The sequence below is a fragment of the Phodopus roborovskii genome, unplaced genomic scaffold, assembly GCF_943737965.1.
Source record: "Phodopus roborovskii unplaced genomic scaffold, PHOROB, whole genome shotgun sequence".
Classification (NCBI taxonomy): domain Eukaryota; kingdom Metazoa; phylum Chordata; class Mammalia; order Rodentia; family Cricetidae; genus Phodopus; species Phodopus roborovskii.
Window position 1 is genome coordinate 13992059 of NW_026126407.1, and position 112850 is coordinate 14104908.

General features: G+C 41.3%; 3 protein-coding genes across 3 annotated transcripts; all 3 read right to left on the reverse strand.

Annotated features, from left to right (window-relative positions):
• Positions 1-9921: 9921 nt before the first annotated feature.
• On the reverse strand, positions 9922-38903 carry Myh8 (myosin heavy chain 8). Its single transcript, XM_051180374.1, has 38 exons — positions 38668-38903; positions 37701-37844; positions 37458-37614; positions 34828-34855; positions 34622-34730; positions 34437-34529; positions 34243-34306; positions 33575-33673; positions 33380-33483; positions 33089-33227; positions 31567-31685; positions 31329-31478; positions 29676-29846; positions 28263-28572; positions 28088-28155; positions 26292-26379; positions 26088-26205; positions 25657-25780; positions 25421-25557; positions 23777-24032; positions 21570-21812; positions 21278-21454; positions 21054-21199; positions 20881-20971; positions 20228-20617; positions 19642-19768; positions 19208-19326; positions 18890-19086; positions 17536-17719; positions 17288-17453; positions 17043-17167; positions 15158-15466; positions 13962-14165; positions 12730-12855; positions 12473-12643; positions 12205-12309; positions 11510-11605; positions 9922-10204 (listed from the first exon to the last, which is right to left on the reverse strand). Exons 1-38 carry the CDS (start codon positions 38875-38877, stop codon positions 10055-10057), a joined length of 5814 nt encoding a protein of 1937 aa, XP_051036331.1. The 5' UTR covers positions 38878-38903; the 3' UTR covers positions 9922-10054.
• A 14250-nt stretch (positions 38904-53153) lies between these two features.
• On the reverse strand, positions 53154-77970 carry LOC127219124 (myosin-4). Its single transcript, XM_051180371.1, has 39 exons — positions 77829-77970; positions 74501-74743; positions 74267-74410; positions 73811-73967; positions 73158-73185; positions 72949-73063; positions 72509-72601; positions 72302-72365; positions 72047-72145; positions 71833-71936; positions 70086-70224; positions 69288-69406; positions 69040-69189; positions 68333-68503; positions 65875-66184; positions 64758-64831; positions 64149-64236; positions 63952-64069; positions 63661-63784; positions 63435-63571; positions 63062-63317; positions 61586-61828; positions 61128-61304; positions 60763-60908; positions 60406-60496; positions 59929-60318; positions 59335-59461; positions 58880-58998; positions 58564-58760; positions 57916-58099; positions 57663-57828; positions 57397-57521; positions 56845-57153; positions 56055-56258; positions 54737-54862; positions 54479-54649; positions 54295-54399; positions 54095-54190; positions 53154-53415 (listed from the first exon to the last, which is right to left on the reverse strand). Exons 2-39 carry the CDS (start codon positions 74702-74704, stop codon positions 53263-53265), a joined length of 5823 nt encoding a protein of 1940 aa, XP_051036328.1. The 5' UTR covers positions 74705-74743; positions 77829-77970; the 3' UTR covers positions 53154-53262.
• Positions 77971-89913: 11943 nt separating this feature from the next.
• Positions 89914-111265, reverse strand: LOC127219123 (myosin-1). The gene is made up of 38 exons (XM_051180370.1): positions 111012-111265; positions 110782-110925; positions 110513-110669; positions 109479-109506; positions 108613-108727; positions 108414-108506; positions 108239-108302; positions 107511-107609; positions 107319-107422; positions 107066-107204; positions 106727-106845; positions 106489-106638; positions 105550-105720; positions 105111-105423; positions 104939-105015; positions 103823-103910; positions 103619-103736; positions 103283-103406; positions 103059-103195; positions 102706-102961; positions 100975-101217; positions 100687-100863; positions 99762-99907; positions 99580-99670; positions 99102-99491; positions 98420-98546; positions 96669-96787; positions 96285-96481; positions 95007-95190; positions 94579-94744; positions 94359-94483; positions 93647-93955; positions 93360-93563; positions 92959-93084; positions 92701-92871; positions 92154-92258; positions 91939-92034; positions 89914-90175 (listed from the first exon to the last, which is right to left on the reverse strand). The coding sequence occupies exons 1-38, from the start codon at positions 111213-111215 to the stop codon at positions 90023-90025; spliced, it is 5829 nt and encodes a 1942-aa protein (XP_051036327.1). The 5' UTR covers positions 111216-111265; the 3' UTR covers positions 89914-90022.
• Positions 111266-112850: the final 1585 nt, after the last annotated feature.

Sequence of the window (112850 nt, forward strand, 5' to 3'; positions counted from 1 at the left end):
TTTGGCTCTAAGTTTGCCTTTTTTTTTTTTTTTTTTTTTTTTTTGCTACGATATAACTGCTTCTGGCATTGCAAGATCCTTGTATACACTTACACTAATGCTTCAGAGGTATATGCACTTTTCAGAATCACAAGCAAAACAGCTAACTTTCTCTGAGGATAATAAGAGAGATTGTGTGGCTTGAAACATTCTGATCAGAGAAGAGATCTAGCCAGCTAGGACTGTTTTGTAAACTGAAGACTTTTGGCATGCCTTCAAGCCCATGACATATACCTGTTAGTTTTGGAGTCTTCTTCCATTTTCCTTTGTTTTGTCTATCAGCTATGATTTGGTACTTTAGCTGGTTAAAGCCTTATCAGAACTAAGGTCAACATAGTGCATTGATATTAGTTATCACCAATGGGATTTTAATGTATCCTTTTCAAGAAGCTATGTCTTTGGTGAACACAGTCAAAATATGGGTTCACAGCATTAAAGTCTACATGATTAATGTAGTAAGCAAGAGTAAATCTTAAGTCCATCAAAGTCTTGCCATTTAAAGTATAGGGATTGGGTAGTAACAACCTTCCTGAGTCTTAGTTCAGTTCTCATTTAAAGAGTGGAGTACAGCAATGCCTAATTCATGAAGTTCTTGTGGCAATTAAGTGAGTTAATGAATGCATTGTTAGGGCATTCCTTGGAAGTGATGTGATCTTTTAGGAAAGGGAGAGGGATTGGGGCCATAGCATCAGAAGAACCTGATCTTTAGGAATGATCAGCTTCAGGAGAATGTGCCAACCACTGCCAGGGGCAGAGAGCTCTGGAAGCCATGTCACTATCACCTGTGTTCATGTCTTTCATGCTGCTGTCTAGAGAAGTCAACCAGATGACTCAGCCTACCCACCGTCTATCAATGCTCCAGTCCTTCTCCATTACATATAGTTAATATTCTGTTCTCACAGGCCCGGACATTTTTAATCTACTATGCAACTATATAAAACAGTAAAAAAGATTGCAAATTGATGCTGGGGGTAGGGTGATCTCCCAGGTGGGTTTGCCTGAGAGTGAGGGAGTTCTGGAAATTTTCAGTTTAAGGATTATCAGGGCTAAGAAGATGGCTAAATGGTTAAGAACACTTGCTTCTCTTCTAGATGACCTGAGTTCTGTTCCCACAGCCATGCCAAGTGGCTCACAACCACCTGTAACTCCAGCTCCAGGGGATCTGACTCCCTCCTCAGATAGCCACATGCAGCTAACACACCCACCCATACACACACACACACACACACACACACACACACACACACACACACAGAGAGAGAGAGAGAGAGAGAGAGAGCGCGAGCTATACAGACACATACACATACAGACATACAGACAAACATATTTTAAAATCAGGACAAATTCAGTACTGTACCTTAAATGTGGATAGAGTATAATGGAAATGGCCTCAAGCTTGACCTCGAATATGGGGCTATAATGGGCCAGTTTAAAATATCCCCTCCACCCCCACTAGGATGATTTTTCAAAAAAAACTGCATATGAAACTGTTGATTCTAACATTTTAATTTCAAAGCTGTTTACATTGCTCGGTGGAGAGCCAAGAACATAATGACAGCATACCCTCGTTCCATCATTTATTTATCCAACATTTATTGAGGACCTACTATGTGACAGGGAGAGTTTATGTACAGGGTTCCATCCTCATGGAAGTAACCATAGCAAATGTATGTCATGGGGCAGCCTACAAATTGACATGTAGCGTCACTTAGTGATACATACTCTTGGGAGGAAAAAGAGGAACGAGGAAACGGTGGATATGTGGTGTTTAAACAGACTGAGCAGTGAAAATCCCTTAAGAGGTAATATTTGAGCAGACAGTTGGTGACATGACTGTTAAAGGGGGACAAGATCCCGGGCAGAGGAAGGAAGAGCAAAGGGTGGAGGAGGCAATGTGCCTGCACAGGACACAACAAAGGCCAGGGGGACAGAGAGAGCCAGTGGTGGCCATGAAGAGCAGAAGGGCAGAGGACAAACACTCTAGTCTTGTGAATGAAGATGAGAACTTGGAGCAAATTAACTCATCACTTATTTATTTGTTTGTTTGTTTGTTTTGTGGTGCTAGACACCAACCTAGGCCCCAGCACGTGATGAGCACACATCCTGTTACTGACTGAGACCTCTAGTTATAGGACTTGGTTTTAGAAGTCAGTGATTATTATAAAGCTGATTTTATTCTAGTACCTTCCCTCCTTTCATTTATCTATTTTACTGAACCCTTGGAGTTGTATATATTTATGGAGTACAGCTTGGGGTTTTGGTGCATGTATGTAGGGATATTGGAGAAATCAGAGCACTCAGCGTGGCCATCACCACAAGCATTTACTATTTATTTGTGATGAGACCATTTGAAATTGTCTAGCTATTTTGAAATATGCACTGCCTTACAGTTAACTACAGCCTGTGTGGAATAAACATCAGAACTTCCTTCTTACAAGTTTGCACCTGTCATGCCCACACTTTCCCCCTCTCCTCTCCTGCCTCCCCTTTCTCTCATCCCTTCCTCTTCCCTCTCGTTACCTTCCTTCTCACCCCCTCACAGTCTGGTAGCCATTAGTCTCTCCACTTTGACAATATTGCTCATCTCTCAACTTCTATGAGTGCAGCACTTCTGGGGGTATGCATGTGCCAAGCTCCAATCAGGCTTTGTGTGTGCTAGGCAAGGACTGAGCCACAAACCCAGACTTTAAAAATCCCAGATGGGACCAGGATCTTGTGGTTATGTTTACTTTTTGTTCACCATTCCTTCATTTCGTCACACACACACACACACACACACACACACACACACACACACACACAATGTTGGATGTCTCCGTTTTATTCAACAAATGATTAAAAACCATCTTTTGGGCGTTGTGTACCAAAGGTTGTCCTTTGACACTTCTGATGTTCTAATTGGCCAGTGCCAGGTCTCAAAGCGCTTGGAAAGGTGGAGTGGGGCTTGAGGGAGAGCCACCCAATGCCTCCAGGGAGAAACACAGATGGTGGGAGTTGCTTCCTGTGCATCCCAGAACATCTGGGAAAGGGTCGGACTGAGGGAAGAAAGAGCTGGAGATGTCTGTGAATGGGGACATGCCTGGCCCACATGTGAGGTCAGTGAAAATACCTAGGTGGCCTCATCCGTCCCACTGACTGGTTTCAGACTGAGTGAGGGTGTTGTGAGGAGTGGGTGAAATATGGTGTGGACAGGTAGGTGACCTGACTAGCTGAAAGGAATATTTTGTAAATTCCGGTTGTGATGTTTGCTTTCAGATGAGTTTTCACTCAGGCCACCCTCCCACTTCGGTGTGCTAAATTCTGGGACTCCAGCCACATCATTCATCTGGGCTTAGAAACTGTTGCCAGAGCCCCATCTGAAGTTTTTTAGACATTTTTCATTGCTCACTTACACAAAGACCCATATTTAATGTCATATCAGGTTAGGCCTGGGTACCGAAATCTGTGGATTATTTTAATTGTTAGAATAGTGGGAGGCAGTGGGAACCTCTACAGCAATCCTTGCCTACAGTACTATCCCCCTTATCCACTCTTTGAGCAGAATTTCTCATAATTTGAACCCCATACTGCTCTGAGTCCCACTTTCCCCAAGAGTGCCCCAAGGCACAAGCCATAGCTTCTGGGACAACCTTGAGAACACAGTCTGCCCTGGACTTGTGAAGGTCAGCCTTGGGGGAATCTAATAAAAGCCCTGCTTTGGATATGATTCCTAAGGCAGGATGTTTTCTCCTTCATCACACAGCACAGGCATTCATTTTTTTCCTTGTGGCCTCAGGAAGCTGCATCTTGGGGACTCTGGCAGCCAGGGGGATGGAATTGAGCTGGTAAATTCCACGCTTAAGCAGGGCTTAGGGATCTGCCCACGGCTGATTCTTCAGCTTCCCGCTTAGGAAAAAGTGACTGATAAGTCTGTAGTGAGGGTGACTGGGGACACTGATACTGGTAACATGTGCCCAACCCTCTACCTCAGCCAGGAGTCAGAATGTAAGTTCTACCCCTGACAGCTGCTGGGTCTTAGCTCTGGAATCTTAATCCCCACTGAAAAGCTTGCATGAAAGGCAACAGCTTTTAGCAGCTGTGCTAATGGTCTCATCCATCAAATGGCCCTCCCTTAGTCTTTCTGTTGTCAGCTACGTCCCTCTCTTTGATGAGAAGTGGATATAAAATCTTAAGAGGCAGGTTATTTTTGTTTATTTTAATAATATGAGTCCTGAAAAAAAAATCCAAAGTAATACACACTTGGGAAAGTAGGATCAAGCATACGGAAGGACAATTTTATTGAATAAAGCGTATTGGGTTGAGGAGATGGTTCAATAAAATCCTTGCTGAGGAAACATGAGGACCTGAGTTCTGTTTTCCCCAGGATCTGTGGGGAAAAGCTGGGTCTGGGCACAGCCGCACCTGCTTTCAATTCTGGGGAGGGAGAGAAAAGAAGGAGCCCTTGGTCATCCCATCGTCTAGTCATTCAGTGAGCTCAGAGGCAGTAAGAGATCCTTTCTCCAAAATTAAGATGGATGGCCCCCACACATGCCTACACCACACAAAGATTTACTAATTCAAAAATAATTTTTTTAATTTAAAAATTGACAAAAAATGTGTGTTAAGAACAATGTATTTTGAAGTTCATGCATATATATTTATGTATTCATATTGTCCTAATTAGGGTTATTATTGCTGTGAAGACACACCACAACCAAAAGCAACTTGGAGAAGAAAGGGTTCATTTGGTTTATGTGTGCTGAGTCACAGCCCACTGAGGGAAGTCAAGGCAGGAACTCAAACCAGCAAGAACCAGGAGGCAGGAGCTGATGCAGAGGTCCATGGAGGGGTGCTGCTTCCAGTTTGCTCCTCATAGTTTGCTCAATCTGCTTATAAATAGAACCCAGGACCACCACCCAGGCATGGCACTGCCACAATGGACTGAATCCCTCCTTCATCAATCACTAAATAAGAAAATGCCCAACAGGCTTGCTTATACCCCATCTTATAGAGGCCTTTTCTCAATTGAGGCTCCCTCTTCTCTGATGACTAGCCTGTGTCAAGTTGACATAAAAACCATCCAGGACAAACACACATATGTACTTGTATAAGTATGTATATGCATATATGTATTCATAATTGTGTGAGTATATATAAATATACATTTGTGCATGTGTGAACATGTTTGTATTCATATATACATTCTTGAGTATTTAAACCAAGCTAATTAACAAATGCATTAACTTCCATAGTTATTTTGTGCTGAGAACACTTGCTATCCATTTAACATTTTTCAAGAATACTAGATATTGTCATTAGCCATACTTACCATGCCAAGTGTTCTATTTTGCTTTCTGTTGCTGTAATAAGCATCATGGCCTAAAGCAACTTGGGTAGGAAAGGGCTTGTTTGTTTTGCATGCCCCTATTATATAGTCCATCACTGTGGGAGACCAAGATAGGAATTCAAGCAGGGCAGAAACAAAAGCAGAGACTACACACACAGGCATACTGCTTACTAGTGGCTTGCTCTCCATGGTTAGCTGGGCTTGCTTTGATATACAACATTGAACCACCTGCCTAGGGGTGGATTCTTCCACAATGGGCTGGGCCCTCCCACATTAATCATTAACCAAGAAAAGGTCCCCACAGACTTGCCTGCAAGTCAGTTTCTGGAGTCATTTCTCAGTTGAGACTGCTCTTCCCATATAAGCAACTGTGTCACATTGATAAAAATCTAACCTGCACACTGTACATTGAGTTCATTTCTCCTGTTTATCTATTTTTTGTACCCTCTGACCAAGAATTGTCCAGAAATCTCCTGAAGTTTTAGAATAGTAGTCGTTACTTTGATTTCAATTTTGTTATGGTTTCTTCTCTATTTTCATGCACCCTAAACATGTATAATCCGGATTATGGATATGTAATCATGGTTTTAGATTTTGCTTTTATGTGTGATTTGAAACTTTCTCCTTGTAGCAATCACAGTCACAGATGTCCCATAGACATGTGATGGTCATACTTTCAAAAGTTTAATTTATATCAGTGTGAAAGCAATGCACATATAGATGAAAATATACTTTGAATTTTGATCATTTCCTGGACTTCTGTGTGGTACATTGCCCACTCATGACCCCAGTGAGCCCAGAAATCTCAATGGAAAGTAACCAGTACTTTGAAGCTCTCTGTTAGGTTACCGTGTCAAATGCATTTTCACTTTAACAACATTTTCAGCTAATGACAGGGTTTCCTGAGACATAGTCTAATTGCAAGCTGAGGGAAATCTGCACAGTATCATTCACAGTTGCTAAAGGGCTCGAGTGTGTGCACATGAAGGAGGTATGTATGCTAGGATATGTATGCTAAAGGCTACAGTATGCTGGTGAAGAAAAGTAGGCTCTAAATGAATGGAGATATAGGTAGTTTCTGTGAATTTGGAGATGGGACCATGTTGATAGTTTGCAATTATACCTATAAAAAGTATCCCCTTTTATATATTCAGTGTGCATTATCCTGTTATGAGTTTCCCCAAAGTCCTGTAATAGCAACATTTCCCCAGTGAAGAATTTATTTTTGTTCATTAATTTATTTTTTAAAAATCACTTTATTTTATTAACTCCCAAATAAAACGATCACACTTCAGATTAATAAAGCTACCCAGGCAAACCCTTACCCAGTCTCAAATGTATGCATCCCAGAGAACTTCTGCATAGTTCCAGTAGCCATTCTGAAGCCACAGAGTTAGGGTTTTACACCTTCACTGTCAATTATATTTTTTTGGTCTTATCTACCTCAAAAAAAAAAAAAAAAAAGAATTAAAAAAATGACAGTGTTGAAACTAGAAAACCAATTAGCATCATAGTTCCTTTCGTGACTCGTGTGTCTTATTGTATTTCATCTAGTATCCCCCTTTCTTGGGGATGGCTTATCATTTTATTTTTAATTTGGCACACATGCTTGTCAGGCATGAGTGTGGCACTCAGAGGACACCTGAAGGAACCTGTTCTTTCCTTCTATATTGTGGATCCTGGGAATTGAACTCAGGTCTTCAAGTTTAGCAGCAAGCACCTTTACTCTATGCTGCTATTTTGCTGGTCCTCAAACCTTGCACTTTTACATGTAACTTAAAACTTCTTCAACTGAAACTATCGTCTCCATCAAGATAATGAGCATGTCTATTAATCCCCAAGTTTTCCTTCTGCTCTTTTGTAACCCACATGGTCTGTCTATGGACTCCATAAGCTCTCCTTGTGTGTGGACAGATAACCATTGGTCTCTACCACTGTGGTTTACATTTTCTGGGAAACTACATATTTGTGACATGAATGTATGCATATGAATGAAACCATGCTTTGGGTGATTAACAGTCTGCACAGGTGTCTTGAGATTCTTCCTACTGGGCTTTCACTGTGTCCTTTGCTACAGGATTCAATTCACGTGTGGATATACCACAGTCTGTTTACCCATTTCCGGAGAGGGGGGTTGATGGATAGCTGGACATCTGGGTTCTCTCCTGCTTTGATCTTTTACTACTAACATTGTGAGCATTTCCATGAAAGTCTGTGTGGTTGATACTTTCATCTCTCTGGAGTAAGCTACTAGCAGTAGAATGGTGGTGCTATAGGGGTCATTTCCTAACTAAAAAAAAAAAAAAAAAAAAAAAAAAAAAAAGACTTCCCAACCCTTGGGTCATTTTTCATTGACCGACAGGTATGTATGATAGATCCAGCCCCTACCTCTGCACCACGCTCCCAGTCATTTAACAGCAGTGCCGTGAGGTATCCCTGTGTTTTGTTCTTTCCCTAGGGCCCACACTGCTGAACTGTTTCAGGCACCTGTTTGAATGTCTGCAGAAACATTGCCTTAGTGTGTGGCTTCTCCTCTCATTCTCTTTAACAGTGGCTTTCAAAGGACAGAGGCATTGCGTTTTGAAGCCCAGCTTATGTTTTTTTTCCCCTTTATGGCTCATGCTTTTGGTGTTAGAGCTGAAAAAGTCTTCGCCTAAGCCAAGCTCACGTTTCCTCTCGTTTGCTGTTGGCCATTTTTATGATTGTGATTTTTATTTCCTCTGTGACCCAAATTTGTACTTGAGAAAATGTTTGGTAATTGTCTCCCCTTCTTTTTTCTTTTAAGCCTTCACTGTTACTGGAGACATAACCTGCGACTGTGGCTTCTGCCATTGGTATTGTAAAAAATTGATTGTGATGGGGTGAGGGGTGGCGGAGAGTAGATGCTAGAAGGTGGAATAACAGCGGAAAGGCAAGTTTTGCCTACATTGCTTTTTTTTTCTCTACTGCCTCCACATGTCTGGGTGCCAAACCCTGCTGTAAAACCCGTGCATGCGGAAGGAACTCCTCCAGGCCTTTCTTCCCTTTGTCACTCCTCATTGTTCCTTCTCCTGCTCTTTTTCCACTTTCCTCCCCTCTCCCGTCCTCCTTCCCCTCCTTCCCCCCTCCCTCATCTAGCCCATCTAAAAGTCTTCCGTGATCCCTTCAGTAAATATAGAATAGACTTTTTAATTATCTCCCAATGCTCTTTGTCTGGTTTAATCCATTTCAAAATCCGTATGCTTCACAGGGGTTCCTCGCTGCCCTGGTTGCTACCTGTGTTCCCTCTGTGTTGTTTTTCAACACGCCAGACAGAGAGATTCCTTTGAAATGCATGCTAACCTCACTCCACTGCTTAAGACTCTCTCAGGCTTTCTTTCCCAGTGGCCTCTGAGTAAAGCAAGCAAGGCCATGGGTGTCTCCAGGGCCACTGAATGATGAGCCCCTGGACCTCTCATTGGTCTGTAGCCACAGCCAGACTGACTTCCTTTCTCCTGGAGCAGCTACAGTTCCCCTGCTGTAGGGTCTTGGCATCTTCTGTTCTTTCTGTCTTGAAAGGCCTGGTCCCCAAACACTCAGTATGCCTTGCTCTCTAGCTTCCTTCAGGTCTTTGCTTGAAAATGTTTGAAACCGAGAGGCCTCCCATGACTAGTCTCAGTAAAATGCAACTGTTCCCCTCGAAGTCTAGCTTTTCTGCTTGCACTGACTTGATAAGTTTCATAGTTATTTATTGATTGTCTTTCTTTCCTTGTAGAGTGTAAATGTCCTGAGGGCTGCTGGTTCTCTGTGACATCCACAGAATTTAGACAGTGCCTGGCACAGGGTAAATTCAGGATATCCAGAGAGTGAGTAAATGAATGAGTCTTTCTGGAAAGACTTCCTCAGAGAGGGGCACCCTCAGAGAGACACCCTCAGAGAGGGATTTCCTTAATCCTTTGTAGCCATCCAGAGGTATTTATTAGAACAATCATGGCCCTGCACTCCTGTGGTCCTAGCAGCAGGAAGGCTAAAGCAAAGGGATCTTAAGTTTGAATCCAGCCTGGGTAGCATAGGGAGACTCTATCTCAAACAAAAATCCCTGCATGACATACAGTGTGGTGGAGGGAGCTTTCAAGGTTGAAGTTGGGAAAAGGCTTCTGGATGATGGAGAACTCCTTGTGCCATTAGTGTTGGTCAGTCACCTTGACACAAACCAAAGTCCCCTGGGAAGAAGGACCCTCAATTGAGGAATTGCCTCCATCGAATTGGCTTGAGGGTGCACCCCTGGGTGGTTCTGGGTTGTGTTAAGAAAGTAAAGGGGGTGGGGCACGTCAGGAAGCAGGGTTCCTCCATGGTCTCAGCTTCAGTTCTTGCATATTCCTGCCTTGACCTCCTGCCCTGGCTTCTCCCACTGACGGACAGTGACCTGTAAGCCACACAAACCCTTTCTTCCCCAAGTTCTTTTTGGTCCAGTGTTCTATTATGACAACAGGAAGTGAACAAAGACAACGCCACACAGCCATCCATAGATGATGAAAACAACAACAACAACTAGGTTGAGTCCATCAAACAATTCTGCAAATAGAGAGGAAGTCTGGTTCAATTTATAAACGTGCTGTAGTTTTTATTTAGCCGACATTAGGTAAAAAGTGAACACGGTGAAGCAAGTGGCCAGAAGCAGCACATTCTGCGCATTTTCTTCAGCCACTCGGCAGCCTCGGGAAGGTGCGCTTACTCTGCACTGATTTTGGTGTGAACCTCTCTGCTCTTCACACGAAGCTTGTTGACCTGGGACTCTGCAATGTCAGCCCGCTCCTCAGCCTCCTCCAGCTCATGCTGGAGCTTGCGGAATTTGGCCAGGTTAGCGTTGGACTGTTCCTCCTGACAACAGACAAGAGTTCGGGCAGCAGTTAGATGCTGTGGGCATCGCTATATGTGTCACCAGGCCAGATCATCTACAATCATATTCCCTTCTCAGGAGCTGTTGGTTGTGTCTGACCTCCAGCTTCAACCCAATTTGTAACTCTAGTGACAATTTTGACTTGAAGGAAGGAAAGGAGAAATGGTTTTCAGCCAGAAGGGACCTAACTTTTATCAAACCGGCTCACCGCCTCCCTGATTTTAAAAGATTTACTTTATTTTTATTTTATGTGTGTAGGTGTTTGACCTGCATATATGTCTTTGCAACATATTCAGGCAGTACCCGAGGAGGCCAGGAGAGGACATTGGATCCTCTGGGAATGTAGTTACATAAGGTTATAAGCCACCATGTAGGTGCTGGGAATTGAACCTGGGTTCTCTGAAAGTGTAGCCAGTGCTCTTAAACAACTGAGTCATCTCTTCATCTCCTTGTTTACATTTTTTTTTGGATGTGTTTCTCAGGTGGAAAGAAAAAAAGAGACCCAGGTACCCTCAGAGACCTCAGTAAGCAAACCTTAACAAATGGCTTTGGAAATCTCACTAGACATGTTTCCCCCTGTGTTTTAAAACTAATACAGGAGAAGGAGAAAAGCGGAACTCAGATTTTAAAAAAAGTTGCCTCTTTTTGTGTGGCTGTTACTGTCTGTGCCCTTTCTTCCTTCCTATCACATATATCTAGAAGAATGGGGGCTGGGCACAGCGGGGGTGGGGTTTGGGGTGGGGTGCAGCTGGAGAATCCTCTATCATAGTTCTTTGTGGTTTGATAGTGCAGGACCCTGGGCCTCATGTTCTTCCAGTTGCTGGAAGATAGCTACAGGGAGGAAAGCCTTACCTGTATAGTGAGTCATCAAGTCAGTAGGGTGTGTGTGTGGGAGGGCATGCGGGGGAGTGGGCGGGGGGGGGGTGAGGGATGGAGGATCAACTTTTCACTTTGGGAACACTTGAGTTTGTGTATGTTGAGAGGAATTGTTCATTCTGGCTGCTTCGATTCTGTTGTGTGTGTGTTGCTATCAGTTAAGGCTGGGTATTTGGAGATTTCTCTTTCCCCAGCCCCCAGAAAACCATACCTCTTGAGGCCTATTCTACAATCAGCACGGGAGTGTGTGTGCATTTCTATTTGCAAGATCCCAACCCCCAGAAAACGTATGAATCGTAGATGCTTACTGTGTTCCTTTCTTCCTTGCCAATACGTGTTTTTTTGTTTGTTTGTTTTAACACAGTTTCTCCCTGAACAGAAGTTTGCTACAAAACCCCAACAACACTTACAGCCTCCTCTGCTTGTCTCTTGTAGGATTTCACCTTCGCCTGCAGTTTGTCTACTAGGTCCTGCAGCCTGAGCACATTCTTTCGGTCCTCCTCAGTCTGAAAAAAATTAAAAAGATGTGCTTTCAGTCCCAAGAACTAGTCTACCACTTATGCCAGAATAAATTGCTTACATGCTGGAAAGAGGGTCTGGGGTAAACTTGACCCAACCTATGCTATGAACAGTGGTCACACTTGCTAAATGTGCCCTGTGTCTAGCTGGCCTCTGCACTAAAGAATCCATGCACTTTCTCTAATCCTTACCCTGCTGTTCTGGGAGGGACCACACTAGGAGTGCCATCTAGCCTACTTTGCTTTAACACTATATTCTTTTCTCTCTTAAGCTACTTTCCCTCCCTTCTCCCCCCCCCCCCTTCTTTCTCTCCTCTCCTCCCTTCCATTTTCCCTCCCCTTATTGGGGATCAAGCCCAAGTGGAGTATGTACTCTGCTGCTGACCAGCATGCCCCATTCTATGTTTTGTGTAAAGGCCTCCCTCACCACCCTAGCTCCGTGTATGCCTGTGATTAGCAACTCCGTCTTTGTCCTTTACATACACAGAGTTAACATGCATGTTTCGAGTGTCACCGAAGTGGTCACCAGAGTTTCCCTTTCCCTTTGGGCAAAATACCTATATATTCTAGAAAGCTATCCCTCTTACCTGGTAGGTAAGTTCCTTTACTCTTCGCTCATGTTTTCTTAACCCTTTCACAGCCTCAGTGTTACGTTTCTGTTCACTTTCAACCTCTCCTTCAAGTTCACGGACCTGCAACCAAGAAAGAAAGATGTATCTCTGTATGTCCAGTCAGTGCTGGGGGATGTTAATTACCCTAGGGAATGCTGCAGGTGTGGGCAGAGTGTTCCTGACCCCATGACAAGAAGAGTGTGCCTCCCCTGCCCTTCCCAGGCTGAGGGAGGAAGACACTCACCCTGGCCTCCAGTTTCTGGATCTGCTTCTTGCCGCCCTTCAGTGCCAGCTGCTCAGCCTCGTCTAGACGGTGTTGCAGGTCCTTCACTGTCTGCTCCAGGTTCTTCTTCATGCGCTCCAGGTGGGCGCTGGTGTCCTGCTCCTTCTTCAGCTCCTCTGCCATCATGGCAGCCTGAAAAGAAAATCAACCAAGAAAACAATGAATCCCGTGGTGTCAGGCAGCACAGTTGCGAGGGGTAACGTGTGTGTGGTGCTCACATCGGTGATGGCTTTCTTGGCCTTCTCTTCTGCATTGCGTGACTCCTGAATCACTTCCTCCACTTCACTCTGGAGTTGTGAAACATCGTTTTCCAACTTCTTTTTGGTGTTGATGAGGCTTGTGTTCTGTAAAAACAAACAAATAAAAACAAAACAAAACAAAAAAACATTGGAAATTTATAAGATTTTTAGGTTTCTTGGTTGGGATTTTTATAGATGTTCTACTTTTGTCTAACCCTTTGCATGGTTGGATCATCCTTTCCGGTAATTAGTCCTTTCCTGCCTATGTGAGTTATATAGGGGAACTTCTGAAGTTTTAGGACTGCCTGTATTGACAGGGTATGAGGATACTTGCTTGTAATCCCAGCAGTCTGGAGGCTAAGGCACATGGATCATAAATATGGGTCCAGCCTGTGTTACGTAGGAAGACCCTATCTCAAGACAATAACACTGAATGCCCATATTAGTAGTCATCTGTTATTTGTTCCTTTTTGTTTGTTTGTTTGTTTTATAGTATTCTCTGAGTAAAAGGTTGGGAATAATAGTTTTTGATTTTTTGGGTTTTTTTTTTTTTTTTTGTGTGTGTGTGTGAGTTCATGGCACTAGAAGTTTCTCAAAAGAAGTGTGTGTGTATGTGTGTGTGTGTGTGTGTGTGTATGTGTGTGTGTGTGTGTGTGTGTGTGTGTGTGTATGTATGTACGTACGTATGTGGGGCAAGGCAGTGGGGAGGTTTCTGCATTTGTTTAATGAAAATATGTTCTTAAAATATCAACCCAGTGTTCTTGAAGAGGAGTATTTGGGAATGCTGGAGTGTGGTTATTTTAGTATCACAGAGATCTTATGAGGGGCTGCTACCACATTTAATGCCTGAACAAAGAAGGGATGCTAAGTGCTCTGTAAGGGCATAAGGACAGAAAACACAGAGCAGCTGAACTGCAATGTGCCCCAGAAAGCGCTTTGCGAAACGTGTTTCAGGTTGGAGTCAACGGCATGTTGACTCAGCGTTACTCTTCACAGTTTTAAATAACCCTCAAAGTCTAACCTTATTTCTAAATCCACAAACCCTATTTTGGTAGACAGTCTAGAAAAGACATAGGAGTGCACAACAAGGTCATCTATCACCCTGTCTCAGGCTGCAGTGGTGGTTTAGATGCAGCCCCATCCTTGGTTATATGTACATACTTACACTCTAGACTCCCACTTCACTTCACAGTGCACCAGTGTTTGCTCACCTGGGTGTGGAGGAGCTGCACGCGCTCACTGGCATCCAGCAGCTCCTGCTCTGCAATCTTCCTGCTCCTCTCTGTCTGCTCCAGTGTGGCCCGCAGCTCCTCGATCTCAGCCTGCAGCAGGTTGGCTCTGCGCTCCACGATTGCCAGCTGCTCCTTCAGGTCCTCCTGGCCCCGGAGAGCATCATCCAGGTGCAGCTGGGTGTCCTGTATGTTAAAAACATATCTTGACTTTTCTGAGGAGGAAATGACCACCTAGGAAATGAGCTACAACAGTGTATTGGTTCTAGGAACAGGAGGTGAATTTGCCTGTCATTTGTATGAGCTTAAGAATGATGGTGGCATTTGTTTAGTGTCTGAACAAATTATCAAGAGACAGATTCTTGCTCTGTCTCTGCCTTTATCTTGTTGTCTGTCACATACATGTCACTATTATTTATCATTAATAGAGCATTTTCTACATACTCCACATAGCGGTTGACATCTGCCATCTCATCTGATCCAAACTGCTGTCCTTGAGGTGGGAAACTTACTCTAATTATGGAGAAGAAGTAACAGGCCCGAGAGGTTAATTACCTTGCCTGAGTCAGAGTGTGACAAAACTAAGACTCAACCTCAGGCCTGTTTTGTGGAAAGTCTGTCTATTTTCTATCTTTTCATTTCTCCATCTTTTGGCTTCTGTTTATGCTACATATAACTTCTGGGAACTGTTATGTTTTAAACACTTTTAATTGGCTGCCTAGGTGCATTCAACTGTATAATTTGGTAAGTGGGGGGTGACTATGATAGTGTTAGCTGTCAACTTGACAGGATCTAGAATTACCTGGAAGAGAACATGGGCATTGCCACAGGGGGATTATCATGACTATGTTAATTGCTATAGGAAGACCCACATTTACAGTGGCCATTCCTTGGGCAGGGGATCTTGGACTTTATAAAATGGAGAAAGCCAGCTGAACACTAGTTTGAATTCATTTTTCTCTGTTCCTGATTGTGGCTGCTTCACGGACCCCTGCCTTGACTTCCCAACCATGACGACTGGATGGATGACCTGTGAGCGGGGATAAATACTTTCTCCTTTAAGTTGTTTTTTGCTGGGGTATCTTATCACAGCAGTTGGGAAGGGGCTAAAACATTGCTTAAGGAGTAATTGTAAGGATGGCAGACAGGTGTATTCTGTGAGGTTAATGGACGTCTACCTTCAGGATGCCTTGTGTGTTCCTGTAGTTCCGCAAGCTCTCCGCAGCCAAGCGGTTGGCATGGTTCAGCTGGATTTCCATCTCATTCAGGTCTCCCTCCATCTTCTTCTTGACTCTCAGAGCATCGTTCCTGCTTCTGATCTCCGCGTCCAGGGTGCTCTGCATTGTCTCCACGACTCTGATGTGGTTTCTCTTCAGCTGGTCGATCTCCTCATCCTTCTCAGCAATCTTCCTGTCTATCTCAGACTTGACTTGGTTCAGCTCCAGCTGGATGCGCAGGATCTTTCCCTCTTCATGCTCCAGAGATGCCTTAAGGAAACAGTGATCAGTCAGCACTGAGTGGAAGAGAACTCGAATGGTTGGCATCTACTCTGAGTTTGTGAGGCAAGCTCTTATTGCTGTCATCTTATTGAACTTCAAAGTCAATGTAGTTGTCCTAAGAACCTGAGGTGGAATCTTTTTTTGTTTATCTGGTCATGGATTATACAGGTCATCTTAGCAATAATAGTACTGTGCACTATCTAAAGATTCATGGCAGCTGGGCAGTGGTGGCACGCACTTTTAATCCCAGCACTGAGGAGGCAGAGGCAGGCAGGCAGATCTCTGTCAGTTCCAGGCCAGCCTGGTCTCAAAAGCTACACAGAGAAACCCTATCTAAAAAAAAAAAAAAAAAAAGATTCATGGCAGTGCGAAGAGAACTATCTGGTTAATTTTATATAAGTATATATAATATTCCATAAGCTACAATCTTCATATATAAAATACTAATTTGGCCTAGAAACTCTAAGTTTAATTTTTTTATTATATAGTGCATATTCATTGTACAATGTAGGGACAATATGTAAAAACAGTTTCCCATTGTCCCACAAAGAGAGGCAACTATTTAAACGTGGTACACTTTTTATACTAAATTTTAAGGCAGGCTCTCTTGCTTTGTGGTTCAGGCTGGCCTTGGGCTTGTTCATGATCCTTCAGATTCCCCTATTCTACCTATTTTTATCTAATCAAAGTTGTATGTGCAAATGTATGTCTTACTCTTTAAAAGCAAATGTTTATGTCTACATAAATCTTCCCCCACATTAGTTATACTTTTTTCCTGTTTTTCCACTGATTTATTTGATAAGTAACTAAGAGAGAGACAGAGAACACAAAGGTCAGAGATAAATCTGTAGGAGTTGCTCTTCTTCTTCCACCTTGTGTGTTCAGGAAATTAAACAGAGAGTGTAAGGTTTGGTGGAAAGTGCCTTAACCTACTTTGCCAGCCTGGGTCTTACTATATGGATCAAGCTGGATTTAAATTTGGGATAATCCTCTTGCCTCTCCCCTCAAGTGCTGGGATTTCAGGTATGTATAACCTCTCCTGGCCTATTAATGATACTAAATTTGTTATTGGAATTCTGCTGTTCTACAGGTGCTACTCTTTTATTGCACATCTTTTTTTGTCTTACCACTTTTAAAGATGAGTTTCTTGTGATAAATTCTAAGAAGCTGAATTGATTTGTATTTTTCTCAAGTGTATTTTTTTGCATACATGTTTGTGTGGATGTATGTCATGTGTGTGGATGTATGTCTATGAAGCCAGGAGACAGTGTCTGATCTGAGGTTGGAGTTACAGGTAAGTGGTTGTGAATCACAGATGTGTGTGTCCTGGAAACTGTCTGTACTCAGGTCCTCTTGAAGAGCAGTAAGAGCTCTTACCAGCTGAGACATCTCTCCAGCCCCAGTATTGGCATTACTAATCATCTAACTTCCCTGGGCACAAAGGCCCCATATTTGAATTGTCTCTGCTCTACTGTATTGTATTCAGTTCATGGTACCATTACTCAGTGTGGTATTTTTGCTAGTGTTTTCCTTTTATTCTCCACCATAACACAGTAACATGTACCTCTGCTTCCTCTAAGGCAGCCTGGATCTCACATTTCTCTTGTTCCACTTGCTTCTTTATTTTCTCCAGCTCATGGATGTGCTTCCCTCCCTCTGCGATCTGCTCGGTCAGGTCAGAAATCTCCTCTGTGGAAGAACAGACAAGAAGAAAATAGTTGGAATAGTGGCAATGTGGGAGGATCCAGAAGGTTGCAACATGAGAGGGTCTAGCCAGGGCTAAGTACAATTGGGAAGGTTGAGACTCACGCTGTAGATTCTTGTTTTCTCTCTTCAGAGTCTCGAGTTGATCCAGAGACTCCTCATAGGCGTTCTTCACCTTGAACAGCTCAGTGCTGAGAGAGCGAGACTCCTTCTGGGAGGACTCAAGCTCAGCCTGAGTCTCCTCATACTTCTGTCTCCATTCTGATAGAACCTAAAAAGTCATAGATTGTCAGCCGAGACAGGGAGGAGGAAGACCAAATAAAGTTTATATAAAGTTAAGTAGGCTAGATCACCTTGTCGAAGTTCCTCTGCTTCTTGTCTAGGGCAGCGCAGGCAGCGTTTGTCCTCTCCACATCCAGCATGAGATCCTCCACCTCATTCTGCAGCCTCTGCTTCGTCTTCTCCAGGGAAGCACATTTGGCGTTCACAGCTTCCACATGCTCCTCAGCTGCCTGCAGACGCTGAGCCAGCTTCTTCCTGAGAAGTTATCCAGACTCTCAAGACCTGGCCAAAGCCAGGAGCCAAGTGATAACTGCTGTGGATCCTACTCATTGTCCTGTCCTACACTGGTAAAACCAACTGTGTTTCAAAGCAGTGACCATCAAACTCTCCCTCTAGAATAACAAACTGGAAAGTTCCAAAATGGTAGTTCTTGGAATGTTCCTGGATTCCTGTAGGCTGCTGTCAGTGCTAGCTGCCTTAATGCATTCAGTGACTTGGGATTTATAGGAGTTCTGATTGGGGATGACTGTGAAAATGATTAGCTAGGACAACATTGTGGATTGGTTTGCATAGCTCTTCTTAAGCCAAGAAGAAGTTGAAGCTAACTAGATACCATCATTGGACAAAAGCATACCAAACATGTTTGTTTTCTCAGACTTTCTGATTCCTCTTATGACCCCTTGCCCCCAGATAATAGCTAATTTGTTTAAATCCTCTATGTTTGGGCTATCTAACTAGAGAACACAATTGATAGATAATCTGGATAATCCACACAACAAAAAGAGGGGAGTTTGACTTTCATTTGAATAATCTATATTCTTGCTTGAATCACAGTGCTGTACCAAGGCCACACATCCTTAAGATACAGAAAACCCTCGTAAACTTGACACCCAAGAATGTGCATTTGAAGCTGCCCTATGTCTACCAAGACAAAAGTTGTATCTCCTTTAGATCAATCCTAGACATTTTGTACAGTTTAGGGAACTTGACTGTGCGTTTTAAGAGGGATGTCTGTCTCTCCACTCAGCTTAAGAAGAAGACCTGTGGAATCAGAACATCTGGTTCCAATACCAGCCATTCCTCTAGATAAGTCTATACCCTCAGGTTAGGAAGATAACTTCTTGTAGCCTCAGTTCTCCCATCAAAAGGAGAAAAACAATGACAGCGACCTAGCATTGCTATTAAAGCTAAATGAGCCCATGGGTGTGAAGCACTTGAATGGAGATGACTAGGAAAGGCAAAACTTGCCTTCGCTTCAGCTCCTGGATTGAAACAGACGTAATCAAAGTAAACCACATTCAATAAATGTTAGCTACTGGTATTTTCATTTCATCACCAGCAAGATCCCTGTAACTTCTCATGGAAGTTGCTGAGTTAAGCAGCATGGAGAGCATAAATTTGTTCTCTTAAGTTCACGTCACATACTTGGCCTCCTCTAGCTCCTCCGTGCGCTGGATGGCGTCCGTCTCGTATTTTGTCCTCCACTGGGCCACCTCGCTGTTGGCCTTGGACAGCGCCCTCTGCAACTCGGCTTTGCCTTCCTGCTCCTCCTCATACTGTTCCCGCAGCAGGTCACAGTCATGGCGGGAGGACTGCAGGGCGTGGGCCAGCGCGTTCTTGGCCTGGGGAAGTGATAGTCCAGTGATTTCAATTCATATATCCTGTAATACTACACATTTCAAGTAGAATGTAACTGGGCATCCTCAGGTTTGGTTTGTCAAGAAGATATCTGGTAAAACTCACCTTGGTTTCTTCCTCAAGCTGACGCTTCAGCTCCTCGATCTGCTGGGTAGAGGCCTGCTTGCTTCTTGACAGCTGAGACACTAAAGCATCCTTCTCATCCAATTGTCGGGAATATTCACCTAAGGACAGTAGAAGTAGGAGAACTCACGGTATAGCAATAAGCCAAGTACAAGTGTCTGCATTTTTATTCATTCTTAAACAGATAGTGGAAATTAACAAAATTAACAAAAAAATAAAAGTCGAAATGCAGATATTCAGGCAGGATCACCACAGAAGCATAACAAACCAGTCTACTTATTTTTGCTTCCTTGCACCCTTTGTGAACTGCTGTGAAAAGTTCTGATAGTTTGGTGATTGCCCTCTAACAATGAGAGTTTTGCTCTATGGTAAGAACCGCTTTCATGCAGTGCGGGAGCCAGAGAAGGTGTCTCTACCTGCTTCCGTCTGTAGGCGTGCTCTCTGTGCGGTCAGCTCGTTGATTAGCCGCTGCTGCTCCTCCTCCTTGGTCTTCAATTCACTAACCTGGTCCTCCAGAGTACGGCACATCTTTTCAAGGTTTCCCTAAGGATCATATGACAAGGAAAAATCAAACACTGAGTACAGGCAAATACAAACATAAATAAATAAACAAATAAACAAATGAAAATTAAAAGGATAAACCCAATTCTTTAAGTATTTCTTTAAGTTCTGAAGATGTTTTAATATTAAAAAATAAAATATATTTTTTAAAAATGTGTGAGACATGAGTAGAGAGTTATGACATTGGTGCTTTGGCATATGCCAGAATTCAAGATATATGTTACATTCCTTGTTGGAAGCCACTCATTATATCCCAATAGTGTTGACACTCACTTAAGTGGATTGTAAAGTCATCTTAGTGGGTACTTTTAGAAAATGAAACCACAGGAATATGTTAGGATGGAAAATATTTGAATAATGCTATAGAATGCCTGCAAACCATGTTTTTCTGGAGGCTGTTTTTCTGACTTGTTGCCCTCCTCTAGGGACTGTGTCGGGTACCTTAGCTTTGGCGATAGCCTCTGCATTACTGCTGAGGTCATCTATCTCCATCTTCAGCTCACTCTTCTCCTTCTCCAGCTTCTGCTTGACCCTCTGCAGGTTGTCAATCTGCTCCCCAAGCTCCGCCATACTGTCAGCGTGCTTCTTCCGAAGTGCGGCTGATGTGGCTTCATGCTGCAGGGTTGCCTCCTCCAGATCCCTGCGAAGTTTCTGGAACTCAGCCTCTCTCTTCTTGTTTAGCTCCACCTGAGCAGATGTGGCCCCACCGGCTTCTTCCAGCCTCTCGCTGATCTCCTCCAGTTCCCGGGAGAGGTCAGAGCGCTGCTTTTCTGCTTTAGCCCTGGAGGCCCGCTCTGCCTCGATTTCCTCCTCCAGCTCCTCAATGCGGGCCTGGAAATCAAACAAGTACATCAACACATCTCAAATTCATTCCAACTTTTGTGTTTTTTGGTGTGTAGAAAAGCAGAAAGATGAGGGGCTGGGCAGTGTGGTCCATGCCTTTGATATCAGAACTCAGGATGCTGAGGCAGGAGGATTGTGAGTTTGAGGTCAATCTGTATGACATAGTGTGGCCCTGTCACAACACACACACACACACACACACACACACACACACACACACACACACACACACACACACTGAGATGACTCACCTGCAACTCTTTGATCTTCTTCTGCAGCTGGATTTCTACTGCTTGTTCATCTTCAATTTTGCTTATCAAATTGCTGATTTCAAACTCCTTCCTTTAGACAGAATAGCAGACATATTAATATGTAAATTATTTTAAAGATGGCATTGCATAGAATTCTTTTTTGGAGCGCCTACTTTTTAAGCTTCTCATCAAGTTGCTGTTTGTCATTTTCGATGTCCATTGTGGATTCTTGGGCCAGTTTGAGATCCCCCTCCAGCTTCCTCTTGGCTCTTTCTAGGTCCATCCTCAGTTTCTTTTCTTGCTCTAGCGATCCTTCAAGCTGATGGCGAAAAGAAATCCATTAAAATTGAAATGCATTTAAAGGAATATTTCAAAAGGACATTTAAAATATGCTTACATCATCCACTTGCTGCTCAAGCTTGGTTTTAGCTTTGCTCAGGGTGTTGACTTTGTCCTCCTCTGCCTGCAGGTCATCCAGGGTCTGCTGGTGGGCCTCTTGGAGGGCCTTCTTCTCCTTGGTCAGCTTGGCAATGGTTTCGTCCAAGCCTGCCATCTCCTCCGTGAGGTTTTTCACCTTAGGAAGCAAACATGTTTGCATTACATGTTATGTTTTAATAGGTTTGCTCTCATGTTTTACTTCATAATTTTTTAAAAAAGAGTCATAAACTTTCCATGTCTGCATCTCATACCTTGTTCTCTGTGGCATGCTTCTCCTTCTCAACCTTGGCCAGTGTCAGCTCAAGGTCATCGATGTCTTTCTTCAGCTCTGAGCATTCATCCTCCAGCTTCCTCTTCTTGGCTGTCAGCTCAGCGTTGATCTCCTCTTCATCCTCAGCTCTCTCGGTTAGTTCTTTGATTTTGGCCTCCAGCTGGATTTTGTTTTTGATCAATTGTTCACACCTTTCCTCAGCATCAGCCAAGCTGTCTGCTTCCTGTGGGTTCATTAAGACACTTGTTTGTTCCTTCTTTTGCAACTTACTATATATATATATATATATATATATATATATATAGCACAAAGTGTTCATTGGAATTGTATTGAATTTCTCAGCAGGAGAAATTCATATGTAAGAACACCTTTAATTGACTATTTTATCTGACTTAGAGACATGCAACTAATTAAAAAGTAAGACTGGGTGTTTAGAAGCAAAGAAGTGTGCACAAAGATTGACCTGGAGAAGGTACTATTGTAGAATTGTGTGCGGAAAAGGAGAGGGGGCTTCAGACAGGGCAGTAAGGAGCCTGGATTCTTGTCTCCAAACACCCATAGGTATTGTCTTGGCCAAGTTGCTTTTCCCCCAGTTTTTCATACATAGAAAAGGAGGTTGTAATAAATTATTTCTGAGAGATATTAAGTTATTATTGTCAAAGTTGTTGATTTAGTGACATTGGTTAGTTTTGATTTCAGTTATTATTTTTTTTTAGCATACTGGTTGACAAATAGAGTTAAAGAAATAAAACTAAAAATTAAATTAAATGCATTTTCACGAAGCAATATTTTCAATGCATTCAAACTCTTATGAAGGTCTGTAACAATACTATAATGGCTTGAAGTTTCCATTTCTGTTTAAAGAATTACCTATTATCCTCAAAATGAATTTCAGAATATATAAGAACAAGTAATTCTGAGAAATTGTACTGCTTTATAAAATTTTATAAGTAACTAATTAAAGGACTCAAGAATTCAGCCATGAATTTAGCAGACTACTCTGCCCCAGGGCTTTCTCTTTTTCCTTCAGTGTTTGCTTTGTCTCAGTGTTTGAAGTGGCTGAGGCTGAGGATGTCTCAGGGCATATTTACTTTTACTGATCCACCATGAAAAGAGACAGACATCATCTAGTCTTAAGCATTTGGAAAAGTATCTTTCTTACAATTTCTTTCTAACATTGTTGGGCTTGTTGACCAAGGAAATGGGAAGTTATATCTGTCTGAAGCACTGTTGCTAAATTCACTCCCCACAATGACTTCAGCTTCTCCTTGGACTCATCAATAGTGACCTTAAGAGACTCCTTCACACAGAAGGAAGGGTTGGGGAGGATGCCCTGCACTGCCTTTCAGGGTAGTAGTTCAGCCTGAGTAAATGCAAGGGTGTGTATTTAATAAGTTAAATCTCAAGGATTGAGGAAAAGAGAGATGATTATCTTGACCTTTCCTGTTTTGGCTTTTTGAGACAGGGACTCTCACATAGCCGTGGTTGTCCTGGAACTCACTATGCAGACCCACTGGCCTTAAACTCACAGAGTTTATTATTATCTTGACTTATAAGACAATCTTAAGCACTTGGATTTTAAAAATAGAACTATCCCTGCAGATTTTGTTGTTTTTGTTTATTTGTTTGTTTTGCTTTCTTGTGTTTGTGCTAGGGACTAAATCCAGAGTTTCGAGAAGATGGGAGATGCTGTACCCGTGGACTGTATCTCTAGCTCCTTTTAACTTTTTAAGGCAAAATCTCACTCCATTGCTGAGTCTGCCTTCAAATTTATTTTATAACTCAGGCAGGCCCTGACCTTGGGATCCTCCTGGCTTGGCCTCTGGAGTAGCTGGCATTCAAGGCCTGTGCTAGTAGGCTTAGCTCAGAATTTTATTTTTAAGGCTGGGACAATGTAGCTAAGCCAAAGAGGTAAAATATTTGAGTAAGATTTTGGGATTTAGCTTACTTCAAAGTTGTTAAATGTTGTGATGTTACTGAATCTTCTTCCCTTTCTTCTTAGTTATGTGGCAGCAATTGTAGCTTTCCTCCTCAATACAACATTGAAAGGTAAGCAAACCTCTAACAAAATAAAGCTATCCCCCAAAAGATTTTTCCCCCTTTTCCCCAAGAAAATCCTTATGCTGTAAGTACTGGAAGGCCAGACAGTAGCATGGTGAAGTGACGTGGTCACCTCTGAGCACTCACAGATTGAACCTGGAGTTGTAGGTCATTTTTCTCTTTGAGGAGAGTGACCATTTTTTCTTCCAGCTCCTTCCTCTTGGCCTCTGACTTGGCAAGCTCATCTTTGGTTTTCTGGAATTCTTCCTTCATGGTGGCCATCTCCTTCTCAGTCTCTGCGCTCTTCAGCAGGGGCTTGATCTTGAAGAAGAGCTTCATCCAGGGCCAGTGCTTGACGTTCATGAAGGCGCGGACGTTGTACTGGATACAGAACAGGGCTTCTCTGGAACGTGGGAAAAGATGGAGAAATCGTTCCACTGGCAGCAATGTGATTGACATTTATTGCAGACAACAGGCTTTTCCTGTACCAACACATGTTCATTCTCACAATCAGAGTATAGTCTGTAGTCTTCAGTATTGCCACTTTGCTAACATGAGTGCTATTCCCTACAGAGCAATTGAGTGTGCTCAACCCCTGGTGAGCTGGCAAAGACAGGCTGAGCCTGGAGGGCACAGACTGAGCTGTCTGAGCAACCCCTGCCACAGAAAGAGCACCCTCAAATGAGAGTGGTGGCTGGGAAAGCAGGGCCATTGGAATGGGATTGTGCTGTTCCCCTGTTGCCACCTAGCTGTGAGCTGCAACGGGAGGGGCCATAGGTTGAATGATTCACCTTCCCTCAGCCCAGCCACTCTACCTTTCCAACCTTCCCTCTTTTGATCTCCACTGAATCAGCCACTCTTCTGTTGTGTCTTCAGATAATAAACTGTCCTTTCTAAATTCTCTAATTGACTCCTGTCAGTTCAGTAAGTTCGTTAACATCGGAAGGAATTTTTCAGCAACGAGTAAACTCCAAAATTGTTCTATTCACATAAAAAAAATCGAAATGGTAATATATAGTTCTTCAAATGGTAGCAATGGGCTGGCGAGGTTTGGCTGGTTTACAGCAACATGCAGGCATCTTTGGGTTTGATAGCATGCAGGTTTTAATTGTGTCAGCTCAGTTGCTAGGGATTCTGACTTTGAGAAGGCAGATACCACTACACAAGCTATGATAAAGATGGGTGGGGAAAAAACTCTAGTAATGCCAACCCAAAAATAGAGGTGAACAAAATGAGCAAACTGTGTGTGTGTGGCTAGTGGCTAGAGCAAGGAGTAAGACTGTTGTATAAATACGTTTTGTGAAGTTAATTGGGGAAAGAAGAAAAGGGGGTAACCAGGTAGATATGGATGAGGGGACAGGGTCTGCATGAGAATAGGAGGTAAGAGAGTTGTTTAGCATGGCTGGGAAAGACTGTGTGGCTAGACAGGAAAGATAATATGATAGGATATCTTAGATATGACATGGTATCAGAAAAATATGATAGAATAGAAGGTCTTGACAGCCAAGCAAAGTAGGGTGGATTTGGTATGGAATTCCATGGGGAGCTGGGGTCAGAAACGTGGGGCAATGAAAACAGCCTGCTGCAGGCTGTGTGGAGTTGTAGGTCATAGGGCATAGGACAGGAGAGAAGTTCTGGAAAGTCTAGCCTGAAGGGTGACACCAAAGTAGATTGATGTGTTATAGGGGTGAAAGCTCATGCTAATGGAAGAATGAAAGCACAGTGCATGAGGAAAGCTGATGGAGAGTCCTCGGGGACCCGTGTGATCCCGCTGCTGCGCACAGCCCTTACCTCCTCTGCAGCATCTTTTGATACTCGACTCTCATTAGGTAACCCCTACAGACGGCTTGTGTTCTTGTTATAATCTGGGCTAACTTTTCATCTCTCATTTCTTCTAGGAGACCCAGGAGGCCAGCTTTGAAGAAGACCTGGAGGAACAGAAAGTCATGAGTCTCCCCAGGCTCACTCAGCAGACACAGAAATGGCTGTGGGTACATGGGTCAGGAGTACAGGAGTCCAAGCCATACCTTGGTATGTCCAAATTTGTACTGGGTGTGGTCAATATCAATAGAGCCTAGGAGCTTCTCCGAGGCCTTCTTGCTGTCGATGAACTGTCCCTCTGGTATAGCACTTGCATTTAACACTTTGTATCTGCTCAGTAAAAACACAGACAAAAGGGTCAGAAAGGTGCAATTGCTTACCCAGTTGCCAAAAAAAAAAAAAGTACCTGTTTAACTCCCAGAACAAAAAATGGAAGTAGAGGTCTATTTGTTCTCTAAGATCAGATTGTGACCTTGCCTATTACCCTACCCTCTATCACAGGACTGAATTATTTGACTTCTTGTTTGTACAATTATGCCAAGTAGAAGACACAAACTATAGCAGGCAAAGCACAATTAGGGTAATGAATACGCATAGCATTCTTAGCATTCAGTGTCATATAGCAAAGAGGCCTGACCTCTGTTTAAAGTCGCCATACAAGATCCTGCTGGGGAACCCCTTCCTGCAGATGCGGATGCCTTCCAACACCCCGTTACACCTCAGCTGGTGCAGGACCAGTTCATGCTCCATGGCACCTGGAAACAGAAAAGGAGTTAAATCCTGGGGGCTGAATTTTCAGATTGGGCTTAATTTGTTACCAATGCAATGCTCTATGTCATACCGGGAGTTTTCGTTTCATTGGGAATGATACACCGTACAAAGTGAGGGTGTGTACTTCTCAGGTTGGTCATCAGTTTATTTAAGTTCTCCTAGAAAGTGAGATAGAAGGGTTTTGAGAAAGTTGTGTTTTGACTTTCGTTTTCTTTTTTCTTTGGACGGGGGTGGCTAGTAAAAATAATACAGCACATTCTTAAGCTATTGGATGAGGCTGTGTATTTTAAAGGCTTTAGTATTCAGCCTGTTAAACAGCCAGAAGGCCAAAATACTGGAAATAAATGCAGATTACCAAGGGATCCATTATAACACCTAAATCCAGACAGCCAAGTCAGTAGCCTCCATACACAGGCAGAATTCTCAGCCAGCACCAGAAAACAAAGACTACAGGCTCTGTCTGCCACCAGAGTGCCAGCTGATGCCTTGCCTGCCATGTCTCCCTGGGCCTCATCTGAAAACACTAAAGATGATCTCTGTGGTCTCTTTTGTTTGTTAGCACTCATAATGTTCAGAGAAGCCGGTAATTCTCAGTGCAAACCTGGGTTAGCAACCATTCCAACCTTTGCTGTTACTTCCTTTTTTAAAAAACTATTGATCACAGCTTCTTCTAATTTCTTGTTTTGTTTTTTGAAGAGTGTAAAAGTGTGAGACAATATAATTTTGTGTGGGTGGATCTTGGGTGCCTGAAAACATTTTCCATCTAAAGTTCATGGGGGAGTTATTTTAAAAATGAAGTAACTGATTTCAACAGAGACTGTTTCACTCAGCCACACAGAACACACGTTAAAATATCTCTTACATATGCTGGTTTTTTTCTTCTTCACATCTCAGCCATTAAGAAATCAAAACAAATACCATGATACCTAAGTCTGAAAATACTTTCACAGACAAGTTTACAAAGCAACTATCTGATTTGTTGGATAATGCAGATTATAGCGAGATGGGGAAAAGAATAGAACAAATTTCTTGGGTAGGTCAAAGGTCATAAATCACACCTGCAGTTGAGTTTTTAAGGCAACGAAGCATAGAAATCCTCACAAGCAGTCTTCAGAGTAGCCTTGCTCTGGGAGAATTATAATTGCAATATGGAAATGTGCAAGTATATAATGGAAAAGCTACACTATTTTTGTAAATGAAGTATTATTCTTTTGTAGTTAATCATCCATTCAGATCACTAGGCTCAGTTTTAGGTGGCTTTCATCTTTTCTAAAAACATCAAACCCATCTCAGGGGGGAATGTGTTTTGGTAGGAGAATGTTCTAAAGAATGCATCTCATGTTCATTTTCAAAGGAAACTTAAATCCTGGCAAAGTGGCACATGCCCTGAATCCAGCACTCAAGAGCCTGACGTAGTAAGTTCATAAGTTCAAGGTCAGCCTGGCCTACATAGGAAGATCCCAGAGAAAACAAAGAGAAATTCAAGAGCATCCTCAAATGATACTGTTAGTGAGATAGGAATACAACCACCACAGGGATAACATTGAGGTTCAGAAATGCATTTCCTCTCTCTCTCTCTCTCTCTCTCTCTCTCTCTCTCTCTCTCTCTCTCTCTCTCTGTGTGTGTGTATGTTATGTTGAAGGAGGTTCTAAGGACATATTTGTGTTCCTGAATGCTCTGAGTAATCACAATATGGAATAAAGAATAAATCATCCTACCCAAGTATTGCTTTAGGTCTATCCTGATGAGAGTTAATAGCTAAAGTGATTCCTATCACCATCCATTCCCTCCTGATTTATTCTAAATCCTATACTTATAATCCATATAAACTGATTGCATTTTTCCAATTTAAATTCATACTCTACCCTGAACAGGGCTGACACGGTCTGGAAAGAAGAGCCCTTCTTCTTCGCCCCTTTCTTTGCACCGCCATCTGAGATCAAAAGAAAAACCATCAGTAGAGTAGGCTCCCAGAGGCCAGAACACTGCAGGAACATTTTGAGGGAATAGTTTGGTTTAGATGAAGGACACAGACAGTACCTGCTTCAGCACTGGCGTATGTGGAAAAGAGGCTGGCCAGAGTTTTCATTGCTGACTTCTGGTATAGCCCTACCACGGTGTCATTCAAAGGGTCCTTGTTCTTGTCCAGCCAGCCGGTGATGTTGTAGTCCACGGTGCCCGCATAGTGCACCAGCGAGAAGTGGGCTTCAGCCTTGCCTTTGGCAGGCTTGGGCTTCTGGAAGTTGTTGGATTTTCCCAGGTGCTGGTCATACAGCTTGTTCTTGAAGGAAGTGTCTGTTGCCTTGGGGAACATGCACTCCTCTTCCAGGATGGAGAAGATGCCCAGTGGCTGAATTCAGAAAAGAAGACCAAGATCAACTTCACTTCTCAACAGATGCAGACATGGTGGCTGTCATTTAAATTATGAGCACCGCAAGTAAATATAAAACAGAGAAAGTCAGGCTCCATGCTCTAACAGTCCCTTTGTCATTCCTAAAAGAACTTTTCCACCATCTCTTTTCTCATCCAATCTGTAGCATCAGGGTCAGTTAAAAGAGTAGCTAGACAGGAATCCCAAGGAATTTGCAGGTAATTTGTAAAATACTTTTTATTATTGTACACTCCTCTCCTTGTTAAATGAAAAAAACTTGTTGTCAAGGTTTAATTTCGCTTCAAAAAGGATGTACTGGAACAAGCTCAGTGGGTGAGAGTGCTTGCTGTGCAAGAACCCACATAAAAGCTAGGCACGATCATATGCATACCTGTAACCCCACTGCTGTGGGGCAGGCGGAGGTCACCAGCCTAGTGGAGGCCCTGACTCAAGAGAATATACAGTGATAACACTGTAAGACACCTAGCATCCTTCTCTGGTACCCACATATGCACAGGAGATATACTTGCATGTTTTTAAGTGCCTGCATATGCGTGCACACGCGTGGGCACACACACACACACACACACACACATACACACTTTGTGAATAATATTTGACTCCGTGTACAGGAAGAAAATTAATATAAATAACCCAAACATTACTTAAGATATGTTAGATGTTTTGTCTCCTTAAATATAAATTATTAAGTAGTACAAGCAATTTGAGTCCTTGATTTCTGGTACGCTGGTTGTATCATCTCTGCATCAGTCTTTATTTAGAAAAGGATTTTCTAAATCCTGAACTATAATAGAGGCAGATTAGAACTAGTGAGAACAGTTCCAGTGAAGCTGACTGTCACAGATAGAGTTTCACAGCTGCCTTTAAGCTGGATATGAACCAGTATTAGAACAAAATGGGGAAAGAAGTAAATGAAGGTAACCCCCCTAAACCCTTCTCATGTAAAAGTTGTAAAGAAGTGATTTCTAAATTGTGTGCTTCCAATTTGTTCATCTCTCAATTCTTTAAGACATCAGAGAGTCACCCTCATAGACAGACCCTTCCATGAAAGTCATATGAACCTTCTCAATGAGCTCAATGCAGGCAGCCAGGTCCATCCCGAAGTCGATGAAGGTCCACTCGATGCCCTCCTTCTTATACTCCTCTTGCTCCAGCACGAACATATGGTGGTTGAAAAACTGTTGCAGTTTCTCATTGGTGAAGTTGATGCATAGCTGCTCCAGGCTGTTGAACTACACAGAACAGTAGAGATTTCCAAGGTTAAGTGGATATTTACCGGAACAAAATCTGTTACTGGAAATATTCTTCATGGGAGATAATCTGAACAGAGTGATGAGGTTAAACTTAAGTATTTATGCTAATTGCTGTTTGTTCAACATTCCCAGGGGTAAATCTCATGAATATTGGGCATTCTTTATGTACTCAGGTATCATTACACTACAATTTCCCTTTGTTCCTTCCCTCCTTCCTTCCTTCCTTCCTTCTTTCCTTCCTTTCATTCTTCCTTCTCCCTATTCTTCCTTCTCCTCCCTTTCTTCCTGCCTCCCTTTCTTCTTCTTTCCATTTTTTGAAACAGAGTCTCACTAAGTAACTCTGGCTGTCCTTCAACTCACTATACATACCAGGCTGGGCTGGAACTCACAGAGATCTATCTGTTTCTGCCTCCCAAGCACTGGGATTACAAGTGTGCACCACCATGCCCAGAAAATCCACCGTTAACATTTTATTTTCTCATCTCTCATCTATCTATCTATCTATCTATCTATCTATCTATCTATCTATCATTTACCTATTACACTAAGGTTTAACAGAATCCACTTTCTTTTCCCCTGTGAGAATGCAAAGACAAGAATGTATGTCAATGTACAACCATGGCTGTGTGCTTTATGATTCTGTTGCATGAGAGAATGGGAACGTGTTTTATTAGAGAATCTTCATAATAGGAGTGGAACCCTCTGTTCTCTAATTCTGAAAGGGTTCACACTCTTACCTTTGGCTGCCATGTTATTAAGGAAAACTTATGTTAAAATATTTTATTGGTGTATAAAATGAAATTGATAGTTTAATTTCTCTTCTGTTGATGTCAATTAAACCCCTTGTCTGATCGACGAAAGTAGAGATCTGGCACAGTATTGCAGTTGAAGATCTGAGAGTCTTTGCAATCACTTACTGTCTCACTTTACCCAGGATAAAACCAAGGCCTTGAGGTGCAATAGTTTATATAAGGTGCAATACCATTAGGTAAACATGGAAGACAAGAGGCCAGCACCTATGGCTGGGCTTCTACCTCTGGACTTTCTCCCTTCCATGCCCAGGTATCAATGCAAGATGCCTTGCATAGGTACCAATTGCTTCAGATAGATCCTAACTTGACTTTGTGTTACATGCCCATGAAATCTTTAGTACATGTTTGATTTTCTTTGCATATCCAATTTCTGCTGTAACAATGATGGTAGCATTAACTTCTCTTTATTGAAGGCTAAATGAGGCAACAATTTGAAGTCCTTAGAATAGTATCAGAAATATACTGACTGTTCAATAAATTTTAGCTACTATTATTAATTTCTATTATTTCTTAGATATTTTGGGGCTAACTCTTGTACTATGTGTAGTGTTTGAGCACATAATATGCACAATATAAATGATTCTCACTTAGCACATCGAAGTTCAAAAACTTGTGTCCCTCACTTTTTATTATTGTATCGTTAACTCACATCAAAGATCTCAAAGCCAGCGATGTCCAAGACCCCGATGAAGTACTGCCTGGGCTGCTTGGTGTCCAGCTGCTGGTTGATGCGGGTGACCATCCACAGGAACATCTTCTCATAGACGGCTTTGGCCAGGGCACCTACTGCATTGTACACCTTTACAGAGACAGTAATATTTGTTAGTGTTATTAAGCCATGTCATGTAGGCCTTGGCGTGTGTGATTCACGGAGGACATGTACTTACTTGTTGCACAGTCTGGCCTTTGGTGACATACTCATTGCCGACCTTGACCCTAGGGTAGCACAAGGCTTTAAGCAGGTCAGCAGAGTTCAGATTCTGGAGATAGGCAGCCTTGTCAGCCACTGTGGTGACACAAATCAAGACATACTTAACATTTAACATTTATCTTCATCCCTTTGTCTTTTCTTCCTATCTAATTACTCTGTTATTTAGGTTAACAAAAACTTTTTAAATGATTTTAGAGAAAGTCAAATAAGATTCTTTGTATGCATATTAAGGCACCTGGTTGCTACTGAAAAGTTGATCTTTTAAATGTTTTTTAGTGACTTGTTGCAAGTAGGGTTTGAAAACACTTTCATCAACCAAAACACTGTTTATTGTGACATTCAAGAAGCTAGTTACCAAAACGCTAAATAATCCAATTAAAAAGTGGAGTACAGAACCAAATAGAGATTTCTCAATGGAGGAATCTAAAATGGGTAAAAGTCACTTAAGAAAGTGCTCAACATCCTTAGCCATAAGGGAAATGCAAATCGAAACAACTTTGAGATACCATCTTGCTCCTGTCAGAATGGCTAAAATCCAAAACACCAAAGACAGTTTATGCTGGAGAGGATGTGGAGAAAGGGGCACCCTCCTCCACTGCTGGTGGGAGTGCAAATTCATAAAACCCCTGGCCACTTTTAAGACTTCAGGGATTGCCAGAAGAGTGAGATAAAGGTATTGCAACACTCACTGGGAGGGTAAAAGGCTGAGTACTTGGACTCTTATGGGGCTTTTACCTCTCTTGGTTTAACCTGACTGGATCCAAGGTACTTACTTCTTTATCTGAAAAAGTGGGGATTAATTAAACTGGATATCCTCTCTAAAAGTATGTGTAATGCTCTATGTAGGCCTCAAAGGTAACATATGTAAAAGACTGAAGGAGAGGGAGAATGTCAGACTACGTTGGTTGGGGAAGTGTTTGAGGCAGGGGAATAACTGGGTGGTAGTTCCTATGTACTGAATGCTTTTTCATATGTAGAACATATGAATTTGCTTTGTCAGTTCCCTTTGTATCTGACTTGCTTTCTGGCTTTGAGAGATTTACATATAGACAACACCTACATACATACAGGTGTACCTAGGAGCATCCTTCACCTCTCACTCTGTGCAAAGATCCTCTACTACTAGCTCCTAAGCTTTCCCAGCTAACGCTAAAACAATATGTAAACCTATTGTATACCTACCTACCTTTGCCAAGACAAAGTAGGAATATTGTCCCACCCCATTCTGTCTCCAAATCTGTGCCCTTTGGCTGAGCTTCTATGTGGCAGCAGGGGTTTGTCATAGCTTATTTGAACTGACAGTAGTGGTGAAGTGATGGAGATTTGAGAAACGAGGGTAGTGAGGAAGGCATGTGTGTTGACAAATGTGCTCTAGTCTTCAGAAGTGTGGTCACAAGGAGATGAGTTTAGGGTGGAATTTGAAGTGTTTCAATTTGGAAATTCTGCTACTCAAACCTAGCTAAGAGGTCTTTTGGTACCTTCGGTGCCATCAGGCTCAGCTTGCTCCTCTCGCTGCTTTTGCTTGAACTTCATGTTCCCATAATGCATCACGGCCCCTGTGAGTTTGTAGATGGACACTTTCTCTTCAGGTGAGAAGCCAAGGATATCAATGGCACTCTACCAGGAAAGATGAAAGGGCAGAGGTTAGGGTAGAGGACACCATTTATGAGAATTTATACACCAAGGTGATCACACCCGTGTGGGTTTGCTGGTGTCATTCCCATATATAGTGGGCTTTTAAAAATGTGGGTGTATATATTATGACTTACATCTGTGGCCATCAACTCTTCTTGGTCATCAATGCTGGGCACTGTGATCTCCCCCTGACTGACAAAGGCGTAGTCATACGGGTTGGTGGTGATCAGGAGCATTTCTGGGTACATAGGATTCAGGGTATATTATTAACACAAGAAATTGTTAATACAGATTTTAACTCCCATCCACAACTTCAAGTCCTTTCTTACCAATTAGTTCTGGCTTCTTGTTGGAAGTGATCTGATAAAAAATGTGGTAGCTTCTTTCAGCTTTTAGCTGGAAAGTGACTCGGGACTTCTCCAGAAGATCTGGAAAGAAAGAGATGGAACTAGAAAAACAATCCATTCCTTTGACCTATTGTAAACTTAAGCATCTTTGGCCAAAATTGGGGGAACTGCATTTGGCTGTGCTGAGATTTTTGTCATAGTTCTCACCCTGTGGTTACATATTAGATAGCCGTCGTGCACCTTTCCATGCAGGTGCAACCACTGAAGTACACTTTCCTGGGGCAAGTTTCAAATGGGGAATCCATAACCTCTGTGTGTTCACTGACTTACAGTGTCCTTGGATCATTTCACATTATCTGTGTTGAAAGTCTACCTTGAAGTGATACACTTACCAAATCAAAGCCAACCCATAGGTAACCATGGGGATAGAAATTAGTTGATTTTGAGGTTTGGAGTCCTTTGAAATGTGAGAGGGGACCATCAGTCTTAGATTGAGATATAGGGTACAGGTAGTGAACTGAAGCTCACAGACAACTCTGGGGGCAGACTGCTGCTCTGCAGGCTCCTTGTACAGAAGGTGTAGAAGAACATCCCTGCAACCAAACTGGCCTGCTTCCTCATTTAGATTTTTCAGAAGGTCAGTTACTCACATGTTTCAATATCAGCTGATGCCAGTTTCCCTGTGGTACCAAAGTGGATTCTAATGAATTTGCCCTGGAAAAGATAACGACATGTTTAGCACTAAACACTGAAACACTTAGAAATAAGCACTGGAAATTATTCAGATATGATGACCCCCACCAAGTAAAGACCGAAAGGGCCCCTTTGTGACCAAGATACTCACAAAGCGAGAGGAATTGTCATTCCTCACGGTCTTGGCGTTGCCAAAGGCCTCCAGCAGGGGGTTGGCACTGATGATTTGATCTTCCAGTGTCCCCTGCATGGGAAAGAGTAGTCCTTGCATCTGGGGATCCAGATTCCTAGGCACCCTAGCAGAGTCTGGATCCCTGTTCTGGCTACCAGGCCCACCTGCATTTTGCCAGACTCCTCCTTCTTCTTCTCCCCAGTAACTGCAATTGTTGCAAAGTACTGGATGACACGCTTCGTGTTCACAGTCTTCCCAGCCCCGGATTCTCCACTGTCAAGCACAAGGGGAAGATGATCAGAACTGTGGCACATAGTGGCAACAGTTAAAACAGACACTGCCTACCAGAAAGAATGAGAAAGTCACATACGTGATCAGGATAGACTGATTCTCACGATCTGCGAAAGGAACAAAGACCACCCGTCAATACAAAGCAAAGCAATGTATATTCAACATAAAGCAATGAAATCACGTGAACTCGGATTCAGTCTCTTCAAAGATGGCACCTGTGATTTCAGCTCTGGGTTTCATAGAGTAAAATTTGTGAAAACGAGAGGCAAGAATCATCTTTTTTCCAACTTTATTATTATTATTATTATTTGTAAAACATAATATAACATGAAATCTACCACCTTTTAGCTTTTGCAAGTATCCCTATGGCATGTTTGAATGTGTGGACATTTGTAAGTGCATATGCACCTGTGTGTGTATACACACAGAGTCCTGAGCCTTCCTCGATCTTTCTGTATTTTATTAACTGAGGCAGGGTCTCTAAGTTAAATCTAAAGCTCTCAGGTACAGTTAGTCTAGCTAGCCAGCTTGTTTGGGGGAATCCCCACCCATGACTCCTCAGCTCTGTGATTCCTAGCAGATCTGGCCCAAGCTGCATTTGCTTGGGTGCTGAGGATCCATAGTCTGTCCTTCATGCTTATGTAACAAGCACTTTATTCATGGAGCTGTCTTCCTGGGGAGATTCACACCACTTAACTGCGTAGTTCTGTGATATTATGTTTCCTCATGTTCAGCCATCAGTACCTTCTGCTTCCAGACCTCTTTTCATCTTGTAAAACCCACCCTCCGTATCCATTACATAGTGGTTCCTTGTTTGTTCCATTCCCCAGGACCTGGAAACCACTCTTCAGCTCTCTGTCAACAAATCTGACTACTCTCAAGCCTTCATACAAACAGAATCGCGCAGTGTTTGTCTTTGTGACTTTTTCACTTAATGTGTGCTCAAGGTTTGTCTATGTGGCGGTACTGTCAGAACTGACTCTTTTAAAAAGAAGAGTAATATTCCATTGTAGGGATATACTACCGTTGGCTTAACATCTGCTGGTGGGTGTATGGATACCTTGCATTTTTTGCTGTTGTAAATGCTGCTGCTTCGACTGTGGCCCACAAAGAGCTCTTTGAATTCTTTTGGCTATCTTCCCAGAAGTAGGGACCATGGATCAGACCCTAATTATATTCCAATTGCTTGACATCCACTTTATTGTTTTCCATAGCAATTGTGCCATTTCACATTTTCATAGCTGTGTTTGGCCTCCTTATTTCTCCATATAATTTCTAATACTTCCTATTTTCTTTTTTTTAAGTCATAACCATCCAAATGTGCATGGGGTATATCTTATTATTTTTAAATTATGTTTTTAGAAAATTTAAACACGCATAAGTACAGCAACTATGATAATGAGACCCTGGGCACCCATCTTACAGGGAAATAGTCATTAGTATTTGGCCAGTTTCATGTCATCTCTATATTATTCCAACCTCACTGGATTATTCTGAAGAAACCTCAGGCAGGTGACTATTGATAAATTTAAGTTTAAAAGTATTTCCAGAGCAAATCACTATAAACTTAGATGTTCAAGGAAATGGGTATGGGATTTGATTAATAATTTTTTTTTCCTAATGAGAATAAAACCATGGCCAACCTATTGCATCTAGAGAACAGACAAGAAAACAATCTCCTGGCCTTTCAAATACTAAGCAAGCCACTGCCAGGGTTCTGAATAGTTTTGAATGAAAAGCATGCTTGGGAGCCTAGGTGACTTTAGCTTTAGGGTAGCCCCACAGTCTGGAGAGTCATTGCGGGAGGTGGCATATATAACAACACTGAATATGGAAGCCTCTGAGGGAACCCAGCCCTGGGTAACTTTGGGAGAGGCGACTGGCTTCTGTGGACAGCCAGAACACAGAATTCGTGTGAAGGTCCTGGCCAGTCTGTCAAAGGGGGTCCCTATCGTGTCACTTTCCCCTCTTACCCATTTTAAAAGACAATTTACAAACAAGCGCAGCAAAACTAATGAGGGAAAAATGTCCCCAGTTGCCACACCTCCACAGGAAATCAGGGAATGGGAGGGTTAAGACCACAGCCAAAAGTAGAACACTTGGTGTATGAAGGTAAAAGTGGTTAGTGCTGTCCTAGGACCCTTCATGACTATGCTTTAATATGCTGGGACTCACAGACTTTGGTAGGAGAATGTTTCAATGTCTGTGGGAGAAACTTCAGAGATCTCTATCCACATTCCACCTCCAATTCCCTCATGCTCAGTCCCCAAGGCTGACAACACCACAGAAGAATTCAGAATCTTCTGGATGTGGCTGAACTCTTTCCTTGGACTGGTGAGGCGGTAACTGTTTTTAAAGATCTATTTGAACTTTCATATCCAAATCATTAAACAAAACAAAACAAAACAAATCAATAAATAAAAGGAAGTAACGAATCTAAAGGAAGTAACGAATCTGTTTTCAGAGACCCGCTCTTTGTTTCATCTGAGCTTGCATTGCTAGCTCTGTTGGCTTGGGCAGGCCAGTGAATTCCAGAGTGTCACTGTTCACATCCTAAAGTGGAAATGACTGCCGGAAAGAGTAAATGTCATGGCTGTGTTGTTCTTTGGAAATTTCAAGTCCCTTGAGGCAGCGGTGTCTCATAATAAGAGCTCCGTTTGTCCATCCCAGTTGTGTGTGCATGTTCCTATAAACAGATGCCTCACTCACCCGTCAGCATGAACTGGTAGGCGTTGTCAGAGATGGAGAAGATGTGGGGCGGGGCCTCCTGGCGCTTTTTGCCTCGGTAGGCTGCCACCACCTCCGGGTTGTACACCGGCAGCCACTTGTAGGGGTTGACAGTGACGCAGAAGAGGCCCGAGTAGGTCTGGAAAAGAAACCAGAAAATTTAATACAGTGAGTGCCTCTTGCTTTGTTTTTAAGAGAAATAAATGCTCTGAAAAGGGCTCTCACGTAGATCATCCAGGCTGCATAACGCTCTTTGAGGTTGTACAGCACTCCGGGCTCATGAAGATGGGTCATCATGGCCATGTCTTCGATCTTGTCATATTTGGGCGGGTTCATTGGGAAGACTTGATCCTCCTTGACGGTGAGAGTCTGGCAAGAAAGCAGGCCAGTCTGAGATAGGGTGTGCGTCTGCTTGTTTGATTTGGTTATAAAACTACGATTGAAACACTTTCCATTATATTATTATTCAGTGCTTTTTAAAGGCATGGACATATTTATTTTTTGGGACCGATGCCAAGAAAGACAATTTCCTGTGAAAATGTAGGGGTTAGTAATTTTTTGTGAGTATATTTTAATTGTACAAATTCAGAAGCTTTAGCATGATTGTTTTTCATACACTCATGCAGCATGGGTTGATCAAATCCACCCACCCCTCCATGATCCAGCTACCATTACTTCCCTGGTTGTATAGCTAGAGGAAATGAAATCCACATACAGAAGAGAGACCCAAAGACCCATGGTTATTACAGCACTACTCATGTTTTAAACAAGATTCTTTTCCTTTCCTTTTATACTCATTTTGCTAGGCCAGCCATTTTTTAAATTTTTTTCATCTCACTCCTTACAAGAAACTTTTTTAAATATATCAATACTTTATAGAGCTAAGAAAATAACCCAGGAATTTTATTTTACTTATTTTTTGTGACAGAAGGGGTGGTTTTATTTTATTTTTGGGGATTGTAGATTATACCTGATTTAGGGAATTGAAGGGAAAGGGTGGAGGCCTTAATGGGCTGAACCCTGAGGGAACTTGGGAAGGGGAAATTCTGTAGTCTGAATTTCCTTAGCTCCTAAATCTTAGGACCGCACACTAGGAGGATACCAGGGTGGTTGTAAGCTCAGGCAGCCCTAGCAAGGGAGATCTTGACTCTGGAATGAGCCAGAGAAATGAGCTCAGAGCATTATCACTTACTGCTCCGCTTTCTGTCTTCACGGTCACTTTCCCTCCATCCTTGCTTTGTATGACACTTTTCACATAGGACTCCTTGGGCTCCGCCACAAAGACAGACGTTTTTGCATCAAAAGGCTTGTTTTGGGCCTCAATCCGCTCCTTCTCCGATTTTCGAAGGTAAGGAGCAGCTTCGCCAAAAATAGCCATCTCCGCGTCCGAACCGGAACTCATGGCTGGTATTTATTTAGCCGAGGTGTCTGCCTTGGGGAACAGGGGAGAGGGAGAAGAGAGAGCAGAAGTTAAACGTGTGGATGAGGATTTGATGTGCGGTCTACAGCACAAGATGAGACCCTCCCTTCGATCTGGCATCTTGGCCCACATGCTAACACCATGTGAAGGTCTAGTTAGGAGGGAAAATGTAATTTGAGGACCGAGTTTTAGGACTTGGCAAATGTCCTTTCCAGAATCTTGACTCCCACCCAGGAGCTACCTACATCTGCCATGCAAACCTTTTCACCCTCTTTCCCCCCTGAACTCTAGAGATCTCTGTAGTTAAAGCTGCTGAGGGATTGTTTTACAGCAACTGTCATTACTTAATCCGCTTGTCTCCTGCAGAATGTCTGCATCTGCCACAAGCTAGGACAGCCATCTAATTAGGAAGGAAACGTTGCTTTGTGTAAATGGGAGTTGGCATTTCCAAAGCTATCAGATCTGATCTTTTGGATGATTACTGTTGCTCCAAACCAAACGACTGGTTTTATTCCGTTGGATTTTGGTGTTACATCTCTTGGTGGGCTGTTAGAACATCCTAACCAATTCTTGTTCTGGGGTTTCATCCTTTGGCTCAGGGGAGCAGGAGGCTTAGCACTGCCCTGTCCCCCAGATCTCTTTTGACATGAGAGATTTCAACTTTCAGTTTAACTGATTTAACCATGGAGGGGAAATGAATACTTCTGCATGGAGGCTTTTCTTCCCAGGAAAACTCCATGGGGTTCTTTTCTTTCTGCTCAGGAAAAGAAATGCATTAAGAGTTTGCCACATGTGCAACAGTCATTGACTTATGATGAATCAGTGGGCCTCTGCCTGGAGCCATGCTAAACTGGCATACTTTTTCCTTTACTTTCAGGTAGTAACTTCTTTAGGGAACAGCAGAATGGCTCCCAAATTATGCAATGTTATTTAGCACACTGAGGCTGGAATATCCATGGCTTAAAACAAACAAACAAACAAAAAACAAGCATTTTTTCCACAAAAATTAAGCAAGTCCTTAAAAATAACTTAAATATGGTTTTAATAAGATGTGTATGTTTCCAGTTAGGCTCCCTGGAGTGTTAAGACACTATCTATAAAGTGTGTGTGTTCGATGTTTTGCAGTGGAGGCCTTGGCACACAATATGTTTATTGCCACTGAACAGTCATAGCTGCTAACTCACTGTCAAAACTCATCCTGTCCCAAATGTCCCCTTCATTTTGGGCTTTAGTGAGGCTAGGTGGTCTCTGAGAATAAAGCCTTGAGAGAAAATGTGTAACCAGTCACCCCAAAACACTCTCTGTTCTAAAACCACGGAAATGGTGGATAATTAAGAACTATTCACAGGTTCCTTAGGTTAAATCCCTTCTGTCATCAATAAAATCCAAGTCTTACCTCTAGGGTGTTGGATGAAAATGCAAAATCACAACTGTCCCCGCACTGCAAAACATGAAGTTTCCTGTTAGTGATGACCAGCAGCAATCCTGGCCATACAGTATAGAAGGAAAAGTTCCCCTGCCCCAAAACTTCAAGCTTAAATAGTCAGGGGGTCCTCAGTATCCCCAGCCACAGGGTCCTTGCTCTTTACCCCCCCTCACCCTCAGAGTCCCAAGTCTCCCATCACTTACCTCTGGGCTCTTGGCGAAGATAGGGCTCGAGGGGCAGCCCCGCTTATATAGGAACTGAAGTGCTGATGCTGCAGCTACCTCCCCTTTGTCAGGACAAGGCATTTGGCAACAGGAACCCTCGGCGTAGTTTGTAGTGACATTTGGCATGTTCAGATATAATTAGAAGTATTCATATCATTCAGAGTATGTGAACCAATCTCCTATAAATAATTTGACAAGGACCATTCTGCCCTCTGAGAATGCTTTCGAGTGTGCTGGGAAGGGGATCTTTGACAGTGCCTGGTGGGACTTCTCATAAGTTAGTTCTTAAGAGCTATATTCAATTTGGCAAACTGTCATGTACGCCTGTCCTGTGCTGCCAAATGATCAGATGCCCAGCAAGGCACTTTCCTTATTTGTTCCCCAGGAGCCCCCACACTGCATTCCCTTGGGTCATCGCCAGGGCTCATCTTTGGAGTCTGACTGGGACAGCAGAGCCAAATTGAGAAGAGCCTTTATGCTGAGTCTCCACCATTGGGCTGATGCCCACCCAGCCAGCATGCAAAGGAATTATTATTAGAAGTTAATGCGTTCATCGTAGGGAAAAACATAGGAAAGAGAAAATGCATCTAGACTCCAGGCTACAGAGATAAGATGGGGGATGTAAGTGGGGCCGTTATTTTATATATGTACTTATGTCTTACAACCTGCCTTAACATTAATGTAGCTAATTTTCATGCTATTTATGTAACTCACATGAAATAATTTAAAGAAATTATTTCATGGCTATGCTTTTAAAATTAAAATCTTTCTTTTTGAAGTCATTTATATTGAGATATGATTTATATATGGTCCAGCTTATCATTTAGAGGTGATAATCATGATTTTTTAAATTTCACAATAAAGTTCACTACCTTTGTCATGCTTATGCATGCACATATCTACCTAACCACAGAATGTGGTGCAGCTAAAGGTCCAAGAACTTTGCTAAGGGTATGCAATTCTGCAGTCTCATATATTTTAATGATGTAAAAATCAACATCTTAGGGACTAGTCTAAATTTCCCTTTCTAAATTTCCCTTTTGATAATTCCCTTCTTTCAGTTCTTGTTTGGCTTGTAATAGCCCAGACTTTTGGGGAGTATGTTCTCTTACATATTTTCTGGGAATAAATAAGTTAATAAAATTGATCTAAGAAAATAGCCTCAAAGAAAATGGACACTATACATGTTTAAAATGAACTTTAGTTAACATCATAGCATATACAATTGCCAATTTATTTTTTCTGATCTTGGTTCATTTCTCTCACTAGTGCATAAACAATACAGAAACATTTCATAATATATAAAAGTATGTTAGTCTAATGAACCCATTATATTTCTTATTGGTAGTTCATGGTCCACCTTATTTCATTTGTAGCATCATTCATTCCCTTGTTACTAGATTATTTTGATATTACTTACTATAAAATCTGGGTGGGATTCCACGTGCTTGAGATAAAGTTTGCTTTTTCAAGGTGTGAACTATTTCTTGTGGTCTAACGATGGTCTTAACTCTGCTCTATCAGCTCCAAATTCTAGAATTTTGATCTTCTAGAAGACCTAATGTTTTTAGGCAAAGTCATGAAAAATGTCCTTTATGCCTTTGCTCTCCTGTGTGTAATGTAAAAGAATTTCTAAAACCCAGGGACTCGGGGTCATAAATATATTATTTTATATTTTCAAACTATTGATATTTAGAAAATGTTAATTATATAGTGTGTGTGAGAGAGAGAGAGAGAGAGAAAGAGAGAGAAAAAGAGAAAGACAGAATGAGAGAAAGAGAGATTCCATACTTTGTCCAATATTCCCGCGCAAGAGCACAGTTTTTGATGCCTATTGGGACATTTTTTTCTTCTTATTTATTTCAATGTCATTTATTTTGGTGACTTTTAAAATCTATATATGAGCTTTAGAATCAGTTTTTCAGATGTGGAAAAAAAACCGACCCCTGTTGAATTTTGATTTGAATTAAGTTGCTTTAGTAGGTTCATTGGGCAAGTATTGATAGAGTAGTCTGTACATCTGTCCTCTGGTTTTTTCCAGGTCTTAGATATTTTTGTTGTTGTTGAACAGGTATGCTTTTCTGAGTATACTTTTTGCTTGTTGAGTACTAACATGTGTCAGACATGTTTGCATACTCAGAACTAGAGTTTCATTTGTGCCAACATTTGCTCCTTCGCACACATGTTTAATGAACTTTTGCAAGCATTGTACTTGATCCATTGTAAGAGAACACAGAATTTGGTAGACGTAGACTACTGTATCCCCTCTCTACACCAGTCTTAAAGCACTGTCCTTTAGAAATTCTTATTACTAATTTGAGATGTTCAACACTTAGTCAATTCTTTGTCTGTACAGTTCTGCCTTTTCTAGAAATTCCACATAAATGTGATCCTACAATGGAGCTGTCTGTGCCTCGCTCTTCTATCCATGCCTTTCCAGGCACTCATAGCATCTCTCTTTGTTGCTGGGTAGTGGGCCACGCTATAGAAGAGGCATGCCTTGCCCTGTGTGGATTCTTACACCACTATGAATACACTACAGGTTGCTGGGTAGATATTGGTTTCCATTTCTCTTGGGTATCTCCCTAGGAGCTGAGTCTCTGTGTGTTTAACATTTTAGGAAACTATCAGATTCCTTCCCACAGTGGCTGCACATTTGCATTTCCTTAATGGACAATGGTTTGAATGTTTTTTTTTTTAAATCATGTTCCTATTTACCATATATATTTGCACTTGTAATCTCTAAATATTTAGACTGTCATCTTCTTCTTATATCAATTGCTACCTCATTATATGTACTTTATCTATGAGTTATTTATCAGAGAGATGATTGATGGTTATCCTCCTATATGTGGAAATATTTTAATTTCTAAATTAATAATAACAGTTTTTCAATGAAGCTCAACTTGTCAATATTTTCTTTTATATACCATATTTTTGGAGTGAGATCTTTCTTCCAAATTTATGTAATGCCAAGTCAAAAGGTCTTTCTCCTACTTTCTTTTCTTCTATCTATTTTATACTTAAAGTTCTTTCATTTGTGACTGCATCCTCTTTCAAGATAAGTTCTGCTTGTGGGCTGATGCTTAGTTTATTTCACCAGTGCTGTCTAATGGGTGATGCTGCTTGTTGAAATGACCATCCTCCCTCAGCTGATGGGGCTAGGTAACTGCTGAAGTGTCTGATGTATGTTTTATTAGTTCCAGATAGAAATGATCTGCTTCTTTAATTTTTTAGATTTATTTATTTTATTTTATGGGTTTGATTTGCCTGCTTGTATGTCTGCTCACCATGTGTGTGGCTGGTACCTTTAAACTGGAGTTTCAGGTGGTTCTTAGCCACTCCATGGGTGCTGGGAACTGAACAGGGCCCTCCAATAGAGCAGTCAGTACTTTAACCACTGAGCCACCCAGTCCTTATGATCTGTCTCTTAAGTAAATACATGTGTGTGTTTTAAAATTCCAGAAGCACAGAATACAGAGTGGACACTAGCCTTGTGCTTTACCTGTACCCAGTCCTCAGAAGTGCAGGATAGGTATCAGATTTTGTGTCTTTCAAGAAGTGTTGTAGGTAGGTAACACATTCTCCCCCCCCACATGCACACACTGCATGCATATGAATAATATTTTGTGAGAGCTTTAGGTGGTGCCTTACTTTTTCATTATTATTCACTGAGGAGGAAAAAACCTAATTAAGTTAACAAAAATAATTAAAATCTAATTAGCTTTAATTAAATTTAATTTCTGTCTCCAAAAGGAAAGGAAAAACTAAGGGTTAAGATTTAATTATATTCATTTAAATTTAAATTATCTTTGTAGAGAGGAATTAAATGCTAGCTAATAAAATTTTACAGATAGTTGAGCTTCGGGATAGGTCAGAAGAGCAACTATTATAATAATTGAGATTATTTTTATTCTTGTAAGAACTCATTTTCACATCCTTTCATAGGGCCAGCATCATTCCCAGTGAAATCATGTATATTAGGTATGTGAAGAATATTTATTATTTCCCTTGTTAGTGCTATGAAGCTTTATATTTACCTTTTGAAAGAGTTAATATGTGTGTGTCTGCACAAGTGTGTGTGGGTGCCTGTGGGGTTCAGTAGAGGGCTGGGGTGCCCCTAAAACTGCAGTCACAGGTGAATAAGAGCCATCTGCCTGACATGAGTTCTGAGGAACTGAACTCTAGTCCTCTGCTAGAGCAACAAGTATGCGTAACAGATGAACCACCTCCCCACCCCCACATTTACTTTTAAAAATGTTACTTGAGTTACCAAAATTATACATGTCTTAATTTTGGGGTTATTGGTCTGTTATTTTCTAGGGGGTATAAGTTTTACATCCTCCATATATTGCTGACAGATGTGTTAGATTGGTTTGTTTATCTCAAAAATATGTTAACCTTGTAGAAATTTCAGCTTGTTATCTCTTCCTGGTAGATTGATCCTTTAAAATTCAAATATGGAACTGTACTTGCTTTGTACTGTTTTGCCCTGAATTCTATTTCCTCTGATGTCAACAGTGCTTTCTTTCTTTCTTTGCCTTTACACTTTGTACAAATTGTTTTTTTCTCCTACCCATATTTTCAACCTTCCTGAGTTACTTTATCTTGCATCTTACTTTTAAGAATCCAACTAGCTGGTATGTTTGGATCATAATAACATGCCTAACATTGTAAAATTAATATATGCTGATAAAATAAACCTGCTAGGTGTGGTGACACTTCCCTTTAATTCCAGAACTTGGGAGGCAGAGTCACATGTATATCCATGAGTTTGAGGCCATCCTGGTCTAGGTGGGGAGTTCCAAGTCACCCAGGGCTACAGAGTGAAACCCTGTATCAAAAATAAATAAATGAGATAACCAAGTAGTGGTTTGGAAAATCCATTATGAGATCCCAGTAACAGGTAAGTTTTAGAAATCGAGCTGACTTGTATGCCTTTTACGAAGTGCCCAGTGGTTGGTTTAAAAAATCAAGGTAACTCAGGTGTCATTTCCTATTATTTTATTTAGGCCACCAAACCTCTCTAAGCCTGAGTCTGTTTATCCTTTAAAGAAGAACTGTTTTACTCTTCCATCCCATTCCAATATTAATTTATTTAGAAACAACATGTAAAGTATTTTAAATAGAACTTGGCAGTGTTGAATGTGCTTACTGTAGAGTGTGTTTAGAATCATGCAGAGGAGGGGTTGTAGCCTGCGGGTGATGGATTATTGCTGCCATGTTTTAAATAAGGAGCTGACTTAAGATTTGTTTTAGTCACAGTCTTGCTAGCAGCATGGACAATGGATCAGTGGACTGAAACAGAGATGGAGGGACCCACTTAAGCAGCTATGCTATTTCAGGAAAAGGGTTGAGGATTCAAACTGAGCCATCAGACTTTTTGGGTAAGAAGAGAGAGATGCAATATTTAGGTTGTAGACTTGACTGGCCTCTCTGCTGGAGAATTCTAGATGTTCGGAAACCATTTGACTTGCTTGTGCTTGAAGATTAGTAGAAATAAATGCAATTTCCTTGGGCCAAAAGAAATACTTCCCATAGAAAGAGAACAGACTTGGAAGTGATAGACAAAAAGTTGAGTTTTTTTTGGGGGGGGATGGAAAATTGCAATAGTGAACAAAAAAGCAGGCAAGTTTTCAGGAATAAGATTTTGCCATGTCAAAATGGATTCTTTAAAAATAAGTATATGGGTTTTAAACAGTATGAAGTTACTATGAAGGCAGGTTTATCATTAGAACATTGTTTCTTGTATATACGGTAAGTTGGTATGTGACAAGAGCAGAAATTGTGTCATTCGGGGGAAGAAAGGACAATTTAGTAAGCAGGGTTGAGATTTACCCCTTAAAGGAGAATAGCTTCTTCCTTGCTTGTTACTAATTCTACAAGTCAATTATAAAGATTTGAACTCTTAGACCTGAAAACAGAGAGAAAATTGGTCAGAGCAGATAAGAAGGTGTAGCTTATTCTTTGAGAGGAAAGGCAGACACCTTGTCTTTCCTTCAGGGCTAAGGATCCAACTAGATCTTTTCACACGGTAGGAAAGCTGTCACCACTGCACTACATGCCCAGCTCAGGAAGGTCTTTAATAGGGCAAAATAACCTTCTATTTAGTAAACTGACACTTTCGTTGAATTAAAAAAAAAAAGATTCATCAAACAAATTGAGAGATAAAATGGCAGCATGTTGGGGCAACGTTTATCAAATGGAAGTTGTGTACACTTGTGTTCAGAACAAATCAAGGAGAAAGGGAAACCCATGTAAACAGGAAGCAGAGTTAGAGGATAGAAAAGATGCTTCTCTGAACAGGAGACACTAATGACTGGTAACTTAAAACACACTCAACCTCAAGAGATGTAAATACAATGAATGCTAGAGCACAAGTATATTTTACCAATCAGGTTGACAAAAAACAAAAACAAACAAACAAACAAAAAACAATCAAAAGTAGCAAATGGTGACATGTGGGGAGGTGGGGGGGGGCTGGAAGTTCTCATCTGTTGGAAATAAAGGTGGAATAAGACTTCCAGGGCAATTGGTTGCATCTTTGAAATCTAAAGTTCCATCATTTTTCTTCGCATTCTCTCCTGTGAAAGGACATTTCTGATTAAGGCTGTGCACTTAGCATTTCTTCTAAATAACAAACTTTGGGAGACAAATATCTCTTCAGTGACTTTGTGAGTTTAATTAGGTGACCACCTGTTAAGTGATGTGGTCAGTGGTTGGAACTTGACACTCATTTTAATCTCAGATTTGGACTGCCACAGCACATTTTCCACTTGTTCTCTGAGTTACAATGCTGAAAACCAAAAACCTTTGTAAACAGTCACAAACCATGAAGGAATTCTAATGAACCTCTATAGGAAAACTATATCTCGAGATATGTTTTGTTGCTGAATAATTGTGTGTTTCTAACCCTTCTCCGACACACAAATAACTTCTACGTGGGTCCTGTGTGGCAGCTCTTTTATTTTAAGTTAGAAACTCTTCCAAGGACTGGCACACATCCCTGTCCTTGCTATTCTTGCTAGTGTCTACTTACAATTAAGCCTAGGGTAAGCGTCAAGTTACTGTCTCTAATGATCCTGATGTTTTGAGAGGCACTACCAGACATCAGCTTGCAATTCCTAAGATTCCCTCTGCCCCAAGGGCTCCTCTGTTTTTCTCCATCCAGTGAGTAAAGGTGAAGGGATCACAACCGTTTCAGACATCTGTACGTGTTCTGAGGTGGAAATGGGAAATTAGCTTGTCTTCCACTGAAGGAAACAACTCTATTCTCAAATGCCTCATTGGCACAGATATGTTACTTAGATTCATCTGTGTTCTTGAATGTACCATTAGTTTGTGTTTTGATTGGTGAGTAACCGTCCATTGTGAGGGATAGCTTGTCATCTCTTCTGTCTCACCTTGTTTGTTGTCTGTTTTGTTTTAGCTGTGAGGCACTCTTAATGTGTTGCCCAGGAGAGATCTGATTTTAAAACTTGTAGACTTAAGTGATCTTAAATTTCCCAGGAATTGGCACTATATGCATGTACCACCATTATCAGCTAGGCCATATTTCCCTTTGCTGATGAATATTTTAATTACCTATCTGTGAATATATCTTTCATTTTTGTTGCTTAAAAAGCTAAAAGTGGGATTTCTAGATGAAAGAGTTAGGGGTGTATTTGTAAGAAATAAGCAAACGTTCTTTAAAAAAAAAAAAAAAAAAAAAGTTTTCCATGCTCCTAGCAAGCAGTGTCTGTAGGGTGTAGAAGCTCAGAAGGCAATTCAGCATCTGCCAGGGTTAGTCTTTGTAAATTCGTCTTCTTCATTAATTGTTTCTTTTGCTCAGTTTTATTTGATTGTCTGCAGTCAATTGTTGAATACATATATAGCATATATTTTTCTCCCGGACTGTGGCCTGCCATTTTAGTTTTCAACAGTGCCTGAATTATCTAATAAGTGAGTTTTAATTTTCTTTTAATGTGACAGGGGCTAAGTGCAGGAACTTGTACTCACTGGGAAAGTGCTCCACCACTAAATTCTATCCCAGTGATAGTGTTAATTAGTCACATTTTTATATTTTATATTTGTTTATGGTGTGTTACTTTTGGAGCTTTTGCCTGTCATCACAGAGGTGTGCATCTTTGTTTCTTCTAGGAAGTTTGTCTTTTTTGCTAAACCTGTTATCTGTCTTGAAATAGTTAATTATATTTTCCCATATACACATATAATTAATTCTGCACTACTTTTTGCCAAGATTTTTCCTTCTAGAGTGAGTTGAATTATCAATTTAGTAAAATGTCATTTGAATATATTGATATTGGATGTATTTCTAAACTCTCTATTTGTTGCATTTGAATTTTAGTGTTTGTTTCTGTCAGTGTGTGCCTAGATGTGGAATGACAAATTTATCATGTTATTATTGCAAAATATTAATCTGTATTTCTTAAGGCAGATAATTTTTAAAAGCTATTTTGTCATCTATACACAGAGCTATTTTTCATTTATCTTGGTATTGTTTATAATATGTATATTTCCACATTCTTTTGTGTTCAATTTATTTGTATTTTGGCTAATAAAAATGACCTTTATTTGGATCATGTTTTTTAAAAATCCAGCCAGACAATCTCTATCTTTTAACTGATTGTTTAACCCATTCACATTTAGTGTGTTACTTAAATGCATTTTCTTGAGTGCTTCATGACATTTATTCCTCTCTTTTCTTTTCCTTTCTCTTGAACTGTTTTCTAATGTAACTTTTGTGAGGTGTTGTGGATTAAATGAGAATCCTGTGCATGGAGGGAAGTACTCTGTCACTGAGCTACATCTATAGTTTATAATATGATATTTTAACATATTTAATGACTTTTTATTATTTGCATTATATGTTAATGGTTGATTTATGGTTTATCATATGTGCCTTAACATTAGGTATTTTTGTTTTTTACTAGTTCAGTTCTTATAAAAATACGGCATTATTCATTTCCCCTATTTTGTCATTTTATTTGTATGTGTGATATATCTCTTAATATTACAAACTCAAAAATACATTGTTGGATTATTATTTTACTATCTGCTCATCACAGCTCTGCTCCCATAAGCCTCTTTTGTATTATATTGCCAATTGCATTACACTTATTTATGTTGCATGTGTTTATGATATCCATTTATGATTACAAGCCTAATAATACATTATATGGAAATTCTACTACCGTTTTTTTTTAATTAGGTAAGAGAGAGGAAGTGAGCATCAACAGAGTCTTTCAGTGTGTATGTAGGAGGGGATGTTGGGGTGGGATATTCACACTTGTGCAGGACAGAGGAAAATGGCCAATATCCTGCTTTGTCAACCTCTGCCATTAATCTTTAGAAACAGAATATCTCACTGAATCTGGAGCTAGGTTGGGGGCCAGGAATCTCCAGTGATCTTCCTGTCTCTGACCATGGACATACAAGCTGGGGATTTGAACTCAGCTCCCCATGTTTACACAGCAAGTGGTCTTTCTCTCTGAGCCATTTCTTTTTTGGACATGGGAATTTTTCTCACTGCTGGGCAGAGGCTACAAAGTTAGTTATAATCTTCCCCTAGGTATCTTCTCACAGTAGGGTTAGAAGCCTGTTGCTCTCAGGAGGTGACAGGAAGGGCTACAGTGTTATTGCTACTAACCAGCCGTATAGTGAGATAGTCCTTCTGTGGCACTGACCACGCCCATTGGGGTGGAGCCATGGGCGGAGTGACCTGGGGAAGGAGGTTGGAGAGAGCGAGGAAAAGCTCGAGGATCGGGTTGAATTTCCTGGTGTTCATCTGTCTAGGTTGTAAGTTATTTCCCCCTGAATAAACATCTATTCGGCCTATTTGTTTATCCTGATCCTTATTTAACCGAGTTACATACAGCCGGGATACATCTCATCCTCCAGGCCAGACTCCTTTGACAGCACTACACTGGCATAGAAGCACCTTATTCCAATCTCATAAAGGTGAAATATAGGCTTTGCATCAAACTTTTGCTAGGAATGGATGGGGCTGTGCTTTTGTTTCATTTGGTTTGCAAAGAACAGTTATTGGCTAAAAAGGTTTTTTGTTTGTTTGCTTGCTTGCTTTGCTAGGCTGCCCATTTCTTCGTCCTCTACCTAGAGAAAATGGCTTCTGTTGGCCTGTATTTCCCCACCCCTTTTCTTCCTTTAACCCCCCCTTTTTTCAGTACCCATTGGTTGTCTGCTCCTTTAACACCTAGTCAAGGCATATGATAAAACCAGAAAAGCCACAGACATCACCACTGTACCAATCCTAGAGCCCAAGGACCTTCATGTTCTGTCTTGGCTCCATCTACCAGAGTCTCTTACGTTAGTGTGAAGTGGAATATCTGGGAGTGTTAGTTCTCCTTAGTGGGGAAAACAGGTAAAGAAGCAAACTATTCCATCTCCTCAGAAGAGAAAGATTGCCTTAATAAATGTATGAAAGAGAGTTAAAAGATCCTCTGTTTTTAGCTTCATTTTTTAGATGATGCATGCGTAATTTAGTACTGCACACAGTGCAGAGAAAATTCTTACTAAACTTTCTCATTCATTCTACAAACGTTTCTTAAACATTTGTTATGTACCAGACAACGCCTGACTCACCACATACTCAACAGTAAGCCAAATGCATTGTCTGTTGTGGTAGAGCTTCTATTTTAGCAGGAGGAGAAGGATCAGCAATTGATCTTGTAGCCAGACAGAAATAAAAGAAATCAAGAAGATAAACCTGGGAGTCAAGGTAAATTCTCCTGGAGTTGCAGGCCATTGTGAGCTTCCCAAAAGGAGTATGCGGGACTGAACTCAGGTCCTCTGCAAGAGCAGTGCAGGCTCTCAGCATCTCTCCAGCCCCAGGATCTTAGTTGGATATCCAGCCACTCCAGATGAAGTGTCCATTGTAATGAGAACATTTGTATACATTGAAACTTCAACAAAGCCTGCTCTTCACATGCACCCTGACTTGGTTCCAGAAGGTGTGGATTTTCAGAGCAATGAAGGAAGAGGTATCATGTGAGCAGCCTGAGATGACAGGGTGTAGCTTTATTCTAGTAGATATAGAATGGATGCTAAAACCCACCTCATCTGTGAGGAAATTGAGGAAGAATGTTAAACAGAATAACTGTGATCTCTACACTTCCTGTTTTAATGTTGAGGCAAAAAAAAAAAAAAAAAATGACCTACATATAACAGATCCCACTCTTAACTCTACTTATGCAATAATTTTCATAGTTGGAAGACAGAATAATATGGCAGTTGCCTAGGCTTTGGGGGTCAACAGGTTAACTCTACAGAGCTTAATTAAAATGTAATAAATGCCTACTCTGTGCAGGATATTTTATTAGTCTTCATCATGGCTGAGGTGAGATATTCTTCATAATTATTTTCTAGGCTTTTAAATTTCTCTTCTGCTGAAGTGAGCTCCTCATTACTAATTAGGTTTCCCAGGCTAGGGAAGACAATTTCTCAAAGTGGCCTTCTCATTAGAAAGGGATATCTGCTACTGGGGAAAAAAAGAGTAATTGACCTTTTGCTACCTTAGGTTTTCAACATCCACCCAATAAAATCAAATTTTGAAGTTTCAAGGAAGTATTAGGGGAAAAATCACTTAAATAATGGCTGTGATAAAATGTTTTCTCTTTCTCTCTCTTTGACATTATGAAATGAAGTCCCCTTTTCCTTCCTCTTTAACATGTGTAAGCTATCAAGGGAAGTCAAGTTCTATAGAAAGGTCAACATGAGACTTCATCTAACCACTTTATCCATTCGTCCTGGAAGGGGAAAGGGTTCCACAGAAAAGGGCTTCTGAAATGAAATCGAATGGAAAGCCACAAAGTAACATGATGTTTTGAACATCGTGAAACTCACCTCTTTGCTGCTTCCCCAATTCATCTACGTCAGCATGAGAACCCTGCATTTGCTCTGCTGTCTTGCTGGTTCCACCACCATTGCCTCGAATCAGGACCATGCCTTCCAAACAGCCTCCACAGGCTCCGGGCTTTTCTGGTCTACTCATTCCTCCCACTGCACCTCTACCAGAGTTAGCCAACCATCTTCCTTGTGAAATCAGATTAGTTGGATGCATGCCCTAATTCTTCAGAACTATATGAGGGACTATACCTTTCACTGTCAGGCCCTCCCTTCCTGTGTCTGGTCTCATCTGGTGCCCTTTTGCTCATGAGGTCTATGCTGAAATGACTGTGGAGCTTCATATTTGTTTTCTCTTACAGTGACACCCCTGTTTCACTATTACCTGATAACTGGCTGCTCATCTCTGAGGAAGGAGTTCATAGTCCACTTTGAGACGTTTCTGTAGACTCCTAGGTATCACCTAATATCCTTGTCATACATTTTCTTTAGTCTTCTGTCTGGGTATGTATTCCCTTCCACATCTGTCTGAAGTATTTGTTCCCAACTCTCTCAATTGAGTTCCTCAAAGACAGGGATAACTCATTTCCTTGGTGATCATTTTGTGTACCAGACATGTACACAATGCCCAGCAAAGTTGGTTGAGTGCTCTTCATGTCTCTGTACATAATAGTACTCAACAAATGTTCAAGAAATAAATTGGTCACCAAAGCATCATAGAACTTATAATTAAGAGACAACTGAACTTTTAGATTGCAAAATTATCTTCAGATTTTATTTAGTTGATATACAGGATAGTGACAATGAATATCACATTTTGTGATTTCTTCTGCCACCTTTCAAAAGAAGAATGAATTACTCTTCACTTATGACTTTGGTGTGAACTTCCCTGCTCTTCACCCGCAGCTTGTTGACCTGGGACTCGGCAATGTCAGCCCGCTCCTCAGCCTCCTCCAGCTCATGCTGGATCTTGCGGAACTTGGCAAGGTTGACATTGGATTGTTCCTCCTGTGAATGGAAACACATTGAAGAGAAGATTTGGCATTTTCTGCTTGCTAATTGCCTTTGTTGCTAAAAGAAGCTACAGCATTTGCTCCATGAATGAGAAAGTAAAAGGTCCTGTCATTTGGTGGCATTCTTATTTGGGGGCAGAACATCCTCCAAATTTCTTGGCTCTTTTCCTGACAAACTGAGGATGTTATAGTGTCTGCACAGAGGCCAAAGACCAGGGATCTGACTGAGTCATCTTTTTGCAAAACAAGCTTTAAAGAGAAGATTCAGAGAGCCCCAAAGAAGAGTGGATAATTTACAGAATGAGAAAGATTAATTTTTTTTAAGTTCAGAGCTGGATTTAATCATAATGTTAAGTAAGGCTTAGAATAATTCAGATCCTCATTTGCATAGTCCCTATGAATGGTGGGAATTTGGAATGCTCTAGATAGTAAGTATAGTGCAGTGAAGAAGCATTTCTGTGTAAACTGGTTTAAAATATTACTTGATGCAGTCTCAGGGAAATGAGCTAGAATGTCTAAAGCTCTAATAATTTGTAGATTTCGATTTTCCAAATAAATATTCATTTCCAACCTAATTTGGGGCTCTTGGCTTGTTCATTGCCCTAGAAGAAAATCCCCTGAACGTGAGGGACTTCAGTGCTCCTGGACCATTCTGTTTCTGTAGAGATACTCACAGCCTCCTCCGCTTGTCTCTTGTAGGCTTTCACTTTAGTCTGCAATTTGTCCACCAAGTCCTGCAGCCTGAGCACATTCTTTCGGTCCTCCTCAGTCTGAAAAATGCAGCAAACGGAGGGTGTCATCAGCTGACACTGCCCTACGGTCTTTATTTTCTCAAAAACTGTAAACTTGGCAGAGAAGGCAAGCCCAGAGTCACCTGGTAAGTGAGTTCCTTCACTCTTCTCTCGTGTTTGCGAAGACCCTTGACAGCTTCAATATTGCGCTTCTGTTCGTTTTCAACCTCATTTTCAAGCTCCCTCACCTGGAAAGCAAGTTCAACAGTTTGCCTGTAACTGTTCACACACACAGTTTGGGAGCTGGGAGAACACGCAGACACCCACCCTGGCCTCCAGTTTCTGGATCTGCTTCTTGCCGCCCTTCAGTGCCAGCTGCTCAGCCTCGTCTAGACGGTGCTGCAAGTCCTTCACTGTCTGCTCCATGTTCTTCTTCATCCTCTCCAGATGGGCACTGGTGTCCTGCTCCTTCTTCAGCTCCTCCGCCATCATGGCGGCCTGGTGAGTGAATAAACAGAGTTGGTTAATGGCTGACAAGGCCCAGCAGGATTCAGATTTGCCACCTCCATCTTGCCCTCTGCTCACATCAGTGATGGCTTTCTTGGCCTTCTCTTCTGCATTGCGGGCTTCCTGGACGATGTCCTCCATCTCTCCCTGGATTTGGGAAATGTCTGTCTCTAGCTTCTTCTTGGTGTTGATGAGGCTGGTGTTCTGTTGCAAATTAAAAACAAAAATAAGAAAACTACATTTAATTATAGCTAGTGTATTAAGTCCTAAATTGTTGATAATTAGAAATGTTCAGAATAAAAACAAAATCAGAAGTTATTTGAAGCTTGTGACTTTTTCTACCTATATCCCTGGTCATAAAACATAAATTATTTGATGCAAATCTAATATCTATTGCCAAAGGTTATTTACTTGTTATCTGTGAATGCTTGTAAACACATAATACAATCATCTAGCATTAAATTGCTATGTAGTCTAGTTTTAGCTGTTGATCCATATTGGTTGGCTCTATGTTAAAGTTCATAAATATCATCTTTATTGATACAAAAGATGGACCAAGAATGAATCCCCATGTTTTTGGAAAGTTAACAGTATTTGAAATAGTTAATCAATTCTAGATACTTATATAATTAGTATGGAAAGTGTTACATATTAATTAATTTTATTTAATAATTTACAATATTGATTTAAACATTTTTATAATTTCTGATTTTAGATATTACAATGTTCAAAATATTCTGCTATATAGGTTTATTATTTAAAAAGTAGATGGCATGCAAATTAGCATAAGACAAAAATAATGCATGGTGAATAACCAGAGTCTACCATTAATAATACTCTTGCTTATCCTTTTGAATGTTTCTTGTATTTTTTTTTTTTTACTGTTTTGTGACTGTCTTTCTGTGAACATTTCATGATGACAATGCAAGGACATCCCACCATTTATCTAACAAATGCACTGTAGAACACAAGTGCTAACTAGCACTAGTGGTGGCTCCATGGATTTGAACCCAAGAGCTCTTTATATAGCATATATATACATATATATGCTAATAAATATCATAATGATTTATTATTTTTACATAATTTTGGCCTACTTATTGTCTGTGTAGAGTTTTGAAAGACAAGATGGCCGCCAGTGTTGTCTGTATATCTCCTCATAGGTGGTATTTTGTGCTCCTTTATATAAGCTTTCAAGTCCACAACTACATCATCCCTTGAGTGGACTTGTGAACTGTCTATGTCTCAGTCCATACTTAGATCAGATCATTCTGTGCATTTCCCAAATTCCTGGGAAGGTATCCCTACCAACATTACTTGTATATCTTGTGGACATCCCCACAGACTCCCTTTAGCTTCAAGGACTACATTTGATATGCCTGGTCCTGTGCCTCACCTGAGTGTGCAAGAGCTGCACACGCTCACTGGCATCCAGAAGCTCTTGCTCTGCCACTCTCCTACTCCTCTCTGTCTGTTCCAGAGATGCCCGCAGCTCCTCAATCTCAGCCTGCATCAGGTTTGCTCTGCGCTCAACCATGGCCAGCTGCTCCTTAAGGTCATCCTGGCCTCTGAGAGCATCATCCAGATGCAGCTGAGTGTCCTGCACAGAAATAAGAGAGACTCTTCCTTGTGTTACAGTTAAAGTGGGTTCAGATTTAACGTCAGCCTCACACCTGGGTCTTACCAACTCAAAAGTCTGTAGGAACATCTACAAGTACTGTTAATGACATAGCCTTGGAATTCTAGTGCAATACTTCAATCCAAAAGCACATAATGTTCTATTTCAGATCCCGAGCGGTAAAAACAATCACGGGTAAATCTATGAAATTTTTTGTTAGGAAAGCATCCTTAAAAATCAGCTAACCTGATCACATATTTAAGAAGGGAAGTCCGGCAGCTGGATTCGGTGGATTATGCCTACAGTCCTCCCACTTGGAAGGCTGAACTACTTCATCACTCTGTCTCCACATATTTACCACTCATTTTGCCTCAGGTGACAAGGCAAATTCTCTCTTGGACCTTTCAGACAGAACTTAGCTCCTTTCCAAAGTACAATTATCTTTTTAAAAATCTTGCTACCACATTGCTTTGATGATTTATGGCCTGTAATTTTCCTAAAACTTTAAGACTTGAGTTCTACAGTAATGCCTAGCCTGCAGACACAGCATGGGTTCACCCCAAGGTACCTTGAGAATTCCTTGTGTGTTCCGGAGGTTCCTGATGGCCTCTGCAGCCTGGCGGTTGGCATGGTTCAGCTGGATTTCCATCTCATTCAGGTCACCCTCCATCTTCTTCTTAATCCTCAGGGCATCATTTCTGCTCCTGATCTCCGCATCCAGTGTGCTCTGCATAGACTCCACAACCCTGAGGTGGTTTCTCTTCAACTGGTCTATTTCCTCATCCTTCTCAGCAATTTTACGGTCAATCTCAGATTTCACCTGATTCAACTCTAGCTGGATGCGTAGAATTTTGCCCTCTTCATGTTCAAGAGATGCCTTAATAAAAGCGACATTTTGGTGACCTGACTATGGTATTTCTCAAGGAGGCATTTAGCCCTCCTCCCCAAGCTTTCACACATCTCAGCTTAGATCATTGATTCTGCATTTGCAAGGTGTTTGTGTCCGGTTTTTCTTTGATGGTGTGCATCATACCCCTAAATCTTACAATATGGTAGAGCTCTGCTGCCATTCCCCTTTCAGTCTGTTTATAGTAGATAGCTGAGCAAACAAAGTGCATACCTCTGCCTCCTCTAGAGAAGCCTGTAATTCACTCTTTTCCTGATCAATTTGCTTCTTTATTTTCTCCAGCTCATGGATGTGCTTCCCTCCCTCTGCGATCTGCTCAGTCAGGTCAGAAATCTCCTCTACAGAAGAACAGATGAGAGGAAATGGTTGGAATGATGAAAATATGGGAGGGTCCAGCCAGGACTAAGTAGAATTGGAAAGGTCAGCAACGTGGGAGGGTCCAGCCAGAGCTAAGTGGGATTGGGAAGGTTGAGACTCACGCTGCAGATTCTTGTTTTCTCTCTTCAGAGTCTCAAGTTGATCCAGAGACTCCTCATAGGCGTTCTTCACCTTGAACAGCTCAGTGCTGAGAGAACGGGACTCCTTCTGGGAGGCTTCCAGCTCAGCCTGAGTCTCCTCATACTTCTGTTTCCATTCTGCTAGGATCTGGAAACCACATTATTAGTTAAACTCTGGACCCAGGCATAATGTCCCTTTCCCCCAGGAGGACACTTCACGGATCTCATGGACCACCTTGTCGAAGTTCCGTTGCTTCTTATCGAGTGCAGCACAGGCAGCATTAGACCTCTCCACGTCAATCATGAGGTCCTCCACTTCATTCTGGAGCCGCTGCTTCGTCTTTTCCAGAGAAGCACATTTGGAATTCACAGCTTCTACGTGTTCCTCTGCATCCTGCAGACGCTGAGCCAGTTTCTTCCTGAGGAGGTGGTTAGTGTGAGTGACCAAGAGAAGAGTCGGTTACCACAATGATCTCTGCCTAGCTGATTATTAGGAAAATGTATCCCTGACCCCGCCAAGATCTTTAATTTCTGTGTGCCACAGCTTTTCCCAGAATTACTCTTAGAGCCAATTTTATCTCTCTCAGAATTCTTATTTCCCAGGTGAGTTCTTCTCCATCTCAAGTGTTATCAAACATATCTACAAAACCAGAGAAAATGAGGAAGGGAGAGGGGCTCTGAAGCTGAATTAGGCCTGAAAACTCAGTAGAGGATACATTTCCTCAATAATGTTACAACTGAATGGGACATTATACAGAGGGTCTTCTTAACTGTACAGATATGGAAATTGTGAAATTATTTGATAATTCTTCGTGGCATGAATATTCTTTCCTATTTTTCCTTTACTTTGGTTTCCTTCTGTCTAACTCTTTGAAATCCATACTTGGCTTCCTCCAGCTCCTCCGTGCGCTGGATGGCGTCCGTCTCATATTTTGTCCTCCACTGAGCCACCTCACTGTTGGCCTTGGACATGGCCCTCTGCAGCTCGGCCTTAGCTTCCTGTTCCTCTTCATACTGTTCCCGCAGCAGGTCACAGTCATGGCGGGCTGACTGCAGGGCGTGGGCCAGCGCGTTCTTGGCCTAAATAACCGAAGATTGCATGATGTGAGTTTGTATTCTGATCATTGGTGGTCTCTTTGTGAAGTTTAGTAGTGTGCCAAGTTGCCCAGTTCTATGCATGAAAGTATCAACTGTCTCACCTTGGTCTCCTCTTCTAGCTGCCTCTTTAGTTCCTCAATCTGTTGTGTAAATGCTTGTTTGCCTCGGGAAAGCTGAGAAACCATAGCATCTTTCTCATCCAGCTGTCGGGAAAACTCGCCTGAGAGAGAAAACACGAATAATTGGACTCTTTTGTCTTAGCAAAAGGTGAGATGGAACAGCATTGGACCTTCCCTATTTCACATAAGGACATGGAAAAGAGCAAACAACGTCTCTGGAGTGTTAGAACAATGCTTTCTTTGGTATTTTAGGACTGAGATAACAAAACTCTTCTAATCCCAAAAGATTAATTTTCCCCCTCCAGTTGTAGCTTACAGTCATTGCTTTGTAATAACCTAAAGGCGAAGGAGTAAGAAATCATAAATGTGCGTGCACTGTACAAGGCCTAACCTCCCATCCCTTGTTGCTCCCAAGGTATTACTGCTCACTGACTGACCTGACTCTGTGTGTAAGCGTGCCTTCTGGGTCGACAGCTCATTGATCAAGCGCTGCTGTTCCTCTTCCTTCGTCTTCACTTCGCTCAGCTGGTCCTCCAGGGTGCGGCACATCTTCTCAAGGTTCCCCTGTGGTGAGAAGTAGAAAACAGGACGAGATGACACATATCCACTCAGAAGGCTGAGATTTAGAGATCTGTACCTATTGTGGCAGGAACGGAATATTATTTATGTTGTTGTCAAAGCCTTGCACAGTGTTTGGTAAGCAGTAGAGGAGCATAGGTGACAGACTGAATGAATGTGTGCTCATCAAAGCTGGATTCCTCTCCTTGGGGAAAAATGAACATCTTTTATGGCCCACATCATGTAAAGAGGACTTTTCCTTGTCATGGCATTAATACTGTTGTGGCCATGGCAACAAAGTTAAGGTGATTTTGAAAAATAAGGTGTGTAAACTTGAGGGATTCCATTCAACACAATGGTGTCAATCAGAAAATCTCAGATGACATGCAGTGTGGCTAGTTAGAGAGTCATATACAGTATATAGTCACTTTCAAGTGTTTCAGATAAAGATAAATCAAGAAGTTAGGAAAGACCTTGGCTTTTGAGACAGTCTCCATGTTACTAGCAAGGTCGTCGATCTCCATCTTTAGCTCACTCTTCTCCTTCTCCAGCTTCTGCTTGACCCTCTGCAGGTTGTCAATCTGCTCCCCAAGCTCAGCCACACTGTCTGCATGCTTCTTCCGAAGAGCAGCTGCTGTAGCTTCATGCTGCAGGGTGGCCTCCTCCAGGTCCCTGCGCATCTTCTGGAACTCAGCCTCTCTCTTCTTGTTCATCTCGATCTGGGCAGATGTGGCCCCACCGGCTTCTTCCAGCCTCTCACTGATCTCCTCCAGTTCCCGGGAGAGGTCAGAGCGCTGCTTCTCTGCTTTGGCCCTGGAGGCCCGCTCTGCCTCAATTTCCTCCTCCAGCTCCTCAATGCGGGCCTGGGGGTGGCAGAAAGTACAGACTCAGCTTCTTGGGTCAGTCACATTTTTCTTGATGAGTTAGACTGATGGAAGCCATTTACTTACTTGCAACTCCTTGATTTTCTTCTGCAGCTGCATGCCAAGGGCCTGCTCATCTTCAATCTTGCTCTGCAGATTGCTCATTTCAAACTCTTTCCTAGTTTAACAGCAACACATTAGCTTATGGTCAATTCTTCCTATAGCCCTATCTATGTATAAGTGAACTTTTTCAGACTGTTGGACTTAAAAGGGAGAGAGAGAGAAGTCCATGAAGTGCCCTTTTAATTAAATGAAAAATCAAAGTTAACATTTTTTTTTATTTTTTCTCCAGGTGTCATGAAGCAATGATTGGGCAACATTCAAACATGCGTTTCATCTGTGTGGACACAGTGAGTAGCCAGAGCTGAATTTTATCACACTTACTTTTTTAGTTTCTCATCAAGTTGCTGTTTATCATTTTCTATGTCCATTGTAGATTCTTGGGCCAATTTGAGGTCCCCCTCCAGTTTCCTCTTTGCTCTTTCTAGGTCCATCCGAAGCTTCTTTTCCTGTTCCAGTGATCCTTCAAGCTAAATGATAATGGATTTTGTTTAGGCTCTCAAGCATTGAACCACATGTTGCTAGCCAGATGCTCAAGAGAAAACTTGGAACAGAACAAATAGCATGGAGACTCAATGCCTGAATCTCCAGGCTTGTGGATACCACTGATGGCTTCATCTCACCATTGTTTATTGCTTTGTCCCTGTTTATTGCTTTTTCTAAGGAAAAAGATTATTTTTCAGACTTACGTCATCTACTTGCTGCTCAAGCTTGGTTTTGGCCTTGGTCAGGGTGTTGACTTTGTCCTCCTCTGCCTGCAGGTCATCCAGGGTCTGCTGGTGGGCCTCTTGGAGGGCCTTCTTCTCCTTGGTCAGCTTGGCGATATTTTCGTCCAGGCCTGCCATCTCCTCCGTGAGGTTTTTCACCTTTAGATATGAACAGATGCTAGGAATGCTTATGACAACAGGTTGTGTTGATAAAAAAAAAATACATGATAATATAACTTCTTAGGACAACATTAGCCTGATATGGAGAAGAGCAGCCAGAAATCAGTGTAGGCCATGAGACTGAATATAATGGGAGATAAAGGTGAAAACAAAAAGATGGCATGGTTGTAGCTTTTTCTTTCATGGTCAGTAATTTTAAGATTTAAGGTTAAGTACTAAATGAATACTTGAAAATCCTTTAAAGTGAATAGTAATTGTACCTTGTTCTCTGTGGCATGCTTCTCCTTCTCAACCTTGGCCAGTGTCAACTCAAGGTCATCAATGTCTTTCTTCAGCTCTGAGCACTCATCCTCCAGCTTCCTCTTCTTGGCCGTCAGCTCAGCATTGATCTCCTCCTCATCCTCAGCTCTCTCAGTTAGCTCTTTGATTTTGGCTTCCAGCTGAATTTTAGTTTTGATCAGCTGGTCACATCTTTCTTCTGCATCAGCCAAGCCATCTGCTTCCTAAGGGGAGAAACAGTGCATTTTCATTTGTAGGGGCTCTATCTGTAAGTACGTATTCATGTGTTAAAAGTTGGGAATGGATGATGATCAGTTGGTCAATGGATAGGCCATTAAATTGCCAACTATTAAAAAATTAAATAGACAAAATAAAAATATCCTTATCTTCTGTTCAAGGACAGTAACACATTTCCTCTAAAAATCCATGTATAGAAGGTAAAATCAGGAAAGGATAGCTTTGCTGCAAAATTATATGATCTACTAACCATCAGTCCTTTTGGAAAAGTAATTTATTAATTTTTTATTCAGTTTTTCCCCATCCAATTAAGGGCTTAAATTATCCTCTTTCCATGCTCTGATAAAAGAAATATACTTTCTAGTTAGTATTCAACGATATTTATGAAAGAGAATATTCTAATATAAGAGGATTCTCCATACATAAAGGAAAATTCCTAGAGGTATTTTCATGACTTTACTTACTAGTGACTAGACTGTGTAGGATGCACGTATGAATATAAGCATCATGGATGTATGTGTAGGATACACGTATGAACATAACCATCATAGGTGTGTGTGTAGGGGGGGATGTACATATGAACTTAATCATTTTGATGTGTGTGTAGGATGCACATATGAACTTAAGCATCATGGATGTGTGTTGTGTGTAGGATATACATATGAATTTAAACATCATGGATGTGTATGTAGGATGCACATATGAACTTAAGCATTATGGGTGTGTGTGTGTGTGTGTGTGTGTGTGTGTAGTATACACAAATGAACATAAACATCATGGGTGTGTGTACTGGATGTATTATGACCTTAAACATCATGGACATGTATGTGTAGGATACATATATGAACATAAGCATCATGGATGTGTGTGTGTGTGTGTGTGTGTGTGTGTGTGTGTAGGATACACATATGAATATAAGTAACATGGATATGTGTGTAAGATGCACATATGAACTTAAGCATCGTGGATGTGTGCATGTAGGATGCACATATGCATCAAGAATGCTTGTGTGTGTAGTATATACAAATAAACATAAGTATCATAGGTGTGGCTTTGCAGCCACTGTCTCTTTGGGTCTGAATCTTAGTGTTTTTGAAAGGCAGGAAATCACAGCAGATTCCTGGATAGAAATTGTGTACTCTGAAGCCTGGAATTGCTAATATCCAGTTTCATCCTGATTCTGTAATATGAAAGGGCTGTGTGCAATGTGTGGCACTCACAGCTTGAACCTGGAGCTGCAGGTCATTTTTCTCTTGCATCAGAGCTACCATCTTTTCTTCCAGTTCTTTCCTTTTTGCCTCTGACTTAGCCAGATCCTCTTTGGCCTTCTCAAAATCTTCCTTCATGTTGGCCATCTCCTTCTCGGTCTCTGCACTCTTCAGGAGGGGCTTGATCTTGAAGTACAGCTTCATCCAGGGCCAGTGCTTGACATTCATGAAGGCGCGGACATTGTACTGGATGCAGAAGATGGACTCTCTGTGATAGGAAAAAAAAATAGATACAAATGGGCAAAAATGTCTAAAGTGACTGTCACAGTTGCACTGAGTTCAGTGATGAAAGTTGTGGAAAAGACAAACATGCTTTGTTTCTCACCTCCTCTCCATCATCTTCCTGAACTCCACCCTCATCAAATACCCTCTGCACATGGCTTGAGTGCGGGTGATGAGCTGAGCTAATTTATCATCTCGCATCTCCTCTAGAGTTCCCAAAAGGCCAGCTTTAAAGAAGACCTTGGAGAGAACAGTTAGATTTGTTATTTCCACTCAAGCAGAAACCCTAAAAGTTCTAAATTTATGTCAACAAGATAAACTGGTGGCACCTTGGTGTGACCAAATTTATACTGGGTGTGGTCGATGTCAATAGAACCCAGAAGCTTCTCAGAGGCCTTCTTGCTATCAATGAATTGACCTTCTGGGATAGCACTTGCATTTAGAACTTTGTATCTGTTGGATGAAAAGCATGTTTAAAGCATGATTTTTCTTTACCAAGAAATAAAAGGTAGAACAGTAGTAGTAGCTGCTATTGAAACGATGGATCAAACAATGGCAAACCAAATGGCATTTAAATTTAACACTGCTCTATATGAAACATTTGAAGATGTGAGACAAACCTCTGCTTGAAGTCTGCATAGAGGATTCTGCTGGGGAACCCCTTCCGGCAGATGCGAATGCCTTCTAGCACACCATTACACCTCAGCTGGTGCAGGACCAGTTCATGCTCCATGGCACCTGGAAAGGGAAACACATTTCTACAGCAATCTAGAGAGAAGCCACACTGAGCTTGCTCTGTGTATGAGATGTGTCTTACCGGGAGTCTTAGTTTCATTGGGAATGAGGCAGCGGACAAAGTGGGGGTGGGTACTCTTCAAGTTGGTCATCAGCTTATTTAAATTCTCCTATAAAGCCATATGGAGAGATTTATAATAACTTGTAGCTATATCTTTTCTCTATAGCATTCTAATGAGTCATCTCAAACAAATCATGATGACCAAGAGGAATCCTATGCCTGGAAGGTAGATTTCTAGAACATTCCTAAACATACAGTGATAGTCCATATCAGTTCATTTTTCTCAAACCCTGCCAATCAGAAAAGTTTTGTATTGAGACTTTGATCATATGAAGTAGATGTAATAGAAAACAGAGGGTGCTTTTAAAGAGGGCTTGAGTTCATCAAAAATCACTTTACTACCAGATCTCTTATATTTGAAGCTTGGGAGAAAACTTCATTTATAATAATAAGCTTTGCTATGAAATAGATGTGGCATGACTTCTTTTCTTTAAATTTTCCTGAAGTGTTTTTTCAGATTTAAAAATAAATACAATACTACTTATTTTTTAAATTTTTATCATAAGAATCCTCTGAAATCTCTCATTAAAGACAGTTTAAGTGTCTTCTAAGTATAAGATTATACTGTACCCTGAAAAGAGCTGACACCGTCTGGAAAGATGAACCCTTCTTCTTGCCACCTTTCTTTCCACCACCACCACCCTCTGAAAAACAGAAAGGAAAAAGTGGAGATTGCTTGCTGCATCCTCTGAGTCCTCTTGTGTGCATCAGCATTAGGATGGTGGTGTCTCCTCAAATGTCTCTGGCACTCATTCCCTTTCTTCCTTCCGTAGCTCATCTACCTCAATTCTAGATGAAGATACAGTAATACTGGCATGGTTATAAAGACCCAGGAAAGAACAAAGAATTTTGTAGAAGTTGGAGAATATGGGTGGGTGATGGGACTCCCTGACACCATCCAGATCAGTCGTGTCTGCTTCCTGCATGATCTACCCAGAAGATAAAGGAGTAAGGTCCTACCAGTGCACATATTCCCTAGAACAGGTAGAGTTACATGCTTGCTCATCAGCTGGGACTCATAATTTCTATTTTCTTATTTCCCCAGGTTGTTGCATATACATCTGGACTTCGAATACTTAAGGAAGGAAACACAACCTCATTCAGATCCCCTAGTGCTGTGGCCCTGATGAATGGTTTCTTATCTCTGACTTTGCTAGACGCTTGATGATGGGAACAGTATTATTGATGTGGAAATGTGGCTGGTACAATCATCAGCAAACCAGTGAAATCTGCTTTCTAAATCTAAATCTGCTTTCTCATTTACAATTAGGCTGTGGGCTGTATGGTTCCTTATGCCTATGCACCACTGTTGTCAATACACTTTCTTTCATTTCATTTCATTTACATTGACTTGAACTTTCATAGTAGATTTTGCAACACTTATATCAATGGTTCTCAGCCTTCCTAATGCTGCAGCTCTTCATTTAATACAGTTCCTATGGTTGGTGACTCCCAACCATAGAATTATTTTCATTGCTACTTCATGACTGAATTTTTGCTACTGTTATGAATTATAATATAAATATCAGTGTTCTGTGGTAGCCTTAGGTGACCCATGTGAAATTTTCATTTGAACCCCCTTAAAGGGTCCCAATCCACAGGGTGAGAACCCTGACCTATATTGTCTCTGACAGACATGTATTTTTGTGATGTGATTCTTAGAACAAATTGATACTGTAAAATTTACCTGCTTCAGCAGCTTGTCCCCCAGAAAATAGGAAAGCCAGAGTCTTCAAGCCAGATTTCTGGTACAGCCCCACCACAGTCTCATTCAAGGGGTCCTTGTTCTTATCCAGCCAGCCAATAATGTTGTAGTCTACAGTGCCTGCATAGTGCACCAGTGAGAAGTGGGCTTCAGCCTTGCCTTTGGCTGGCTTGGGCTTCTGGAAGTTGTTAGACTTTCCAAGATGTTGTTCATACAGCTTGTTTTTGAAGGAGGTGTCTGTTGCCTTGGGGAACATGCATTCCTCTTCCAGGATGGAGAAGATGCCCATTGGCTAAGTATTAAAAAGGGAGAAGATAGTGATGAGTCCTTAAGAAAACTATGCCCCAGTAGCGTGTGTGATTGGTACAAACCTGAAAAGAAGGCATTCCAAAAGAAGAACTTGAAATTTTGTATTAAACAGATGAGATCCTATCCTATTACTCCCCTCTTCTAACAAAATATGACAGTCATCATCTGGAGAATATATATATATATATATATATATATATATATATATATATATATTGCTGAAAGACTTAGTTTAAAAGTTCATCTGTACCATCTGGCAAATGTGCTCAGTGAGTAAAATTAAATTCTAAAAGTACCATCGCAAAGCTCAATTTTTATCCTATGAATATATATCTGGAATACTTCTTTATCACAGTGTGACATCCTTCACAACAGCTCTAGATATGGCAAAGATGTGGAAAGAAGAGACTATGTTCTGATGACCTAATATGAAATGAAATTTCACTAAGAGGAAGGTGCATCTTCTGTTGTCTCATGATAACTCTTTGTACTCTCCCCACTATGGAGTTAAGCATTGGTAATCTATCGGTTTTACTCACAAAGCAGTTTGACATTTCTGAGACAAATTTGATATGAAAGACTGAAAGCAAATTCAACATTGATGATTATATGAATTCAAAATTCATTCTCAAAAATTACCTTGATAATACAGAAGTTGAGATACTAGTGAAGAAAATAAATAATTTTCTAGGGACTGCATAGTTTTGATAAGCAGTAAAACTATTACATCACCAAATTAACATATTTCTTAATTGTGCATTCTAGGTTTTTTCTATTTTTTGAGTTTTGTTCTGAGTATTTTCAGTTTTCCTAGCTGTCAATTGCATTTTATTTGTACTTTATCTTTGCTTGAGGAGATTTCACATAGGTACCACAACAAGATCCCAGTGTGTGTGTGTGTGTGTGTGTGTGTGTGAGAGAGAGAGAGAGAGAGAGAGAGAGAGAGAGAGAGAGAGAGAGAGAGAGAGAATGCACATGCTTGTATATGCTTGGAGGCCTGTGGAGACCAGATCCCTTGGTGCTGGAGTTACAGGTGTTTGTGAGTCACTTAATGTGGGTGCTGGAATCAAACTCCAGACTTCATGATAGGGCAAGCACTATTAAGCATTGAACAATCTCTCCAGTCCCAAGATCCCAACAGTTTTGAATGTTGATGTTGCTTAATGATTTCTGCCTAGATATGATACCTCAGTTGTACTAACCTAATTGGATTGATTGCCTTAATTACTAATTCCCTTGATTACTAATAGGGAATTCAGAACTCATTCCCAGCGTAAGGTCAAATAGAAGGTCTGTGTATGTACTTGGTAGTAATCATGAGTAAGGCGTGTTTTGATGAATTTAACAATTAACTGTCCAGCCTTAAGCATCGTATTATGCACTGCCTTGTTTTACAGTACACAAGAGAGGATACATATGCAATGTACCATCATAGCCACCCCAGGATTAGTTGACTATTCAAAGGACTACCTGCACTTTAATCTCTTTCTTCCATACCAATGAAATCATATAGAAATAAAAATGAGGAAGCTAAAAGCCCATGGTGTGTTACTTTAATCCTAGCATTCAGAAGATAGAAGGAGGAGGAGAATCTCTGTGAGTTCAAGGCTGGCCTAACTTTATATAGTAAGTTCCAAGTTTAGCAAGGGTTACATGATGATACCCTGTGTCCAAAACATAACAAAAGAAAACAAAGCAAAACAAAAACCAGGGAAGCATGAAATTATAAGAGGCAGTAGTGGTACACACCTTTAATCCCAGCATTTGGAGGCAGAGGCAGGCAGATCCCTGTGAATTTGAAGCCAGCCTGGTCTACAGACCAAGTTCTAGGACAGCCATAGCTGTTACAAAGAGAAACTTTATGTTGAAAAACCAGAGATATGGGAAAGGAAAAGGGAGAAAATGTGAATATGTATGTTTTGTATGTGTATGCATTATAGTTATTTTCTAGAAACTACTTTATTTTACCCATTTGTAAAAGATCACTTATGACATACCTGAGAACTGATCAGAGCACACAGGCATATCTTGAAATATCACTGATTACTCTTTGAGAATTGGGATTGTAAGTAAACATAGGAAGAGGGACAATTTGTTGTTCTTGTTTTAAAGTCTGAAAAGTCACACAAACCTTCTCAATGAGCTCAATGCAGGCAGCCAGGTCCATCCCGAAGTCGATGAACTCCCAATCAATGCCCTCCTTCTTGTACTCCTCCTGCTCCAGCACAAACATGTGGTGGTTGAAAAACTGTTGCAGCTTCTCGTTTGTGAAGTTGATGCACAGCTGCTCCAAGGTGTTGAACTATGGAAAGAGATAAATGTAGGAAATTGGTCATAAATTCCCTACTTGTACTATAAGACAGCTAATACATTGTCTTCAAATTTTGAGAAACTTTGTGTTATTATATTAAAGGATTAGATCTTCAGATCACCTCTTAAAGGGTGCTATAATTTTAAATCAAGTGTTAAATCCTCAAATGTTTCCCACGGAACAATATGAAATCTTGCTTATTGGGCAAAATGCTGTTAATAAGAGATTTTTGAAATATTCATTGAGGGTGAGCCAATCGAGCATTTCCACACTCATGTGCCTGAATCCAAGATCAGTTTTGATCAAGCTTTTATGGCCAGAGATGCTAGTCCTGAAAATATAGCATTTTCTCTTTTTCTTATTCACACTCATTTACTTGTGACCAGATCCTGCCACTGAGCCACATTAGCAGGAATTTGTACTTTTTGTAGGTCATATTTTCTATTTTGTGAAGAATATTTTCAGTGCTCCATAAAGAACAGTCAAGTGATTGCCAATATGCATTTGCTAATCAGTTCATTACTCACATCGAAGATCTCAAAGCCAGCGATGTCCAAGACCCCGATGAAGTACTGCCTGGGCTGCTTGGTGTCCAGCTGCTGGTTGATGCGGGTGACCATCCACAGGAACATCTTCTCATAGATGGCCTTGGCCAGGGCACCCACTGAGTTGTACACCTTCAGGGAAAGTGTCGGTTTAGTTGTTTGGGTTGGATACAGTAATGACCTTTCAAGCCAGTGGTTTAAGTGAGTCAGGGGGCTTAAATCACACTTACCTGCTGCACTGTCTGGCCTTTGGTGACATACTCATTGCCAACCTTGACCCTGGGGTAGCAGAGGGCTTTGAGCAGGTCAGCAGAGTTCAGGCTCGTCAGATAGGCAGCCTTGTCAGCCACTGCAGGAAGAGAAACAAGAATGGTTCAACTGAGTGTGACTCACACAACTTTGTTGCAAATGGTGATGTTGCTGACAATGGTTTTACCCCAACAGTAAGGTGCAAAGTTTGGGAATTCTGTCCAGTTGTTTATGCTTGAAAAGCACTGCCACACTTCACACTAACTTTACTTGTTCTTACAATAAATAGGAGCTTGGGGAGTCCATGTTCCGTGTGATATTTAAAACACAGCGAAAGTACACCACTGATAATAACTTGAGAAATCTTAACCCAGGGCTAGGAAGGAAATTTTGAATTATTCACTGTAATAGAATGAGTTTTCATCAAGAAGCAAGTACTTTTCTATAAAAAGTGAATGAATAATGACAAGGGGTGAAGATGTAGTCAGGACAAGGCTGTGGGATCAGTCCCAACACCATCACACACACACACACACACACACACACACACACACACACACACACACACCCCACAGGAAAAACAGAACAGTGGAATGGGCAGAAATAATAAAACTCCTGTAAATTTGCTCAGTTATGTAAAATACCAAGGTACCAATGTGTCATCTCCTCTCCCTAAAACTTCTGCCTTTCATTAGAAAGACAATACAAACAGGTCCCTACCTCTGAAAAGGCTCCTGTCAACAGTTTTATCAGATGGAAGATGACAACAGGAGTGTTACCTTCCGTGCCATCTGGCTCAGCTTGCTCTTCCCTTTGCTTTTGCTTGAATTTCATGTTCCCATAGTGCATCACAGCACCTGTGAGCTTGTAAATAGCCACCTTTTCATCTGCACTGAATCCCAGGATGTCCACAGCAGTCTGTTGAAAGAATTGAATTAGCAACAATTATCATAGTGGACAGCTTGTTCAGGAAACCAGGGGTGTGGCTCCCTGCTTCCCAACCACACTCTGCCTTGTATCTGACTAATACTTGAATGGCTTAGATAGCGGGTTCTTCCTCTCTGGTTCACATAGAAATATCATTTGAGTGGTGTGGGTGCTAAGGGCAGCATGTGAGTTGTCCACACACTGCATGTCTCTAGTCTCCCAGATGATTTCTTCTTTTCCTACGTTGTCTTAATTTAATGTGCAGCCCCAGCCTACCTGCCACCACAATTGATATGGACAGTTCAGTGGAAAGAGTTACGAGAACACAATGGCTCCCACTGTTTCTCCACATTTTCTTCTGATATCAGGCCACAGTGTGGCTGACCTTGGGGTACCTGGGCATGAACTTTACTGACCATTCACTAGTCCATTCACTAGTCATTCAGGGAAGAGATATCTATGAAGATACATTTCTTATTTTATTAAAATGCTTACTGTTTCCCCCTCCATTGGATTTTGGTTACGTTATTAATTAGCCATGCTAAACATTGGTATGGCTATTAGAAGGGAGGAAGCATCAGTGTAGGTACATTAAAGAGTGTCTCTCCTAAGATGTCCTCCTTTCTTCTGGTTCTAGCTCACTGGGGCTACCCAGTCCTGGAACTATATATAATTAACAAGGCCCTTGAGTGAGGTTGCTAAACTTCATAAAACCTTCCAGACTAGACAATAGGATATCTCCCAATTCCATGTCGTTTTTGGAAACATGAGCATAACAATATGTTACAGTGAATAAAATCTATATCTATAAGATAAAGGCATACACATAGGTTATTAAGTTATTTCAAAGAAAACGTGTTTTTTAAGCACCCTTCAACCCTATCTCAGTTGGATTGGGTTATCAGTGTTGAAAATATTAGGGTTAAGAGTAATTAAGGATTATGCAGAAATTCAAAAGAAAGTATAACATGTATCAAGTCTATGTATAAAGAAAATAAACTCAAAACATGATACTCTTTAAAGAAAAGAATAGAGAAGGAAAGAGTCCATAGTTTCAGAAATACACATAAAAGTTCAAGGAATTATCCAAAAGAGTGGTCTTTGAAAAAGACAACTCATTTTTCCTAAAGATTAGTAAGGAGAGGGCCATTGTGTTAGTCTGTAGGCATTGACTCAAAACAAAGTTTGCCCTTACATCTAACTATAAAGAACTTGAGAACTTCATTATCTGTTATTAAAATATCATAGTTTTTCCAAGACTCCTGGGGACAGGGGCTGACACAAAGTAAAAAAGAAATCACTATATTATAGGGGTACAAATACTGAGTGCAAAGTGACCAACTCCATAAAGAGTAAAAAAAGACCCAGCTCAGCGAGGGATGCCAGTTACCTAACATTTTTTGCAGATGATTGATATGTAAGCACACGTGTAAGATGCCATTTAAATATTCTGTGATTCCTCCTCCCCTCCCCTCAAGTGTAAGAAAGTCTGAAAGATAACACTGTCTGGTCCACCCTCTGTGCTAGTCCGTTTCACTCTGATGGGAGGAGAGGGCTGTGTGCTGAAAGGGGCCTTGCTCTCTCTCTTCTGTCACTTACATCTGTGGCCATCAGCTCTTCCTGATCATCGATGCTGGGCACTGTGATTTCACCTTGGCTGACATAAGTGAAGTCGTACGGGTTAGTGGTGATCAGGAGCATCTCTGGATGGACACATGGGAAAGAGCATGCAGAGTTACTTTGGTCATTGCAGAGAGACATCATAGGCAGGATGTTGGCTTTCTCGGCAGAAATGAATCAAGGTTATGCTTACCAATAAGCTCTGGTTTCTTATTGGACATGATTTGATAGAATATATGGTAGCTTCTTTCAGCCTTGAGCTGGAAGGTGACTCGGGACTTCTCTAGCAGATCTGGAAAGACACAGTAAGCATGCATTTAAATGGAGGGGGGAGCTGAAAATTGAAAATTAAGCCTTGAAATTCACACAGCTGAAACAAGAGCAAGGTTTTCCCCATCTGGGTGCCCCTGAAGAAAATATTCTCAGTCACCAGTGTTTAATAACTCACAGGTTTCAATATCTGCAGAAGCCAGTTTGCCAGTGGCACCAAAATGGATCCTGATGAATTTACCCTTAAAAAGGTAAAAAGAGGGTTGGTTAACAGCTGGGAGCTGTTTCATTAACTGTGGACCTAATAAGTGGAAAATGCATTAACGTGGTATATAGAGAAGTCTGGAAGTGATTCTCGCATGAATAGGGTGACCAAGAGACTTACAAAACGAGAGGAGTTGTCATTCCTCACAGTCTTAGCATTGCCAAAGGCCTCCAGCAGGGGGTTGGCACTGATGATTTGATCTTCAAGGGTCCCCTTAAGACAAAGGGAAAAGGAAGATAAAGCTTGGATTATCTGAATTGTATATACTAAAATATTAATTTCCCATCTGTCTTCTGCCTTCCCTTTTGATCACATCCTGTCTAGGTCAGGTTCTAAAGAGAGCATGGGAACCCACATTAGCTAGTGGTTGTGGGAACTCAGGCCTATAACTTGCTAACATGTTGCCTTGTTCATCTCCTCCTCACAAAACCCTTCCAAGCTTTATTTTCTAAACTCCAGCATCTTGGGCATCTTGTTGCTATGGTTTTCACACAACACAGTCACACTTTGAAAAGCCTGCTTTCCTCCATCCTCATCCTCCCTCAGATGGTCATGCCCACCTGCATTTTGCCAGAAGGCGCCTCCTCCTTCTTCTTGTCCCCAGTGACTGCAATTGTTGCGAAATACTGAATGACACGCTTTGTGTTTACAGTCTTCCCAGCCCCGGATTCTCCACTGTGAGGACAAAATGAGAAGTCAGAATATAAGGCCAGAGGCACTGCCCTAGCAATCAAAATTCAGCAAAGAGAAAGGCATGGTTTCTACATACGTAATGAGGATGGACTGGTTCTCACGATCTGTGGGGGAAAACCGCAGACAACGTCAAATGATCAAAAGCACGGACACTATTAATTTGTGTGATTCTTTCCACAAGTCTTAAGAGCTGAGTGTAAAAGGTGTGCTAATTATCACACTGGTGTTACCATTAATTAATGCAAAGGACCATGGATTATGGAATGCATCAATTCACTCTTTTACCAATGAAAATCAGCCACATAGCAGCTGGCTTCACGGTTTCATGTCCCCTTCAATCTCCTGGTCCATAGTTCAAGATTCTGTCATATTTTGGATGTTCCGGCTACCTTTCCTATATTGCTTATGAAATTTCAAAGCTTACTTTTAAAATGAGATAATGTAGTAGGTATAATTAAGATGAGGAGTTGATATTTAGCTTTCATTAACTTTGAGCTGGAATTAGCATCAACAAACTTAGATTTCTAGCATAGATGTATAAGCAAATTTCTGTATGCATTTGTAATTGATGTATCATATTCTAAATCAAAATTTCCACTTTGATCATTGCCACCATCACATGTATACAAGACATTTCATTCTCAAGATGCTGGTGGTATGCTGCCTCTGCTATGACTCTACAAGTGTTTTCTAGTGCTTTGTAGAAGCTGTGATTATGGATACACTCACCCGTCAGCATGAACTGATAGGCGTTATCAGAGATGGAGAAGATGTGGGGAGGGGCCTCCTGTCGCTTTTTGCCTCGGTAGGCTGCCACCACCTCTGGGTTGTATACTGGCAGCCACTTGTAGGGGTTGACAGTGACACAGAAGAGGCCGGAGTAAGTCTGTGGACAAAGTTGCTCAATTACCAATCACCTCATTACTCTGACTTGGAAAGAATGCTGTGTTAGCAAGGGAAGAGGAACTAAGAAGATGCCGGTCCTGATGAGGTTGCACTCATTGGCTGCTTCCCTCTGTTGTCTAATGCTGTACCAATGCTCCAGAGAGCCAACTAATGCAGTGAGCCAGAGAGCTCTCTCCACGTGTGTTTTCAAAGACACCATAATTTACCACACTGACATAATGAAGCACCTCAAAAACAGACAGTACATGGATTTGATGAAATATGACAGGGGACACTCACGTAGATCATCCAGGCTGCATAACGCTCTTTGAGGTTGTACAGCACAGCGGGCTCGTGCAGGTGAGTCATCATGGCCATGTCCTCGATCTTGTCATACTTGGGAGGGTTCATGGAGAAGACTTGATCTTCCTTGACTGTGACAGTCTGTTAAGAGTGGAAGGATTCAATTAACACTAAGTAGGAGAAAAAGATCCTTCATGCTTCCCTACCTTTTACCCTCTTCATTTTACTCACAGCTCCACCTTCAGTCTTGGCTGTCACTTTCCCCCCTTCCCTGCTCTGCACTGTTGCTTTCACATAGGACTCCTTAGGGTCCACCACAAACACGGATGACTTGGCATCAAAAGGCTTGTTCTGAGCCTCAATTCGCTCCTTTTCAGACTTCCGGAGGTAAGGAGCAGCCTCCCCGAAAACGGCCATCTCGGCATCCGAACTCATGGCTGCGGGCTATTGGTGGCAGCTCAGGGCCAGGTGCACCTGGGGAAAGAAATGGACACGAAAGACAACTCTGGTTTGTGGGTTTCACTTTAACAGGTTTTGTTTACTTACTCTCTTCTTCCTCCTGTGCACTGTGCTAGGGAACAAAGAGGAGACAGTAGTACATAATAGCCCTGTGTTGGCAGTTTAATTTTCATGATATTTTGGGCCTTTGTTCTCCCTTCTCTATTGTAAACCACAATTGAGAGGTGTGGAGGGATGGAAACCCATCCAACCACAGTTGTCAGGTTACAAATGTGTTCAGAATCTTTGTTTCTGTGCCTTTTGTTTGTTTGTTTTTACCCCATTTCCTTTCCCTACCCCTTTGTCCCATCTGTTTGTTTGTTTGTTTTACATTGTCGTGATACAAAGAAATGGAAAATAATTTTTATAACTTTATCATCTTAATGAATCTATTTTTACAAACCCAAATATTGCTGAATGTGGTAGCACACACACATTTAACCTCAGAACTTAGGAGGCTGAGGCAGGAAGATCTCTTTGATGCCAGCCTGGTGTACATAGTTCTAGGACAGCCAGAGCTACATAATAGATAGATTCCTACTCAAAAAAAATTATCCATTTTCCTCTAAACCATTAAAACTGAGTGTAAGGATTATTGTTTGTGTGTAAGAAGAAACATCTAAATTCTGGTTGAATATTTACAACATACAAACTCCTAGTTAACTGACAACTATTAGCTAAGTAGAGGGAAAAACAGGATGGATATTAATAAACTGTTAGTACAAGGAAAGCTGTAAGTAACAACAAACAATCTTGTTCCAGGTCAAAATTAAGTCCCTTCTGTCATTTTTTAAGTTGTCACCATTATCCAAGCAAAAGTAACTCCAAAGGATTACTTGAGAAAAGCAGGCACCCGGACTTTAGTAAGACTTCCCGGGGTGGGGGGGTAGGGGGGTGGGGGGGTAGGGGGGTGGGGGGGTAGGGGGTGGGGGGTAGGGGGGTGGGGGGTAGGGGGGTGGGGGAGTAGGGGGGTGGGGGAGTAGGGGGGTGGGGGAGTAGGGGGGTGGAGGGGTAGGGGGTGGGGGGGTAGGGGGTGGGGGGGTAGGGGGTGTCACGGCTGAGACTGCACTTCCCTGAGCTTTCACTAATTTCAGCACGCCACTTGTGTCTGCTGGGTCCTTACTCTGTTACATTTGATGGCATCTCTCTCTTTCTCTCACATTCTCTCTCTCTTCTTGAAAACATCACATTTCTAATTTCTCTCCTGAGACTGATAGCTAGTATGAAGTTTCAAGGCAAAACCAACTCTTTTTTTGTTGTTGTTTTGTCAATTGACAATTCTTGGTCAAACACAACAACTCCCTCTCTGGCCAGAGTAAAGGCCTCTGTGGAGTGGAGGGGATGGTACAGAGAGCTGCACGTTGGTTGCTAGGGTCAGTGATGACAACCTTAACCTTTTGTAGACTTTCCAGAAAGAGTCTTGGCCTTTTGTTTTACACAGTGAACTTACTCTCAATTTGGGTTTAGATATGAAATTTCCCACATCCTGTAGCTTAGAACCAGTAAAAGTCATATGGTGAGATGTGGAGGCTGAGATAAGTTTTTAATGGACAAATATTGAAACACTAGATGTTAGTTTGCATTTGTGTCTTCAAATGCTATTCTATGACATTGTTTTTGCAATTCTACATGAAGCACTTTTGAATCAGTTACACACTGAGCCCTGATGATTGCTGTTATGCAGTAGATCCTGAAACACAGAGAAAGACAACATCCCTCTACCCATGTTTGTGGTGATATATTGTTCATGATCTAATAAAGACACTGAAGATCAGAGACTCAAAGCAGCCAGCCACTAGAGAGTTCTCATCTCTACCAATTCTCAGACCCAGGGGGCTATCCACTGAACCTCGGTTTGCATCTCCAGACTGCACAGCTCTCCACCAAGCCTCAGAATCCTACACTGTTCTCTGAGATGGCACTGAGCTCCTTATCCTCTCTAGTGATGGAATTACAGGTGTGAGCTGTTTCTCTTTTAAACTGATTCACTCTCATGTAGCCCTGGGTGGCCTTGAACTCATAGAAATCCATCTGCCTCTGTCTCCTGAGTCCTAGGATTAATGGCATGTGCCACCACTGCCCAGCTTCTATGGCTGTGACTAGCTTTGCATTCTAATCTTCAGTGTCTTTATTAGATCATAAATAATATATCACCATACATATCTCAGCAGTCCTTTGTTGCTTTTGCATCACAAGCCTTCAAGGTGAGTTGGTGTGTGGTGTTGGGATCTGTCCACACAGTACCAATTGCCTTTAATGTCATCAAGTAACACTGATTTCCTTGGAAGCAATGCATTTTCTTAATTGTTATTACTAATTGTGTTAAATATAAAACTACTTAAAGCAATTATCTAATACATAGCATGTTTTCTTTATTCTATATGTTCTTCACATGAGTCTAATTATACATCTACACTTGCATATGAGGGGAGACCCACTGGGTGTATTGATTTGGTGGAACCATTGGCTTAGATTCTAGACTCCAATAGCCAGAGGGACCTTAGCAGCCAACTTGAATCTGTCCTTCTGATTTCACTGATGAGGAAACTAAGGTTCAGTGAGGTAAAGGGTCATCCAGGATCACCAAGGTGGTAAGTGGCAGCAGAGAGCTTTGAGCTTGGCTGGCCATCTAAATCCAGATCTAGTGTTAATTCCCTTGCAACACATGTGTGAAGACCCATAAAAGATAGCAGGTTTGACCCAGGGAGCTGGAATGAATGAAAAGCCTAGATTGGCACCCAGAAGTTTTGACTTCTGGAACACTTTTTTTCTTTTTCATTTCACTATGTAGCCTCTTTACTTGGTTAAATTGTATAGCAGTTCACATTAAATATTCATGGGGTTGTATTAAGAAGGCAATGTAAAAGAAAAATGGCATCAAATTCTGGTTGATTAAAGGCTTGAGAAGCCTAAGTTTTATGAGAAGCTGTTTTTAAAGACAAGTTGCTCCTGTACCCAATAATAAACTAGAAAGTAAAATAGTCACTCATTAAAATGCAACACTAGAGAGAGAGAGAGAAAGCCCTTTGTACTTTGGAGGGTAATAATAAATTTCTCTTACCTTTTGTGTTACCAGATGAAGAAGGAGGCAAGCCTGAGGCAGACAAGTACTGTTGAAAGAAAAAAACAGAGATGCTGGGCATTTTCTTTCTTTTTCTCCATTTAATCACAAAACACTAGAACTACATTGCATGCCATGCCTTTCACAGGGGTGTTAACAGTAAAGCTTGGGAAAGAATAGTGATCTGCCTTAAATGTAAACTCACTCACATCAGGAGTGCACATGTGTTCTGCCACACATACATACCTTTAAGAATTTGAGGAAGGACGGGACAGAGGCACCCCAGCTCCACTTTTATAGAGACCGTTCTGCAAACACAGCAGCCACCTCAGCTGTCCTAGCTGGGGACCTACTTGGCAAAACCATTTTTGGCAATCTCTTTGCACAATATTCACTGACTGTGGCTGTGAATGGATATAATTAGAAATATTTCTTGTCACCTATAAATAATTTGACAGGATGATCTAGGGTTCTTTATAGGCATTTGATAGCGGATGGGGATCCAAGGCTTCGGAGGATGTTTCTCTGGCTTGGGTGTTGTATCATTCATCACAAAATTCAAAGCCAGGTTCCTACTTATTCTCATGCCTATAAAGCTGTTTTGACAGGGTGAGCCTGACACGAGGAGAGTGGGACTAATTGATCTGTTGGTGCTTCGAGCCATGAAGGAGTCTGGGTGGAGCTTTAGATCTGACACTGAAACTGGAAGCACTGAGTGATGGATATTAAGAGAAAATTCCTAGGCAAGGCTCGGGTTTTAGGAAGATGGGTGACAGACTCTTTTGAAGTCTGAAAGTCTAAGCATGAAGGAGAAAGTGAAGTCGTAGGTTAGGCAGTGATGATGGAGCAGAGATACGGCAAGGCAGGATTGCAGGACTGCATACAGACTCTGCTCCCCTTCTGGAGGATTTGCCACGGATGTCTTCCACTATGCTTCCACGGCAGGGCCAATAGGCTGCTGTATGATAGCCCACATATGTTTCTACTGAATCATGGAAGTACAAACAGGAGTTCCTAGGGCACCGGGAAATGCTCAAGGCTAGCTGTAGCTCCAATGAGGTGGGTACTACATCCTTTTACTTAAGGTGGTAGGAAAGGCATGCTGTCCACAAAAGTCTCCCCTTGGACAGAGAAGGTGGGCGGGTGGCCCCGACATGTGCCCTTGAAAGGCAGAAATTGGATTTGGCTAACTTGACACGCACACAGCTGTTGCCGAATATGACAAGAAATCTACCAACTCTGACTGTCCCTCTGTTCTGACCTGGTATTTTCCACTTGTCTCCTGACTTAAATTGTTAATTCAGGAGGTGGCCATTTTATAATCCTGTTAGATTATAAATGTGTAAAACTTGTCTTTCACATGCCAGCAGGTTAAAGCTTTTATACTTTTAAATTGCCTTTGGACATAAAGCTATGAAATAGGTGATCAGGTATTTTTTTTTCTTTTTTCTTTTTCTTTCCTTTTTAACCTTCATGGCAGTGACCCACACAAGTGAGTGGCTTACCCAAATTATTAGGCTCTATGCCACCGAAAAAATTGTTCTGATCCTCTAAGATTTTCAAAACTCATTTTTCCCCACCTCTTTTGGAAGTTTTCATCACTGTTACAGACATAGTAACTATTTATTAAATCTATTTGGAGCTAGAAGCTGAAAGAAGAATATTTGAACTAGACCGAGGCAAAGAGTACATTAGTAGCAAAACGAGACTGGCTACGTGCCTAAGCGTCAGACCTTTAATCAGTTACTAAACACAACAATGATGCAGTAGTGGCCGCCAGCAGGGACCACAATAGTAGTTATCTGAGAACGCCACGGAGCATGCACAGGGAGAGAAGAGAAGAAATGCTGAAGGAGAATGGAGATGACTCCTTCCGGCTTGCTTGTCTAAGGGGTGTCTAAACAAAGAACACAAGAAACGAAGCTGAGCTCCTTTTGTACTCATTTGGGTCTTTATGACCACATACGTGTGAGAAGGACTGCCTTATTGCAAAGTAGAGTCTATTTTGGGTGCACTGTTCAACTGCTCGATAAACACTTCTTGCTGGTAATATTTCCCCTATTATCCTCACAAATTAGAAAATAGAGGTTTTTGAGGATTTGTACTTTTATATCTATTGCAAACAGACCTGGGAAAAAGTTAACACTGTTTTAACTTTATGGTCATAAAAGTTAAATAGGTATTGTACATTATTATGTTAAGTCATATAATTAGGTGTGAACTGATACACAGCCTCATTCCTGCACTTACCTCGGTATCAAATGCTCAGGCCGGTAGGGGGCGCTGATGCACACCTCCCTCTATTAGGGATTTAGGGCAGGGTTTCAAGGCAACTAACTCCTGAATCTCCAAAGGAGTTTAAGTGGCTGTAACGAACTTTAGTTGCTTAGGGAATGACCAGTAAACAAGTTATTTTCTGGTTTAGAAATAAATTCTGTGACAGTTGAATCTTGGACTGGAGATACGCAAACCTAGCTTCTGTGGTGCCTAGCCATACCAGGACACTAATAAAACTTCTTAAAACCAAACAAATTCAACTGGTATTTATTTTCTTTTAAATTACTCTGAGCCACCCCCCCCCCATCCCTACTGGGAAAAGTTACAGATATTCCCTTATGTCAGTCATTCATTGCAATCTATGTACTTCTTCCAATATGTGCTGTCTTGCCTTCACCTTGAGATTGCTTCCCCCTTCCCTGTTCTGCCATGTTATGTATGTTCTACTATCATATTATTATTATTTTTTAATCTGAATTGCAAGGCCATAGGCTCTTATAATTCTTCTTCATACACACTTCATTTTGATGAACCTTTCCCCACCCCTCTTTACCCCCTTCTCTGTCACTCAATTTGATATATTTCTACAATATCCTATTGCACATACCAGAAGTTTACATTTCCAAAACCAGGAAGCAATAAACAAATAAACTAAAACCATGACACTCAGATCTATGGAAAAATGCTTGGAGTCTGAAAGACAGAAATATGTCAAGACTTGAGTCCTCGTGTTGCTGGATACAAATGGGAAAATTCTGTCTTGGTGGCAAAACATCGCTTGGCCCCAGCGTTTGTGGGAGTTTTAATCATGCACAGCTTTCCTTCTTGGCTCCATACATCTTTCTGCTTCACCCGCTATGTGAAGCAGGGGCAACACCCACTAGTTGTTCATAACTAGAACAGAGCTTAGGGAAACAAGTCTCAGAAGGGGGAAAATGGAATGCTTCAACTTTCCCTAGCAACTCTGGTTTGTTTCACTCTTTAGGGCCCCATTGATTCCTGGGGGTGTGGAATTTTAAAGATTTATCTTATGTTCTTCATCACTGCCTGGATGTTTCAGACTTGAAGGGTCATATGCTGTCCCCACTGCTCAGGTAACATTAATAATTAGTGTTTGAGAATCTAATTTTCCTTGTATTGATGGACTATAATGAAAATAAATCAGCAGGCAATTTTAATTATTCCTGATGTCCCCTTAAATCCTCACCTGCTTAATTCCAGTTAGTCAGCAAGGTTCTCCTTGTTGTTTTGCTCCAGGAGGAGGCCTTGGAGATTAAAAGCCACAGAAACTTTTAGAGTTTATTTTTCTCTTTGAGTTTTGGGTACAACACTAGGATACCATTAATGCCTCCCCCCACACACACACAAAAAGGACCAGGATGCTACTGCCACAACTGTTGGCTCTTGGTTTCCACCTCAGAATTGGAAGGAGAATATACTATGTCCCTAGTGGCAGGATATCCATGAGACATGACTGTAAAGAGATAGGATGCACTGTGAGGAGAAATGGGGTTAAGATTTTAGTTTTCATGAACCAGTTATGTGTGGGTATGTTGGGATTCTATAATTTCATTGTGTAAATGGTTACTAATTGGTTAAAAGTGTTGAAACCAAGAAAATATGAAAGAAGAATTCATTTTTCTTAAATATATGTTACAGTTGGAGAAAATTCAAAAATAAAGTGTGACCAAATGCAGCTACTTTTATTTAAACAAGTAAAGCATATGTCAACCTAAAATTTGGACTTGCCTGTAGTAACAGGATGGAGACAATGCATACAACAGCTGAAGGGGAGAGATGTGTTAGGATAGAACAGGAGAGAAAAGACGGGAGGTTATAACAGAGTTAGAGAGAAGACATGGTACTCTAGGGAGAGAGAGAGAGGGAAAGAGAAAATAGTGCAATAAATGGGGGTTAGATATGAGGCATTGGAAAAAGTGAATAGGAGAGGCCAGAAGGAATGGGTGGACTACAGAGGTGGCTGTTATAAGTATTTTCCTGCCAGCCTCGTCCCAGAGCCATGTCAGTCCCAAATAACACACAGAGACGTTGTATTAATTATGAATCTGTCGGCCAGTTACTATCATTTTTTTATTGGCTAGGTCTGTCTAAATATTAACCCATTTCTATCAATCTAAGTATTTCCATGTAGTCTTATCTTACTGCAGAGAGGGGTCTGGACTTTTCCCTCAAGTCCCTACATCTTGACTCCCTTCCACTACAACTTCCAGAATCCTCCTTGTCTCCTAGTCTCACCTATCTTGCTTTTCTATTGGCAAACAGGGCTTTATTCACTATCCAATAAGAGAAACATATTTACAGAATGACTTCTCCCATGAGTGAACCAATACGGGAACTGAGTAGCTGAAGCAAAGTAGAAGACAGCAAGCATAGATAAGGAAGAAAGATAAGGTAGCAAGAAGTCACTGCTCTGGGACAGTGAGCCAGGATGTGTAAGAAGATACGTGAAAGTGGCAGGACAGAACAAAATAGCTGAAGAGGAAAGATGGCATGGGCCCAAATAACTGGACAGTAGAGATAAGACTAGATACAATGCTCCAAACCAAGAGATGACATAGGATCCAACAATGCAATGGGAGAGACAAGGATGTGTGGTTTGGTCTGGAAAATAAAAACAGGACAGAAGACACAATTTATGTAGTAATTCAACTGGACAAGACTGGAAGCAAGAGCTGAACAGGAAAAAAGCATTCAAGCATCAGGTAGTTAATCTAAATGTCAAGGATAGAACAAGGAAGATCCCAAGCATGCACATATGGGGCTTTCATTTTCATGTGGCAGAAATATATCATCTGTACTTACAGTGAGTAATAGAAAAAGAAACACACAGCTGGGAGATAAGAACCTTTCTTTAAATTTTTTATTTTAATTGTGTGGGTGTTTTGCCTGCATGTGTACCATGTGTGTGATTAGTGCCCACAGAAACCATACGACTATATCAGATTTCCTGAAATTGGAGTTAGAGATGGTTGCAGGGTGTCATGTGGGTGCTTGGAACTGAAATCAGGTCCTCTGGAAGAGACATTATCTCTATAGCCTGAGTTATGAATTATTCTTCAGAGTGTATTAAGATTTTCTTAAAGAAACATAATTCGAGCTGAAACTTTGAAGATGATTAAGCCTTAATTTCTATTTTAGTTACTTTTCTATTGCTGGGATAACATCCCAATGGCCAAAGTAATTTATAAAATAAAGGATTTAATTTGGCTAATGGTTTCTGAGGGTTAGAGTCCATGATGCTGGAGTGAAGGAAGAGCTGAGAGCTCACATCTTGATCCACAATCATTGGGCAGAGAGAACTAACTGGGAACGGCATTGACTTTTGAAACCTCAAAGCCCATCTCCTGTGACACACCTCCTCCAACAAGGCCATACCTCCTAATCCTTCCCAAACATTTCTGTCAGCTGGTGGCCAAGCATTTGAATATATGAGCCTATTCCATCCATTCTTGTTCAAGCAATCGCAGTTTGTTAAAGACATGGAGGTAAGAGATGATGAAGGGTTCTTGAAGCTGAAGAACAATGATGTGCTAAGACCCTAAGCCACAGACCTGAAAAGTTGATATAGCTGAGTCATAAAGTGGGAAGAGGAGGGTATCACCAGTGAAGCTTGTAAATCAGTCAAGGACCACCTTTGAGATTCTGGTGTTTTTTTTTATAAAAAGCAAAGGGATGGTTTTTTAAACTAGAAAGTGATATCATCAGATCTCTGTCTGGAGTTGTGAATGTCTGAAACTTGGGGTGGTAGCACAGGTATGTGACAGAGTAGATAGTAAGGGATGGTAGTTTGAAAAAGATGGCAGCAAAGATAGATGTTGGTGAGCTTCTAAATTGTTTAGGAAAGACCTGTGGCTTGAATAAAAAATCTTCCCTACAGGCTCATGCATTTGAAAATTTAGTCTCCAGGGAGTGGCACTATTTGAGAGGTTATTGAACTTTTAGGATGTAGAGACCTGCTGAGGATGTACAGCCCTGGAGATGGGCTTTGAGAGTTTATGGTCTAGTCCCACTTCCAATTCACTCAGTTTCCTGATGTACTGACAAAAGGTGCTCAGCCAGTTTCCTACTCTAGCTGCCCATTTTATGTGGTCCCCACTATTATGGACTCTTAACTCTCTGAAAAAGCAAAATAGACTTTCTCCTTAAAGGTGACTCTGGTCATGGTATTCTGTCATGGCAATAGAAAACTAACTAATATAGAACTTGGTTTATTGGGTATGAAAAAAAAATGAAAACCATAAAGATGTCAGGGCTGATCCCCAGATTTTGAGCATGAGCAACTGTTGTCATCCACTGTGATAGGAAATGGTATCAGATACAATCATGTTTTGAAGAAAATTGAAGAAGGACATGAATTCATTTTGTCTATTTCAGGTTTGAAGTGAGTGTTAGCAGAAATTGACCTGGAACTCAGAGGAAGAAAGAATTAGGCTTGGGATATAAATTCAGAGTTCACAGGGTATGGATGGTGCTAGAAGCCAAGAGAATGTATGAAGTCATATGGGGAGAAAATGAAAGTGAAAATGGAGGTGCCTTTGCAGCATCACTTCTGTCCTGAGACATAGAGTATGATGCCCACTAAAACACTGAAAGAATTTGGTTGTGTGTGGTGTTGTCATGTATCATCTATGGGGCTGATGCCACAAATTGCTTTAAAGTATAAAGATGGGCAGAATCTTTCTTGGAACATATGCTTGTAATTACTACTTAAAAGATATATTTTACCTTGTGAAAGTAACAGCATTCAGCCAATACTCATACTGGAAAAATGAAGGCTAATTTTTACTCGTATAGGTTTGAAAACAATCTACAGGGGAAGGGGAATAGTATCCAGGACACATCCTATTGCCTTTTCCAATTTAATCTCATTATATTGATTCTTCTGAGTGGCAATAGAGTGGATATAGACCCTAGAAACAGGACCTGGTTCAAACAGCTCAAATTACTTGTATAAAAGGAAAAAAAATTACCATTTCACTGAGTTATTGTAAGAAGAGAACCTTTGATAAAGCATGCAGGAGAGTGCCTGTTGTATAGTAAGACTATAGCAGCATTCATTCCCATACTAATTAGTCAGTCACCCCATATCAACCCATTAACACATTAAATTATGTCATATTTGTGATTTTTTTTAAGGGGAAAAGCCTAAAATGTGACTTGAGTCTATCATGCTGAGTTTCCAGGAGCATCTGGAGATTTGGTAAAGAAAGATTAAACTGACAAGGGAGAGAGAAGAGATGTCCAGAGACACAAAGGTAACTAGAGAAGATTGGAGTCTTAGAAATCAGAGGAAGAGAACATTCCAAAAGGAAAAGATGGTCAGAGGCATTCTATCTCAGTGAGAAAAGCCAAATTAATTAAGGGCACAGTGTTTGTTTCAGAATAAGAAGTCACTAAGGATCGTGGGACATCACTAAAAGAGAATAAAGGGAGCAAAAGCTAGGAGAACAAGAGTCAGAGAGTAAGGGAACATAAGGAGATGAATATGCTATATTGTGCATAGATGCTCAGAGAGGAAAGTTGAGAAAATAGACAACAGCTGGAGGTAGGAGAATCCAAAAGAATTGAGTAAATTTGAAGAGGTCTGGGAAGAGAATGGAAAAGAAAGATACTCCATTGCATAAAATCGCCGGGAAGGGTAGAGGAATGGGTTTAGTGCCAAGGAGAGTAGGTGGCTCTGCATGGAGAGTAGACCTCCTTATATGAAAGGAGAACATGGCAGTACAAACACTTCCTGGCATTCATTTGCATTTTTTAATTTAAAATACTTTATTGATAGTTATTGACACTCAGGGTATACAGGTTTGTATATATAAAATGAACTATATATAATTTATGTCTCAGTGATTGCCACAATCTAATTGATATGCTTATCATCACACATGCTGCACATTAAATCTTGAGAACATAGTTATCTCTTGAGAGCTTTATTCCCTCTCCCTAGCATTTGTCCATTTCCATAACTCTCAGTTCCTGGAAATCACCATTATATTCTCTGCTTCTATGAGTTTGACATTTTAGATTCCACATGAAAGTGAGATCATGAAATGTGTGTCTAGCCTATTAGACTTGGCATAATGTTCTGTGTTGAATAATTGTAGCTACAAGTGGCAAGATCTACTTTTTAATGACTTGGTGTGTTGTATCTAGAACAATGTTTCTTGATTTTTTTTGCCTTTTCACCAGTAATTGTTTACACAACACTAAATATCCACCTACATAAAACAGACATACAATTCAAATATATAGCTAAAACCTATTATGCTATTGGTGCCACATTGTACATATGTTTTTACTGTATGTATATTAACAAACTATTGCAACTGTAGCTATTTTTAGTACTTTTATATTTTAGCTGATTTTAGAATTAAAAGTTATTTAATCATTATACTATTGAGATATTCAAGTGAGGAGTGGTTGCTCACACTTTTAATCACATCACTAGAGAGACTGACATAGGATAACTACAAGCTTGGCAAAGTAAACTTGGGCCACAGTATGAGACCCTGTCTCAGGAAACAAACACAAACACAAGCAAGCAACATTAGGATTTTCTGAATTGACTGTATATTTACCTTAAGCGGTGAGTTTGTCTCCATGTTTTGGATTAGAGTTCTTTAATTTCAATGTGAAGGACTCTCTTCATTATTTCTTGTAAAATAACTCTTACAGTGATGAATTCTTTCAACTCTTGTCTACCTACAAAAAGTCTTTTTTTAAAAAAAAAAAAGAATAAAGAAAAATCTTTCTTTCCACTCAGTTCTGAAGGATGGTGTTTCTGTCTACCATAGTCTTGGCTGGTAGTTTTTTTTAGAACTCCGAGTATTTGACTCCCTCTGTTTCTGATTTGTGGAGAAGTTCTCTGTTAGCCTCCTATAGATTTCCTCCTACAGGTCCCCAAGAAATAAGTCACTTTTCTCCTGATGCTTTTAAAATTGTTGGCAATCTAATCATGATGTATCTTATGGCTTCCTTTGGGTTACCCTTTCTTGGGATCCTTCAACTTTAATGGTTCTGGATCTATATCTCTCCAAAGATTTGGAGAAATTTATCCAGTGTTTCTTCAAATTAGCTTTTTGTTCCCCTTTCTCATTCATGGCACATGTATTTATATGCTTGATGAGGTCCCATGATCCCTTATGCTTTCTTCATTCTCTTTTACTTTTTCACTTATACCTGGATACGTTCAAGTGCTGTATCTTGGAGTTCACTAGTTTTTCTTTTCTTCCAGTTCTATCTATCCTTGTGTTTTGAGGTAAGTTCACTAAAGGACACACACCAACAGCCATCCTAGCTTTAGACTTTATCAGGAGGGATTCACTTCTTACCAGCATTTCACAGCTTCTCTGTAGCAAATTAATTGCTGTATGGAGAAAAGGCTGGGGCACTTCTTTTTTCGTGTGTCCAGATCTTTTCTTTTCTTTTCTTTTCTTTTTTTTTTCTTTTTGTCCCTTTTACACAGACTATGAGATCGTTTGTTCAGGTCAAAGAGGAAAATAGGGTTTTAAGGAGACTGGAGATTTTAAATAAGGAGCAATTTTTAAAAGGGATCTAAGAAGTTTACTATATGACCCTAGCACTGAGGGGTTAGTATGCATGAATTTATAATGGTACCATTTTCTCATGAATGTGGGGAAGGCAACCACAAGAGTTGTCGCAGTAACTGTCTTTCTACTTGGGTTTAAATGGAGAGGGAACAGAGAATGAGAAAGGAGTTTAGAGACAGGCCAACAAAGTGGTCATAAAAGCCAGCGGATGGCACAATGGATTTGTGGAACAGGTGAACAGCATGAGCCTCAAGGAAAAACTAGAGGGACAAGAGTGCTGGGAAGTTGTCTTGTATGTTTACATAACAATACCAATTTAAAAAGCAGAGGCCATTAATTAGATTTTTAAAAATAATGCAAGTTGCATGTCGTAAGACAGTAGTCCTCAAGCACTGAATGTAGCACTAGCAATTGATAGAGGTATTTTTTCTAGCTAAAGATAAATAAGAAGATTGGGAGGGGGGAGAAGGAAAGGGAAGTGTGAGGGGGGAGAAAAAGATAGATATGCAAGAAAATGGAATAAGAGAACAGAGGGGCGGGAGAGAGCACGTGCAGATTTCAACTTAAGCTAATGGGTGGGATAGTGTCAATGGTATATAGAAATCTTGTGTTTTCAGGCACTGTCAGAATTAAGTGAAGGTTCAGCTAATATTTTCCAGCACAGCAGGGTCCTTTGCTCCCATCCTGCCTCTTTGCTAACATCTGTCCACTTATCTATCCATCCCCTGCCTCAAGTAAGTAAAGAGCTAGGTGGAATGGCAATGTGAGTATGACATGAAGTATTAACCTTTGGCAGAGAATTGGATAGTAAGGACTGTCAAATCTACTTTGTAAATTATTTTCAAGGTCTAGAGGTGTTGCACAATTTAACCTACTGGGTAACAAGTTTAAAAATGCTTCATTGTGTGTTGTTCCTTTTTAACTGGCTATATTTTGTTCTCAAAAGACCTTAGTTAAACTTCTGATAAAGACATTTACTATTTTATTTATTCACTATCTGCTGAAATTGACCTAAATAGAAGACCTGCACTTATCTTAGCACAGGTAGAATTATGGTGGTTCCAATAATGACAACAGCTACTGTCATAGCACTATAGAAAGCATTTCTCTTATCTGAAATATTTTGGCATTTGACGTTTTCAACCAAAATTTCAATTATCTACTGTGATTCTTATTCGTGGTCATACATAAATTTCAGAGGTAGTTTGGGCCTCAAAAACTAGGATTTCTAAGTCACTATGTGCATTTCACATAATGAGCTATTAATGTTATATACTAACTAGATTTTCCACATCTGTACAGTATATTATATCTATTTTGTGGTGTTGAGGTTCTAGAGAGATTAGACTGTCCAACATGCATTTAAAGTGTGTTTTTAAATTAATTTATGGCAATTAAAATATTTATACTTGAAGGTTTCATATTTCAATTTGTACAGCTTTTCAACCATGTTAGCATTAAGATGCTCTGCATAGTGCCAGTGCTGGTGAAACTAATAAAAATCAAAATATTTTCTATTAGAGGAGTGTGTGTGTGTGTGTGTGTGTGTGTGTGTTAGTGACAGCAGAGAAGTGTCATGCAGCACATATGTAACTAATGTAAAAATACAACATATATATATGCTAATTGACTTAGTGTTATCACCCGAATGATACAGATGTTTCCAAAGCATGGAAGAAAACGAGAAACACTCGTTCTTAATTCCTCCTTGCCATTCTTAAGTGTCATCCTGGGAACAGGTGCAATAAACAAGTGTCTAAACATCTGTAGATCACAAAGGCTACATAAAGATGACTGAGAAGTGGAAAGCCTGTTATTTCAAGGAATCCTAACCTTTTCTGACCCATGTTGTTATAGTGAAAGGTTTGCCTTTTAAATATTTTTGACAGTAATTAAAGACAATTTTTTAGTCTTGCTCTGCTTGTATGTAAGTAATTACCATTTTAATTTATTTTTACTTCATCTTTCATGAAGGAGATCAATAATCTCATTAACAGAAGCCAGCTGATGGGCCAAGCAGGGCTCCTCATGCATTTCATGGCACACCTCTAGGCTTCATACGCTTCCCACAGGCATGTGTTTAACTTACAGGGCTTGGCCTGGCTGCCCTCTATCATGTTTAACCTCAGTGACTAAGCACTTAGACTTAAACGTAAGCAAAATGTTCCTCTCTCTTTTTCTCTCCTTCATGTACAAAAAGTTCAACTAATAGGCAGACAGGGAACAAAGAGACTCACAAGTTCTTGGCAGATAAATTTTTTATCTCCAAAAGTCATAAATATAAAACAGAGTGACAAAGATCTTCACATTTTGCTCATCTCTTTGGTCACTTTCCTGCATTTGGATGAATTACTCTTCACTTATGATTTTCGTGTGAACTTCCCGGCTCTTTACCCGCAGCTTGTTGACCTGGGACTCAGCAATGTCAGCCCGCTCCTCAGCCTCCTCCAGTTCATGCTGGATCTTGCGGAACTTGGCAAGGTTAACATTGGATTGTTCCTCCTGTGAATGGAAATGTATTTATAAGGAAAAAAAAGTTCACATTTCTAGACTCTTGTGTCGGTGTGTTCTTGGGTATCTTTTTGCTAAAACCAACTCACTCAGTAAATTTTCAAAACAGTCTAGAGAAGTGTGTAAATTTTTTATTCTTCTATTAACTCCCCCTTATGTTTCTTGAACTCATTGATAAACACAGGTAACACCGTGCTGAACTTCTGGAAAAGCTGAAGCTACTGTAACTATTCCAGTCCCCCAGGCTTTATTGTCACTATTGTTAAGGCACCTGAGGATGGACCAGACTCAAACAAGCAATCTCTATGACACCAAACTGAATATAAATTATTGCCACTTGGGTCTTATATTATTCCCACTTAATAAAGGTCAGAAATTAGGCATGCTTATTATTCTCTAAAATAGTCTGAGTAGCCTCTGATTATGCTTGTAGATACAGCGATGAATTTGGAAAGGCCAGTTTTAATTTAGTCTCCAGTAATCGTTCTTTTTTAAACATCTCATAAAGAAGCCTCGCAAAATATGACATTCAGATTTAGAACATTTAGGGTGCTTAGAATTACTTTAAATAGGGTAGCTAGAAAAAGTCCTTGCATCTCCTTCTCCCAGAAGAAAGTAGGAGCTGGAGTGAAGCAAAGATGAGTGGTTTGCCAGGGTGTGGATGAGAGGTGCACATGTGGGCACATCTGTTCTCTCTTCTTCTTTTGCTGACTCCTCCCCTTTCTCTTCCTCTCAGAACTATGAGGTCAGGGGGTGAACAAAAGCCACCAATGGTCATAGGACCTCATGTACAATGTGTGGGTACATGTATCCATAGAGAAGCAAGAGACGCTTGACTCCAGCTGAGTCAGAGAAGGGTAAATAAGATAACAGAGCTGCTGTCACCTACTGGAACTCTTCACTGTGTATACAACAATGCCTTGCATTTACTGTAGCTAGAGTTCCTATTTCCTCCTCGTGCTGGTCGTCTGGTCTCCTTAGGTTCCATTTCAATAATGCTTATACCACCCACCTAGCCACTCACACCACAACTTGATGACTGATTATTTCTGCTTTGGTTCCTTTTACTTGCAAGGGCAGCCTACTGGCAAATCCTACTCATCTCCAGGATGAGTCCTGAATCTCACCAATCCTCTGTTTTATGCCTACTCTAATGCAAGCAACAGACCCACATGAAAAATTTCTCAACACTTCTTCCTGCACTTACTTGGGTTATCCAGCAATCTTTCCTCTACATTGTAGCAAGGACAATCTTTTTTTTTTTTAAGCATGAAGAAGGCCACCCCCTTGCTTCTGTGGCCTGATTGTATTTATTTTAAGGTGCATGCTTCTTACCATGGCCCAGAAGACCTTGTGGCCTGCCTTCCCACTGGCTCTCTAGCCCAGGTACACTGTTTTCTTCCTCAACCTTTCTGTTTCTTGAATAAGACTCCTTACAGTGCTTCTCCCCTCTACACTACTATGGGGACTATGCTTCAATTGGTTGAGTTTGATGCTTACAACTGAACTCAGGGCTTCAGAGATGCCAAGTCCACATTCAACCACTGAGAATCCAATCCTCATTCTCCCTAGGACATTTCTCTCTGGCTCATGAAGTGGCCAATTGCATCACATTCTTAGACACTTACTAGGTCATTTCCCTTTGATCCTTTCTTGTTTTCCTCATCTTTTCATTTCAATCCTTTAACTGCTTTGGGTTCCTGGTGTTTGTGACCTGGCGGCCACCTAGTTGTGTCAGGGGTTGGGGAACTCACCGCTTCCTCAGCTTGTCTCTTGTAGGCTTTCACCTTTGATTGTAGTTTGTCCACAAGGTCCTGGAGCCTGAGAACATTCTTGCGATCTTCCTCAGTCTGAAAGATTTTTAAAGTGTGAATTTCTTGAAAGTTCTATCTCAATTTCTGTACATGTAGGGTTTTTAATGTCTCTAAGATAGGGGTAGGAAGCCTGAGAGGTCCCGCCCTTTCCTTACTTGGTAAGTGAGTTCCTTCACTCTTCTCTCATGTTTTCGCAGACCCTTGATTGCTTCAACATTCCGCTTCTGTTCATTTTCAACTTCTCCTTCAAGTTCACGGACCTGCACAAGAAAAGTGGATTTAAAAATATGTATTTTTAGATTTGTTATTTTATTTTGTATATGAGTGTTTGCCTGTAGGTACACTACAGAGGTCAGAGGTTGGCATCAGCTGTCCGGGGATTGGATTTATAGACAGTTGTAGTCACCATGTGGGTGTTGGAAACTGAACTGACCACTGAACCGTCTCTCCAACCCCCAAAGGCAGATGTTAAAAAATATTTCCTATCATCTAATCAGTCGATGAGTTTCTACTTCTTCAAGTGGCCCACTGTTTATTTGTTCCTCCTGATGTCTTAGTCAAAGTGCCCCAACCTATACTGTCAGGCAACAGGGGTTATCTGTCCTTCACATCAGGATGCCATACAAGGTCTAGCAGTCTTAGGTATTGAAAGTTACATGCTGGAGAAGAAAGAGAAAACTACACATTGACCAGGAAACTCACCCTGGCCTCCAGTTTCTGGATCTGCTTCTTGCCGCCCTTCAGTGCCAGCTGCTCAGCCTCGTCTAGACGGTGCTGTAGGTCCTTCACCGTCTGCTCCAGGTTCTTCTTCATGCGCTCCAGGTGGGCACTGGTATCCTGCTCCTTCTTCAGCTCCTCCGCCATCATTGCGGCCTGGTGAGTGATAAAACAGAGTTGGTTAATGGCTGACAAGGCCCAGCAGGATTCAGATTTGTCACCTCCATCTTGTCCTCTGCTCACATCAGTGATGGCTTTCTTGGCCTTCTCCTCTGCATTGCGGGCTTCCTGGACGATGTCCTCCATCTCTCCCTGGATTTGGGAAATGTCTGTCTCCAGCTTCTTCTTGGTGTTGATGAGGCTGGTGTTCTGGTTAAAGTACAAAAAAATATAGAAATATTAAATATTAAAGAATGAAGTTAGAATACCCGATGTCCAAATAAACGTGTAAAGTAATTATTGACTAGCATCCCTCAGATGTTCTATAAATTAAGTGAGTTAACAACATATTTTTAAAGACAGTCAACTCTGGATATCATGGGTGAGACGAATGAAAATGTTACCCCTTGCCAGTTAAACATGACAAATCTCCACATAGTGCTAAGATACGAGCAAGAATTTCCCCTTCATACTTGTATACCCACCTGGGTGTGGAGGAGCTGCACGCGCTCACTGGCATCCAGCAGCTCCTGCTCTGCAATCTTCCTGCTCCTCTCTGTCTGCTCCAGTGTGGCCCGCAGCTCCTCAATCTCAGCCTGCAGCAGGTTGGCTCTGCGCTCAACCATGGCCAGCTGTTCCTTCAGGTCCTCCTGGCCCCGGAGAGCATCATCCAGGTGCAGCTGGGTGTCCTGTGCAAAACACAATCAATGAGACACCATGTCCTCAGGTCAATTCACCCCCTCATCTGGGGCCATCTCTTGGTGCCACCTACCTTGAGGATACCTTGTGTGTTCCTGTAGTTTCTCAGGGCCTCAGCAGCCATGCGGTTGGAGTGGTTCAGCTGGATTTCCATCTCATTGAGGTCTCCCTCCATCTTCTTCTTGATCCTGATGGCATCGTTCCTGCTCCTGATCTCTGCGTCCAGTGTGCTCTGCATGGATTCCACGACTCTGATGTGGTTTCTCTTCAGCTGGTCGATCTCCTCATCCTTCTCAGCAATCTTCCTGTCAATCTCAGACTTGACTTGGTTCAGCTCCAGCTGGATGCGCAGGATCTTTCCCTCTTCATGCTCCAGAGATGCCTTAAGGACAGCAAGGGGGGACATGAGCAGGAGAATGAAAATGTGCAGTATCCTAGGAAAGTTAAACTAATCTTCCTCACTAGTTTCTGTCTGTGTGCTACCATCATAACCCTTATATGCATCTTACTTCATTGCTATGGAAACATCTTATGTGTGTAATTGTTATTTTTATAGACTTCTATTTTCCCAGCAGATGATTCCCCTTAAGGGCCCTCCTCTTATTCATCTTTGTTTGTTTTCTATTTCTACCACAGTTCTTAATATGTACTTGTGGTGCTTTTATTCATGTTCATTCTTTATCTTCATCTCAGTGGAGAGGGTAAAGAATAATTTTTCATTTCTTGCACCCCGTAGAGCCTAATTCCTCTTGTAATTGTTGTTAAATGTACAATAGAGTGTCTACCTCTGCTTCCTCTAAAGCAGCCTGGAGCTCAGATTTTTCCTGCTCAATTTGCTTCTTAATTTTTTCCAATTCATGGATACGTTTCCCTCCTTCTGCAATCTGTTCAGTGAGATCAGAAATCTCCTCTGTTAAAGAAAAAAAAAAAAAATACAGAAATATGCTCAGAGACCGGAAGTATTCTTTCAAATCTCTTGTTAAAGAAAATGTGAGATGCACTCACGTTGCAAATTCTTATTTTCCCGTTTCAGGGTTTCAAGATGGTCCAAAGATTCCTCATAAGCATTCTTAATCTTGAACAGCTCTGTGCTGAGAGAGCGGGACTCCTTTTGAGAGGCTTCCAGCTCTGCATGTGTTTCCTCATACTTCTGTTTCCATTCTGCCAGAATCTGAATAGCAAGGGATGAGAAAGAAAAAGCAGCAGATAAAATTTGATGAGGTAGAAGGTAGAAGCCATGTGCTCTAGAAACTCTGAGTTTGATCCGAGTGACCCTGGATTGAAAAATAATCACAAAAGAAAGAGCTAACAAAGCTCAGAGGTATCACCTCGCACAATTCCTGCCAAAGGTAGGGCAGGTGAGATGAAGACAGTAATCAAGTGCTTTGGAAATCTGATCTCATTAAACACCGTAGAAAGATCTGGAAGCAGACCTTGTCGAAGTTCCTCTGCTTCTTGTCCAGGGCAGCGCAGGCCGCGTTGGTCCTCTCCACATCAATCATGAGATCCTCCACCTCATTCTGCAGCCTCTGCTTCGTCTTCTCTAGGGAAGCACACTTGGCATTCACAGCTTCCACGTGCTCCTCAGCATCCTGTAGACGCTGAGCCAGCTTCTTCCTGATAAGCGAAAATGGATAATAGATGGGAATGATTATCAGTAAAACTGACTATTTCAAATCAGCTACAATCAGTGAAGCTTGTTTTGTCCAGCCGGTTCTCCGGGAACTCACTGTTGCTCTCCCACCACCGGCTGCTATGAGCAGCTAAATTTCATCATTGTTACACTTTATGAAACCTGAGCCAAGACCTTACATGTCTTCCTTCCTTTGTAGAATTTGGAATCTACCTGGAATTACTGTCAGTTATGTCTGTGTCTCCACTCAGTTTTAATGCTCAGAGGGAAGATTCTGTGCCTTGCTAATCTTTGTGTTCTCATAAGCTGGCACATGTATTAAGTACTCAGCTGTTGACTATGTTGAATTCAAATGAAACATCCTTGCTTTAATCTGCATAATTGTATTTCTTCTTTTTTGCCAGCTTTTTGTTAATCCATCATTTAAAAATCTTTCCCGAAGTTACTATAAATGAATGTGTGAGGGTTTATATAAAAATCACCTTAAAGCATCTACCAAAACATTACTTTCGTCAGTATTTAGGTTGCTCATTATTCAGACAATGGATGCCTGACTGTGACTTAAACTGAGTAAGGTCCTTTCCTACCTAGGCTCTATCTCACAGAAATTCAGCCTTGAACTTTTGAATTTCATTGATTGTTTACTCCTTTATAAAAAGGTGTGCTTTCTCCCTTACTGCGGCATCTCTGTACCCCACATTTGGTCTTAACCACATATTTCTATTTCCACCTACATCATCTTTTTGCATGTAAAAAGTAAGAGCTACTATCAACCCAGATTATTTTTCTCTTTGCATCCATACCCCTAGGCCAATTATTCCATCAGTGGTTGAGAGAAGAGAAGCACACCAGAGTATATAATTTCCTGAATAAGCTACTATAATAATTCTATCTGCACCTATGTAGACAGAAAGAGGTCAGAGGTTCCCCCCTTGAAAAATTACTGTTCAGCTTCCTCTTGTCTTGTGCCTTTTCTCCTCTTACCATTCTTTCCATGGACTACCTAGGTATTTGTGTTCCCCATTTGGATTGATGGTCATAGGTATATATTGCCATTTTAACCAAGTCAGGCACATACTTGGCCTCCTCTAGCTCCTCTGTGCGCTGGATGGCGTCTGTCTCATATTTTGTCCTCCACTGGGCCACCTCGCTGTTGGCCTTGGACATGGCCCTCTGCAGCTCGGCCTTAGCTTCCTGCTCCTCCTCATACTGTTCCCGAAGCAGGTCACAGTCATGGCGGGAGGACTGAAGAGCATGAGCCAGGGCACTCTTGGCCTGAGAAGTAAGAGTTCAGTGATTTAAGAGTTTGTGTTCAAATGGGTACTTATTTTCTAAGCTCTTAGAAGCCACCAGCAAAAAGGAAACACACACAGAGGCAGACACACACTGTAAAGCCACACATAAAAACAAACAACTACAAAAACAATAGTAACCATGACAACGAGAATCCATCTGGCTTCACCTTGATCTCCTCTTCAAGCTGCCTCTTCAACTCCTCAATCTGTTGTGTGAATGCCTGTTTGCCCCTGGAGAGCTGGGACACTAGTGAGTCCTTTTCATCTAGCTGGCGTGAATATTCACCTGGAAAGACCAAGGTCCAGAAAACTCAGCCGGACTTTAGACATGAAAACTCTAAATAAAAGCTGGAGCAGAGAAAGGGCACTGAGTCTAAAATGAGGTAAGAGGCTTAGGTTTTTATGAAACCTCTAACATCCATTTCACTGTTGATGAGCAAGTCTGTGTCAAATGAGAATATGAGGAACTTTGAACCAAACTCTCTGTTTACGGGTCAACTAAGAAGGTTTGGGGAGATGTGTAAGATGATCTGATCGCAGATGAAAAAGGTATAGTATAGCAAACGGACGTGGCACCCAGATGTTTTCAGGCTAAGGAGAATCTCTGTTAGAAAGTCACCTGAAACAAGTGTGTGTGTGTGTGTGTGTGTGTGTGTGTGTGTGTGTGTGTGTGTGTGTGTAGGGAGAGATGAGCAATGGGAATCTCCAAATAGGTGACCCTGTAAGCAGAACCGACACTCAGAAGAAACTCTGGGAAGCATGTTCATATTGGGAAACAAGTAAAAGTCTTTCTGTCCCCAGAACAAGTTGGTTTTGGAAAATAAACAGTTCCCAAACTGAATGGTGTTCAAGTTTGTCTTCCATTCTTTAAGAAACATATTCAGAAGACACAAGGTGAGGAAAACCTTTCAGTATCTCATGTGAAACTGATTACTTACAAGTCTTACCTGTTTTGAAATTTATTAAGAAGCATTGACTCTGTAAGATCATACTGCTGGTAGGTAAGAATAAAATTGTGTGCTGAAGAGGGGAAATTGCATGGAACTTCTGAACCTGAGAGTAGCTTTTCTTGTACACGGAATGTCCTGCCCACCTTAATAACAATAGTACAGCCTCTGAGTCTCACAAGAGGAGCAACATTAGAATGGTGTTACAAGAGTGGTTCCCTGACACTGTCGGCTGAATGTTACTTAATAGTCCATGTGATCCATGAAACAACGTGTCAGCTCTTATGGAGGGAGATAAAACTTCAGTAGGAAGTTGGTCAAGTCAGTAAGCTACTGGTATTCACACAGAGACTTCCCTGTCTGTCTGGTCAAGGATAACTTACTTCTCTTTTGCTCCTAACTATTTCCTTACAGAACTGTGTTCATCACCAGCAATTCATACTTTGGACAAAGTACTCCATCATACCTGTGATGTGTCATCTTCAAATTGAGGATAACATTATGAAAAATTAATGAAAGCTTATGACAGAACTTTTGAAAAGTGGAGAATTACTATGGGAATTCACTTTGTATTTGATTAACTCTATTTTATTTTGAGATCAGGTCTTGATATGTAGCCTAGGCTGGTCTAACTCACAGTGTATGTCAGGTTGACTTTAAACTTAGAATCCTTCTTCTTCAATTACCCGGGAGCTACTACTATGGGTATGTGCCTAAATATCCAACCCATACTTGATAACTTTTTAATTACAGCCAAATCTGCTATATGATGTCCAGAAGCAAAAGTGACTGTATCAACCAATCTGCCTATTACCTATCTACTAAATTACCTATCTTCTTTAAAACAGCAACCTTATGCCATTGATAAAAAATGTGCTAACTCCATGGAAAGTAACATATGATCTCAAGTAATTTAGTACAGTTTTCAATAAATTGAAAATCGAGTCTGTGGTTCCAGAGAAACAGCTTACCCGATTCTGTCTGCAGACGACCTCTCTGGGCTGTCAACTCATTGATCAGCCGCTGTTGTTCTTCCTCCTTGGTCTTCAGCTCACTCACTTGGTCTTCAAGTGTGCGACACATCTTTTCAAGGTTTCCCTGCATTCAAAGAGTTGGAGAAGACATTTGAGCAAGTCCTTGCACCAAAGAAAAGTTTGAGTGATCCAGACATCACTGTTGGTTTGAGAATAAACTGTTTTAAAGAGTAATATGAGCCTTGGGTGTAGTAGGAAGCATAACAAGACACATGGTCTGGGCATGCTGCTACTGTGTTGTTCTGGGAAACCAGTGCTTTCTCTTGATTTTCTTTGCTGTGGTGTAGGATAATGATGCCTGATTGAGCTCACTGCATGTTTGTGAGATGCAAATTTTGTTTGCGCCTAAAGGAAAAATGAAAAGTCTCATGATTGACATAAAGCATTTTAAAACCTCAAACTGTATAGCTGGATATTATTCTTTTGTTTTCTGAAAAACCTCAGATTTCACTTTAGTATTTGGGTATGGCTATTCTCACTTAGGGTGAGCACACCAGGTTTACTCCCCATTTCCCTTGCCCTGACTTGTGATTTCCCTCCTTCTCTCAGTTCCTAACAACTTTTCAAGGTTTACATCTGTCCTACAGAAGTCTCTTGGATGTTTATAGCATGTTTGTACCTTGGATTTGGAAATAACTTCCATGTTACTGGCGAGGTCATCGATCTCCATCTTCATCTCGCTCTTCTCCTTCTCCAGCTTCTGCTTGACCCTCTGCAGGTTGTCAATCTGTTCCCCAAGCTCAGCCACACTGTCTGCATGCTTCTTCCTCAGGGTGGCTGCTGTGGCTTCATGCTGCAGGGTGGCCTCCTCCAGGTCCCTGCGCATCTTCTGGAACTCAGCCTCTCTCTTCTTGTTCATCTCGATCTGGGCAGATGTGGCCCCACCAGCTTCTTCCAGTCTCTCGCTGATCTCCTCCAGTTCCCGGGAGAGGTCAGAGCGCTGCTTCTCTGCTTTGGCCCTGGAGGCCCGCTCTGCCTCGATTTCCTCCTCCAGCTCCTCAATGCGGGCCTGGGGGTGGCAGAAAGTACAGACTCAGCTTCTTAGGTCAGTCATTTTTTTCATGATTAGTTAGACTGATGGAAGCCATTTTACTTACTTGCAACTCCTTGATTTTCTTCTGCAGCTGCATGCCAAGGGCCTGCTCATCTTCAATCTTGCTCTGCAGATTGCTCATTTCAAACTCTTTCCTACAGGGAAATCCCTTGTGTCAGTCACAGAGCCATTAACAGTCACCCCCCCCCCTTCCCTACCCCACAGACATTTATCTTCTTTGCTTACTTTTTAAGCTTTTCATCAAGCTGCTGTTTGTCATTTTCTACATCCATTGTGGATTCTTGGGCCAATTTCAGGTCTCCCTCTAGCTTCCTCTTTGCCCTTTCAAGATCCATCCGAATTTTCTTTTCTTGTTCCAAAGAGCCTTCAAGCTAAAAGTTAACAATTGATGAAGGTAGTGCCTAGAATAGTGGGATGTTTGCCCCAGGTGAAAATTGGTGACACTAATTCATAGTGTATCAGATGGTCTCTGGCAGTTTTGTGAGTTAGGCAGAATTTCCTCATCAACACTATCTTTGTATTATTTGCTTAGACTAAAGAGTCTGTGTTTAAAATGTGTAATGTGCTAAAGTGTACCATGACTGTTAGTGAGACAACATGATTCCTATATCTCCCACTGACTACATTATGAGCAGTATTTCCCACACACAATGGGCAGCACAGTAATGATTCCCACAACATGACCTTGGCTAATATGTCCTGTACTTACACATTTCCAATAGGCTCTCTGTTAGAAATCAGATCAATATGTACAGTCAGCTTATCGTCCATATCCTTATCCCATGTTCCCTTGTCCCTCTGAGCCTGTTGCCATGTTGCTGTACTTTCTGCCTAGATATGTGCCTTCTCCCTTGTGTTCCTGAAGCTACCAGTGTGTCTCATTCAGCTAAAGACTGTTCTGTTCATTGATGTCTTGGTGAACAAACTCTCATTACCTTTAATTCTTTACACTCATATCATCGGTTATTCACATGCACATTTTTTATTGATTATCTTATGTGTGCATCTTGGACTTCATACCAGCACTTTTGTTCTAAAGTTCTTGTGTGGGAGAGGAGCTTTGTTAATGCTCGGTGTGTCATGAAAAGACAAGCTTACACTTGCTTAAGTATAAACATTTTAAAAAACATTTCTATGGTGTTAGACTTACGTCATCCACTTGCTGCTCAAGCTTGATTTTGGCCTTGGTCAGGGTGTTGACTTTGTCCTCCTCTGCCTGCAGGTCATCCAGGGTCTGCTGGTGGGCCTCTTGGAGGGCCTTCTTCTCCTTGGTCAGCTTGGCGATGGTTTCGTCCAGGCCTGCCATCTCCTCCGTGAGGTTTTTCACCTTAGGAAGCAAACATGCTTTGCATTACATGTAATGTTTCAATAAGTTTGCTCTTATATTTTACTTCATAATTTAAAAGATTCATAAACTTTCCGTGTATGTATCTCATACCTTGTTCTCTGTGGCATGCTTCTCCTTCTCAACCTTGGCCAGTGTCAGCTCAAGGTCGTCGATGTCTTTCTTCAGCTCTGAGCACTCGTCCTCCAGCTTCCTCTTCTTGGCCGTCAGCTCAGCGTTGATTTCCTCTTCATCCTCAGCTCTCTCTGTCACCTCTTTGATTTTGGCCTCCAGCTGGATTTTGGTTTTGATCAACTGGTCACATCTTTCCTCTGCATCAGCCAAGCTGTCTGCTTCCTATGGAGAAATGATAGACATTTTTTAGGTAGGGTTTAGTTCCCTTGACCTTTTAAATTTTATTAATATTTTGAAAGCAAGCAAGCAAATTATGTTAGAAAGCATCAGGTTCTTTTAATTACCTTTCTACCACTGAACAAAACTGACAGAGCACTGACTATGAACTTGAATATTAACAAAGAAATGTAATTCATGGTTCCTGGCCCTGGTAAAACTGTGATACCACTGTTTTTCTATAACATATGTTTAATGCCTCAGCACATAATTTCAAATTGACTTTCTTTGTGTAATGTTTATTTTAATTGAGGCTTAGCATATAAAAGAAGACATTAAAATAAAGAATTGAGAATCCAGATCTTGATCAGAAGACAGTGAACATCAAAAATTGACTTAAAAGGAAGAGTGTCCTCCAGTGAGAATGTAGCTTGTGTTTTTTAAAATGGAAGAACCAAGGAGAATGGGTCACAGAGACAGTTGGTACTGGAGAAGTATTAACCTTGTTTCTCAATAAAAGGAAATGGGATTTGAAATATAAACTCTGTGACAGAATGGATGTATCTCTAGGCTCTGGAACTCATGAAATGGTTACTAAGTGAGTAGTAGAAGGAATGCTGTTACTATAAATACATGCAATCATATATAATAGTTGGATCAAGCTTAGGCACCCTCTTCAATAATCTCTTTATACTTGGTGGTGTGATGTCTTCTCACTTTGGAAAACTTCAGTCTATACAAACTACAGTAAAAATACAGACCAACCTTGATGTTTGCTATTCATTCTGTTGTATATTCAGAATACATAGCCAGTGGGACCGATTATTTCCCTTTATGAATTCAGAAAACCAAAAAGTAAACTTTTCATGTTTCCATGCTTGATTTTGACAGGAGTTTGGGGAAAACAATAGATTAGATGGTAGCCCCTGTTCACATATTATTCTCCAAGTCTTGGGATATTTATTGGGTCATCAGATGACACAATCAACCCAATATTTTATAATGTACATAAAAATGGACACCGTCTATAGAAAGACTTGCTATGTTCAATTCTTTCAGGTAGTCTAAATAGAATATTGTGATGAAAGGTTTTTTTTAGAAGACTTTAGGTTAAATTTTAGGAATATTAGTTTAAGGTTGATACATTACTATTACAAGGTCTTCTTCCTATTCACTAATAATATTGTTCTTTTGGCATATGTCAATAGGTAAAATTGTGGGAAAGCAAATATCCCCTTATTTCCCACCCTCGGTTTTCCAGAAAAATCAATTAAAAGAAAGGAAAAATGTTTTTTTTTTTTTTCTCCTCTGGGCAACTGAGAATCCAACTACACTGATTTACAGTCATGTTATGTGTGGAACATTATAGAACACTGAAAGGTGTTGTCAGTTTAAAAGCTCTGTGGCTAATCACTTTGTTTTGTGGAATTCTGGACATTTTTTTGGTCATCGCTGAGCAGAGACTTTAGCATCAGGGTGGTCTTTGAGACTCACAGACTGAACTTGGAGCTGCAGATCATTTTTCTCTTGCATCAGAGCTACCATCTTTTCTTCCAGTTCTTTCCTTTTGGCCTCAGCTTTTGCAAGATTTTCTTTAGCTTTTTCAAATTCTTCCTTCATGTTGGCCATCTCCTTCTCTGTCTCTGCACTCTTCAAGAGGGGCTTGATCTTGAAGTACAGCTTCATCCAAGGCCAGTGCTTGACATTCATGAAGGCACGGACGTTGTACTGGATGCAGAAGATGGATTCTCTGTGATAGGACCAGAATTAGACAAAGCTGCAATCTAATGGGAATCAGGACGAAAGGGACTAGAACAATGAACTTAATTTGTTGTTCTTATTCATACCTTCTCTCCACCATCTTCTGGTACTCCACTCTTGCCAAGTACCCTCTGCACATGGCCTGTGTTCGGGTAATCAACTGGGCCAACTTGTCATCTCTCATCTCCTCTAGGAGCCCCAGAAGACCAGCTTTGAAGAAGACCTGTGTGGGGGCAATGTTGCAGATCAGAAACTCCACACAAAATTCAAAGGGGCAGGAAGACATGAGGCTGGATTTCAAGAGGATTACCTTGGTGTGACCAAACTTATACTGAGTGTGGTCAATGTCGATGGAGCCAAGGAGCTTCTCAGAAGCCTTCTTGCTATCGATGAATTGTCCCTCAGGGATGGCACTTGCGTTTAACACCTTGTATCTGTTTAAACCAATCAAATGAATTACATAGCTGTTGTCACCAAACAAATTTCTCTGCCTTAGAAATGCCATTGCTGTTGAATAGTCTAACAGGATAGAAAGAAACTATATTATCCTTTACTTATTCTTTGTATAGTCAAAGGATGATGCTGTGTGTCCCCAAGTCACCTGAATTTTCTACTTCCCTATTTGCTAAAAGGGAAAATATCCAACCTCTGCTTGAAGTCTGCATAGAGGATCCTGCTGGGAAACCCCTTCCGGCAGATGCGGATGCCTTCCAGCACACCGTTACACCTCAGCTGGTGCAGGACCAGTTCATGCTCCATGGCACCTGGAAAAACATAAATGTATTTGGTGATATAGGCTCTAAAGCAAACACATGGGGACTCGTCTGGATAGATAGTAGAAATGTCTTACCAGGAGTCTTAGTTTCATTGGGAATGATGCACCGCACAAAGTGGGGGTGGGTGCTCCTCAGATTGGTCATTAGCTTATTCAGATTCTCCTATAGAATCATAAAATATCTTGTTTGATATGTGTTGTTTTAGACACTCATCTTTACAGACATAATGGCCATGGGTCACCACTTTGCTTCAATTCTACTGAATAGTATCAAGGTTTGAATTTCCCAGAGCCATGTCTGGAATCTCTAAATTCTTTGACATATCTTCCTGGTTTATGTTTCGTACACCTGGAGCATGTTTTCCTGTTAGATATTGAGGTAGCTGTTCACTGCTGATGGATCTCCTGGCATTTGTTATGTATGTAACATGGAACTATAAACATACAAAGATGCTACATTCATACATGGAACGTGTCCTGAAATACTTGCTCTGGTTTTGCTCCTAATCCAGTGTTGCCTCCAAACCTACCATCTCTTACTTTACTCTCACAAGCTCTTTTCTTACCCCACCACACAGCTGTGTCATCCCACTAGCTTCCTAGAAAGTGTCCATTTAATGTCTCCTTCTTGGAATTGACAAAAACTAACAGTCACATTACTGAGTATCAAAAGTTTACTGCCTTTCAGAGTCTTTCGGGATAACAGTAACATCCATTTTTCAAAATGTTGAGGTTGCCAAGAAAAAAGTAAAATTTCCTTGAAGACTTCTTTTTGTAATATCGTATCTGGTTTCTTATATTTCCTTCTTCTGACTCACTCTTCAATTGCTGCCACTGTTCCCCGGTCTTCCACTTTTCAGATCTATTCATCTGAGTCCTCTGCTAGTATATACTTAGGAACCTAAGTCACTCGGAAGCTCCCAAAAGTTTCAGAAAACTCATTATGCATGTATGTATGTATGTATGTATGTATGTATATATCACTCCTGACCCTTATCTTACTTATTGAGGTATTTCTTCAAAGATATTCTGACCCTGCCTAAAATTCAGATATACCACTGTCAGCTGACCCACCCCACCCCACATCCAGTTCCAGAGCATTTGAAACAATATCCACTCCCCCACTCCCTACCTACGGCAGCACAAACGCTAACATCCTAGACCCACTTAGAGAGAAGATGAAGTTTGTACCCTGAAGAGAGCTGACACGGTCTGGAAAGAAGACCCCTTCTTCTTAGCACCTTTCTTGCCACCACCGCCACCAGACTCTGAGGGGGCAAGGAAAGCCCAAGAGGTCAGTAAGAAGCCAGGCTTCTCTGCTTAGAATTTCCATATTAAATACAGATCTCTGATTGACATTCACCTGCTTCAGCAGCTGCTGCTGCCCCAGAGAAAAGGTAAGCCAGCGTTTTCATTGAAGACTTCTGGTACAGCCCCACCACGGTCTCATTCAGGGGGTCCTTGTTCTTGTCCAGCCAGCCCGCGATGTTGTAGTCCACGGTGCCCGCATAGTGAACCAGCGAGAAGTGGGCTTCAGCCTTGCCTTTGGCAGGCTTGGGCTTCTGGAAGTTGTTGGACTTTCCAAGATGTTGTTCATACAGCTTGTTCTTGAAGGAAGTGTCTGTCGCCTTGGGGAACATGCACTCCTCTTCCAGGATGGAGAAGATGCCCATTGGCTAGAAGAATAAGTACAGACACAAATGCCACATGAAATCTGTCTGCTCACGGAAGTGACATACCAAGGTTTTATTGTTTTTCCATTTACACACCATACAACTGTGATTGGAAAAGGGCACACTAACCTTCTCTATGAGTTCAATGCAGGCGGCCAGGTCCATCCCGAAGTCGATGAACTCCCACTCGATGCCCTCCTTCTTGTACTCCTCCTGCTCCAGCACGAACATGTGGTGGTTGAAAAACTGTTGCAGCTTCTCATTGGTGAAGTTGATGCACAGCTGCTCCAGGCTGTTGAACTAAATTAGTGGAGAAGCAAATTAGCATTTGATTCTAGAAGCCTTTCTGGGCTCTCCTCAGCTGGGCAACCTAACTGCTCTCATAGGATGGTGGGTTTTATCCCACATGTAGCAAACTCCCTTAATCAAATTTCATCTAGGTATCAATATGCTCATAGAAAAAAAGTTCTCAAATATGAGTTCAAAATGAGACCAATTAGGAATACAACTGTTAGGTAGTCAGCCACCTTTATTGACCAGATTTCTTAGGCAGAGAAATTGAAGTTTATTCAGTTGCTGTTTCTATCCACTGTACCTAGTCAATGCAGAAGTTACCTTAGTGTCAATACATACTTCATCTACCTAATTAAACAGACAGGAATCTCAAAGTCTATGTTCATTTTTCATCATCTTTCCTGGTGCCATTGTGATGCTATTGGTAATTAATCATCTTCTCTATCATTTACTGATTGCTGATTGTGAATTTGGAGATTATACTAAGGGCTTTAAGTGGAGCAATCTTACAACTGGCAAAAAGAATCCACAACATGGTGAGTTAGATTAATAGGTCCTCATTGAAACTGTGCAAAGGCCAGGTACAAGCCATTCCTACTATCATACAGTCAGGAAATGTCAGAGCTGGAGTTTAAGTCCCAAGTTCACACCCTTTCCCATATTTCCAGGCCTCTTGCATGAATCAGTTTATAATGCAGTTGTTTTTCATAGGTGTTCCCTGGGTGACTACAGGAATAAGAACTTTTCTGGTACTAGAAAGTTTCTGCAACTCACATCAAAGATCTCAAAGCCAGCGATATCCAGGACCCCAATGAAGTACTGCCTGGGCTGCTTGGTGTCCAGCTGCTGGTTGATGCGGGTGACCATCCACAGGAACATCTTCTCATAGACGGCTTTGGCCAGGGCGCCCACAGAGTTGTAAACCTTTAGAGACAGAGTAGTTTTTGTTGGCATCATCAGTGATGTCAAGGAGGTCTTGAGTGTGTGTGCTTCACAGAGGGCATGCATTTACCTGCTGCACAGTCTGGCCTTTGGTGACATACTCATTGCCGACCTTGACCCTGGGGTAACACAGGGCTTTAAGCAGGTCAGCAGAGTTCAGATTCTGGAGATAGGCAGCCTTGTCAGCCACTGCAGAAACATAATTCAAGGTCCCAACATTATCTTCTCTGGGCCCCACAATACACAGTGGTGGAGTTTTGGGTAGATTGCTTTGTACATTCTATGTGGGGATAAATTTGTGTGTGTCCACTAGAAGCTCAGCTACAAAGGAGACATGAGCTTGGACTCAATTTTCTCTGTAAACCCATGTAGAGAGTTTAGTTTGGTTTTGACTGTTTGGGTTTGGTACCTTCAGTGCCATCTGGCTCGGCTTGTTCCTCTCGCTGCTTCTGCTTGAACTTCATGTTCCCATAATGCATCACGGCTCCGGTGAGCTTATAGATGGAAACTCTTTCATCAGAAGTGAAGCCCAGAATATCAATGGCACTCTATGAGAAGCCAAGAAAGGATAAATATAAGGGCAGAAGACACTACTTGGCAGAATTTATAGTTTACCCTAACTAGGCTACAGCTGTCATGCTCTTACATAATGTGTCACTTACATCTGTGGCCATCAACTCTTCTTGGTCATCAATGCTGGGCACTGTGATCTCCCCCTGACTGACAAAGGCATAGTCATATGGGTTGGTGGTGATCAGGAGCATTTCTGGGTACATAGGATTCAAGGTATATGATTAGTATTAGAAAACGTTGATAAAAACAGTAACTTCCATTTATGAACTTAAGATTCTTACCAATTAGGTCTGGCTTCTTGTTAGACATGATCTGATAAAAAATGTGGTAGCTTCTTTCAGCTTTTAGCTGGAAAGTGACTCTAGACTTCTCCAGAAGATCTGGAATGGAGAATGGACATCATATTAGGGGAAGGGGATTATCAAGTGTCTTAGAGTGGTTTTCAAACTTGAGGTCACCAGCCAGGTCTTATGACCTCTGGAGATCGTGGCTCAGTGACCATGAGGTGCCACATGCTACATCTCTACAAATGCTGAGTTCCCTCTTACCACCTCTAGAATGAAGGTAAAATTGCTCACTTGTCATAGAGAAGAATCTTGACATTAATCTAGTCTGAAACTGCTGCTTCCAAGAGTCTCCTAGCTTTCTAATAGAAGAGCTACTAAAGGAAATAGTTACCAAGACTCAGAAATGGAAGTGTCACATACATTAAACCCATAGGCAACTCAAATACCCCTGTATTACTTTGTTCTTTGAGTATTTTGAGAGTGTTCTGAGCCAGGATATTTCAAAGGAATCCAAGAATGCCTGGCAGTTTCTACAGAATCATTAGCTCATGCCTGGGTGGGTAAAAGCACACTGTGGGCTTTGCTTAAGGCTGGCACCCACTGCAAGCCTGTTTGGCAGCAGAGGTGTTTTCTGAGCTTCATGCTGAGCAGGAGCTGCAGAGTGTTCCTCCAAACCCTCATTTGTTATTCTTAGATTCTGGTTAGAAGGTCCAGTTACTCACATGTTTCAATATCAGCAGAAGCCAGTTTCCCTGTGGTACCGAAGTGGATCCTAATGAATTTACCCTTGGAAGGGAAAAAGATGCTGTTAGCTCCAAAGCCTAATGTACAACAGAGATGTGAATGCAGTTCTTCCAATGTGGTTTCATATGAACCCAGAGAAGTCAAGAGACTCACAAAGCGAGAGGAGTTGTCATTCCTCACAGTCTTGGCATTGCCAAAGGCCTCGAGCAGGGGGTTGGCGCTGATGATTTGATCTTCCAGGGTCCCCTGTAAGGGAAAGATTGATCGATCGGTCCTCACATCTCAGGCTCAGGGCTTTCTAACTGAGAGCCCCCACCAGAGCCTGCACTCTGACTGCGACAGTCAGACCCACCTGCATTTTGCCAGAAGGAGCCTCCTCCTTTTTCTTCTCCCCAGTGACTGCAATTGTTGCAAAGTACTGGATGACACGCTTCGTGTTCACAGTCTTCCCAGCACCAGATTCTCCACTGTCCAATAAAGACCAATATGAAAAATTGAGCTTTGTGGCCGATGAAACTGTGTCTGCCAAAAGTATTTGCTCTCTCAGCATCTGTCTTTATATCTCTGTCATACTTTTCTAGGTTAAGTCTGTTCACTCCACAAATAGCTCATATTGTTTCCCTTAGATTGCACTGACAAGTAGGAAAATTTATTTATCATTCATTCATTCATTCACGTGGTTTGGGTGCTTAAAACATTCCACTTTTTTTTTTTTTTTTTTGAGGTGCTGAGACCTGTTCTTGAAGAGACTACCAAGCAGCCACTCAACCGCTGTGTAGTGAATGGAAGGATGAGTAAAAAGCCCCAAGTGATGTGTGTATTCCTTAACTCCTTAGACTAGCAAAAGGTAAGGCTCCAGTTAGGTCTTACAAGGGTAGGCCTCAGATAACATGGCTGGGGCTAACCCCCAAAAGCTTTATCTTCATTAGGCTGTATGCTATTCCCTGCCCTGGATTGAGCTCTGGCCAAGCTTCAAGAGGAAATTTTTACATTCCCTACTTTTCTGGGAATGCCACATGACACTCTCAAGTCTATACTGACCAACAAGATAAATTTCAGCACTGGACTCAATCTACTTTCTACAGTGAATCTAGAACAGTCCCCAGTCCCTCAATGACTGTGTCATTTCTTTTAGTATTAGCTAATTTTCTCTTTGGGTTTCTCATTTTCTCAGTGACAGTAAAATACCAAAAAGTTTCAGAATATAGAAATACATACGTGATCAAAATAGACTGATTCTCCCGATCTGGAAGAAAAGCAATGTGTAGTCAGCACATATATTAGGCACATAAATTTGTCTTGAGTCTCTAAATGTCACATTTTTCATGGCAGTTTTTTTTTTACTGTATTATTATAAAGTTATAGATGGGATTTATTCTCTGGTCTTTCAAGTCAAGAAAGGAAACCATAAAATGCTGTCATAACTCTATCACCACAGGAAGAGGATTTTATTGGTTTCATATAACAGATAGTCAGACACACACCTCCACCCACATCTGTAGATTTCAGGGGCACACTTCCCACTGATAAGTAGCTGCTACTAGAAATGCATAATGTACTCTGGTTTTACAAGTTAGAATGGTAACACTTGAGCCAGGGTTAAGATTACATTTCTAAATGGGCCAATTAACCTCACAAAGAAAAGTGTCATTTCCTGTGGACCCAGACTACAACTCTATGATTGACCTTTCTTGATCTGTTAAAGAATGATCATTTAGACATCTCAAAGTGATTCTCTAAGGGAAAACTTTGTAGGGTGAAAATTTCTAGTTATAAAACTTCTACGGATACCAAACACCATCTTTTCTAAGAAAAAGCCACCATCAAGATGGCACTCTGATGACTTTTAAAAAGGATAACACTTCCAAAAGTATCCAGAACAAGAAACTGAAGCAGTGAGGGACTTGATGACAAGATTTGTACTTCTATTCAAGCAATGTGTCCCTCAGCTATCTTTTTCTTATTATTCAGACACACAAAGTAAAGCACACTTTCCCGAGCAAGGAGACTATAAGACGCCAAGTGGCACGAAGAAGCCGCAAGCTCTGCAGAAGTATTGGAGGAAGCCAGAAGCTACTGGGTTTAGCTCCTGGCCTGATAGTGCCTACCCTTCTTGAGAACACCTTTCATGAGTATTAGAATTTCAGGAACAATCATGAAAAATTGATTCTTTCTAAAGGTCTTTGTTATTCTAACACTGTTGGATGACAGGTGATAAAACAACTCATATGAAAACCATTTGAGCCACTCACCCGTCAGCATGAACTGGTAGGCATTGTCAGAGATGGAGAAGATGTGGGGCGGGGCCTCCTGTCTCTTTTTGCCTCGGTAGGCTGCCACCACCTCTGCATTGTACACTGGCAGCCACTTGTAGGGGTTGACAGTGACGCAGAACAGGCCCGAATAAGTCTGCATAAGAAGGGGGAGGGACATAATTGTTGGATGGGACATTCATTATCTACTATTTTAAAAAAATCTTTTAATTGCTGTCTGGAGTGAAAGGCCATGAGAGCACACTCACGTAGATCATCCAGGCTGCATAACGCTCTTTGAGGTTGTACAGCACAGCGGGCTCGTGCAGGTGAGTCATCATGGCCATGTCCTCGATCTTGTCATACTTGGGAGGGTTCATGGGAAAGACTTGATCATCTTTTACTGTTACAGTCTGTCCATAAAGAAGAGATTTCAGGTTAGAAACTAAGTGTCAATCAAACGAGCCCTACCATGGCCAGCTGTAGATGTTTTACTCACAGCTCCACCTTCGGTCTTGGCTGTCACTTTCCCCCCTTCCCTGCTCTGCACTGTTGCTTTCACAAAAGACTCCTTTGCGTCCACCACAAACACGGATGACTTGGCATCAAAAGGCTTGTTCTGGGCCTCGATTCGCTCCTTTTCAGACTTCCGGAGGTAAGGAGCAGCCTCCCCGAAAACGGCCATCTCGGCATCCGAACTCATGGCTGCGGGCTATGGGTGGCAGCCCAGTGGGAGAGCCTTCCTGACAGAGGGAGGAACAATAGAATTTTTAAAACTGGGCTATTAAAATCATGTGTTTTTTTTTTTTTTTTTTTTTTTTTTTCATTCCCTGACAGTTGGTGAATGCATTGCACCCGATCTAACCAGCTCCCTGGCTGCCCTGTGTGGTTGAAATGTCAGCCTCCCTGTTCCTTGCCAGGGCTGACAAGTACTTCATCATGCATTTGGAAGTGGTTGTTTGTGGCTCACCTACTGTGAGAGATGTCAAGGCTGCTTCCTGTGCCTCATTTGTTATGTATATTAACCTTTAGAAGCTTCCTAGTATCAGCTCATACTAAACACAAAGTGAAGAAGAAGCTATAAAATGTTGCCTGGCTCCTTGGATTTTTCTTTCTTTCCCACTGGAATTTCAGCACCTTACAGCGGGGGAGTCCTCCTCCTTCTGGCATCCTTCACACTTCTGAGAACACGTGCTGGATGCTGAGAAGAGCTAGCTGGCTGGTAAAAGAACAATCAGGACCTGTGGCTAAAGTTTTAGGAACTCCTTTGCATGTGAGGAGTTTTGGGGGGTTTTATTTCCCTTATAGACTCAGCAATTGCAAAGACTACACACTAGAAGAGAAAGCAGAAATAGGAAGATCTTGGTTTGCCATTAACCCTATCCCTGTATCAAACTTCATTATGTTTTCTTTGTCTTTATTCATATTCTTTTAAATGTTTCCCCCCAACTTTTACCTTTAAAAATCTACTTCTTGCCATTCACAAACCCTGCCAATAGTCTTCATATATAACCTGTATTGTAATTTTAAGATATTTTCCCCGGGAAAGCTCCACTGGGTAAACTTTTTCCCATTTCTCTATTCAAACTGCAATAACTGGTATCAAAATTAAAGTGCTTTGTCTTGCTGAAACCACTTTCTCACCATTTAAATGTTCATTTGACAGATTAGGAGGCAATATGCAGATTTGTACTTTGGCAAGGCAAGGCTTGATACATTCTATCTATCCATCTAGACATCATCCCACAGTTCTTATTAATTAGTGCTAAAAGCTGTAGCATAGAATGCTTCTGTTTTTCTTTTTAAATGAGTAAACTGTGTTACATTGCATGCTGTAATCACTTGAAAGACAAACTACAAAGCAAGATATAGAAAAACCTCATGCACGAAGCTCCCAAGACTGAGACAGCATCTCACATACAGCAAAGGATCTGCCTTAGTGAGACCTAGCTTCCCAAGCCCCCTGGGAATTTTTCAAGAGAAGCATGATCAGCCATGATATTGAAATGCTTTTCAACCCCAATCTTTTCAAATGCTAAAGAAGATTCTTGCACTCAGAATGCAAAAAAAAAAAAAAAAAAAAAAAACACCTTACCTGAAGTTGAAGTGATGCAACCTCAACGGTGGGTCAGAACTGAAATTTTAAAAATTAAATGCCTTCTGATTAAATGCTTAAATAATAGTGACTCCCAATCAGAGCACAGTTCTTATCTGAGGAAACCAGGAAATGACTGGGAAGACCACAACATCTAATTACAATTGCTACAGACTAAGTTGGTGCTTCTCCGAAAGCCCTGCCAGGGGCAGAGGGAGCCAGGATGTGTGGCATGCACACCAG

What these genes read in the sequence shown, in the direction of transcription:
- Myh8 (XM_051180374.1), bottom strand. Translation starts at nt 38,877, where the DNA reads ATGAGTTCCGGTTCGGACGCGGAGATGGCTATTTTTGGCGAAGCTGCT. An exon ending in TATGGCGACTTTAAACAGAG is followed by an intron (nt 25,781 to 26,087) that starts GTCAGGCCTCTT and finishes TTTACTGAGCAG; the next exon opens with ATACAAAGTGTTAAATGCAA. An exon ending in AGCTTGAGGAAGAAACCAAG is followed by an intron (nt 19,087 to 19,207) that starts GTGAGTTTTACC and finishes TCACTTCCCCAG; the next exon opens with GCCAAGAACGCGCTGGCCCA.
- LOC127219124 (XM_051180371.1), bottom strand. Translation starts at nt 74,704, where the DNA reads ATGAGTTCGGATGCCGAGATGGCCGTTTTCGGGGAGGCTGCTCCTTAC. An exon ending in AGACTGTCTCAAAAGCCAAG is followed by an intron (nt 59,462 to 59,928) that starts GTCTTTCCTAAC and finishes TTCTCACCACAG; the next exon opens with GGGAACCTTGAGAAGATGTG. An exon ending in AGAGACAAGCGGAGGAGGCT is followed by an intron (nt 53,416 to 54,094) that starts GTGAGTATCTCT and finishes TTCCATTCACAG; the next exon opens with GAGGAACAATCCAATGTCAA.
- LOC127219123 (XM_051180370.1), bottom strand. Translation starts at nt 111,215, where the DNA reads ATGAGTTCGGATGCCGAGATGGCCGTTTTCGGGGAGGCTGCTCCTTAC. An exon ending in CTCCTTCTGGCAAAATGCAG is followed by an intron (nt 108,507 to 108,612) that starts GTGGGTCTGACT and finishes TTTCCCTTACAG; the next exon opens with GGGACCCTGGAAGATCAAAT. An exon ending in AAGTTATTTCCAAATCCAAG is followed by an intron (nt 98,547 to 99,101) that starts GTACAAACATGC and finishes CTTTGAATGCAG; the next exon opens with GGAAACCTTGAAAAGATGTG.